Genomic DNA, 144,179 nt, shown 5'->3' with positions numbered 1-144,179 from the left:
GCCCAACCAGACATCTCAAGCGTGCATTAATCCTCCCCCGGGGCCCTACCAGACACCACAAACATGCGTTATCGACCCTCAGAAGCCCAACCAGACCCCACGAGCGGGCACTATCCCCAGTTGGGACCCCCCGAGGACAAACAGACCCCACAAGCGTGCATTAACTCCTGGTCTGGTTGGGATCTTGGGACCGGGGGGATTTAATGCACAATTGTGGTGTCTGAGTGTCTTGGGGGACTTGATGCTTGGGCAACGGTGCCTCTCTGCATCTGTTGTGACCTATAGGGGGGGATTGATTTTGAGGTAGGCATTCGACTGGTAGGGCTTTTTGTTTGGGGAAGAGGTGCCATCTGGTGGGGGTTAATACTTGGGGGGTCCGGCGGGGGGTGGAAATCCAACGGGTGTTTATGATGGGGAAGCTGGACATCCGATGGGACTTATGCTGGGAGGGGGTGGACGTCCGATGGGGGATTGTGCTTAATGGGGGGGTGGACGTCCGGTGAGGTTTATGCTGGGGAGCGGTTAGGGGTGGAAGTCCGATGAGGTTTTATGCGGGGGGTGGATGTCCAATGACGGTTTTATGCTGGGCATGGCATCCAATAGGGGCTTATGCTTAAAGGGGGGTGGACGTCCGATAGGGGCTTAGGCTTACGCTGGGGGGGGACGTCCGATGGGGGTTTATTCTGGGGGGTGGATGTCCGATGGGGGTTTATTCTGGGGGGGTGGATGTCCGATGGGGGTTTATTCTGGGGGGTGGATGTCCGATGGGGGTTTATTCTGTGGGGTGGATGTCCGATGGGGGTTTATTCTGGGGGGTGGATGTCCGATGGGGGTTTATTCTGGGGGGGTGGACGTCCGATGGGGGTTTATTCTGGGGGGTGGATGTCCGATGGGGGTTTATTCTGGGGGGGTGGACGTCCGATGGGGGTTTATTCTGGGGGGGTGGATGTCCGATGGGGGCTTATGCTTGGGGGCGTGTGGACGTCCGATGGGGGCTTATGGCTTGGGGGCGTGTGGACGTCCGATGGGGGCTTATGGCTTGGGGGCGTGTGGACGTCCGATGGGGGCTTATGGCTTGGGGGCGTGTGGACGTCCGATGGGGGCTTATGGCTTGGGGGCGTGTGGACGTCCGATGGGGGCTTATGGCTTGGGGGCGTGTGGACGTCCGATGGGGGCTTATGGCTTGGGGGCGTGTGGACGTCCGATGGGGGCTTATGGCTTGGGGGCGTGTGGACGTCCGATGGGGGCTTATGGCTTGGGGGCGTGTGGACGTCCGATGGGGGCTTATGGCTTGGGGGCGTGTGGACGTCCGATGGGGGCTTATGGCTTGGGGGCGTGTGGACGTCCGATGGGGGCTTATGGCTTGGGGGCGTGTGGACGTCCGATGGGGGCTTATGGCTTGGGGGCGTGTGGACGTCCGATGGGGGCTTATGGCTTGGGGGCGTGTGGACGTCCGATGGGGGCTTATGGCTTGGGGGCGTGTGGACGTCCGATGGGGGCTTATGGCTTGGGGGCGTGTGGACGTCCGATGGGGGCTTATGGCTTGGGGGCGTGTGGACGTCCGATGGGGGCTTATGGCTTGGGGGCGTGTGGACGTCCGATGGGGGCTTATGGCTTGGGGGCGTGTGGACGTCCGATGGGGGCTTATGGCTTGGGGGCGTGTGGACGTCCGATGGGGGCTTATGGCTTGGGGGCGTGTGGACGTCCGATGGGGGCTTATGGCTTGGGGGCGTGTGGACGTCCGATGGGGGCTTATGGCTTGGGGGCGTGTGGACGTCCGATGGGGGCTTATGGCTTGGGGGCGTGTGGACGTCCGATGGGGGCTTATGGCTTGGGGGCGTGTGGACGTCCGATGGGGGCTTATGGCTTGGGGGCGTGTGGACGTCCGATGGGGGCTTATGGCTTGGGGGCGTGTGGACGTCCGATGGGGGCTTATGGCTTGGGGGCGTGTGGACGTCCGATGGGGGCTTATGGCTTGGGGGCGTGTGGACGTCCGATGGGGGCTTATGGCTTGGGGGCGTGTGGACGTCCGATGGGGGCTTATGGCTTGGGGGCGTGTGGACGTCCGATGGGGGCTTATGGCTTGGGGGCGTGTGGACGTCCGATGGGGGCTTATGCTTTGGGGGCGTGTGGACGTCCGATGGGGGCTTATGCTTGGGGGTGGAGGGTGCATGATGGGGATTTATGCTTGAGCGGGCGTCTGATGGGGATTTACGCTGGGGGGGCATTTGGGCTTTGATGGGTTTATCCTGTGAGGTCCACTGATTAGTGTGGGGTGTAGGTTTATGATTGGACAGGGGGGGTTACCCTGTGTGGCCCTCTGGTTGGTGTGCGGGTTGGTTAATGCTTCATTGGGGCACACAAAAAAACTATGGTTGTATGCTGCTTATGCTAGGAGGGTAAACAAACTGGCATGAAGCTAATCCGTTTTAGCTTAGTGTCAGTAGGAGGCAGACATGGGTCCGGACCACCCAGGCTGGTTTCTGCCTTAGGTCTTGATTTTTTTATTAATGATTTCCCTTTTTCTTTCAGATATGGCTTTTAAGGGTGACAGAGTGGAGTTATCACTCTGATTTCCCACCTAGAATTGTCACTACCATATTATCTGTGGTCTACGAGGCAGGGCCCTAACACATCAAGAGTGTTTGCGGTTTTCCGGCGGACAGTCCTTGCCACTAATCCCCTACCCTCTCGCCCCCCCTCCCCCCAGAGCCAGATAGAGTAGGGAGGGAAGACAAATCCGTTACCTGCCAGCCGCCGGAAAGTCTGTGTAAAGGTTAGGATTTGAAATCTTCAGGACAGGTATATCCTACCAGGCAGTGAGGGGGCTCCATTAAAAAAATGAAGGGACAAGACAAATATGTCCTAGTTTTCCCCTGAGCAATATGGACATTTCCTGGGGAAACCTTCCTATTCATGCGGCCTCCATGTTTGACAGAGGCTCCTGCGACCCTACTCTTAAAAATCCAGGCTCTCGTCTAGCCTCTGGTGGCCGGGCCACACCACCTGCGCCCTGAACAATCATGCTCGCCAACTTTCTAGTGCTTCCTGCCCTCTACCTATCAGGGTAAGAGTACTTTTCTTCTGCAACAGAAGACCAAACTCCTGCTTCCCAAGAGGCGCACAGTCCAATTGTGGTTGTTTTGGAACTGTTCAGTCCAAAAAAGCAACCAACAGGACAACTCTCCTACCCGCCAGGAAAAGAAACCTTCCTTCAGGCCCAACCCCTTCCTGGCATCCACAAACCCATCAGTGCTGGTCTACTACGCCTGGATCTAGCAGACTCCCTTTGGCATGACGGGGCGTTCCCACCTTGGATGTCTCTCAGGGTTGGCTGCCGTCTCCTTCACTATTCAAGGCTGGTATTATGATATCTGGTCCTAGACACCGGAAGCAGGCCATGGGGGGGGGGGGGGCCGAGCCACAGACCCTCCCATCAGTCCTGCCCGCATGCACCAACAGCATTTTACAGTTGTACAATACATAAATGCATTGCATGAAACAAGCAAAAGTTTTCAATGCAAAAAAATGCACTTTTATAAAATTAGAAAGGTTTCTATATATGTAAGAATGTTATTTAGCCAATATTTCTGTAAGTAAAAGTCTGAGATTTCTGTGGGAAATCTTAATTTGTTCCTCTTAAACTGGTTCTGAATGTAAATAAAACATTGCTCTGATTTAAGTCTCCATGTTGTAATTTAGCCTTTTATTTCATGCATGGACAAGCCCATGATGCATCTGTGTAACACATGGAAGGTACTGTAATAACTGGGTTAGGCTAGTTTCACACTAGCGTATCTACACGCAGCGCACGGCGCCCCCTCCGGTCATCTCCTACTATCGCACATCTCTGCATGCGATCTGCGCACCCTATCTTTAGCATAGGGTGCGCAGACCGTGTGTTAGTAGGATTTTGCGTGCGCTGCGCTCTTTTGACGGTGCGCCGAGCGCACTAAAATGTAACATGGCGCGTTCGGTGCACCGTCAAAAGGGCGCAGTGCGCGCAAAATCCTACTAGCACACTGTCTGCACACCCTATGCTAAAGATAGGGTGCGCAGATCGCATGCAGCGATGTGTGATAGGAGGAGGAGATGACCGGAGGGGGCGGGGCTTAGCGGCGCTGCATGTAGATACGCTAGTGTGAAACTAGCCTTAGACAGGTAAACCACTTTTGAGACAGTGAAGTTGACTTGTACAAGCTGCATAGATGCAAGCCTGCCTAAAGGGAACGTCACCAGGATTCCCCATAAAAAACGATACAAACTGGTGTGCATGGAGCGTGTAAGCCCACGTTCACACTGGCCACTGAACAGAAAAAACACAAACCTGATGGAATACCCTGCAGTAAATGGCATAGTGCATGAAAATAATATAGGGGATTTAGTTAACATGTTCTTTATTAAAAAAGCCAAAGCCATCCCACGACTTCAAGGTGATGTAATTGGGACAGTCCTAACTAATATTAAAAACCTTACCGCTTTGTCCTGTGACTTTCATGTGGATAAGGACTGAGAAGGATTAGGCCCAAATAGTGGACACAGGAATGGGAAACCACATCAATATATAAAGGTTTTTAATATTAATCACTGTCCCAATTAGGGTCACTGTGAAGTGGTAGGATGGCTTATGGCTTTTGCATTTTTTTTTTTTTTTTTTAAATCGAGCGTGTTAACTAAGTACCTTATATTTTCATGCATTATTGTGGTTTATTTACTACAGGGTATTCAATCATTGTTTATGCCCCCCCCATATAAAGTACTACCACTACCTGTATGTCTCCATATACAGCATTCTAGAATGCTGTATATATAGTACGACCACTACCTGTATACTCTCTATATACAGCATTTTATAAAGCACGTCCACTATCTGAATGCCCTTATATACACACAACATTCTAGAATGCCAATCTGCATAATTTTGTTGTTTTTTTTTTTTTTATTAGATTTGCCTGCGGGTCAGTCCCATCCAATGGACTTCGCTAGTCTTAATCCGGTGCCTCCTCTTCTATCACTGTCCTTCTTTCTTTGAGTCGACGACGCGTCCTAAGTCCATCCACACAGTGTCTTCCATCGCGCTCCGGTGCAGACTCGCTTCTCTGTGCTTTGCAATACTTTGCTTTGTGATTGGCAGGGCAGAGACGTGTTCCTGCACAGAAGCGTCATGGGGGAGGTTGTGTGGATGATGTAGGATGCATCATCCACGGGAAGGAGGACTGTACTGGAAGAAGAACAGTGACAAGCATAATACCAGACCGCCCTGAGTATAAGATGTTCACATTTGCCTCGGACCACACGTGAGGACGTTTCGAGACCGTGCCTCGGACCACACGTGAGGACGTTTCGAGACCGTGCCTCGGACCACACGTGAGGACGTTTCGAGACCGTGCCTCGGACCACACGTGAGGACGTTTCGAGACCGTGCCTCGGACCACACGTGAGGACGTTTCGAGACCGTGCCTCGGACCACACGTGAGGACCACACGGGAGAACATTCCTACGTTGTGCCTGCCATGCCTCAAAGTGGCACAGAAAGCAGAGTAGAAAGTTGGTCATTGTATTTTAACCTCTTCATGACCAAGCCTATTTTGACCTTAATGACCAGGGCATTTTTTGCAATTGTGACCAGTGTCCCTTTATGAGGTAATAACTCTGGAACGCTTCAACAGATCCTAGCGATTCTGAGAATGTTTTTTCGTGACATATTGGGTTTCATGTTAGTGGCAAATGTAGGTCGATAATTTTTGCGTTTATTTGTGATAAAATCAGAAATTTGGCGAAAATTTAACAATTTTAAAATTTTGAATTTTTATTCTATTAAATCAGAGTTTTGTGATGCAAAATAGTTACTAAATAACATTTCCCACATGTCTACTTTACATCAGCACAATTTTGGAACCAAAATTTTTTTTTGTTAGGAAGTTATAAGGGTTAAAAGTTGACCAGCGATTTCTCATTTTTACAACACCATTTAATTTTTAGGGACCACCTCACATTTGAAGTCACTTTGAGGGCTCTATATGATAGAAAATACCCAAAAGTGACACCATTCTAAAAACTGCACCCCTCAAGCTACTCAAAACTACATTCAGGAAGATTATTAACCCTTCAGGTGCTTCACAGGAACTAAAGCAACGTGGAAGGAAAAAATGGACATTTTAATTTTTCCAACAAAATTTTCTTGTAGCATCAATTTTTTTTATTTTTTTTTATTTTCACATGGCCAACAGGATAAAATGGATCCTAAAATTTGTTGGGCAATTTCTCCTGAGTACATGGATACCTGTTTGGGTGCTCAGAAGGGAAGGAGCGCCATTTGCCTTTTTGAATGGAAAATATGCTAGAATATTTAGCGGTTGCCATGTCGCGTTTGGAGAGCCCCCACAAGTGAAAGGGTTAAGTCACTACTTGTAGGGGGTCATTATTGTATATACAGGAGATGTGGTGGGTACATACTTCATATAAAGATCTGTGTGGCCCGGTAGTGTACAGTGATGTGAAATACTTTTTGCCCACCCCTCGTGATTTTTTACTCTTGCATGTTTATCATACTTACAGTTGTGGCCAAAAGTATTGACACCCCTGCAATTCTGTCAGATAATCAGTTTCTTCCTGACAATGATTGCAACCACAAATTCTTTGGTATTATTATCTTCATTTAGTTTGTCTTAAATGAAAAAAACACAAGAGAATGAAGCAAAAAGCAAAACATTGATCGTTTCACACACAACTCCAAAAATGGGCCAGACAAAAGTATTGGCACCCTCAGCCTAATACTTGGTTGCACAACCTTTAGCCAAAATAACTGCGACCAAAAACTTCCGGTAACCATCAATTAGTTTCTTACAATGCTCTGCTGGAATTTTAGACCATTCTTCTTTGGCAAACTGCTCCAGGTCTCTGATATTTGAAGGGTGCCTTCTCCAAACTGCCATTTTTAGATCTCTCCACAGGTGTTCTATGGGATTCAGGTCTGGACTCATTGCTGGCCACCTTAGACGTCTCCAGTGCTTTCTCTCAAACCATTTTCTAGTGCTTTTTGAAGTGTGTTTTGGGTCATTGTCCTGCTGAAAGACCCATGACCTCTGAGGGAGACCCAGCTTTCTCACACTGGGCCCTACATTATACTGCAAATTTTGTTGGTAGTCTTCAGACTTCATATGCCATGCACACGGTCAAGCAGTCCAGTGCCAGACGCAGCAAAGCAACCCCAAAACATCAGGGAACCTCTGCCATGTTTGACTGTAGGGACCGTGTTCTTTTCTTTGAATGCCTCTTTTTTTTCTCCTGTAAACTCTATGTTGATGACTTTGCCCAAAAAGCTCTACTTTTGTCTCATCTGACCAGAGAACATTCTTCCAAAACGTTTTAGGCTTTTTCAGGTAAGTTTTGGCAAACTCCAGCCTGGCTTTTTTTTTATGTCTCGGGGTAAGAAGTGGGGTCTTCCTGGGTCTCCTACCATACCTTTTCATTCAGACGCCGACGGATAGTACGGGTTGACACTGTTGTACCCTCGGACTGCAGGGCAGCTTGAACTTGTTTGGATGTTAGTCGAGGTTCTTTATCCAACATCCGCACAATCTTGCGTTGAAATCTCTTGTCAATTTTTCTTTTCCGTCCACATCTAGGGTGGTTAGCCACAGTGCCATGGGCTTTAAACTTCTTGATGACACTGCGCACGGTAGACACAGGAACATTCAGGTCTTTGGAGATGGACTTGTAGTCTTGAGATTGCTCATGCTTCCTCACAATTTGGTTCTTTGGTCTTCTTTCTTTTCTCCATGCTCAATGTGGTACACACAAGGACACAGGATAGAGGTTGAGTCAACTTTAATCCATGTCAACTGGCTGCAAGTGTGATTTAGTTATTGCCAACACCTGTTAGGTGCCACAGGTAAGTTACAGGTGCTGTTAATTACACAAATTAGAGAAGCATCACATGATTTTTCGAACAGTGCCAATACTTTTGTCCACCCTCTTTTTTTATGCTTGGTGTGGAATTATATCCAATTTGGCTTTAGGACAATTCTTTTTGTGTTTTTTCATTTCAGACAAATTAAATGAAGATGATAATAATAACAAAAAATTTGTGTTAGTACTCAGTTTCTTCCTGAAAATGATTGCAATCTGACAGAATTGCAGGGGTGTCAATACTTTTGGCCACAACTGTAAATGTTTGAGTAACAAGCAAATTAAAATATTTGACAAAGATGGCACAAGTAAACACAAAATTCAATTTGTAAATGAAGGTCTTCATTATTAATGGGGAAGAAAATTCAGGGCCCTGTGTGAAAGTTATTGCCCCCTACTTTTTTTTTTTAACGGTGGTTTGTCACATCTTTGAAAAGCAAATTTCAGTTTTCCTAGTCCTACCCAGGCCTAATTACTGCCACACCTATCCTCAATCAAAAAATCACTTAAATAGGACCTGCCTGACAAAGTGAAGTAGACAAAAAGATCCTCAAAAGGTAGACATCATGCTGCGATCCCAAAAAAATGCATGAACAAATGAGATGGAAAGTAATTCAGATCTATCAGTCTGGAAAAGGTTATAAAGCCATTTCTAAAGTTTTGATATTCCAGCGAACTATGGTGAGACCCATTATCCACAAATGGAGAAAACATGGTACAGTGGTGAAACTTCTTAAGAGTGGTCTGGTCAAAGAAAGTACTGGGGGGATGTAAAGGTTATTGAAATTGGCATTTTTTTAAGTTTATTTTATATGAAAAAAATATTTTCTTCAACTGTACAATATAGGAACATAGAGATACATTGCTATTTACAATGTAACTGTACTTATATTCTCTGCTTCTGAACTCACAACCTGCAGTACAGCTCACTATTAACAAATGTTGCAATATTTTTTCAGTGTGGGCGGGAGATCACTGATGGAGCTGTTACCTGTGGGTGTTATTTTTCATGATTTTAATGTTTTGAATAAAGTTTTTAGTTTATTTCTATTTTTTAATGGTAATGCAGAGTTATTTTTCTCTCTTTGTATATACTCCATTCACTGATACAATTGTGCTCAAAAGTTTACATACCGCCGTAGAACTTTTGCTTTCTTGGCCTTTTTTCAGAGAATATGAATGATAACATCAAAACTTTTTGGTGGTCAGCTTTACCATCTGAGAAAATAAAGAACCTTATCCATAACAACCACAAACGACTTCAAGCAGTCAATTGATATTAGAGGGGGAAATACATGGTATTAAAAAAATGTGGAATGTAAACTATGATCAGGGTGATTTGGATGTTTTGGGTTGTCATAATTAAAGAGAAAACACAGTAGTATGACAATAAATGGCTACACCCAAACACTAACCATGAGTGGAGAAAAAGTTTTGATGTTATTCATATTCTATGAAAAAAGGGCAAGAAAGCAATAATTCTTCTGGTGTATGTAAACTTTTGAGCACAACTATACCTGACAGGCCCATACATTCTGATATCATCACTAATATATACCTGACAGGGGCTCATACATTCTGTATCTACAATAATATATACCTGACAGGAGCCATACAGTCCACATCTACAATAATATATACCTGACAGGAGCCCGTACAGTCTGTATATACAATAATATATACCTGACAGGAGCCCGTACAGTCTGTATATACAATAATATATACCTGACAGGAGCCCGTACAGTCTGTATCTACAGTAATATATACCTGACAGGAGCCCGTACAGTCCAAATCTATAATATATACCTGACAGGAGCCCGTACAGTCCACATCTACAATAATATATACCTGACAGAAGCCCGTACAGTCTGTATCTACAATAATATATACCTGACAGGAGCCATACAGTCTATATCTACAATAATATATACCTGACAGGAGCCCGTACAGTCTATATCTACAATAATATATACCTGACAGGAGCCATACAGTCCACATCTACAATAATATATACCTGACAGGAGCCCGCACAGTCTATATCTACAATAATATATTCCTGACAGGAGCCCGTACAGTCTATATCTACAATAATATATACCTGACAGGAGCCCGTACAGTCTATATCTACAATAATATATACCTGACAGGAGCCCATACAGTCTATATCTACAATAATATATACCTGACAGGAGCCCGTACAGTCTATATCTACAATAATATATACCTGACAGGAGCACATACTGTCTATATCTACAATAATATATACCTGACAGGAGCCCGTACAGTCTATATCTACAATAATATATACCTGACAGGAGCACGTACTGTCTATATCTACAATAATATATACCTGACAGGAGTCATACAGTCTATATCTACAATAATATATACCTGACAGGAGCCTGTACAGTCTGTATCTACAATAATATATACCTGACAGGAGTCATACAGTCTGTATCTACAATAATATATACCTGACAGGAGCCTGTACAGTCTGTATCTACAATAAAATATACCTGACAGGAGCCCGTACAGTCTGTATCTACAATAATATATACCTGACAGGAGCCCGTACAGTCTATATCTACAATAATATATACCTGACAGGAGCCCATACAGTCTGTATCTACAATAATATATACCTGACAGGAGACATACAGTCTATACAATAATATATACCTGACAGGAGCCCATACAGTCTGTATCTACAATAATATATACCTGACAGGAGCCCGTACAGTCTATATCTACAATAATATATACCTGACAGGAGCCCATACAATCTGTATCTACAATAATATATACCTGACAGGAGCCTGTACAGTCTGTATCTACAATAATATATACCTGACAGGAGCCCATACAGTCTGTATCTACAATAATATATACCTGACAGGAGTCATACAGTCTATATCTACAATATATACCTGACAGGAGCCCATACAGTCTGTATCTACAATAATATATACCTGACAGGAGCCCGTACAGTCTATATCTACAATAATATATACCTGACAGGAGCCCGTATAGTCTATATCTACAATAATATATACCTGACAGGAGCCCGTACAGTCTGTATCTACAATAATATATACCTGACAGGAGCCCGTACAGTCTATATCTACAATAATATATACCTGACAGGAGCCATACAGTCTATATCTACAATAATATATACCTGACAGGAGCCCGTACAGTCTATATCTACAATAATATATACCTGACAGGAGCCCATACAGTCTATATCTACAATAATATATACCTGACAGGAGCCCGTACAGTCTATATCTACAATAATATATACCTGACAGGAGCACATACTGTCTATATCTACAATAGTATATACCTGACAGGAGCCATACAGTCCACATCTACAATAATATATACCTGACAGGAGCCCGCACAGTCTATATCTACAATAATATATTCCTGACAGGAGCCCGTACAGTCTATATCTACAATAATATATACCTGACAGGAGCCCGTACAGTCTATATCTACAATAATATATACCTGACAGGAGCCCATACAGTCTATATCTACAATAATATATACCTGACAGGAGCCCGTACAGTCTATATCTACAATAATATATACCTGACAGGAGCCCGTACAGTCTATATCTACAATAATATATACCTGACAGGAGCACGTACTGTCTATATCTACAATAATATATACCTGACAGGAGTCATACAGTCAATATCTACAATAATATATACCTGACAGGAGCCCATACAGTGTGTATCTACAATAATATATACCTGACAGGAGCCCGTACAGTCTATACAATAATATATACCTGACAGGAGCCCATACAGTCTGTATCTACAATAATATATACCTGACAGGAGCCTGTACAGTCTGTATCTACAATAATATATACCTGACAGGAGCCCGTACAGTCTGTATCTACAATAATATATACCTGACAGGAGTCATACAGTCTATATCTACAATAATATATACCTGACAGGAGCCCATGCAGTCTGTATCTACAATAATATATACCTGACAGGAGCCCGTACAGTCTATATCTACAATAATATATACCTGACAGGAGCCCGTACAGTCTATATCTACAATAATATATACCTGACAGGAGCCCGTACAGTCTGTATCTACAATAATATATGCCTGACAGGAGCTTGTACAGTCTACATCTACAATAATATATACCTGACAGGAGCCCATACAGTCTGTATCTACAATAATATATACCTGACAGGAGCCATACAGTCTATATCTACAATAATATATACCTGACAGGAGCCATACAGTCTATATCTACAATAATATATACCTGACAGGAGCCATACAGTCTATATCTACAATAATATATACCTGACAGGAGCCCGTACAGTCTATATCTACAATAATATATACCTGACAGGAGCCCGTACAGTCTGTATCTACAATAATATATACCTGACAGGAGCCCGTACAGTCTGTATCTACAATAATATATACCTGACAGGAGTCATACAGTCTATATCTACAATAATATATACCTGACAGGAGCCCGTTCAGTCTATATCTACAATAATATATACCTGACAGGAGCCCGTACAGTCTATATCTACAATAATATATACCTGACAGGAGGCCGTACAGTCTATATCTACAATAATATATACCTGACAGGAGCCCGTACAGTCTGTATCTACAATAATATATGCCTGACAGGAGCTTGTACAGTCTATATCTACAATAATATATACCTGACAGGAGCCTGTACAGTCTATGTCTACAATAATATATACCTGACAGGAGTCCATACAGTCTGTATCTACAATAATATATACCTGACAGGAGCTTGTACAGTCTATATCTACAATAATATATACCTGACAGGAGCCTGTACAGTCTATATCTACAATAATATATACCTGACAGGAGCCCGTACAGTCTGTATCTACAATAATATATACCTGACAGGAGCTCATACAGTCTATATCTACAATAATATATACCTGACAGGAGCCCGTACAGTCTGTATCTACAATAATATATGCCTGACAGGAGCTTATACAGTCTATATCTACAATAATATATACCTGACAGGAGCCTGTACAGTCTATATCTACAATAATATATACCTGACAGGAGCCCATACAGTCTGTATCTACAATAATATATACCTGACAGGAGCTTGTACAGTCTATATCTACAATAATATATACTTGACAGGAGCCTGTACAGTCTATATCTACAATAATATATACCTGACAGGAGCCAATACAGTCTGTATCTACAATAATATATACCTGACAGGAGCCCATACAGTCTGTATCTACAATAATATATACCTGACAGGAGCACGTACATTCTATATCTACAATAATATACAGTCATATGTAAAAGTTTGGGCACCCCTATTAATGTTAACCTTTTTTCTTTATAACAATTTTGTTTTTTGCAACAGCTATTTCAGTTTCATATATCTAATAACTGATGGACTCAGTTATATTTCTGGATTCAAATGAGGTTTATTGTACTAACAGAAAATGTGCAATCTGCATTTAAACAAAATTTGACCTGTGCAAAAGTATGGGCACCCTTATCATTTTCTTGATTTGAACACTCCTAACTACTTTTTACTGACTTCCTGAAGCACTAAATTGGTTTTGTAACCTCATTGAGCTTTGAACTTCATAGCCAGGTGTATCAAATCATGAGAAAAGGTATTTAAAGTGGCCACTTGCAAGTAGTTCTCCTATTTGATTCTCCTATGAAGAGTGGCATCATGGGCTCCTCAAAACAGCTCTCAAATAATCTGAAAACAAAGATTATTCAACATAGCTTTTCAGGGGAAGGATACAAAAAGTTGTCTCAGAGATTTAACCTGTCAGTTTCCACTGTGAGGAACATAGTAAGGAAATGGAAGAACACAGGTACAGTTCTTGTTAAGCCCAGAAGTGGCAGGCCAAGAAAAATATCAGAAAGGCAGAGAAGAAGAATGGTGAGAACAGTCAAGGACAATCCACAGACCACCTCCAAAGACCTGCAGCATCATCTTGCTGCAGATGGTGTCACTGTGCATCGGTCAACAACACAGCGCACTTTGCACAAGGAGAAGCTGTATGGGAGAGTGATGCGAAAGAAGCCGTTTCTGCAAGCACGCCACAAACAGAGTCGCCTGAGGTATGCAAAAGCACATTTGGACAAGCCGGTTACATTTTGGAAGAAGGTCCTGTGGACTGTTGAAACAAAGTGTTTGGTCATACAAAAAGGCGTTATGCATGCGCTGTATTGTTGACCGATGCACAGTGACACCATCTGCAGCAAGATGATGCTGCAGGTCTTTGGAGGTGGTCTGTGGATTGTCCTTGACTGTTCTCACCATTCTTCTTCTCTGCCTTTCTGATATTTTTCTTGGCCTGCCACTTCTGGGCTTAACAAGAACTGTACCTGTGTTCTTCCATTTCCTTACTATGTTCCTCACAGTGGAAACTGACAGGTTAAATCTCTGAGACAACTTTTTGTATCCTTCCCCTGAAAAGCTATGTTGAATAATCTTTGTTTTCAGATCATTTGAGAGTTGTTTTGAGGAGCCCATGATGCCACTCTTTATAGGAGAATCAAATAGGAGAACTACTTGCAAGTGGCCATTTTAAATACCTTTTCTCATGATTTGATACACCTGGCTATGAAGTTCAAAGCTCAATGAGGTTACAAAACCAATTTAGTGCTTCAGGAAGTCAGTAAAAAGTAGTTAGGAGTGTTCAAATCAAGAAAATGATAAGGGTGCCCATACTTTTGCACCGGTTAAATTTTGTTTAAATGCAGATTGCACATTTTCTGTTAGTACAATAAACCTCATTTGAATCCAGAAATATAACTGAGTCCATCAGTTATTAGATATATGAAACTGAAATAGCTGTTGCAAAAACCAAAATTGTTATAAAGAAAAAAGGTTAACATTAATAGGGGTGCCCAAACTTTTACATATGACTGTATTCCTGACAGGAGCCCATACAGTCTGTATCTACAATAATATATACCTGACAGGAGCCCGTACAGTCTGTATCTACAATAATATATACCTGACAGGAGCCCGTACAGTCTATCTACAATAATATATACCTGACAGGAGCCAGTACAGTCTATATCTACAATAATATATACCTGACAGGAGGCCGTACAGTCTATATCTACAATAATATATACCTGACAGGAGCCCGTTCAGTCTGTATCTACAATAATATATACCTGACAGGAGCCCATACACTCTGTATCTACAATAATATATACCTGACAGGAGCCCATACAGTCTATATCTACAATAATATATACCTGACAGGAGCCTGTAAAGTCTACATCTACAATAATATATACCTGACAGGAGCCTGTACAGTCTATATCTACAATAATATATACCTGACAGGACCCTGTAAAGTCTATATCTACAATAATATATACCTGACAGGAGCCCGTACAGTCTATATCTACAATAATATATACCTGACAGGAACCTGTACAGTCTATATCTACAATAATATATACCTGACAGGAGCCTGTACAGTCTATATCTACAATAATATATACCTGACAGGAGCACGTACATTCTATATCTACAATAATATATACCTGACAGGAGCCCGTACAGTCTATATCTACAATAATATATACCTGACAGGAGCCCATACATGCTATATCTACAATAATATATAACTGACAGGAGCCTGTACAGTCTATATCTACAATAATATATACCTGACAGGAGCCCGTACAGTCTGTATCTACAATAATATATACCTGACAGGAGCCCATACAGTCTGTATCTACAATAATATATACCTGACAGGAGCACGTACATTCTATATCTACAATAATATATTCCTGACAGGAGCCCATACAGTCTGTATCTACAATAATATATACCTGACAGGAGCCCATACAGTCTGTATCTACAATAATATATACCTGACAGGAGCCCATACAGTCTGTATCTACAATAATATATACCTGACAGGAGCCCGTACAGTCTGTATCTACAATAATATATACCTGACAGGAGTCATACAGTCTATATCTACAATAATACATACCTGACAGGAGCCCGTACAGTCTATATCTACAATAATATATACCTGACAGGAGCCCGTACAGTCTATATCTACAATAATATATACCTGACAGGAGGCCGTACAGTCTGTATCTACAATAATATATACCTGACAGGAGCCCGTACAGTCTATATCTACAATAATATATACCTGACAGGAGCCATACAGTCCACATCTACAATAATATATACCTGACAGGAGCCCGCACAGTCTATATCTACAATAATATATTCCTGACAGGAGCCCGTACAGTCTATATCTACAATAATATATACCTGACAGGAGCCCGTACAATCTATATCTACAATAATATATACCTGACAGGAGCCCGTACAGTCTATATCTACAATAATATATACCTGACAGGAGCCCGTACAGTCTATATCTACAATAATATATACCTGACAGGAGCACGTACTGTCTATATCTACAATAATATATACCTGACAGGAGTCATACAGTCTATATCTACAATATACCTGACAGGAGCCCGTACAGTCTGTATCTACAATAATATATACCTGACAGGAGGCCGTACAGTCTGTATCTACAATAATATATACCTGACAGGAGCCCATACAGTCTATATCTACAATAATATATGCCTGACAGGAGCCCATACAGTCTGTATCTACAATAATATATACCTGACAGGAGCACGTACATTCTATATCTACAATAATATATACCTGACAGGAGCCCGGACAGTCTGTATCTACAATAATATATACCTGACAGGAGCCCGTACAGTCTATATCTACAATAATATATACCTGACAGGAGCCTGTACAGTCTATATCTACAATAATATATACCTGACAGGAGCCCATACAGTCTGTATCTACAATAATATATACCTGACAGGAGCCCGTACAGTCTATATCTACAATAATATATACCTGACAGGAGCACGTACTGTCTATATCTACAATAATATATACCTGACAGGAGTCATACAGTCTATATCTACAATAATATATACCTGACAGGAGCCCATACAGTCTGTATCTACAATAATATATACCTGACAGGAGCCCGTACAGTCTATATCTACAATAATATATACCTGACAGGAGCCCATACAGTCTGTATCTACAATAATATATACCTGACAGGAGCCTGTACAGTCTGTATCTACAATAATATATACCTGACAGGAGCCCGTACAGTCTGTATCTACAATAATTTATACCTGACAGGAGTCATACAGTCTATATCTACAATAATATATACCTGACAGGAGCCCATACAGTCTATATCTACAATAATATATACCTGACAGGAGCCTGTACAGTCTGTATCTACAATAATATATACCTGACAGGAGCCCATACAGTCTGTATCTACAATAATATTTACCTGACAGGAGCCTGTACAGTCTGTATCTACAATAATATATACCTGACAGGAGCCCGTACAGTCTGTATCTACAATAATATATACCTGACAGGAGCCATACAGTCTATATCTACAATAATATATACCTGACAGGAGCCATACAGTCTATATCTACAATAATATATACCTGACAGGAGCCATACAGTCTATATCTACAATAATATATACCTGACAGGAGCCCGTACAGTCTATATCTACAATAATATATACCTGACAGGAGGCCGTACAGTCTATATCTACAATAATATATACCTGACAGGAGCCCGTACAGTCTGTATCTACAATAATATATGCCTGACAGGAGCTTGTACAGTCTATATCTACAATAATATATACCTGACAGGAGCCTGTACAGTCTATATCTACAATAATATATACCTGACAGGAGCCCATGCAGTCTGTATCTAAAATAATATATACCTGACCGGAGCTTGTACAGTCTATATCTACAATAATATATACCTGACAGGAGCCTGTACAGTCTATATCTACAATAATATATACCTGACAGGAGCCCGTACAGTCTGTATTTACAATAATATATACCTGACAGGAGCTCATACAGTCTATATCTACAATAATATATACCTGACAGGAGCCCGTACAGTCTGTATCTACAATAATATATGCCTGACAGGAGCTTGTACCTTGTACAGTATATATCTACAATAATATATACCTGACAGGAGCCTGTACAGTCTATATCTACAATAATATATACCTGACAGGAGCCCATACAGTCTGTATCTACAATAATATATACCTGACAGGAGCTTGTACAGTCTATATCTACAATAATATATACCTGACAGGAGCCTGTACAGTCTATATCTACAATAATATATACCTGACAGGAGCCCGTACAGTCTGTATCTACAATAATATATACCTGACAGGAGCCCATACAGTCTGTATCTACAATAATATATACCTGACAGGAGCACGTACATTCTATATCTACAATAATATACAGTCATATGTAAAAGTTTGGGCACCCCTATTAATGTTAACCTTTTTTCTTTATAACAATTTTGGTTTTTGCAACAGCTATTTCAGTTTCATATATCTAATAACTGATGGACTCAGTTATATTTCTGGATTCAAATGAGGTTTATTGTACTAACAGAAAATGTGCAATCTGCATTTAAACAAAATTTGACCGGTGCAAAAGTATGGGCACCCTTATCATTTTCTTGATTTGAACACTCCTAACTACTTTTTACTGACTTCCTGAAGCACTAAATTGGTTTTGTAACCTCATTGAGCTTTGAACTTCATAGCCAGGTGTATCAAATCATGAGAAAAGGTATTTAAAGTGGCCACTTGCAAGTAGTTCTCCTATTTGATTCTCCTATGAAGAGTGGCATCATGGGCTCCTCAAAACAACTCTCAAATAATCTGAAAGCAAAGATTATTCAACATAGATTTTCAGGGGAAGGATACAAAAAGTTGTCTCAGAGATTTAACCTGTCAGTTTCCACTGTGAGGAACATAGTAAGGAAATGGAAGAACACAGGTACAGTTCTTGTTAAGCCCAGAAGTGGCAGGCCAAGAAAAATATCAGAAAGGCAGAGAAGAAGAATGGTGAGAACAGTCAAGGACAATCCACAGACCACCTCCAAAGACCTGCAGCATCATCTTGCTGCAGATGGTGTCACTGTGCATCGGTCAACAATACAGCGCACTTTGCACAAGGAGAAGCTGTATGGGAGAGTGATGCGAAAGAAGCCGTTTCTGCAAGCACGCCACAAACAGAGTCGCCTGAGGTATGCAAAAGCACATTTGGACAAGCCAGTTACATTTTGGAAGAAGGTCCTGTGAACTGATGAAACAAAGATTGAGTTGTTTGGTCATACAAAAAGGCGTTATGCATGCGCTGTATTGTTGACCGATGCACAGTGACACCATCTGCAGCAAGATGATGCTGCAGGTCTTTGGAGGTGGTCTGTGGATTGTCCTTGACTGTTCTCACCATTCTTCTTCTCTGCCTTTCTGATATTTTTCTTGGCCTGCCACTTCTGGGCTTAACAAGAACTGTACCTGTGTTCTTCCATTTCCTTACTATGTTCCTCACAGTGGAAACTGACAGGTTAAATCTCTGAGACAACTTTTTGTATCCTTCCCCTGAAAAGCTATGTTGAATAATCTTTGTTTTCAGATCATTTGAGAGTTGTTTTGAGGAGCCCATGATGCCACTCTTTATAGGAGAATCAAATAGGAGAACTACTTGCAAGTGGCCATTTTAAATACCTTTTCTCATGATTTGATACACCTGGCTATGAAGTTCAAAGCTCAATGAGGTTACAAAACCAATTTAGTGCTTCAGGAAGACAGTAAAAAGTAGTTAGGAGTGTTCAAATCAAGAAAATGATAAGGGTGCCCATACTTTTGCACCGGTCAAATTTTGTTTAAATGCAGATTGCACATTTTCTGTTAGTACAATAAACCTCATTTGAATCCAGAAATATAACTGAGTCCATCAGTTATTAGATATATGAAACTGAAATAGCTGTTGCAAAAACCAAAATTGTTATAAAGAAAAAAGGTTAACATTAATAGGGGTGCCCAAACTTTTACATATGACTGTATTCCTGACAGGAGCCCATACAGTCTGTATCTACAATAATATATACCTGACAGGAGCCCGTACAGTCTGTATCTACAATAATATATACCTGACAGGAGTCATACAGTCTATATCTACAATAATACATACCTGACAGGAGCCCGTACAGTCTATATCTACAATAATATATACCTGACAGGAGCCCATACAGTCTATCTACAATAATATATACCTGACAGGAGCCAGTACAGTCTATATCTACAATAATATATACCTGACAGGAGGCCGTACAGTCTATATCTACAATAATATATACCTGACAGGAGCCCGTACAGTCTGTATCTACAATAATATATACCTGACAGGAGCCCATACAGTCTGTATCTACAATAATATATACCTGACAGGAGTCCATACAGTCTGTATCTACAATAATATATACCTGACAGGATCCCGTACAGTCCGTATCTACAATAATATATACCTGACAGGAGCCCGTACAGTCTATATCTACAATAATATATACCTGACAGGAGCCCATACAGTCTATATCTACAATAATATATACCTGACAGGAGCCCGTACAGTCTATATCTACAATAATATATACCTGACAGGAGCCTGTACAGTCTATATCTACAATAATATATACCTGACAGGAGCCCATACAGTCTGTATCTACAATAATATATGCCTGACAGGAGCTTGTACAGTCTATATCTACAATAATATATACCTGACAGGAGCCTGTACAGTCTATATCTACAATAATATATACCTGACAGGAGCCTGTAAAGTCTATATCTACAATAATATATACCTGACAGGAGCCCGTACAGTCTATATCTACAATAATATATACCTGACAGGAGCCCATACAGTCTGTATCTACAATAATATATACCTGACAGGAACCTGTACAGTCTATATCTACAATAATATATACCTGACAGGAGCCTGTACAGTCTATATCTACAATAATATATACCTGACAGGAGTCCATACAGTCTGTATCTACAATAATATATACCTGACAGGAGCTTGTACAGTCTATATCTACAATAATATATACCTGACAGGAGCCTGTACAGTCTATATCTACAATAATATATACCTGACAGGAGCCCGTACAGTCTGTATCTACAATAATATATACCTGACAGGAGCCTGTACAGTCTATATCTACAATAATATATACCTGACAGGAGCCCATACAGTCTGTATCTACAATAATATATACCTGACAGGAGCACGTACATTCTATATCTACAATAATATATTCCTGACAGGAGCCCATACAGTCTGTATCTACAATAATATATACCTGACAGGAGCCCGTACAGTCTGTATCTACAATAATATATACCTGACAGGAGTCATACAGTCTATATCTACAATAATACATACCTGACAGGAGCCCGTACAGTCTATATCTACAATAATATATACCTGACAGGAGCCCGTACAGTCTATATCTACAATAATATATACCTGACAGGAGGCCGTACAGTCTATATCTACAATAATATATACCTGACAGGAGCCCATACAGTCTATATCTACAATAATATATACCTGACAGGAGCCCGTACAGTCTGTATCTACAATAATATATGCCTGACAGGAGCTTGTACAGTCTATATCTACAATAATATATACCTGACAGGAGCCCATACAGTCTGTATCTACAATAATATATACCTGACAGGAGCCCATACAGTCAATATCTACAATAATATATACCTGACAGGAGCCCATACAGTCTATATCTACAATATATACCTGATAGGAGCCCATACAGTCTGTATCTACAGTAATATATACCTGACAGGAGCCATACAGTCTATAGCTACAATAATATTTGCCTGACAGGAGCCCGTACAGTCTGTATCTACAATAATATATACCTGACAGGAGCCCGTACAGTCTATATCTACAATAATATATACCTGACAGGAGCCATACAGTCTATATCTACAATAATATATACCTGACAGGAGCCTGTACAGTCTGTATCTACAATAATATATACCTGACAGGAGCCCGTACAGTCTATATCTATTGTTGTGAGATCATTTTCCCCTTCGTCACTGAGGTCTGGTGAACTCCCTATTCTGGTAAAGGAAGGTAATGAGCCTGATTATCAGGCACCTGAGCCTAATGAGGATGACTGGCTGAGTGGAGTCACGGACTGGATATAGGGCTGCCGACGCCCTTCTGCCCTGCGGGTGATTTCTCTGTGGACTTCTAGGACACCAGTCTGATTCCTGCTCCTCTAAAGCTAAGTTTTCTGTTTTGCCTGTTGGCATTTTTGTTTTGTTTTTTTTTGTTTTCCTTGCTTTTCTGTATTCTGCCAATCCCTGCTGGGGTGAGCTGAATCTCCTTTTGCCTTTAGCTCTGTCTTCAGAATATTCCTGAGTACTGACATAGCTTTTTTGAAGCCTAGAGTCTTCAGGGCCTTTTTCACTGTCAGTCTGTTGGCTCTTATTTTCTTAGGGTTTTTCACGGATTGCAGACAGCAGCCTTCCTGTCCTTTTCTATCTAGTTAGCTTGGGCCCCGTCTTTGCTCAGTCTATCTTTCTGTCTGTGTTAGTATTTTCATCTTGCTTCACCGTCATTATATGTTGGGGGCTGCCTATTGCTTTGGGGTCTGCATTGGGGCAGTTTAGATTTCCCTTTCTGTCTTTAGGCTATTTAGTTCTCCGGCTGTAATCGAGGGGTCTAGGGCACCATAGGAACCCCCCACAGCTACTGCTAGTTGTTGTTGATAGGTTCAGGGGTCTGCAATCCGATAGCTGCCAACTTCTCTGGTATTCTGGACTTAGCTAGCATTTCTGTTTTTGCCTCCTACTGTGACTCAATCATAACAGAATCACCCGCCATACCGCAGATCCTAGGGTACTCAATAGCAGGAAAGAATTGTGTTTAAAAAAAAAAAAAGAGTGTGTGTATATTCTTTCCTCTATATCTCTGAGGCCGTAGGGGGAATTTTTTTTTTTCTCTCTCAATGGAGATAAAGCAATTGTCTGATCATGTGGAGCAGCTCGCTGCGGAAGTGCGGGGAATTTCCGCCTACCTTGCTCGTTCGCATGCTGTTGAACCAAAGATCCCTACACCTGATGTATTTTTGGGGGATCGATCTAAATTTTTGAGTTTCAAAAATAATTGTAAATTATTTTTTGCCTTGAAGCCTAACTCGTCAGGGAGCTCCGCGCAGCAGGTTAATATTGTCATCTCTTTGCTGCGTGGCGATCCCCAGGATTGGGCGTTTTCTTTGAAACCAGATGATCCTATTCTGACTAATGTGAACGCATTCTTTCAAGCTTTGGGGTTGTTGTATGACGAACCTAATGCTATTGATCAGGCTGAAAAGACCCTGTTGGCATTGAACCAGGGTCGAGATTCTGCAGAGTTGTACTGTCAAAAGTTCCGAAAGTGGGCGGTCCTTACTACCTGGAATGATAATGCCTTGGCTGCTCTCTTTCGGAAGGGTTTGTCAGAAGTCGTAAAAGATACTATGGTGGGATTTCCTGTTCCCACTGGTCTGGACTATTCTATGTCATTAGCCATTCAGGTTGATCGGCGTTTACGTGAACGCAGGATTGCACGAGAGGTGTTGCCACCGGTTGAACAGACGTCTGAACCTATGCAGTGTGATCGAGTTTTGTCTAAGGCGCAACGTCAGGAGTTCAGAAGGCGTAATAAGCTGTGTTTTTTCTGTGGAGATGCCTCGCATATTATTTCTGTTTGTCCTAAACGAGAGAAACGCTTTGCACACACGTTTTCTGTTGGTGGTGTTCAACCTAAGTTTCTTCTGGCAATTACTCTGATCTGCTCCCTGTCCACATTTTCCGCCAAGGCTTTTGTGGATCCGGGAGAAGCGCTAAACCTAATGGACTTGGATTTTGCTAAACGTTGTGGATTTCCGATGACACCTCTGCAGACGCCTATCCCTTTGAGGGGGATTGATGCTACTCCTTTGGCTAAAAATAAACCTCAGTTTTGGACCCAGGTGGTCATGCGGGTCGCCCCAGACCATCAAGAAAATTGCAGATTTTTGGTATTGCATGGTCTGCATGATGCCGTTGTTCTGGGGTTTCCCTGGTTGCAAATTCATAATCCAGTTTTGGATTGGAAATCTGTGTCTGTGGTGAGTTGGGGTTGTCGGTGTGCCTTTAGAGAGGCTCCGGTTTTTTCCACATCTCCTCAGTCGCATGATGTTCCTGACTATTTGGCGGACTTTTATGATGTATTTAGTGAAAATGAGTCTGCGTCCTTGCCTCCTCATAGGAGTTATGACTGTGCAATTGAACTAAGCCCTGGGTGTAAATTTCCCAAGGGTTGGCTCTTCAATTTATCTGTACCCGAGCATGAGGTTATGCGGTCCTATATTAAGGAGGCGTTGGAGAAGGGTCATATTAGACCATCCTCTTCACCCTTAGGTGCTGGTTTTTTTTGTGGCCAAAAAGGATGGTTCTTTAAGGCCTTGTATTGATTATCGTGCCCTCAATAAAATTACTATTAAATATCAGTATCCGTTACCCCTGATTTCGGATCTATTCCCTAGAGTTAGAGGTGCTTGCTGGTTTACCAAGCTTGACCTCAGGGGGGCGTATAATCTTATCCGCATTAAGCAGGGGGATGAATGGAAGACGGCGTTTAATACTCCGGAGGGACATTTTGAGTACCTGGTGATGCCTTTTGGGCTCACTAATGCCCCTTCTGTCTTCCAGTGCTTCATGAACGATAATTTCCGAGACTTTGTCGATAAATTTTTGATTATCTATCTGGATAATATTTTGATCTTCTCCAAGGATTGGGATTCTCATGTGGAACATATTCGGACTGTGTTCCGGATCTTGAGGGAGAATTCCCTGTATGTCAAAGGATCGAAATGCCTTTTTGGAGTACAGAGGATTTCATTTTTGGGATTTATTTTGTCTCCGTCAACTATTGAAATGGACCCGGCCAAGGTACAGGCCATTTATGATTGGGTTCAGCCCACTTCTTTGAAGGCCCTCCAGAAGTTTTTGGGTTTTGCTAATTTTTATCGGAAATTTATAGCAAAATTTTCTATTATTGCCAAGCCATTGACTGATCTGACTAAGAAGGGTGCAGATGTGTGGAATTGGTCTCCTGAGGCTGTTGCTTCCTTTCAGGAGCTGAAGCGAAGATTTACCTCCGCCCCGGTTTTGCGGCAACCTGATGTCTCACTCCTGTTCCAGGTAGAGGTGGATGCTTCTGAGATTGGTGCAGGAGCTGTTTTGTCCCAAAAGGATCCTGTAACATCTAAAATGAATCCCTGTGCTTTCTTTTCCCGAAAGTTCTCTCCATCTGAACGTAACTATGATGTGGGGAATCGGGAACTGTTGGCCATGAAATGGGCATTTGAGGAGTGGAGACATTGGTTGGAGGGATCTAAACATCAAGTTGTGGTCCTCACTGACCACAAGAATTTGATTTACCTAGAGTCGGCTAAACGCTTGAACCCTAGACAGGCTAGGTGGGCCTTGTTTTTTACACGTTTTGATTTTGTGGTCTCTTTTCTTCCTGGAACTAAGAATGTCAAGGCAGACGCCCTCTCTAGGAGTTTCTTTGCTGATTCTCCTGTGGTGACCAAGCCTGCTACCATCTTAGGCGAAGGGGTAGTTCTTTCTGCCATCTCGCCCGATTTGAGACTTGCTCTGCAAGAGTTCCAGGAGGACAAACCTGAGCGTTGTCCCAGTGGAAAGTTGTATGTTCCTGACCAGTGGAAGAAGAGAGTGATGTCTGAAGTTCATTGCTCTGCATTGGCTGGTCATCCAGGTATTTTTGGTACTAGAGATCTGGTGAGTCCTTTTTGGTGGCCCACCTTGTCTCATGATGTCAGGAATTTTGTGCAGTCCTGTGGGACTTGCTCCCGATCTAAATCTTGTTCTCGCTCTAGTGGGTTGTTGATGCCTTTGCCGGTCCCCAGGAGGCCATGGACCCATATTTTAATGGATTTCATCTCTGATATGCCGGTCTCTCAAAGAATGACTGTTATTTGGGTGATTTGTGATAGGTTCTCTAAGATGGTTCATCTTGTACCACTCCCTAAGTTGCCATCTTCCTCTGAGTTGGTGCCCCTGTTTTTGCAACAGGTGGTTCGCTTACACGGGATTCCTGAGAACATTGTATCTGACAGAGGAGTTCAGTTTGTGTCTAGATTTTGGAGGACTTTCTGTTCCAAGCTGGGAATTCAGTTGTCCTTCTCCTCTGCTTTTCACCCTCAGACCAATGGGCAGACAGAGAGAACAAACCAGACCTTGGAGTCGTATTTGAGATGTTTTATTTCCGCTGATCAGGATGATTGGGTTTCATTTTTGCCCTTGGCTTTAAATAATAGAGCTAGTTCTGCCACTTTGATGTCACCTTTTTTTTGTAACTTTGGGTTTCATCCTCGATTTTCTTCAGGGCAGGTGGAGCCTTCTGTCTGCCCAGGTGTTGACACTGTGGTGGAGAGAATGCACCAGATCTGGGACATAGTGGTGGATAAGTTATCTCTCTCCCAGGAAAAGGCCCAGCGGTTTTCCAATCGTCATAGGACCATTGGTCCCCAGTTTAAGATTGGTGATATGGTGTGGTTATCATTAAAAAAATATTGCTATGAAGGTGGCTTCTCCTAAGTTTAAGCCTAGATTTATTGGACCTTACAAGATTTTGGAGATTCCGGTCTCTTTTCGTTTGGCTCTTCCTGTCACATTTAAAATCCATAATGTGTTCCATAAGTCCTTGTTGAAGAGGTTTGTTGAACCAGTTGTTCCTGGGGTGGCACCTCCAGACCCTGTATTGGTTGAAGGTAACATGGAATATGAGGTAGAGAAAATACTGGATTCCCGTCTGGCTAGTCGGAGGACTCCAGTATTTGGTTAAGTGGAAGGGTTATGGTCAGGAGGATAATTCCTGGGTCTCTGCCTCTGATATTCATGCCAAAAGATTGGTGCGTGCATTTCATCGGGCTCACCCTGATCGCCCTGGTGGCGTGGTGGAGGGTTCGGTGACCCCTCCTCAAGGGGGAGGTACTGTTGTGAGTTCATTTTCCCCTTTGTCACTGATGTCTGGTGAACTCCCTATTCTGGTAAAGGAAGGTAATGAGCCTGATTATCAGGCACCTGAGCCTAATGAGGATGACTGGCTGAGTGGAGTCACGGACTGGATATAAGGCTGCCGACACCCTTCTGCCCTGCAGGTGATTTCTCTGTGGACTTCTAGGACACCAGTCTGATTCCTGCTCCTCTAAAGCTAAGTTTTCTGTTTTGTCTGTTGGCATTTTTGTTTTGTTTTTTGTTTTCCTTGCTTTTCTGTATTCTGCCATTCCCTGCTGGGGTGAGCTGAATCTCCTTTTGCCTTTAGCTCTGTCTTCAGAATATTCCTGAGTACTGACATAGCTTTTTTGAAGCCTAGCGTCTTCAGGGCCTTTTTCACTGTCAGTCTGTTGGCTCTTATTTTCTTAGGGTTTTTCACGGATTGCAGACAGCAGCCTTCCTGTCCTTTTCTATCTAGTTAGCTTGGGCCCCGTCTTTGCTCAGTCTATCTTTCTGTCTGTGTTAGTATTTTCATCTTGCTTCACCGTCATTATATGTTGGGGGCTGCCTATTGCTTTGGGGTCTGCTCTGGGGCAGTTTAGATTTCCCCTTTCTTTCTTTAGGCCTATTTAATTCTCCGGCTGTGATCGAGGGGTCTAGGGCATCGTAGGAACCCCCCACAGCTACTGCTAGTTGTGTTGATAGGTTCAGGGGTCTGCAATCCGATAGCTGCCAACTTCTCTGGTTTTCTGGACTTAGCTAGCATTTCTGTTTTTGCCTCCTACGGTGACTCAATCATAACAATCTATAATAATATATACTTGACAGGAGCCCATACAGCCTATATCTACAATAATATATACCTGACAGGATCCCATACAGTCTGTATCTACAATAATATATAACTGACAGGAGCCCGTACAGTCTATATCTACAATAATATATACCTGACAGGAGCCCATACAGTCTATATCTACAATAATATATACCTGACAGGAGCCCATACAGTCTATATCTACAATAATATATACCTGACAGGAGCACGTACAGTCTATATCTACAATAATATATTCCTGACAGGAGCCCATACAGTCTGTATCTACAATAATACATACCTGACAGGAGCCCATACAGTCTGTATCTACAATAATATATGCCTGACAGGAGCATGTACGGACTATATCTACAATAATATATACCTGACAGGAGCCCATACAGTCTAGCATCTGCAGTAGTGAGCCGGCTAGACTGTATGGGCTGCAGTTAGGACCTGGAAGGAGCCCATACAGTATATTCGGCTGGCTTTAATGATTTATACCTCGAAGGAGCACATACATTCTAGTGTCATGTATGGGCTGCAGTCAGGGCCAGGCAGCAGCCCATAATGTCTGCTATCCTCAAGAAAATGTACCTGGAAGGAGCCCATACAGTCTAGCATCTTCACCAGTGAGCCGGCTAGACTGTATGGGCTGCAGTCAGGCACCTGGAAGGAGCCCATACACTCTAACATCTTTAGTTGTGAGCCGGCTAGACTGTATGGGCTGCAGTTAGGACCTGGAAGGAGCCCATACAGTCTAACATCTTCAGTTGTGAGCCGGCTAGACTGTATGGGCTGCAGTTAGGACCTGGAAGGAGCCCATATATTCGGTAGGCATTAATAATTTATACCTTGAAGGAGCACATACATTCTACTGTCATGTATGGGCTGCAGTCAGGGCCAGGCAGCAGCCCATAATGTCTGCTATCTTCAAGAAAATATACCTGGAAGGACCCCATGTGACGCTTCAGAGGTATGGACTGCGTCCGAGAGTGGACCCTTTGGGTCGCGGAACTGAGGCCCCCCGGGACGAGCGCACCAGGTGAAGCCGACCCCTATACAGGGACCGTTAGGGGCAGGTCCACGAGGGTCAGACACCGCGACAGCTGGAACCTAGAGGGGCGGCTCGAGGGACTGGAATGACTATAGGCTTCAGAGATTTACAAAGGGACGGGACTCCGTGCAGGAGGAGAGAGGAGAAAGCACGGACGACAGACAGACAGTGGCAGGAGTACAGGACAGGGAACTGAGCAGACACTGGAGGACGGAACAGAGACAGGGTACCGGGGAACGTAGGCAGTGGCACCCGGAGAGACAGGACAGAGGATGGGCAGGGAGACAGGACAACAACAGTGGCAGGACGGCAAAGACTGAGACTAGGAAGTGCACGAGACAAGGAAGACCTATAGACAAGCTATAGGCGGCCAAATTAGAGCAGATAGGCACACAATAATCAGGCGTCCTCACATTATGGGAGACGCCTGATATATCCCTTGCTGACGGGCGATTGGCTGACCGCTAATCGGTCGCCGCCCACCGCAGGGTTAAACAACCCGACGGCCGCGCGCCCGCGACCTAGTGCGCATGTGCGGGCCAGCAGCCGTCGGGAGACCAGGGAGGCGAGACGCGCGTGAGCAGGAGGAGAGGGGAGACGCGCGTGAGCTGAAGAGAGGAGGAGGAGGAGGTGGCGGCACACGACGGGCCGGGTAAGTAGCAGCCGCGGGGGGGGACCCGGTGCTGGGGGAACGGCGGCGGGCACGACCGCCGCCGTTACAGTACCCCCCTCCTTACATCTCCCCCTTCTGAGATTGGCTAAAAACTTTTTCAGAATTTGTGGGGCATTTGCATTCTCCCGAGGTTCCCAGGACCTCTCCTCGGGACCAAATCCCGTCCAATCGATAAGGAAGAAGGTTCTTCGCCTGACTTTTTTCATGGCCAGAATGTCCTTAATTTCGAAGACGTTATCATCCCCCATTGGCTGAGGGGAAGAGATAGGAGCAGGACGGAACCGATTGAGAATGACAGGTTTAAGGAGCGAGACATGGAAGGCGTTAGGAACCCGGAGTGAAGCTGGCAATCTCAATTTGTATGCAGCATCGTTAATGCGTCCAAGTACTTCAAATGGCCCGATATACCGAGGGCTCAACTTGTACGAGGGGACTTTCAGACGGATGTGTTTGGTTGAAAGCCAGACTTTGTCACCTGGATGGTAAGGTGGAAGGTCTCTCCGTCTTTTGTCTGCATGCTTCTTCATCCGGGGACTGGAGTTCACGAGAGCCTCCCTGGTCTCTTTCCAGACTTGCGAAAAGTCAGCGGCGAGAGCGACGTGGAAATGGGCAGCGGGAAGCCAGGGTTCTGACCTGTAGCCACAAAAAACGGTGACTTGGAGGTGGACTCATTAGGATGATTATTGTGAGCAAATTCTGCCCAAGGAAGAAGTGAGACCCAGTTGTCCTGGTGGGCGTTGGAAAAGTGACGCAGGAAGGACGTCAGAACTTGATTGACTCGTTACACTTGCCCGTTGGTCTGAGGGTTGTAGGCGGAGGAGAAATCCAAAGATGTACCCATGAGCCGACAGAGGGCCCTCCAGAAACGAGAGGTAAACTGCACACCTCGATCGGATACGATCCGTTGAGGGAGTTCATGCAGCTTGAAGATCTGATGGACGAAGATCTTGGCCAACTTAGGAGCCGAAGGCAAGCCGGGTAATGGGATGAAATTGGCCATCTTGGAGAAGCGATCTACTACCACAAGGATAGTAGTACACCCAGCAAAGGAAGGCAGATCTGTCACGAAATCCATGGCAATTTGCCGCCAAGGCGCCTCTGGAACAGGTAGCGGGTGAAGAAGACCAGCGGGCAGATTCCTAGGCACCTTGTTCTGCGCACAAGTAGTACAGGATGCTACAAAATCTTTCACGTCCTGTCGAAGAGAGGGCCACCAATAGTAGCGGGAGAGAAGCAAGCGGGTCTTTTTGATCCCGACGTGTCCTCCAATCTTAGACGTAGCACCTCCAGTCTTCTGCTCTGTGGAACGAAGGTTCAGCCGGGCGGAAGGGTAGAGAGGCTCACGGGAGCCACGGTGATGATTTTCATAGGCTCAATGACATATGATGAATCCTCCTCCAATTCTGGTGATCGCTGAGACCTAGAGAGGGCATCCGCCTTGGTGTTCCTATTCCCGGGTCGAAAATAGAGCTGGAAATCGAAGCGGGAAAAGTACAGCGACCATCTAGCTTGCCTGGCGCTGAGTCTTTGAGCGGACTGAAGATAGGCTAAGTTTTTGTGGTCAGTGAAAATAATAAAGGGATGAACCGCCCCCTCGAGCAGATATCGCCATTCCTCCAGCGCCATCTTTATAGCGAGCAACTCCCGATCTCCGATTGAGTAGTTACACTCAGCAGAGGAAAAGGATTTGGAAAAAAAAACTCAGGGAACCAGACGTCCGGATGATGCCCGCTGGGAAAATACAGCACCAGCCCTGGTGGAGGAGGCATCCACCTCTAGGATGAAGGGCCTGCTGGCTACAGGGCGATGCAAGACTGGTGCAGACGCAAAGGAGCGTTTCAAAGCAAGGAAGGCATCTTCTGCCTCAGGAGGCCAAGAGTTCGATTTAGTTCCTTTACGGGTCAGGGCCGTGATGGGCTTGGTCACGGAGGAAAAGTGGGGAATAAACTGTCTGTAATAATTTGCGAATCCCAGGAAGCGCTGAATGGCTTTCACACCGACAGGACGAGGCCATTTGAGGACGGCAGAGAGCTTCTCAGGATCCATCTCCAGACCGGAATCAGTGATAATGTAGCCCAGGAAAGGCAACGAGGTTTGCTCAAACAAGCATTTCTCCAATTTCGCATAGAGATGATTCTCCCGAAGACGTTGCAAGACCAGGCGAACACTTCTTCGATGCGAGGATAGATCGGGTGAGAAGATGAGAATATCATCTAGGTACACCACAACACAGGAGTACAGTAAATCCCGAAAAACCTCGTTGACGAATTCCTGAAAGACTGCCGTGGCATTGCAGAGTCCAAACGGCATGACCAAATATTCATAATGGCCATCGTGAGTATTGAAAGCCGTTTTCCACTCGTCCCCAGCGCAGATTCGGATCAAATTATAGGCTCCTCGCAGATCCAGTTTGGTAAAGAGCCGGGCCCCCCTCAGCCGGTCGAAGAGCTCTGGGATCAGCGGAAGAGGATACCGATTTTTATCAGTGATATTGTTCAGCCCTCGATAATCATTGCATGGCCTGAGGGATCCGTCTTTCTTCCGGAAAAAGAAAAAGCCCGCGCCAGCAGGAGAAGAAGATTCTTGGATGAAACCCTTGGCCAAATTTTCCTGAATCTACTCTGTCATGGCCAAGGTTTCTGCTGGAGACAGGGGGTACGTTCTCCCCCTAGGGGGGGTGGCTCCTGGAATCAACTCGATGGGACAGTCAAAAAAACGGTGTGGCAGCAAGGAATCTGCTTCCTTCTTACTGAAGACGTCGGCATACGCTTGATACGGAGCCGGGAGTCCTGAAAGGTCGACTGGCTCCTGAGGCGGGTGAGGATGGACCACCGACAACAGACAGCTTTCCTGGCAAGTATGGCCCCAGCGCAGAATCTCCCCAGAGCGCCAGTCCAGAACCGATCCATGCAACCTGAGCCAGGGTAAGCCAAGGAGAACGGCGTGAGACAAGTTGGGGAGGACATAGAAAGCTATCTTCTCCTGACGAAGAGCTCCCACTCGGAATTCCACTTCGGCAGTAACCATGGTGATAAGTTCCGGAAGTGGTCTGCCATCCACAGAGGAAATCGCACGTGGGTTTTCCAAGGTAACCACCGGAATCTGGAACTTGTCCACCACCTCTAGCCGAATGAAATTACCAGCCGCACCAGAGTCCACATACGCCTCCACAGATCTACGCTCCCGACCTAGCATAATCAAAGCAGAAATGGTAAGGGGCAGAGAGGAATTAGGGTAACCTAGGGAGGTCTCTCTTACCTGGCCTAGGTGGAGGCGTTTCCCGGTCTCACAGGACAGGTCCGCAGAAAATGATTGGCTCCGCCGCAATACAGACAAAGGCCCTCCGTCATCCTCTCCCTGCGCCGTTGCTCAGACAATCTTAGACGGTCAACCTGCATGGGCTCAGGGGCGGAACTGGTAGAGGGTGCTGAGGAACGCGGAATAGGGGCTTGATAGAGCCTAAAGGGTCTCTTCTCCCTGGCTGCTTCGCGAGAACGTTCTAGGAACCGGAGATCAATATGGGTAGCCAGGGATATGAGGTCCTCTAGAGTGGTGGGGGTATCCCGACCAGCAAGCTCATCCTTTATTTTGCCAGAAAGGCCCCTCCAGAAGGCTCCCACCAGGGCCTCATTATTCCACCCGAGTTCTGGAGACAATGTCCGGAAGCGGATGGCATACTGTCCCACGGTGAGCGAACCCTGACGTAGGTTAAACAGAGCCTCAGTAGTAGAAGCCAACCACCCAGGCTCGTCAAACACCTTGCGGAACGTGTCAAGAAAATTTTGGATACTAGAGACCACAGGATCATCCCTCTCCCATAAAGGATTCAACCCAGGCTAAAGCCTCTTCCTCAAGGTGGGACACGATAAACGCCACCTTGGCACGGTCAGAGGGGTATTGCTGGGGCAACAGCTCAAAGTGCAGTCTGCACTGGTTCAGGAAGCCCCGGCATAGCTTTGGATCCCCGCTATACCTGGGGGGTTTTCCCAGGCGAGGTGGGGGGTGAGATGCTGGATCCCGGGGTTGGACCGTGGCAGCCGCCGAGGACTGTAAGGACAGTAGGCGGTCATCGACAGACGCCATGTAGTTTAAGATGTGGTACTGGGGGTCGTGCTGCTGCGCTAGCTCCTACGCTAGCTCCTGCTGGAGACCTGCTAATATGGGAGCATGCCCTGGGTCGGCAGTTTGAAGGGCGGAAAGCCGGGTGTCCATGGACTTCATAAAGGACATAATGCGGGTCTGGTTTTCCCGTAAAAAAAGTAATTCTTTTTGCGTAGCGGCTGCGGCTCCAGCGGGGTCCATGGCCTGATTATACTGTGACGCTTCAGAGGTATGGACTGCGTCCGAGAGTGGACCCTCTGGGTCCCGGAACTGAGGCCCCCGGGACGAGCGCACCAGGTGAAGCCGACCCCTATACAGGGACCGTTAGGGGCAGGTCCACGGGGGTCAGACACCGCGACAGCTGGAACCTAGAGGGGCGGCTCGAGGGACTGGAATGACTACAGGCTTCAGAGGTTTACAAAGGGACGGGACTCCGTGCAGGAGGAGAGAGGAGAAAGCACGGACGACAGACAGTGGCAGGAGTACAGGACAGGGAACTGAGCAGACACTGGAGGACGGAACAGAGACAGGGTACCGGGGAACGTAGGCAGTGGCACCCGGACAGACAGGACAGAGGACGGGCAGGGAGACAGGACAACAACAGCGGCAAGGACGGCAAGACTGAGACTAGGAAGTGCACGAGACAAGGAAGACCTATAGACATGCTATAGGCGGCCAAATTAGAGCAGGTAGGCACACAATAATCAGGCGTCCTCCCCTTATGGGAGACGCCTGATATATCCCCTGCTGGTGGGCGATTGGCTGACCGCTAATCGGTCGCCGCCCACCGCAGGGTTAAACAACCCGACGGCCGCGCGCCCGCGACCTAGTGCGCATGTGCGGGCCAGCAGCTGTCGGGAGACCAGGGAGGCAAGGCGCGCGTGAGCAGGAGGAGAGGGGAGGCATGCGTGAGCTGAAGAGAGGAGGAGGCGGCGGCACGCGACGGGCCGGGTAAGTAGCAGCCGTGAGGGGACCCGGTGCTGGGGGAACAGCGGCGGGCACGACCGCCGCCGTTACACCCCATACAGTCTAGCACCTTCAGTAGTGAGCCGGCTAGACTGTATGGGCTGCAGTTAGGACCTGGAAGGAGCCCATACAGTCTAGGCTCAACCCTCTGTAGAGCCTGTGCACTGCCGACTCCTCTGTCACCGCTGACCCGGATGTTATTCCTAACATTATTGATCTGTCAGGCAAGTCTCTGACTAAGCACACCCCCTTACTCCTATTGGTCCTGTAGTTAGCAGGAGGAAATTACCATATTTGGAAGTAGTGACGTCACAGGCACACACTAACAAAAGCACAGTATTTATTTATCCCTAAGGACCAAGTCACTTTGCACATTAATGAGCGGGCCTCATTTTACAATTCTGACCACTGTCCCTTTATGAGGTAATAACTCTGGAACGCTTCCATGGATCCCGGTGATTCTGACATTGTTTTTTGTCACTTATTGCTCTTCATGTCAGTGGTAAAATTCCTTCACTATGACATGTTTATTTCTGAAAATATTGAAAATTTACCCAAAAAATTAGAAAACGTCACAAATTTCAAATTTTTATGCCTTTATACCACACAGAATAGATAATAACATTTCCCACATGTCTATTCTGTATCTGCATAATTTTTTGAACATATTTTTTTTTGTTAGAAAGTTATAAGGGTTAAAAGTTGACCAGCGTTTTCTCATTTTTCCAACAAAATTTACAAAACAGTTTTTTTTTGAGACACTACCTCACACTTGAAGGGACTTTTGGGGCCTATATGTGCTTTTCACAAAATTAAAAAATCATCAAAAAGTTAATTTATTTCAGTTCTTCAATACAAAAAGTGAAACTCATATTATACAGAGTCATTACACACAGAGTGATCTATTTCACGTGTTTATTTCTGCTAATGTTGATGATTATGGCTCATAGCAAATGAAGACCCAAAAGTCATTTTCTCAGTAAATAACAATACTTTATAACACCAGCTTGAAAAATGATTTTAAAATCTGAAATGTTGGCCTACTGAAATGTATGTTCAGTAAATGCACTCAATCAGAGGCGCAGCTAGAGTTTTGGTTCAGGGGGGCAAAACTTCTGAGTGGGCCCCTAACTTTGATAACAACTGGGTGGTGCACCCTAAGGGCTCATACTCTCATATGTGAGAGAAAAAACATACCGATATCAGGACCGAAAAAAACGGATGACTGTCATGCGAGTACATTGCGATTTTCACACCTAGCATCCAATTAAGGCTGCTTTCACATTTGTGTTTCATCCGCATACATCTGCATGCGTACAGTTTTCATATCTTTAACATGGTGTACACAGGTACATGTGTTTGCAAGCGTTCGCCTGCGGATTTTTTGAGCTATACGCATGCGGACTCTTGCGGATGGAGTGCGTCAGAGCAGCGCATTACTGTCTATTGTCTATTGTCTAATGTCATGCGTACGCTTGCGTTTTTTTGAGTAAACATGTCCAGTAACTGGTGTGGCATGGCTAAGGGTTTGATTGGAGGTATGTGTCTCAGAGACGGCTTGTCTCTGTAATGTAGTGTAAGCCCTATTTAATATCACTATATTCCTAATATGCAAGGACCTGTGGTGAGGTCAGTCACGTGACCAGTCAGCTGCTGGGTTCGTGGGTGTGGCTACACCCTTATAATGTAGCCTGCTCCTGAACCAGAGAGTTGTAGGTGGGTAGGACTAAGCCTCCTGTGTGTGCTGACTCTCCAGGTCTGAGTCTGAAGCAACGGACATTTGTGTTCTCTTTTGCATAAGCTAAAGGCTATTTCTTTGGTGATATGCTGCTTTATGGGTTTATGATGCAAATAAACCTCAAGAACTTTAAAAGAACCTGCCTCATGATTGTCTCCTGTTGCACCTGAGCGAGTAGAATCCCGACACTGGTTTAAGCCACCCCCCAAACAAAGATATATAAAAAGAGGGTGTGGCCACTGGAAGTCCAGCACTCTCAAGCCTCTGGAAGAGATGGCAAGCAAGCGGATTGTGTGAAGATTCAGAAATTTATAAAATGTGAGTATACAAGCTATGTGTCTGTTTTTCTCCCTGCAGTCTGTAATCATTTCTGTCTCTTGCAGCTCTTGCCATGTCCTCGAGTGCAGAGCAGACCCCACACAGTGGACAGGAGATGGAAGTGAGTACATTTTCAACTGATTGGTAAGTATTCAGTCACTATTTACACATGTGGCAAAATCATGTTTTTTCTTTACAGAAGACTTCAAGTGCAGACGAGCAGGAGCAGCAGACTCAGGCTCAAGTTCCGGTGGCAATGCGGCATGTAAGTATTCTTGACTGTCTTTAGTTCTTCTTGACTGATTTTGGTACTCTTGACTGTTTTTGGTTATTGTTCACTGTTTTTGTTTTAAGTGTTTTATCTTTACAACATTAATGTCTTTCTTTCATTTCTAGGTTCCATAATGGGATGAAGATTTCATTGACAATGACCTCCTCATAACATTGGTGGAGGAGTGAGTTCCGTCGTGGGATACCAGGGAGCAGCAGCACTCGGACACTGTGGTGATTCGGCGGCTGTGGAATGAAGTGGCCCAGTTGCTGATGGATGACTAGGACAACGCCACACCACAAGTCCGAAAGGATTTTCGTAAGTATTGCAATGTGGTCTGACGTGACGGTGAACCTGTAGGCCATGGTCACACAACTGTGTGTGATGCGAGATGCTCCTTCGAGTTTCCCACATTACACACGGCTGTGTGATCTCGGCCTAAAGTGCATTGTTTAACAATTTCTTTTTTTTTCCCCTTCATAGTGCACAAAGTCAGAACTTGTTGGCGTTTGATGAAGGATCGCTTCAATAAGGACCCGAGACAGAAGATCCAAGTTCGCAGTGGGGCTGCTGCAAGGATAAGGAAATACAAGTACCACAGAATGCTGTCTTTCCTGAGGCCTGTCCTTGCTCTGCAAACGTAAGAATTTTTGTGTTGTACTCCCTAATCTGATTTTTTTTTTCTATTCCACAGGATATGTTGGTGCTTTTATAATTGTAATTTTTTCGTAGTAATGTTTTTCACTTCCACACAGAACCTGGAGCAGCACTTTCGAACCTGGATCGTTCTCTGGAGCGGTTCCTCATCGAACAGCTTTGGACTAGTCCCGGCCATCCACCAGCGATGCAGCAAGTGGGCAGGCTTCACTGGCTGGAGAACAGGCAGCTGGTCCTTCAGGTGTTCCCCTGTCCTAGGCCTCTGCCACTGCTTTTTTTTGGGTCTTCCCAGTGGCAGAAGGCCTTTGACAGGACACTCATGCCCGAGTTTGTTCACTTGAGCTCGGGTCTTCCAGAATGGCCTGAAGGCGGTCGGAGATAGACTGTAAAGTGGTTTCGCCCATATAAACACTCTTTTCCAGGATGTCAACTGACACCTTGAACACCTGGAAGCCGACCTTCAGAGACCAGCACAACATTTTTATTTTTTTTTTACTGCGATAGAGTGGGGCATGTCTGAACACCTTACGCCTGAACTCCAGCTTAGTGTGATGCAGGCCTGCAATGCTGCTTACGTTCAGGCTATGCAGCAGATTCGGTACACCCAGCAGCCACATGTGGCATTTCGTCGCTTCAGTTCTTTACAGAGTTCTACTGCATACCACTGTACCGCCACCACCATGCACAGTCCTGCTGAACACCACTATACCACCACCACTATGCCAGGTCCTGCTGAACGCCAGTCTACCGCCACCACCAGGCCGAGTCGTGCTCCTGCATGGCTGTCCACCGCCAGGCAGGCCGGGTCCAAATCCTGCACAGCTGTCCACCGCCACCACCAGGCCGGGTCCAGATCCTGCACGTCTGTCCACCGCCACCACCAGGCCGGGTCCAGATTCTGCACGTCTGTCCACCGCCACCACCAGGCCGGGTCCAGATCCTGCACGTCTGTCCACCGCCACCACCAGGCCGGGTCCAGATCCTGCACGTCTGTCCACCGCCACCACCAGGCCGGGTCCAGATTCTGCACGCCCGTCCACATCCAAGAAGCAGAATCCTGGGACTGCACGACATGCTGAACCCACCACTCCCACACTCCCAAGGAGACACAATAAAAAAAGGCAGCCGCCTACGACGGCACAGAAATCCAAAAAGAAGAGTCGTGGCACCAGAACTGTCCAATTACCTAGCTGTTATGGGGCTACTGTAACTGTAGCTGTTATGGGGCTACTGTAACTGTAGCTGTTATGGGGCTACTGTGACTGTATCTGTTATGGGACTTCTGTGACTGAAGCTGTTATGGGGCACTGTGGCTATAGCTGTTATGGGGCTACTGTAGCTGTTATGGGACTTCTGTGACTGAAGCTGTTATGGTGGCACTGTGGTTATAGCTGTTATGGGGCTACCGTGACTGTAGCTCCTATGGGGATACTATGACTAGCTGCTAAGTGACTACTGTGACTGTAGCTCTTATGGGACTTCTGTGACTGAAGCTGTTATGGGGCACTGTGATTATAGCTGTTATGGGGCTACTGTGACTGTAGCTGTTATGGGGCTATTGTGACTAACTTATGGGGCCACTTTGACTGTAGCTCCTATGGGGATACTATGACTGTAACTGCTATGCGACTACTGTGACTCTAGCAGTAACGGGGCTACTGTAGCTGTTATGGGGCTACTGTGACTGTAGCTGTTATGGGGCTACTGTGACTGTAGCTGTTATGGGGCTACTGTGACTAGCTGTTATGGGGCTACTGTGACTGTAGCTGTTATGGGGCTACTGTGACTGTAGCTGTTATGGGGCTACTGTGACTAGCTGTTATGGGGCTACTGTGACTGTATGGGGCTATTGTGACTGAAGCTGTTATGGGGCTACTGTAACTATAGCTGTTATGGGGCTATTGTGACTAGCTGTTATGGGTGCACTGTAAATATAGCTGTTATGGGGCCACTGTGATTGTAGTTGTTATGGGGCTACTGTAGCTGTTATGGGGCTTCTTTGACTGTAGCTGTAGTGTAACTGTGACACTAGCTGTTATGGGGGCACTGCAAATATAGCTGTAGCGTAGCTACCGGGGGGGCAGTGGCCCCGGGCCCTGAGGGGGCCCACCCGAAGCTACGCTGCGGCAGAGCAGGGAGAATCGATCATCTCCCTGATCTGCTATGTTCTTTTCTGTTCTGTATGCACAGGACCTGTGATGAGGTCATAGGAGGGGAGGAGTCAGGGGTCACATGATCAGAGGCCTCTGTATGCTGTTGGTTCTGGTTGTCATGGTGCTGGATGAGGGGAAGTTTGTATGGGGTCAGGAGGGGTTTACAGCGTGGATGTAGCAGAGCTGTGTGTGTACAAGGTGAGCGGAGCCATGTGTGTACGAGCTTTACGGAACGGAGCCGCGTGTGTACGAAGTGTACTGAGCGGAGCCGTGTGTGTGTACGAGGTGTACGGAACGGAGCCCTGTGTGTACAAAGTGCACGGAGCTGAGCCGTGTGTGTACGGAGTGGAGCCACATGTGTATGGAGCGGAGCAGTGTGTGTATGGAACGGAGCCATGTGTATGGGGTGTACGAAACGGACCTGAGCCGAACCATGGGTGAACGGAGTTGAGCCACGTGTGTATGAGGTGTACAGAGCGGAACCTCGTGTGTATGGAGCAAAGCCACATGTGTACAAGGTTTACGGAGTGTAGCCATGTGTGTACAAGGTGTACGGAGCAGAGCCGCATGTGTACGAGGCTTACAGAGTGAAGCCATGTGTGTACGGACTGGAGCCGTGTGTGCGAGGTGTAAGGAGCGGAGCCGTGTGTGTATGAGGTGTGCGGTGCCATGCATGTACAAGGTGTATGGTGGGGAGCATTCATACCTCCCAACCGTCCCAGATCCAGCGTGACAGTCCCGATTTTGAGAGAGAGACTGTCCCGGCCGAGAGCTTACTTTTACAGTGGACATAGGAGTACACAGCGGAGCCCTGAGGGGCACTTTAAAATTCACACGTGACATTCCACCGGAAGTGACATGCTAGAAGCTGACCGGAAAGGAGGTAATTTCGGGAGGAGATTGTGACAGAACCATGGAGGCACTTCAAGAAATGCTTCAGATCCATCACCGTGTCCTCCTCCCCCAGCGCGGACAGTGGGATCGCCTTGGACTCGGGGATGTCGGCCATGTGAGCTGATCATGATATATCCTGCATCCGGAGGCTCAGGTGGGCACTACAATGGGAGCCGGGTTGCTATAGTATCTTTATAGAATCTCTCTCTCTTTCTCTGTTCTTTCTTTCTCTTTTCTTTCTTTCTTTCTCTTGTCTTTCTTTCTGTTATTTCTTTCTCTTTTCTTTCTCTGTTCTTTCTTTCTTTCTCTGTTCTTTCTTTCTTTCTGTTCTTTTCTTGCTCTCTTTCTTTCCCTGCTCTTTCTTTCTCTGCTCTTTCTTTATTTCTCTGCTCTTTTCTTTATTTCTCTGCTCTTTCTTTCTTTCTCTGCTCTTTCTTTCTTTCTCTGCTCTTTCTTTCTCTGCTCTTTCTTTCTCTGCTCTTTCTTTCTCTGCTCTTTCTTTCTTTCTTTCTCTGCTCTTTCTTTCTTTCTCTGCTCTTTCTTTCTTTCTTTGCTCTTTCTTTCTCTGCTCTTTCTTTCTTTCTTTCTCTGCTTTCTTTCTCTGCTCTTTCTTTCTCTATAATGTAGCCCCCTTCATATGGTATAATGCAGCCCCCCCTCATAGGGTATCATGCTGCCCTCCCTTATATGGGGTATCATGCTGCCCTCCCTTATAAGGGGTATCATGCTGCCCTCCCTCATGGGGGGTAACATGCTGCCCCCTCATACGGGTATCATGCTGTCTCCCCCAACCCCCCCATATGGGGTATCATAATCATGCAACAAGGACTTACTATATAAATTTAAACAAAACTATACTCACCTCTCTTCCTCGCTTCCACAATGATTTTGGCGGCGGCTCTGCTTCGATGTCAGGAGCTGTGCTGCAGTCAGACCGGCACACAGCGGGACGTAATATCAATATTGGTCTTTTTATATATAGATTATTTTTGGCAACAGCACAGTCATCTGCTTAGGTTCTCTGGTTATGGGCCCACTAAGAAGTTTCGCCCCCCCAAACCAAAACCCTAGCTACGCCTCTCTGGTTATAGGTCTACTTTGACTGTAGCTGCTATGGTGCTACTGTGACTAACTGTTAAGGGGCCGCTGTGACTGTAGCTTCTATGGGGATACTGTGACTGTAGCTGCTATGCGACTACTGTGACTCTAGCAGTAACGGGATACTGTTACTCTAGCTGCTATGGAAGTACTGATTGTGGCTGTTATGGGGCTACTGTAGCTGTTATGGGGCTACTGTGACTGAAGCTGTAATGGGGCTACTGTGACTGAAGCTGTAATGGGGCTACTGTGACTGGAGCTGTAATGGGGCTACTGTGACTGAAGCTGTAATGGGGCTACTGTGACTGAAGCTGTAATGGGGCTACTGTGACTGAAGCTGTAATGGGGCTACTGTGACTGAAGCTGTAATGGGGCTACTGTGACTGAAGCTGTAATGGGGCTACTGTGACTGAAGCTGTTATGGGGCTACTGTGACTGTAGCTGTTATGGGGCTACTGTGACTGAAGCTGTAATGGGGCTACTGTGACTGAAGCTGTAATGGGGCTACTATGACAAGCTGTAATGGGGCTACTGTGACTGAAGCTGTAATGGGGCTACTGTGACTGAAGCTGTAATGGGGCTACTGTGACTGAAGCTGTAATGGGGCTACTGTAGCTGTTATGGGGCTACTGTAGCTGTTATGGGGATACTGTAGCTGTTATGGGGCTACTGTGACTGTAGCTGTTATGGGGCTACTGTGATGGTAGCTGTTATGGGGGCACTGACTATAGCTGTTATGGGGCTACTGTGACTGAAACTGTTATGGGGCACTGACTGTAGCTGCTATGTGACTACTGTGATGGTAGCTGTTATGGGGGCACTGTGACTATAGCTGTTATGGGGCTACTCTGACTGTAGGTGTTATTGGGCTACTGTGACTATAGCTGTTATGGGGTGTGAGGCAGTGACCGTTGTCATATGTGAGGATCGTTATGTGTCCCCAAGGATACGCTCAGAAGGGTATTAGATCTGCTGGAGTGCCTTGTGGTCACAGCAGGATGCCTGTGAGGCTGGTTTCACATTTGCGCTTTATGGCGCTGCGACGGCCTGCGCACGGCCGCCGCTAAGCCCCGCCCCCTGCCGGCTCCCTGCCCGCTCCATCCGGTCATCGCCGCCTATTAGCGCACATGGACCCTTGCGATCTGCGCACCCTATCTATAGCATAGGGTGCGCAGATCGTGCGCTGGCCGTGCGCTAGCAGGATTTTGCCGTGTGCTGCGCACTTTTGAAGGTGCGCCCGTGTGCGCCGAACGCAGCATGTTGCATTTCGGCGCGCACCTTCAAAAGTGCGCAGCGCACAGCAAAATCCTGCTAGCGCACGGCCAGCGCACGATCTGCGCACCCTATGCTAAAGATAGGGTGCTCAGATCGCAAGCGTCCATGTGCGCTAGTAGGCGGCGATGACCGGATGGGGCGGGCAGGGAGCCGGCAGGGGGCGGGGCTTAGCGATGGCCGTGCGCAGGCCGTCGCAGCGCCATAAAGCGCAAATGTGAAACCGGTCTAAGTCACAAGGCAGAATAAAAGTTTGAGCCTGGTCAAGTTATTTTGACCAAGGAGCTTGATCAGGAAAACCCGGTATGGGCTTTTATTTTTGAAGCAGGAAGGTAGTGAGTGGGGTCTGGTCCATTTCCTCCAGCCCAGATCTTATAACTGGCCTATGTCCACAGGTTGGAAGAAGGAAAAAAAAAAAAAACCCTGCAGGAAGAGTTTGGGTGTGTCAGTTTTGTTCTGGGAAGGAAACAGTGCAGTTGGTCTGCAGAGCACTCCCTGTGTGAGGTAACAAAGCCAAGCGGAGCCAAAGGGTCTGACACCCCTGCATACACGGCAGTGCGGTCGCTCACGGCAACTAGCGCGGACTGTCTTTTTGGTTTACTGGCTGCGACCCGGAGGATACAGCGTGCTGAGCATAGTGAGTTTTGGACAATAAAACACGTTTTGTTTTGAACTTTCTTGGGTCACTGCCTCATCACTGCACAGCGTGGACACTGCTGCACTACATATGGTTGGAGCATGCGGGCAGTTTGAATTGAGGCATACCCAAAGTGTGCTGCATGTCGTACATTAGGCCTGCCACATTGCAACCCAGGCCTGCAGACAAAATGGAGGAGATCCTAAGGCAGCTGGTCCTCACACAGCAACAAACTAATAACCTGTTGCTGCAGCAAATTGCAGCGCTGCGTGAGGCACCTCCAGCACCAACCCCGGAACGTCACAGCGCCCGAGACAAGGTCCGCTCCGCATTGAGGAAACTGAGTATGGAAGATGATGTGGCAGCTTTCATCATCAGCTATGAGCGCACAACAATGTGAGAACTTGCTAACGTCAAAGTGGGCTGAAGTGTTGGCTCCGTTCCTGAGGGGTGACGTGCTAAAGGCCTACTTGGACCTCAGTCGGGAGGACGCCCAGGAGTAAGCCAAGCTAAAAGGTGAGATCCTTGCTCGACTGGGGGTTAATAATTACGTGAGAACCCAACGGGTGTTTTCATGGACTTTTGTGGAAGCCCAGCCTGCCCGGTCTCAGGTTTATGACTTGCTGCAGCTTGTGAAACGGTGGCTCCAACCTGAGACTTTAACCCCACTTCAGATAGTGGAGAGGGTGGTGGTTGACCGGTTGGTGGGGGCTCTGCCAGCAGCCATACAGCGTTGGGTGGGACAAGGGGACCCGGGCAACCTGGACCAGGTGGTAGGACTAGTTGAGCGGTATACAGCCACTCGGGACTTTATACGGGACACTGCTCCTCTTCGGCTGTCACGTAATGCTCCACCTGAGAAAAGTCCACGACCCTCCACTGGGGCAAAACCATACTGAACCCGTACTGAGGGGGTATCTCGGAAGGAGAGTGACAATAGACCTGTGTCCCCTAAATTGTCCCCAAGGTTTCCTCGTGCCTCAGTTAAGTGTTGGCGATGCCAAGGGCCTGGACATGTAGTTGCCAACTGCCCCCTAGCAGAAACCATGAACTGTGGGTATATCTGCCAGATATCTATGGATGTAAGGGAGAGGTCTGGCGCCTGCGCACTGCAGAATTCTGCTCTGCCCTCAACAGGGCAGAGCAATGCGCCTCTGCACCGGAGCCATGACAGGAAGGAAAGAAGAGGACAGCATCGTATGAAGAATGCTGTAGATAAGCCCCTGATGTCTATGCCGGCAGCTAAGGCCACTTTCACACTTCAGGCTTTCGGTATCCGGCATGGTGCGGCGAAAAACCGGACTGCCGGATCCGGCGCCTGTTATGACCAGATCCGGCTTTTTCCCTGTGCTGTTTCATTGGTGCCGCATTGCGCCGGATGGCAATGCGGCGCGTCCGTTTTTTTCCGGATCCGGAGAAAATAGCCGGTCCGGCGCCTGGAATTTCCCAACGCCGGACCGGTTTTTTGCACTGTGCATGCCCGGAAACCTTCTCTGCCAGGAATATATCCAGCAGAAAGAAGGATCCGGTGTCTGCGTTTGTGGCCGGATCCGGCAGTCCGGTTTTTTGCCGCACTATGCCGGATACCGAAAGCCTGAAGTGTGAAAGCGGCCTAATAGGCCAAACAAAGTGACAGATTCCCTTTAAGGGACCACTGTGACTGTAGCTGTTATGGGGGCACTGTGACTATAGCTGTTATGGGGCTACTGTGACTACTGTAACTGCTGCTGTTGAGGCACTGTGACTATAGCTGTTATGGGGCTACTGTGACTACTGTAACTGCTGCTGTTGAGGCACTGTGACTATAGCTGTTATGGGGCTACTGTGACTACTGTAACTGCTGCTGTTGAGGCACTGTGACTATAGCTGTTATGGGGCTACTGTGACTACTGTAACTGCTGCTGTTGAGGCACTGTGACTATAGCTGTTATGGGGCTACTGTGACTACTGTAACTGCTGCTGTTGAGGCACTGTGACTAGCTGTTATGGGGCTACTGTGACTACTGTAACTGCTGCTGTTGAGGCACTGTGACTATAGCTGTTATGGGGCACTGTGACTACTGTAACTGCTGCTGTTGAGGCACTGTGACTATAGCTGTTATGGGGCACTGTGACTACTGTAACTGCTGCTGTTGAGGCACTGTGACTATAGCTGTTATGGGGCTACTGTGACTACTGTGACTGCTGCTGTTGAGGCACTGTGACTATAGCTGTTATGGGGCTACTGTGACTACTGTGACTGCTGCTGTTGAGGCACTGTGACTATAGCTGTTATGGGGCTACTGTGACTACTGTGACTGCTGCTGTTGAGGCACTGTGACTATAGCTGTTATGGGGCTACTGTGACTACTGTGACTGCTGCTGTTGAGGCACTGTGACTATAGCTGTTATGGGGCTACTGTGACTACTGTGACTGCTGCTGTTGAGGCACTGTGACTATAGCTGTTATGGGGCTACTGTGACTACTGTGACTGCTGCTGTTGAGGCACTGTGACTATAGCTGTTATGGGGCTACTGTGACTGCTGCTGTTGAGGCACTGTGACTATAGCTGTTATGGGGCTACTGTGACTACTGTGACTGCTGCTGTTGAGGCACTGTGACTATAGCTGTTATGGGGCTACTGTGACTACTGTGACTGCTGCTGTTGAGGCACTGTGACTATAGCTGTTATGGGGCTACTGTGACTACTGTGACTGCTGCTGTTGAGGCACTGTGACTATAGCTGTTATGGGGCTACTGTGACTACTGTGACTGCTGCTGTTGAGGCACTGTGACTATAGCTGTTATGGGGCTACTGTGACTACTGTGACTGCTGCTGTTGAGGCACTGTGACTATAGCTGTTATGGGGCTACTGTGACTACTGTGACTGCTGCTGTTGAGGCACTGTGACTATAGCTGTTATGGGGCTACTGTGACTACTGTGACTGCTGCTGTTGAGGCACTGTGACTATAGCTGTTATGGGGCTACTGTGACTACTGTGACTGCTGCTGTTGAGGCACTGTGACTATAGCTGTTATGGGGCTACTGTGACTACTGTGACTGCTGCTGTTGAGGCACTGTGACTATAGCTGTTATGGGGCTACTGTGACTACTGTGACTGCTGCTGTTGAGGCACTGTGACTATAGCTGTTATGGGGCTACTGTGACTACTGTGACTGCTGCTGTTGAGGCACTGTGACTATAGCTGTTATGGGGCTACTGTGACTACTGTAACTGCTGCTGTTGAGGCACTGTGACTATAGCTGTTATGGGGCACTGTGACTACTGTAACTGCTGCTGTTGAGGCACTGTGACTATAGCTGTTATGGGGCACTGTGACTACTGTAACTGCTGCTGTTGAGGCACTGTGACTATAGCTGTTATGGGGCACTGTGACTACTGTAACTGCTGCTGTTGAGGCACTGTGACTATAGCTGTTATGGGGCACTGTGACTACTGTAACTGCTGCTGTTGAGGCACTGTGACTATAGCTGTTATGGGGCTACTGTGACTACTGTGACTGCTGCTGTTGAGGCACTGTGACTATAGCTGTTATGGGGCTACTGTGACTACTGTAACTGCTGCTGTTGAGGCACTGTGACTATAGCTGTTAAGGGGCTACTGTGACTACTGTAACTGCTGCTGTTGAGGCACTGTGACTATAGCTGTTATGGGGCTACTGTGACTACTGTAACTGCTGCTGTTGAGGCACTGTGACTATAGCTGTTATGGGGCTACTGTGACTACTGTAACTGCTGCTGTTGAGGCACTGTGACTATAGCTGTTATGGGGCTACTGTGACTACTGTAACTGCTGCTGTTGAGGCACTGTGACTATAGCTGTTATGGGGCTACTGTGACTACTGTGACTGCTGCTGTTGAGGCACTGTAACTATAGCTGTTATGGGGCTACTGTGACTACTGTGACTGCTGCTGTTGAGGCACTGTGACTATAGCTGTTATGGGGCTACTGTGACTACTGTAACTGCTGCTGTTGAGGCACTGTGACTATAGCTGTTATGGGGCTACTGTGACTACTGTAACTGCTGCTGTTGAGGCACTGTAACTATAGCTGTTATGGGGCTACTGTGACTGCTGCTGTTGAGGCACTGTGACTATAGCTGTTATGGGGCTACTGTGACTACTGTAACTGCTGCTGTTGAGGCACTGTGACTATAGCTGTTATGGGGCTACTGTGACTACTGTGACTGCTGCTGTTGAGGCACTGTGACTATAGCTGTTATGGGGCTACTGTGACTGCTGCTGTTGAGGCACTGTGACTATAGCTGTTATGGGGCTACTGTGACTACTGTGACTGCTGCTGTTGAGGCACTGTGACTATAGCTGTTATGGGGCTACTGTGACTACTGTGACTGCTGCTGTTGAGGCACTGTGCCTATAGCTGTTATGGGGCTACTGTGACTACTGTAACTGCTGCTGTTGAGGCACTGTGACTATAGCGGTTATGGGGCTACTGTGACTACTGTGCTGCTGTTGAGGCACTGTAACTATAGCTGTTATGGGGCTACTGTGACTGCTGCTGTTGAGGCACTGTGACTATAGCTGTTATGGGGCTACTGTGACTGCTGCTGTTGAGGCACTGTGACTATAGCTGTTATGGGGCTACTGTGACTACTGTGACTGCTGCTGTTGAGGCACTGTGACTATAGCTGTTATGGGGCTACTGTGACTACTGTGACTGCTGCTGTTGAGGCACTGTGACTATAGCTGTTATGGGGCTACTGTGACTACTGTGACTGCTGCTGTTGAGGCACTGTGACTATAGCTGTTATGGGGCTACTGTGACTACTGTGACTGCTGCTGTTGAGGCACTGTGACTATAGCTGTTATGGGGCTACTGTGACTACTGTGACTGCTGCTGTTGAGGCACTGTGACTATAGCTGTTATGGGGCTACTGTGACTACTGTGACTGCTGCTGTTGAGGCACTGTGACTATAGCTGTTATGGGGCTACTGTGACTACTGTGACTGCTGCTGTTGAGGCACTGTGACTATAGCTGTTATGGGGCTACTGTGACTACTGTAACTGCTGCTGTTGAGGCACTGTGACTATAGCTGTTATGGGGCTACTGTGACTACTGTAACTGCTGCTGTTGAGGCACTGTAACTATAGCTGTTATGGGGCTACTGTGACTGCTGCTGTTGAGGCACTGTGACTATAGCTGTTATGGGGCTACTGTGACTGCTGCTGTTGAGGCACTGTGACTATAGCTGTTATGGGGCTACTGTGACTACTGTAACTGCTGCTGTTGAGGCACTGTGACTATAGCTGTTATGGGGCTACTGTGACTACTGTAACTGCTGCTGTTGAGGCACTGTGACTATAGCTGTTATGGGGCTACTGTGACTACTGTAACTGCTGCTGTTGAGGCACTGTGACTATAGCTGTTATGGGGCTACTGTGACTACTGTAACTGCTGCTGTTGAGGCACTGTGACTATAGCTGTTATGGGGCTACTGTGACTACTGTAACTGCTGCTGTTGAGGCACTGTGACTATAGCTGTTATGGGGCACTGTGACTACTGTGACTGCTGCTGTTGAGGCACTGTGACTATAGCTGTTATGGGGCACTGTGACTACTGTGACTGCTGCTGTTGAGGCACTGTGACTATAGCTGTTATGGGGCTACTGTGACTACTGTGACTGCTGCTGTTGAGGCACTGTGACTATAGCTGTTATGGGGCTACTGTGACTACTGTGACTGCTGCTGTTGAGGCACTGTGACTATAGCTGTTATGGGGCTACTGTGACTACTGTGACTGCTGCTGTTGAGGCACTGTGACTATAGCTGTTATGGGGCTACTGTGACTACTGTGACTGCTGCTGTTGAGGCACTGTGACTATAGCTGTTATGGGGCTACTGGGACTACTGTGACTGCTGCTGTTGAGGCACTGTGACTATAGCTGTTATGGGGCTACTGTGACTACTGTGACTGCTGCTGTTGAGGCACTGTGACTATAGCTGTTATGGGGCTACTGTGACTACTGTGACTGCTGCTGTTGAGGCACTGTGACTATAGCTGTTATGGGGCTACTGTGACTACTGTGACTGCTGCTGTTGAGGCACTGTGACTATAGCTGTTATGGGGCTACTGTGACTACTGTAACTGCTGCTGTTGAGGCACTGTGACTATAGCTGTTATGGGGCTACTGTGACTACTGTAACTGCTGCTGTTGAGGCACTGTAACTATAGCTGTTATGGGGCTACTGTGACTGCTGCTGTTGAGGCACTGTGACTATAGCTGTTATGGGGCTACTGTGACTGCTGCTGTTGAGGCACTGTGACTATAGCTGTTATGGGGCTACTGTGACTACTGTAACTGCTGCTGTTGAGGCACTGTGACTATAGCTGTTATGGGGCTACTGTGACTACTGTAACTGCTGCTGTTGAGGCACTGTGACTATAGCTGTTATGGGGCTACTGTGACTACTGTAACTGCTGCTGTTGAGGCACTGTGACTATAGCTGTTATGGGGCTACTGTGACTACTGTAACTGCTGCTGTTGAGGCACTGTGACTATAGCTGTTATGGGGCTACTGTGACTACTGTAACTGCTGCTGTTGAGGCACTGTGACTATAGCTGTTATGGGGCACTGTGACTACTGTGACTGCTGCTGTTGAGGCACTGTGACTATAGCTGTTATGGGGCACTGTGACTACTGTGACTGCTGCTGTTGAGGCACTGTGACTATAGCTGTTATGGGGCTACTGTGACTACTGTGACTGCTGCTGTTGAGGCACTGTGACTATAGCTGTTATGGGGCTACTGTGACTACTGTGACTGCTGCTGTTGAGGCACTGTGACTATAGCTGTTATGGGGCTACTGTGACTACTGTGACTGCTGCTGTTGAGGCACTGTGACTATAGCTGTTATGGGGCTACTGTGACTACTGTGACTGCTGCTGTTGAGGCACTGTGACTATAGCTGTTATGGGGCTACTGTGACTACTGTGACTGCTGCTGTTGAGGCACTGTGACTATAGCTGTTATGGGGCTACTGTGACTACTGTGACTGCTGCTGTTGAGGCACTGTGACTATAGCTGTTATGGGGCTACTGTGACTACTGTAACTGCTGCTGTTGAGGCACTGTGACTATAGCTGTTATGGGGCTACTGTGACTACTGTGACTGCTGCTGTTGAGGCACTGTGACTATAGCTGTTATGGGGCTACTGTGACTACTGTGACTGCTGCTGTTGAGGCACTGTGACTATAGCTGTTATGGGGCTACTGTGACTACTGTGACTGCTGCTGTTGAGGCACTGTGACTATAGCTGTTATGGGGCTACTGTGACTGCTGCTGTTGAGGCACTGTGACTATAGCTGTTATGGGGCACTGTGACTACTGTAACTGCTGCTGTTGAGGCACTGTGACTATAGCTGTTATGGGGCTACTGTGACTACTGTGACTGCTGCTGTTGAGGCACTGTGACTATAGCTGTTATGGGGCACTGTGACTACTGTAACTGCTGCTGTTGAGGCACTGTGACTATAGCTGTTATGGGGCTACTGTGACTACTGTGACTGCTGCTGTTGAGGCACTGTGACTATAGCTGTTATGGGGCTACTGTGACTACTGTAACTGCTGCTGTTGAGGCACTGTGACTATAGCTGTTATGGGGCTACTGTGACTACTGTGACTGCTGCTGTTGAGGCACTGTGACTATAGCTGTTATGGGGCTACTGTGACTACTGTAACTGCTGCTGTTGAGGCACTGTGACTATAGCTGTTATGGGGCTACTGTGACTACTGTGACTGCTGCTGTTGAGGCACTGTAACTATAGCTGTTATGGGGCTACTGTGACTACTGTGACTGCTGCTGTTGAGGCACTGTAACTATAGCTGTTATGGGGCTACTGTGACTACTGTGACTGCTGCTGTTGAGGCACTGTGACTATAGCTGTTATGGGGCTACTGTGACTGTAGCTGTGGCTGGTGAAATTGTGTAGCCCCTGAGTCTTCTCTGTATAGGGGGCTCCAGCGCTCACTGATCTAGACCGCTCCCCACACCAGTGTATAACGTCATGTCGGTCTTCTTGTGTGAGCGCATGTCACCTGCCATCAGCACATAACTAGGAGTGACGTTACCATTACCACTACACCTAGCATACAGGACAGGTGGACATTGTACAGGCGCTTACACATCCACCTCTCACAAGAGCAAATCCCGAGAAACTACATCTCCCAAGATCCTCAGCGGCGCACGGGCTTCGCTTGGTGACGTAAACATCGTGCGCCTCTGATCTGCGGAGGAGAGGTGAGTAAGCTGCGGCTTCTCCTTTGTTACGTGTGGTGCTTCTGGGGATGTGACACCTTTACTATTCTGCCTGTGTGTACGGTGACATACTGCGGCTGCTGATCTCCAGCAGACACACAGACCATAGATGCGGGGAGTGGGATTGTGCCACACAGTGTAATGGGGAAGCTTCTGTGTGATGTCATTATGGCAGCCAGTAATATACACATCGCTGAGGAGTGTGACCCTGATTTATGTGGGAGGCAGTGCGGCACTTATAGTCTCTGTGCCCGCGATCTGGAAGGCGCAGCGCTTTAGATACATGTCATAGCGCTCCGTTCTAATCACATAGGTGTTCCCTGCCCCATGCACACTTACCGCATCAAATGCATTACTATTGTGGAAATTTGTGTTGCTAGCGCCTGCAGTCGTCAACAAGCTGCAGTGGTGATGTCAGGACTATAGCGCCCCTGACTGCTGCAGCCCATCACTGAGCTCATTTGGTTGTGTTGTCTATATCAACGTTATTCCTGATCATACGTGAAAGATTAGTCTCTGGCTATGAAGAACGTTCAGAGGGAACCAGTAATGTTTGTTAATCTGCACATAGGGGGTTAATCGGTAGGTAAATGGCGTTAAAATCGTGTTGGCCTTTATTTCTGGAGCAGCGGCTACAGGGAGAAAATAAACTGTTCTACCTGTGGCTGCTTGCTGTTAGAGTGTGTGCACACGTTGCGGAATCTGCTGCGGAATTTTCTGCGCGGATTTCTCTAAATCTGCAGGTCCAAAGACCTGCGGATTTTCTGCAGATTAGCCTGCGGTTTTTCCCCTGCGGTCTGACACCTGTCATGGAGCAGGTGCCAAACCGCTGCGGAATCCGCACAAAGAAGTGACATGCTGCGGAGAATTCTGCACCGTGGGCCCAGCGGTTTTCAATTTACATAGACTAAAAGGTTACTGTGCGCAGGACCAAATCCCTTCGGAGCCGCAGCAGAATCCGCAGCGTGTGCACACAGCCTTAGGAGATGGCAGCTACTACTGATAAGGTTCTATATAGAAGGAGGAGCTCTGTCTGTTGCTCCTCCATCCTCGTGTCTTTATAGAGTTGTACCAGTGATGGCTGCCATCTCCTATCTCAGTAATGTAACATTCAGTCTTCACCGAATACAGATTTTTCCCTCCGAATTGGGAATGTAGATAGTGATTGACCACTTCTGGCAAAGGAAGATTTTTGTGATAAGAAATAATATAAAGTTGCTTATTTTCATGTGTAGTATCGATTTATGAATTAAAGGGTAACCGAGATTGTAATTTTTAACTCCTTCACGACCTTGGCTGTATACATGCATCCAGGTCTCTATGTACTTGCCGACCTTGGTCATATGGTTATGTCATGGCAATTTTGCGCGCACAGAGGCTTTGCCCGCACAGTGGCTCTGATTCTGACAGCTGACACCCAGCACTAACTAAGAGCGGTGCCCGCACCGCTCCCGGCACTGGAACCCCCATTTAGCAGGCATGCAGATGGAGGGAGCCCACTTTGCCCTCTCATCGGTACCCTAGCGATGTCATTGCAGGGGCCCTGATCGTTGCCTTGTGACCTGATGTCATCATGATGAGACCTGTGTCACCAGGCCCTAGCAAGTTAGATTATATGCAGTGCATGATCTAACTAACTTGTGCCTCCCAGGCTGAAAGTTCTATTTCATTGTAATGGTTTGTGCATTCAAATGCATTAGAATGGCGATCAGACTGCAGAAAGTGAAAGTCCCATAGAGGGACTAAGTAAAAAAAAAAAAGCCCTGTAAAAATATTTTTTTAAAATCACAAAATAATAAAGATATGTTGTGTACTCATAAATAAATATTTTTCTGAAAAAAATAAAATAAAGAAAAGTACACATTTGGTAACACCGTGTCCGGAGGGACCCAACTTATTAACGCCAGTTAACCCCCTTTAGTGAACACATTTAAAAAAAAAAAAAAAAAAAAAAAGTAAAAAATGATGCTTTTTCATACAGCCGAACAAAAAGTGGAGTAAAATGTGATCAGAAAAATGGTATAGCTGAATACGTCATCTTGTCCCACAAAAAAAAGCCGCCATACAGCTCCATCCACATAAAAATAAGTTATAGCTCTCAGAATAAAGCAATGCAAAAATAATTGGATTTTCGATAGCATAGTTTTTATTGCATAAAAGCACCAAACGACAAACGCTATGTAAATGAGGTATCGCTGTAGTCGTACTGACACGAAGAATAAAGCTGCCTTATCAATTCTACCACACGCGGAACGGCATAAATCCCTCCCCCCAAAAAAAAAAAAAGTTGCTGAATTGCTGTTTTTTTGTTTTTTTTGTTCATTCTGCCTCCCAAAAATTGGAGTAGAATCAATCAAAAAATGTCATGTGCCAGGAAATGGTACCAAGGCAAACATCAACTTGTCCCGCAAAAAACAAGCCCTCACATGACTGTCGGCAAAAATATAGAAAAATGATAGCTGCCAAAATATGTAGAAGCAAAAACTAGTTTTTGCAAAAAAGAAAAAGTCTTTTAGTGTGTGATAGCAGCCGAACCGAAAAACCCGCTATAAATCTGATATCGCTGTAATCGCACTGACCCGAAGAATAAAGTCATCTAATCACTTAAAGTGCCTACAAGTAGTATTCAACCCCCTGCAGATTTAGCAGGTTTACACATTTGGAATTAACTTGGCATTGTGACATTTGGACTGTAGATCAGCCTGGAAGTGTGAAATGCACTGCAGCAAAAAAGAATGAGCTTCACATGTTTGGATTAATTATCTCTTTTTCCAGCCTTTTCTGACTATTTAAGACCCTCCCCAAACTTGTGAACAGCACTCATACATGGTCAACATGGGAAAGACAAAGGAGCATTCCAAGGCCATCAGAGACAAGATCGTGGAGGGTCACAAGGCTGGCAAAGGGTACAAAACCCTTTCCAAGGAGTTGGGCCTACCTGTCTCCACTGTTGGGAGCATCATCCGGAAGTGGAAGGCTTATGGAAGACTGTTAGCCTTCCACGGCCTGGACAGCCTTTGAAAGTTTCCTCCCGTGCAGAGGCCAGGCTTGTCCGAAGAGTCAAGGCTAACCCAAGGACAACAAGGAAGGAGCTCCGGGAAGATCTCATGGCAGTGGGGACATTGGTTTCAGTCAATACCATAAGTAACTTACTCCACCGCAATGGTCTCCGTTCCAGACGAGCCCGTAAGGTACCTTTACTTTCAAAGCGTCATGTCAAGGCTTGTCTACAGTTTGCTCATGATCACTTGGAGGACTCTGAGACAGACTGGTTCAAGGTTCTCTGGTCTGATGAGACCAAGATCGAGATCTTTGGTGCCAACCACACATGTGACGTTTGGAGACTGGATGGCACTGCATACGACCCCAAGAATACCATCCCTACAGTCAAGCATGGTGGTGGCAGCATCATGCTGTGGGGCTGTTTCTCAGCCAAGGGGCCTGGCCATCTGGTCCGCATCCATGGGAAGATGGATAGCACGGCCTACCTGGAGATTTTGGCCAAGAACCTCCGCTCCTCCATCAAGGATCTTAAGATATGGGTCGTCATTTCATCTTCCAACAAGACAACGACCCAAAGCACACAGCCAACAAAACCAAGGCCTGGTTCAAGAGGCAAAAAATCAAGGTGTTGGAGTGGCCTAGTCAGTCTCCTGACCTTAACCCAATTGAAAACTTGTGGAAGGAGCTCAAGATTAAAGTCCACATGAGACACCCAAAGAACCTAGATAACTTGGAGAAGATCTGCATGGAGGAGTGGGCCAAGATAACTCCAGAGACCTGTGCCGGCCTGATCAGGTCTTATAAAAGACGATTATTAGCTGTAATTGCAAACAAGGGTTATTCCACAAAATATTAAACCTAGGGGTTGAATAATAATTGACCCACACTTTTATGTTTAAAATTTAACTGAGCAACATAACTTTTTGGTTTGTAAGATTTATGCATCTGTTAATAAATCCTGCTCTTGTGTGAAGTTTGAAGGCTCTAACTTATTTGCATCTTATCAAACCTGCTAAATCTGCAGGGGGTTGAATACTACTTGTAGGCACTGTATATCGCACAAGGAATGGGGTAAAAAAAACAAACAATTCTTCACCTACTATTGATTTGATTCTGCCTCCCAAAGATCGCAGTAAGGCTTGGCGCTTTTTTATCCTGTGCTCTGCACTGAGCGCTTACGTGATTCTGACAGAACCCTCGGCGGAAGATTCCCTATAATGAGACGGATGGAGGCACTGTGGATGCTTCCTGGCCTATGATCCAGTGGTGTCCTTCTCTTTTTAGGTGTGCAGAAAAAGTGCCGTCAGCCACAGTTTTGTGCCCCTCTGAAAAAGACACCGCTGAACGGAAACAGGAGATGTGGAACCAGGGCACTTGAACTGCCCCTCAGGCTAAAGGGGGGTGCCCTGACTCCACTTAACTTGCGGGTACACTCGATGGTAGTGAGGCCCAAGTCCCCAACCTGTCCCTATCTCCTGTTTAGCTCTGAGCTAAACAACCCCCATCCCAGGAGGTGAGTCAGGCACCAATAGCACAAAAGGAAATATAAAACACACCATGAGGTTAAAGCAACTAAAAACCAAAACTTAGCTTTATCTATTTAGTACAAAGGCTCTGGAAAAACTAAATGGCTCCTCGCCCCCCAAAAAGAAATCCAGCTAATTCTGCACTCCCAAATCCAAATGCCTCTTCCTTTCTGAGCCCCAGTGTGCCTAAACGACATTTAGCGTCCACATGTTTGGCATTTCTGTAGCGAAGACAGCCCACCTAATTTACAGGTGTGTGTCTCCAGGAGCATGAGCTGGTCACTACAGCGGCAGTTTGAAATTTTTGGTCAGGAACATCCATTGCTGCTTGTCTCTGTAAAACGCCAGAGTCAAAATCGTCACTACACATGCAGATTATTGATGGGTGAACGTGCTCGTATATTTTTGCGTCCCTGTGGCTGCATGATTTGCGGTTGTTAGGCAACCTAAATACAGGCATGGATTGCCTGTTTAATTGGCAATCCCCACATATGTTCAGGCTGTCTAACAACCAAAAATCATGCAGCCACAGGAACTCGAACATATTACATGAGCACGCCCAAGATGCTTGGATAATGCACTATCCGAGCAGGTTCGCCCATCACTACTGTAGATAATTTCCAAAATAACGCCACTTGAGGGGGGATTCTGCTCTTCTAGCACTTGGGGGCTTTGTATATGGAGTCCACAAACTATTCTAGGAAAAGCTGCGCTCCAGGAGGCAAATAGTGGCTCCGTTCCTCCCGAGTATCTGTTTGGTTAAGCAGTACTGTACAGCCACTTATGGGGTATTTCAACATTCAGAAGAAATTGTGGGACAAATTTTTCTGCAATTTTTACCCATTTCCTCGTTAGAAAATGTAAAATCTGAGGCTAAAACAAAATTTTACAGTAAAAATGTAATTTTTTTTCTTCACTGCCCAGTGTTATAAAATTCTGAGACACACCTATAGTGTCAATATGATCACTGCACCCCTAGGTGAATTCATTGATAGGTGTAGTTTTTAAAATGGGGTCACTTATGGGGGATTCTGCTGTTCTGGAACCTCAGCGGCTCTACATTTGTGACATGGCACCCTCAAACCATTTCAGCAAAATCTCAACTCCAATATAGTTTTTCTTCCTTTCTGAGCTTTGCACTGTGCCCCAAAAGTACGGTAGTTTTCGACCTCATATGGGTTATCGGCGTACTCAGGAGAAATTGCACAGCAAATTTTGATGTCTATTCTCTCCTGCTATCTGTGCAAAAATGAAGAAAAATTGGGGGCTAAAACAACATTTTTGTGGGATTTTTTTTTTTTTTTTCTTCATTTTCACAGATCAACTTTGCAAAATTCTGTGAAGTACCGGTGGGTTCAAGATGATTGCCGCGCACCTAGATAAAATCCTTGAAGGGTCTAGTTTCCAAAGTAAGGTCAATTTTGAGGGTTTTCCACTGTTTAGGCACATCAGGAGCTCTCCAAACGTGTCATGACACCTGCAGACCGTTCCATGAAAGCCTGCGTTCCAAAATGTCACTCCTTCTTTTCCGAGCTCTGCCATGCTCCCAAACAGTAGTTTTCCTCCACATATGGGGTATCGGCGTACTCAGGAGAAATTGCACAACACATAGTATGGTGTATGTCTCCTGTTACCCTTGTGAAAATGCAAAGTTTGGGGCTAAAACCGTTATAAATTTCTGTGACGCGCCTGAGGGTTCAAGGTGCTCACCACACGCCTAGATAAGTTCCCTGAGGGGTCTAATTTCCATAATGGTATCACTTGGGGGCTTCCAATGTTAAGGGACATCAGTGGCTCTCCTAACGCGACACGGCGTCCGCTAATTAATCCTCCAAATTTTACATTCAAAAAGTCAAATGGAGTTCCATCCCTTCCAAGCTCTGCCGTGCGCCCAAATAGTGGTTTCCATCCACATATGGGGTATCGACATGCTCAGGAGAAATTGCACAACGAACTTTGAGGTCCATTTTCTCTTGTTACCATTGCAAAATTATGAAATTTTCCTCTGAAGTAACATTTTTGTCAAAGTTTAAATGTTATTTTTTTTTCCTTTCACTTTCCATTAATTCCTGTGAAACACCTGAAGGGTTAATAAACTTTTTGAATGTAATTAAGAGCACCTTAAGGGGTGCAGATTTTAGAATGGTGTCACTTTTGGGTATTTTCTGCGCTATAAGCTCCTCAAAGTCACTTCAAATGTGAGGTGGTCCTTTAAAAAAAAAATAAATAAATTGTTTTGGAAATTTTGTTGGAAAAATGAGTAATCACTGGTCAACTTTTAACCCTTATAACTTCCTAACTTTTTATGTTTCCAAAATTGTGCTGATGTAAAGTAGATATGTGGGAAATGTTATTAACTATTCTGTGTGACATATCTCTGATTTACAGGCATAAAAATTAAAGTTTGAAGATTGCAATATTTTCACCAGAATATTTTATTTATTTATTTTTTTAAGTGATCATGAAGGTGAAAATGAGCTTAGGGGGGTGAAGGGGTTAAAATGATATCGCTTATAGGGAGTGTCCATTTTACAGATGAAACCAGAAGTTTACATACACCATATAAAAAGACACATCTGCATGTTTTTCACAATATCTGACATGAAATTGTAATAAACCTTTCCCATTTTCGGTCAATTAGGATTACCATAATTAGTAATATTTGGGAAATGCCAGAATGAGAGAGAGAATATGTTTTTACTTATTGCAAAGTCAAAAGTTTACATACATTTCATTAGTATTTGGTACCATTGATCTTAAAGTGAATGACTCAATGGTCAAATGTTTGGGATATCCTTCCACAAGCTTCTCCAAATAGTTGGTTGGAGTTTAGGCCCATTCATCCTGACAAAACTGCTGTAACTGATCCAGGATTGTAGGTCGCCTTGCTCGCACCTGGCTTCTCAGCTTTGCAAAGCTCCAAAGCTCTCGGTAAGCCAAAGATCTTTCTTCCTTCTCAAAGTTACCCATCATGTGGGTGACAAACTCTCTGTGGTACATTCTGCTCCTTTACACCTGCCAAGCTTGCACTTACCCCCACTGGCTGGGGAGCAGCAGCTGTTTGCTAACAATTAGGATTTAGCATTTATTCGGGAGGAGTTCTGAGACGCTCTACATTGTTGTTTGCTTCTCATTTCAGTTTTCAGCACTACTAGAAGCAATCACGGACAGGATACCAACGTGGACCTTTCGGCAATTGGAATGGAAATGGATAAAGCTGAAATGGCTGAGAAGTTATTAGACCTCACAATGGAGATCATCAATCTCCTTACTGGAGAGGTGAGGAATTCTGGAAAGTCTATGGCATTATTTCTATATTCATAAATCAGTCATCACTGAGGGAGAGGATTAAAAAAATACTGGAATTATCAGATTCTACTGTAACATCACTGAAAAGTAGAATGCAAAAAAAGGATCCCCATTGTTGTTCCGGCATCCAGGCTGCTCCTCCGAGGCAGCTGGACCAGGGCAGACTTCACTTGTGTTTCTGGATGCAGGGCAAGGGTGAAAGTCTGGTCAAACCAATACGTCTTAAAAGTCACATACTTACAGTAGTAGTAATGAAGTGTTATCTGAGCTTGTTCGCTCATCACTAATACTTAGTGGTATAAGGTCTACCTATGTGTAACAAAGTGTCACATTCTGTTAGTATTAGTACACCTCCAAAAGGCCCCTGGATCTGCAGCACCACTTTGCAGGCAGCATGATGACCAAAGAACTGGTCAGAGATAGAGTTGAACGAATATCTTCGGTTACCCGCTTATTTGGCAAGCTATAGCACTTGCCGAATAAGGTACAGTGGGAACCTAGCTTCCTGGATCGTGCCGACTCAACATCTGATCGCCACCGCAGCTGCTTGTGTCGCGGCTGTGTCACTGTACATGCATGGAGAGCCTGTGTTTGACTTTCCATGCATGTGCTGTGACTGTCACACAGCCGCGCCACAAGCAGCAGCGATCAGCTGTTCAGCCCGCGCGATCCAGGAAGCTGGGTTCCCGCTGTGCCTTATTCGGCAAATGCTATAGCTTGCCAAATAAGCGGGTAACCGAAGAGATTTGCTCAACTCTAGTGAGAGGCAATAAATATACATATACATTCTGAACTTTGAACATCCTACGGAGTGCCGTTAACCCCTTCCCGACCTTTGACACCAGGTAGGCGTCATGAAAAGTCGTGATAGCCCCCTTGCAGGTCGGGTGACCGGGGCCACTGAAAGGTCACCCGACCCGCGCGCACACACAGGACCCTTTGTACTTCACCACGGGGGGGGGGTAGCTTAGCCCCCACGTGGCTATGATCGATCTGATTGGCTGTTAAAAGTGAATCAGATCGATTTGTAATATTTCACCAATGAAATTTGGTGAAATATTACAATCCAGCCACGGCCGACGGTGTCTCCAGCTATTGCAGCAATCAACCCCCCCTGTTGTGAGTTCATTCTCCCCTTCACCTTTGATGTCTGATGAACTCCCTCTGCTGGTGAAGAGAGGTAGTGAAATTGATTGGGATGGGAAGAACCTGTCATCTGAACAGGCGGAGTGTGATTGGACATCTAGAATTTGAGTGGATATAAGGCAGCCGACGCCCTGCAGGGCTGCTGGTAATCCTTTCTGCTCTGAGCTCTTGCATCCAATTTAGTTCCTGTCTACTAAAAGCTAAGTTTTTGCCCTGCTATTATTCCATGAGATTTTGTCTGGTTTCCTTAGTGTTTGTATTCAGCCAGTCCTGGTTGGGACTGGCTGAATTCCATTTTTGTCTCTGATCAGTTGATCTCTTTGCTCTGTTTTCAGAATATACCTGAGTGCTGATATAGTGATTTTGGAGTCTAGCGACTTCAGGGCCTTTTTCCCTATCAGACGGTTGGGACATTTTTGGTAAGGTTTTTTGCGGATTGCAGCCAGCATCTTTTCTGTCCTGTCCTATCTAGTTAGTTGGGCCCCATCGTTTGCTCAGCCTGTCTTTCTGTCTGTGTTTGTGTTTTCATCTGTATTTCACCGACAATACATGTTGGGGGCTGTCTATTGCTTTGGGGTCTGCTCTGGGGCAGTTTAGATTTCCCCTTTCCTTCTTTAGGCTTAGGTAGTTCTCCGGCTGTGACGAGGGGTCTAGGGCACCGTAGGAACCCCCCACGGCTACTGTTAGTTGTGGTGTATAGGATCAGGGGTCTGCAATCCGATAGCTACCAACCTCTCCGGTTTTCTGGACTTAGCTTGTATTTTTGTTTTCTCCTCCTTCGGTGACTCACTCATAACACCACCCCACCCACCACCACCACCACCACCGACTGACTGCGCCGATCGGCTACCGCCACCGACTTACGGCAGCCTCCGTCATAATCTGCTCCCCCCCACCCTCCACAGTGCCTCCGACGTCCCTTTGGCCGTCTCGGATCATGGGCGCCACCATCTTGGAAAATGGCATGCGCAGTGCGCCCGCTGGAATCTGCCTGCTGAAGATTTATTTATTTATTTTGATCACTGTGATAAACTCAGTGATCAAAATAAAAAAAAGTAAACCCCCTGTTTATCACCCCCCCCCCCCCCCCACAGGTAGGCACAAATAATAAAATAAAGAAAATATTTTTGTTTTTCCATTGGGGTTGGAATTAGGGTTACTGTTGTGAATTCTCTCTCTGGCTTCCCTCTGGTGATTACTGAAGGTAGTGGAGCTGGTTAGATTTGCAGAGGGGTTGCGAGTTCTCTTTCTGGGCTCCCTCTGGTGGTTACTGGAGGTAGTGGAGCTGATCTGATTGACAGAGGCTTGCCACCTGATAATGAGGAAGACGATTGGAGATCTGGGGTTTCTGATTGGGATTTAAGCCAGCTGACTCCCTCTATCCCTGCTGAGGACTCTCAATCCTGAATATTTTTCTATCCCTGCTGGTGATTTTCTTCCTGTGCCTTCTGATGTCTCCTGCTCTTTCTTGCATGGTTCAGCTAAGTGGTTCATTTACTATTCTGTTTGCATGTGATCTTGCATTTGATCTCGTTTTGTCTATCTCTGCTTTGTGCAGGTCAGCTAGCTCCGGCTGGGGCTGTGCTGAATCACCGCCCATATGTTACTGCTTGTGCCAGTTTGTTATCCCCTGTTATATTGGTCTCTTTTTGCTTTGTTTTCAGAATATACCAGAGTGCTGATATTGTGGGGGCGAAGTCGTGCGACTTCAATGTTTGTGCATCAGACGTGTTGGACTTTTTGCAGGGTTTTTTGTGTGATTACAGACAGTGTCTTTCCTTTCCTGTCTAGTCAGTGGGGTCCCCATCGTTTGCTCAGTCTATTTTTCTGCCTGCCTTTGTGTTTTCATCTTGTCTCACCGACAATATATGTTTGGGGGCTATCTATTCCTTTGGGGTCTGCTCCAGGGCAGTTTAGATTTCCCCTTTCTTGCTTTAGGCTTAGTTAGCTCTCCGGCTGTGCCGAGGCGTCTAGGATCATCGTAGGCACGCTCCACGGCTACTGCTAGTTGTGTGGACAGGAGCAGGGGTCTGAAATCCGCTTAGTTACCAACCTCTCTGGTTTTCTGTGGCTTTGCTTGGGCCTGCTATCCTCCTCGGTGACCCATTCATAACACATTAGGGTTGGAATTAGGGTAAGGCTTGTGGTTAGGGTTAGAGTTGGGATTAGGGTTAGGGGTGTGTTGGAGTTAGAATTGAGGGGTTCCACTGTTTAGGCAAATCACGGGGTCGCCAAACGAGACATGGCGCCACCATTTATTGCAGCCAATTTTGCGTTCAAAAAGTCACAGTGCTCCTTCCATTCCGAGCCCCGACGTGTGCCCAAACAGTGGTTTACCCCACATATGGAGTATCAGCGTACTCAGGAAAAATTGCACAACAACTTCTAACTTCTCCTGTTACCCTTGGGAAAATAAAAAATTGGGGACTAAAAAAATTTTCTATTTCGTCCCTCCGGACAGCACCATGGAGGTAGTCCTCCCTTGATCTATAGCGGGACAGGATCACAGAGAGGTTAAAAGACCGCTCCCACCTCCACCCTCCAGTGTTTTTCCTGTCCCAAAGGGGACGGTTGTATGAGAGGTTGCTCCATGAGGAGTGAAGATAGAAGGTGAATGTTTGACGGGGACCAGGGGGATCGGGCGGCTGGTCCAAACCTTCCCCCTGTCAGGTAGCCCGGGGCTGAAACCCTCCTGGGTGGCGGTCCCTCAACCACAGAGACCAGGGCTAGGGGGATCGGGCGGCTGGTCCAAACCTTCCCCCTGTCAAGTAGCCCAGGGCTGAAACCCTTCTGGTGGGGGTCCCTCAGCCACAGAGACCAGGTTGTGGACGAGGCCCCTAGGTAGAGCCGCTTCCTCTCGCAGTAGAAGCTCTCGGCTCCGACGCGGCCTGCAAGCCACCGCTACTTCTGGAAATCGTGTGGCGGAGAAGGTTGTCGCTCCTCCGGTGAAGCCAGAGCAGGTCAGCGTGCGTTCCATGGTAGAACACAGAAGTGCAGAACGAGACAGGCAACAGGCTGGTTTCCTGGATCTCGTGGGGCACAGGAGAGGAAATCATTGGCAGTAATGCAGCATTCCTGACGGGACGCCGCTTCCCTCTCTATGGTGGGCTCTTGGCTTTACCAGCTCACCCTGGTTTTCTAGCAGGTATGGAGCCAGCACAGGTAAGTGCACGGTGGAATGCTATGTTTATGGCCTAGGCCTCTGGGCTGATGCTAGTCTCATGTCTTTGTGCCGAAGCTGCTCATGTGCTGAAGTATATTTTCACATATATGCAGCTAAGCCTTGTACCTCTGGGCTATAATAAGGCCATATGTCCAGGTTACATCCCATGATTCGACTTAACTACTCCATCCATAGGAGGACACATGGAGTTAATGCAGCACAGTGTCTCCATGAAGACGGCCCTCCAGCTGCAGCTCAGTAATTACCTCCTTCGGGTGGGGTCAGTCTGACAAGTGAGATGTTCCATTAAGAGTCTCTTGGATGTAACTGGGGGCTTGGTCTCTTGTTTGGCACCTTCAAGCAGAGCCGTAGTCTGTCTGTGCCTCTGCACTTGATATTACATCTTATTGCTTCTATGCATTATATTGAGTGCCTCTATGCTTCATATTGCATTATATTGCTGCTTTGTTTTATATTGAGTTCCTCTATGCATTACATTGAGTCTCAGTGCATCATATTGCCTCTATGCATTATATTAAGTGCCTCTATGCTTCATATGGCATTATAGTGCTTCTTTGCTTTATGTTGAGTGCCTTTATGCATCATATTGCTTCATGGTGCCTCTGCATCATAGTGCTTCTAGGCTTTATATTTAGTTGTTATGAGTTCATTTTCCCCTTCACCATTGAGGTCTGATGAACTCCCTCTTCTGGTGAAGGAAGGTAGTGAGGCTGATTACCAAGCACCTGAGCTGGGAGAGGATGACTGGGCGACGGGGATCTCTGACTGGATATAAGGCAGCCGACGCCCTTCTGCCTCGCTGGTGATTTCTCTGTGGAATTCTAGGAGACCAGTCTGATTCCTGCTCCTCAAAAGCTAAGTTTTCTGCTTTGCCTTTTTGCATTTGTTTTTTGGTTTTAGTTTGCCTTGCTTTTCTGGATTCTGCCATTCCCTGCTGGAGTGAGCTGAATTCCTTTTTTATCGGTTTGCTCTGTCTTCAGAAAATACCTGAGTACTGACAGTCTTTTTGAAGCCTAGCGTCTTCAGGGCCTTTTTCCCTGTCAGTCTGTTGGCGCTTATTTTGATAGGGTTTTTTGCGGATTGCAGACAGCAGCTTTCCTATCCTGTCCTATCTAGTTAGCTTGGGCCCCATCATTTGCTCAGTCTATCTTTCTATCTGTGTTAGTGTTTTTCATCTTGCTTCACCGTCATTATATGTTGGGGGCTGCCTATTGCTTTGGGGTCTGCTCTGGGGCAGTTTAGATTTCCCTTTCTGTCTTTAGGCTAGGCAGTTCTCCGGCTGTGATTGAGGGGTCTAGGGCATCGTAGGAACCCCCCACGGCTACTGCTAGTTGTTGTTGATATGTTCAGGGGTCTGCAATCCGATAGCTGACAACTTCTCTGGTTTTCTGGACTTAGCTAGCATTTCTGTTTTTTGCCTCCTACGGTGACTCATTCATAACATTGAGTGCCTCTATGGATCAGATTGCTTCATGGTGCCTCTGCATTATATTGCTTCATATTGCATCCATAGTGCCTTGGGGCATCATAGGTCAGCATAGTGCCTCTGTAAATCATATTGCATCAAAGTGCCTCTATGCATTATATTGAGGGCATCACATTGCATCATATTGTAGCATGGTTCCTCTCTGCATCATATTGCATCATAGTGCTTCACAGTGCCTCTGCATCATATCGCCTCATAGTACATCATATTGCATCAGAGTGCCTGTACAGTCATGGCCAAAAGTTTAGAGAATGACACAAATATTAATTTTTACAAAGTCTACTGCTTCATTTTTTCTAATGGCAATTTGCATATACTCCAGAATGTTATAAAGAGTCATCAGCTTAACAGCAATTACTTGCAAAGTCAATATTTGCCTAGAAAATTAACTTTATCCCTCAAAACACATTTCAACATCATTGCAGCCCTGCCTTAAAAGGACCAGCTAACATCGTTTCAGTGATTGCTCCATTAACACAGGTGTGGGTGTTGATGAGGACAGGGCTGGAGATCAATCTGTCATGATTAAGTAAGAATGACACCACTGGACACTTTAAAAGGAGGCTGGTGCTTGGCATCATTGTTTCTCTTCTGTTAACCATGGTTATCTCTAAAGAAACATGTGCAGTCATCATTGCACTGCACAAAAATGGCCTAACAGGGAAGAGTATCGCAGCTAGAAAGATTGCACCTCAGTCAACAATCTATCGCATCATCAAGATCTTTAATGAGAGAGGTTCCCTTGTTGCCAAAAAGACTCCAGGGCGCCCAAGAAAGACCAGCAAGCGCCAGGACCGTCTCTTAAAAGTGTTTCAGCTGCGGGATTGGGCTACCAGCAGTGCAGAGCTTGCTCAGGAATGGCAGCAGGCAGGTGTGATGAGTGCATCTGCACGCACTGTGAGGCGGAGACTCTTGGAGCAAGGCCTGGTCTCAAGGAGGGCAGCAAAGAAGCCACTTCTCTCCAGGAAAAACATCATGGACAGACTGATATTCTGCAAGAGGTACAGGGAGTGGACTGCTGAGGACTGGGGTAAAGTCATAGTGCTTCACAGTGCCTCTGAATCATATCATATCATAGTACATCAGATTGCTTCATAGTGCCTCTAGGCATTATATTGAGTGCATCAGGTTGCACCATATGGCGTCATAGTGCCTCTATACATCATATGGCATCATAGTGCCTTTGTGCATCATATTGTACCATAGTGTTTCACAGTGCCTCTGCACCATATTGCATCATAGTGCTTCATAGTGCCTCTGTGCATATTTGAATCATAGTGCTTCACAGTGCCTCCGCATCATATTGCATCATGGTGCTTCACAGTGCCTCTGCATCATATTGCATCATATTACATAATATTGCATCATAGTACTTTCGTGCATCATATTCCATCAGTGCTTCATCGAGCCTTTGTGCATCATATTGCATCGGAGTGCTGCCTAGTGGCTTTATGCATCATATTGCATCATAGCGCTTCATAAGTGCCTTTTTGCTTCATACAGTTGTGGCCAAAAGTATTGACACCCCTGCAATTCTGTCAGATAATGCTCAGTTTCTTCCTGAAAATGATTGCAAGCACAAATTCTTTGGTATTATCTTCATTTAATTTGTTTTAAATGAAAAAACACAAGAGAATGAAGCAAAAAGCAAAACATTGATCATTTCACACACAACTCCAAAAATGGGCCAGACAAAAGTATTGGCACCCTCAGCCTAATACTTGGTTGCACAACCTTTAGCTAAAATAACTGCGACCATCCGCTTCCGGTAACCATCAATGAGTTTCTTACAATGCTCTGCTGGAATTTTAGACCATTCTTCTTTGGCAAACTGCTCCAGGTCCCTGATATTTGAAGGGTGCCTTCTCCAAACTGCCATTTTTAGATCTCTCCACAGGTGTTATATGGGATTCAGGTCTGGACTCATTGTTGGCCACCTTAGAAGTCTCCAGTGCTTTCTCTCAAACCATTTTCTAGTGCTTTTTGAAGTGTTTTGGGTCATTGTCCTGCTGGAAGACCCATGACATCTGAGGGAGACCCAGCTTTCTCACACTGGGCCCTACATTATGCTGCAAAATTTGTTGGTAGTCTTCAGACTTCATAATGCCATGCACACGGTCAAGCAGTCCAGTGCCAGAGGCAGCAAAGCAACCCCAAAACATCAGGGAACCTCCGCCATGTTTGACTGTAGGGACCGTGTTCTTTTCTTTGAATGCTTCTTTTTTTCTCCTGTAAACTCTGTTGATGTCTTTGCCCAAAAAGCTCTACTTTTGTCTCTTCTGACCAGAGAACATTCTTCCAAAACGTTTTAGGCTTTCACACGTCGCTCATCGTCACAGCAGGAAGCGCCGCAGGAAGTGACCGACGAGGAATGATCCAGGAGCTTCTCGCGCGATCAGCGATAACCAGCGGGGGAGCCGGTCGGAGGTAAGTATCACATGCAGCAATATCGCTGCAACGTCACAAAATTGGTGACTTTACAGCGATATTGCTAGCGATATCGCAGTGTGTAACGGGGGCTTAAGCTTTAGGCTCTCATTGGATGACCACTATAGTATTGAACCAGATAATCAGTTTCCATGCTGTTCCCAGTATTTAGAGACAGGAGTTTTCAGAATGTCATGACATCACTTTTTCTATATAACTTGGCACAAATCAGAAAAAAAACACACAAGGATTTCTGCCCCTGGATGATATTTGCCGTTTGTATTCATGTACAGGACTGTATAATCACGAAGAAAACCCATCAGGACGTCTTGCTCAACCAACCTGGATCTGAAGGATGGAGCAAAACCCAGAACCGTGTAACCGTGCGTCTCCCCCATTCACTAATGCACAAGAGGAACAATGATGATAAAATCTTAGCGCTTACATACAAGATCATTCATCTTTTGACTGGAGAGGTGAGAACTGCTGGGACGGGACACGGTACCACATGGGAGCTGCCTGGATGATCATTATGTAGTTTTGTCAGTTTTTATAAGGTTTCATCAGAAAATGGACCACACAAAATTTGCGTTCCCATGTTCACACAAATATTCCTGGAAAATTCAATTTGCAGAGAAGTTATTCCGTGTGAATTTAACGTCCCTTATTGTGCTTCGGGGTCTCTCTAGATTCCAGAGCATAATACTTGTAAAGTGAAAAAAAGACGTCGTTATATTTACCTCACCACTCATCTCTATGGACGTTTCACACTTGAGTCACCCATCTCATTCCGCTTCTGATCACTGATGTTGGCACTGAAATCCATACAGCAAAAGCAGTGAGATGAATATAAGGTTTTTCTTTTTTACTTTTGTAACCTTGTGACGAATCTTTACAGTTGGTGAAACTTGGCCATTTTGCCACCTTGGCGCAGAAACGGATTAAAAAAACCCTGATTTTTGTAAAATTACAGTATAATTGAATTCCTTTTGAATATATTCGCTCATTTCTAAGTACAAATCTTATATTCGGCCTAGTTGTTGTCAGTGTGGAAATTGCAAGTCCTGATATAAACAGTCACATTCCCTATAAATGGCCCATACACCCTAGATGGCCGTGGTCTTGTTGCTATCTCGCACTACACCCCCTTATAAATGAATGCTCGGCTGAATGCTTGTGTGTTCTCTGAGGGCAGAGTGGAGTAGGCCACTACCAGACATCTCTGGAAGCAGCCCATCTAGCTGGAGAACAAGAGGCGAGGACGCTTCATTTCAAACTTCCCGATCCTTCTCGACCTCATCTTCTGTTAGAAAAGAGTCTTGAAGCCTCCAGAGACATCAGCGTGTCGTCCAATCTCACCAAATAGATGAATTCAGCTGACTGTACCACGTATGTTGTCTTTTAGGGTGTCACAGTCTTATCTGTTTTCTCAGGAATGGAATGATTTAGAAGCTATGAATCAATACATGGACATGACTGAGAATCGGCAGTCACAGGGTAAGAGGCAATTACCATTTTTTCAGGACGTCCACCTGACAGCACCATGGAGGACGTCCTCCTCCTCCTTACAGGGACAGGAAAGCACACGAGAGGTTAAAAGGCCCCGTCCCACCCCTTTCCCTCAGTGTCTTTCCTGTCCCTGCATGGAGGGACATACGAGAGGAAGAGCAGGAAGCTTACCGGAGGGCGCAGGGGGATCGGGCGGCAAGTCCAATCCTTCCCCCTGTCAGGATGCCCAGGGCCGACACTTCCCTGTGGGGAGTCCCTCTGCCCCAAAGCCAGGAGCAGGACGGCAGCGGGCGGTGCCGGCGACAGAGAACCCGGGCCATGCTGCAGGGGCAGCTAGAAGCCGGGTCCCCGCAGAAAGCCGGTAGGCGCTGCCATTGCAGGACGCCTGGCGGGCGGGGCTTCAGAGCTGGGCAGGAAGCGGAAGTGGCCGGCGCGATCACAGGCATCGCGGGAGGACACGTGGTGCGGCGATGACGTCACGCGCCGACTTGAAATCAGTGCGCCAGCGGGCTCACCGCACGCCAGCAGCTCACCGCACGCCAGCAGCTGCTTAGGTGGTATGGACCCAGAGGCGCCAGCCGACAGAGGGGTAAGTGCGCCTGGCACAATCCAACCCCCACACTGCCTTCTCTGCAGCCCAGGACAACTGACCTGACTATCCCTGTTCTGTATTGTACAGGAGAAGGGTACCCCAGCTCCCCCGACAGAGGTTAAGGATTCAGCAAAGGCCACATCTAAATCTGTCAGATGCCCAGTTTGCAGGGTAAAGCTGCCAGACACCTATATCAAGACTCTCTGCGGACCCTGCACTTCAAGGGGTGTAAGAGACGAGCAGCCGTCCCTCCTTGCCGAGATGCGATCCTTGATTCGGGAGGAAGTACAGGCCTCTAGATCCAGTCTCTCACGGCAGCAGTCCCCTAGTACGGGGCCAAGCCGGAAGTGGCCGAGGTGGGAGATGGAGCTAGCCTCGGAGACCAGCTCGCTTGAGGGGTCAGACCCCCGGGACTCGGATCCCGAGGAGGAGGGGGAGATCCCGACTGACAGGAGGGACCAAGGCAGGAAATACCTGTTTAAGTTAGAGGACACCGATGACTTGGTGCAGGCGGTAAGGAACACCATGCAGATCGAGGATGTTCCAAAACCGCAGTCCCGACAGGACCTGATGTTTGGGGGACTGGTCGCTCGGAAACAAACTGTGTTCCCCGTAAGCGAACACATTAAGACAATGGTCCTAGAAGAATGGAAAGAGGCAGAACGTCGACTTGTACTGTCTTGGGACTTTAAAAGCTGACTGCCCTTTGACCCAGAGGAAACACGATTGTGGGAGGAAGTTCCTAAAATCGATGTTCCTGTAGCTAAGGTGACCAAAATGACCGCCATCCCCTTTGAGGACTCAAGTCTCAGAGACCCGATGGACCGGAAGGCGGATGTTCTATTAAAGCGAACATGGGAAACGGCAGCTGCCCTTACTAAGGTTAACATAGCAGCCACCTCGGTGGCCAAGTCCATGTTCCTAATGGGTGGGGCAGTTGGAAGAGCATTTACCCGACAAGACCCCTAGATCTGAGATATCCTAGCTTCCCTCCCTCTGATGAAATGAGCCACTGCGTTCCTTTCAGATACGTCGGCCGAGTCAATAAGATTCGCAGCCAGAAACAGCTCCCTTTCCAACGCAGCTAGGCGAGTGGTTTGGCTGAAGTCTTGGTCTGGGGATAATGCTTCAAAGGCAAAGCTTTGCTCCATCCCCTTTTCAGGCTCATGGGTGTTCGGGTCAGCTCTAGATAGCATCCTAGAGCAGGTGTCTGATAAAAACAAGGGGTTTCCAGAAGAAAAACCCAAGCGTCCCCAGTCCTTTCGTAGAGGGTCCTTTTTCAGGAGACAGACCGACTTTAGGAGCCAGGGTAGATCCAACAGGGGCTCCTTTAGAAACACTCAGAGCCAGGGAGAGACAAGCAAAGCCCCTCTTTTCGCGTCATCCTCCAGGTCTAGAAGGCAATGACACCATAGGGGTGGGGGGAAGACTGCGACGATTCGCAGCAAGGTGGCGCCAGGTAACCCAGAACCAGGGGGTCCTCAGAACCATCCCAGAAAGGTACAGCATAGAATGTTATTCCCGCTCCCCGACAGATACATCGCCCCCACCGTAGTCCCGGAAGACTCTACCATGTGGGCAGTTCTACAGGACCTGCTCAGGTCAGAGGTCATAGTGCCAGTTCCACAGCAGGAGAGGGGAAGAGGTCATTACTCTTCCCTATTCTCCATTACAAAACCATCTGGCGAGGCCAGAACAATCATAAACTTAAAACCCCTAAATGCTTGGGTGGTATACAAAAGGTTTCGAATGGAATCAATACGTTTGGCGATTCAACTTATAGACAGGAATGCCGTCATGTGTACTCTGGACCTGAAGAGTGCATATTATCAGGTCCCCATCCATCCCTTATCTCAAAGCTTACGAAGATTCGCAATCAGCCTACCGTCCCGGACCTGCCACTTCCAGTTCCAGTGCCTTCCGTTCGGGCTGGCTTCGGCTCCCCGAATATTCACAAAGCTGGTAGTGGAGGTGGTAGCCTACTTGAGAAATCAGGGAGTCATTATAATACTGTATCTAGACGACTTTCTCCTAGTCGCAGGATCAGAAGAAAGGCTCATTTAGGACAGGAGCCGAACGATCAGAATACTGGAGTATCTCGGCTGGCTGATCAACGAACAAAAGTCAGACCTAAAGCCAGAAAGCAGGAAAATCTTCCTGGGAGTCCTTCTAGACTCAAGAGACAGAATATCCCGGCTACCGAGAAAAAAGCAGCGGATAATTCAGGACAGAGTCGGGACTACTGAGACATCGCTCCTCCATAAGAGGTGCAATGGAAGTCCTGGGTCTGATGACGGCTTGCATTCCATGCGTCAGATGGGCCCAGACCCATTCGAGGCCCCTGCAAAAAGAAATTCTCGCAGGATGGAACAGGCGTCAGGATTCTCTCGACAGGCCCATGTCCTTGCCAAACACTGTAAAAAGATCCCTATGGTGGTGGATACAGCCCCAGAACTTACAAGTGGGCGTGCTATGGACAACCTCGCCGCACGTGGTAATCACAACAGACGCCAGTACGTGGGGATGGGGAGCCCACGTAGAAGGGAGACTTTTCCAGGGAAGATGGCCGGTCAGCATCAGAAACAGATCCTCCAACTTCAGGGAGCTCTATGTGGTCTGGGAAGCCCTGCGTCAGAACCGGTCGGTAGTGAGAAATCGACATGTCCGGATATTGTCCGACAACACAACGGCAGTCTCATTCCTGAAGCACCAGGGAGGTCCAAAACATCGACCACTCCAGGCACTTGCAGGACGAATATTCGCCTGGGCAGAAGAGGTGGTCCTCTCCATAACGGCAATCCACCTGGAGGGTTCTCAGAACGTAGTAGCAGACTATCTAAGCAGACAGCAGGTCATCCCGACAGAGTGGGAACTAAACGAAGAAATCTTCCATCAGCTATGTCGGCACTGGGGGACCCCCAGTATAGACCTGTTTGCAAACCGGAAGAACTCAAAGGTCGCCAGATTCTACTCCTTGAACCCGGCGGACCACCCGGACGGAGTGGATGCCCTGAGCCAGGCCTGGAGGGAACCCCTCTTGTATGCATTCCCACCACTGGCGCTGATACCGGTGGTACTCGGGAAGATCCGCGAGGACCGCGCGTCGGTGATATTAATAGTGCCATACTGGCCAAAGAGAAGCTGGTTTCCGCTGCTAGGAGCCATGGCAGTAGGAAACCCAGTTGAGCTACCCATGAAGGGAGACGTTATCCACCAGGGTCCGATTCGCCATCCAGACCCAGCAAGGCTACACCTCTCGGCATGGATCCTGAAAGGGACATCCTGAGAACAAAGGGCTTATCTCAGCCGGTCATATCCACGCTACTGGTCAGCAGGAAACCGGTAACATCTGCAATCTACAGCAAAATATGCAAGAGATTCTGCCTGGAAGGTGGCAGGTCCGACCTCTCGGCAGGTACCCCCGACCTCCCTAGTGTCCTAGACTTCCTACAGTCGGGATATAATAAAGGCCTTAAACCTAGCACATTAAAGGTCCAGATTTCGGCGTTGAGCGCCTTCTTCGACAACCCTTTAGCCTACCATCCTGGGGTGGTAAGATTCATAACGGCCACGCAGCGTCTTCGCCCCACAATTAGGCAGCTCACCCCGCCCTGGGACCTCGGACTGGTACTCAGATCCTTTATGTAGGGACCCCTACACACCTAGTGAAAGAATGACCATTTGAACTCTCTCTCAGAAGACTGCTTTCCTGGTAGCCATTACCACAGCCAAAAGAATAGGGGAGATCCAGGCCCTGTCCACCAAAGATCCTTATTTCCAGATCAGAGATGATTAGATCCGGCATTTAACCCCAAGGTAGCCTCATACCAGAACATAAATCAGGAGATAGTGCTACCATCCTTCTGCAGCAATCCCTGAAATGAGAAAGAACAGCGTCTCCACTCCCTAGACGTAAGACAGGCAGTTATAAGCTATCTAGAGGCCACCAATGACTGGCGTATTGACTCAAACCTGTTCATCCTCTTCGGGGGTAAAAATAGGGGGAGAAAAGCCTCTAAGGCGTCCATCGCAAGATGGATCACTTCAGTAATTTCAGACGCCTACCAGTCAGAAGGCGCCAGCCCACCAGATACCTTAAGGGCCCACTCTACTAGGGCAGTTTCAGCCTCCTGGGCCGAATGCACAGGCGCCTCAGTCGAGCAGATTTGTAGAGCAGCAACTTGGGCCAGCCTGAATACATTTTGCAAGCACTACAAACTTGACGTGCTATCAGGCCAGCATACTGCATTTGGGAGAAAAGTTCTCCAGGCGGTGATCCCACCCTGAGGAGGTGCTTTGGTACTCTCCATGGTGCTGTCAGGTGGACGTCCTGGAAAATAGGTATTAGACCTACCGGTAATGATGTTTCCAGGAGTCCATCCTGACCGCACGGGTAGTTCCCTCCCTGTTATGTTATGTCATATGATGTAATATGATGGTATCATTAAAAGTTATGGCATTATCCACGCTGTGGTACTTGTTAAATCACTGAAGGAAAGGGGTGGGACGGGGCCTTTTAACCTCTTGTGTGCTTTCCTGTCCCTGTAAGGAGGAGGAGGACGTCCTCCATGGTGCTGTCAGGATGGACTCCTGGAAACATCATTACCGGTAGGTCTAATACCTATTTTCCGGGGTCACCTAGGTACCTCTATCCAGTCATTACACACTGAGAGTGCTCTTACAGTGTGTCTGCATGTGTGCGTTTCCCATAGATCGTCCCAGTAACGGAAATACATCAGTGAGATGTTCCAGCTCTTTAGATTCTAAGAGTTTCAAAGAGGAAAACAACAGCTCACAGGAACATCAGGTTAGTAGTGATGAGGATAAATGGCGAAATATTGACTTAAATCTGAACAGTGATCTTCAAATACTTGTGCAGATCTACTGTCCTAATAACGTTTCTCAAAAAATGTATCAAGTGTAACAGTGTTACTTATTGTTATTGTTACTCAGGATGAAAACCTACTCAATATTAAAGTGGAAGTTGTAGATGAAGACGAGGAGGATATTAGTAATGAGGAGAATCCTACAGATAGGAATCAAGGTGAGTAACAGACTCCACTACATAACTGTAGAGTTTCTACATCTTCTGCTGTATCACAAATTGGTCTAAATCCCCCGTGTCTTCTGTGTTCCTACTTCCATGTCAATAATGGACATCTGTATATTTCATCTTTATTTAAAGAGTGTAAAAGTGATACAGTTCGAACTTCGTGAAATTAAATTGTAGGATTGGCCATATAAGACTGTTCAATTTCTTCTTTTCCAGCCCTTACTTCGAGAGTGGCAAGTTTAGGGTCCTTGTCACATTGCAAGGTCCTCTTTAGTCAGTTGCAATTCTCTAACACATTGGTGTTTTTCCTGTCACCCGTGACAGCACCAACAAGAGAGGGTACCCACCCTTCAAGGACAGATCCCCTCTCTCGTTGGTTCTGTCATGGGTTCTGTACAAACACATTACCGGTAAGTAACATACATACCTGCACCTCAAACATCATTTGACACAAAGAAGAATTCCTAGCAATTTCTGTAATGGTGAGAGGGAAAAAAAATATATATATATCCCTTCTGTAGCGATGTTTTTTTGTTGTTTTTTTTTACTGTTCATGATTCAGAGTAAATAACCTGGTAAATGAGTTCTGCAGGTTATTACAGTATGCGTGGTGTTTTTTTTCCTTTGTGTATGCATGTAAATATTTATGTATTATACACTTATTAATTTTTTCTTCCATAGATTGTAAAAAGTATTTTTGGGATTTTTTTTTTTTTTAATTTATTTTTTTTGTTCACTTCTCTTTCCCTGTAATTGGGGCCTCCATAGGAGCCCCAGTTACAGGGTAAAACAGTCACTGGCCGAGCTATTAGGACTTAGCAGCTCTGCTATACCACCACATAACCACCAATTATGTGAGTGTCATGTCCTAAAGAATCATTAGCAATGCACTCACCTCATAGTCCTCAGTGAGCTCTGTTGCTGGTGAAAGAGAAGACTGCTATCTACACCCCGAGGTTCCTTGGGAATCAGACTTGCTGCTTGCTAAATTGCAACCATTGTTTCATATATTATCAATAATTCGGGGTTAAAGCCCAGGAACTAATGCCATAAATTTACTGTGCTCGGTCTTCTCTTTCAGCTTCTGTGTGTCATCTGGAGTACATGTATAGGTGTCATTGTCTAGTTGCCTGTCAGCTGCTTCAGACGGAATCTGTCCGCTGGTTTTCACTTCCCAAACTATTTATATGTGAATGTAGCTCTTTCAAAAACAAGTTCTGTAATGCCTTTTACTATACAGTCAGTTCCTCCGTAATTAAGAAAGCAACGTTTTAATTGATATGCAAATGAGGCTGAAGAGCTATTTGTAAATCTTATGCCTCTGTCACTCCAGCTCTATTCCCTTCCCAGCTCCGCCTACTGCTTGACTGACAGGCTATAAGCTGTGTGATTTTAGGCAAAGGAGCCTTCAGTTGAGCAAAAAGAGGCAGGGCTGGGAATAGAGCTGGAGTTGAAAGAAGCTTCTGATCCACAAATATCCTTCAGTCTCATTTGCATATCAAATAAAATGTTAATTAGTCAATAATGGAGAAGGGGACTGACCTTGTAAAGGTTCTGCTGGACTTGTCTTTGAAACAGCTACTTGCAAATTTAGATAGTTTAGGAAGTGAAATCCTTCCAACAGATTCTGTTTAAGTCCATTTCCATTCCCTCAGTGATCTAGAACTACCTATAGGAACACTACAGATAGCTCTTTAGATTTAGGCTTGGTAATACTACACATTTCAGCTACAAATAAACAAAATGTTGTGGTGTCTAAAAAGGATGGGTAACATTAATAAATAAAGGCTCTGCAGAATTTTGATGTAACGCTATTGCAAAGTTAATTTGTTGCTGTTGTTTAGTTGCATCACCTTTTATCTGTATACACTGTTTTAAATGAAGTTGTAGTATTGAAATGTCCCTGTATTCCTTTGTGTCTCGTGATAGAATAGTACAACACAACAAACTGGGTCATGGGTTGCTAATGGTCTGCTATTGTGTTGCTCTCCCTAAGGCCGGTTTCACATTCGCGCTTTTGAGCGCAGCGACGGCCTGCGCACGGCCGCCACTAAGCCCCGCCCCCTGCCCCGCCTCCACCAGTATCTCCGCCTCCGGGCGCATGACGTTGCATGAGTCGTGCGTCCCCTATCTTCATTACAGAGGGCGCAGGCCGTGCGCTGTCTGCGCACAGTCTGCGTTTGGCGGCGCATGCGTCCTTTTGACGGTGCGCCGAGCACAACCAAAATGCAACAGGTTGAGTTTGGCGCTGCTCGGCGCACCGTCAAAAGGACGCATGCGCCGCCAAACGCAGACTGTGCGCAGACTGCGCACGGCCTGCGCCCTCTGTGATGAAGATAGGGGGCGCATGCAACGTCATGCGCCCGGAGGCGGAGATACTGGTGGAGGCGGGGCAGGGGGCGGGGCTTAGCGGCGGCCGTGCGCAGGCCGTCGCTGCGCTCAAAAGCGCGAATGTGAAACCGGCCTAAGGGTACGTGCACACGCTGCGGAATGCTCTGCGGATTTGGCCGTGCGGATTTTGTAAAATCCACAGGTAAATCTGCAGGTCAAAAGACCTGCGGTTTTACCTGCGGATTGGCCTGCGGTTTTGCACTGCGGTTTATCATCTCCACAATGGAGGAGATGGCAAACCGCTGCGGAATCCGCAGAAAGAATTGACTTGTCAATTCTTTTTGCGGTTTCAAAACTGCGGAAAAATCCGCACCGTCTGCACTGCGGATTTGTATTCCCATAGGGAATAATGGTACTGTACACCGCAGCAAAAACTGCTGCAGACCCGCAGCGGCCAAATCCGCTGCGGAACCGCAGCAGAATCCGCAGCGTGTGCGCACACCCTAACAAAGGCCTTGTGGTGGTTACTCTCCCTACTCTGCTGTAATTTTACACTTACTTGCTTTTATAGGGAATCTATCACCAGGTTTTTGCCGCCTAATATGAGAGCAGCATAAAGTAGAGACAGACTCTGATTCCAGCAATGTGTCACTTAATGGTCTGCTTGCTGTAGTTTTGATAAAGTCACTGTTATATCAGCAGAAGATCTTCATTAGAGGACTAGTAAACCTGCTGCCAGGTAGTCCTCTCTATTCCTGAGCTCTGTATAACCCCGCCTCCACTGCTGATTGGCTGCTTTTTGCTTATGCACAGTGTTCAGCTGCCAATCAGTGGTGTGGGCGGGTTTATACAGAGCTCAACATTCAGAGAACTGATAAATCTGCAGCAGATAAAGCTGTGATGTTATCAAAGCTACAGCAAGCAGCCAAGTAAGTGACACATCGCTGGAATCATGGTCTCTACCCCTACTTCATGCTTCTCTCAGATGGGGTATGAAAAACCAGGTAACAGATTCCCCATAGCACATTGGACTACTGAAGAGTTCCAGTGAATTACAAATGAAAATTCAGTCATTAAGTCCATATATTTGTGTATATTTTTTCCTCAGGAGATGCACAGAACAGCACGAAAACCTCAAAAGAAGATTTTTCTTTAACTGCTAAGTGTAAAATAGAAAATGATGAAATGACACAAGTTTCCATAGGAGAAGATACCAGTATTCCCCACACAGCCCATGATGCATATCTATCACCCTATCTCTATAAACGGGAGACACATTTATCGAACACTGGCATCTCCGGTAGTACAGGTCGTGGCCGAACAAAACCCTTGTCTATTCATCAGAGAGTGCTAAATGGTGAGAAGCCATTTTCATGTTCTTACTGTGGAAAATGCTTTTCTTATAAATCGGATCTTATTCGACATGAGAGAATCCACACAGGGGAGAAGCCATTCACATGTTCTGAGTGTGGAAGAAGTTTTACCTATAAATCGGTTCTCATTCAGCATCAGCGGATTCACAATGGTGAGAAGCCATTTTCCTGTACAGATTTGGCAAAAGTTTTGCACTTAGAACCTTACTGTATTAGCATCAGCGAATTCACACAGGTGTCCTGAGTGTTAGAGGAGTTATCATACAACGAAAGTCAAAATCAAGAAGTAAGAAAAAGATTACAAGTAACTGAACAAGTCACTAATTCAGATAAATGTAAAGGTATCTATATCATAAAGAATTTTACTTGTGATTAATAATTACTTAGGCTAGTTTCACTCTAGCGTATGGAGGAGCTGCGGAGGGATGCGGACTTCCTCCGTGAAGCTCCGCAGACAGCCGCACCTCCACCAGTCAGCCCCGCCTCTGTCACCGTGTGGCCTGCGTACCCTATCTTTAGCATTGGGTACGCAGGCCGTGCCAATGTATGCGGTTGCCTCCACATGCGTCCTTTTGACGGTGCAGCGACCTGCGCCAAACGCAACATGTTGCATTTTGGTGCAGTCACCACACTATCAAAACAACGCATGTGGAGGCAACCGCATACATTGGCACGGCCTGCGTACCCAATGCTAAAGATAGGGTATGCAGGCTGAGCGGTGGAGGTGCGGCCGTGGGCGGAGCTTCACGGAGGAAGTCCGCATCCCTCCGCAGCTCCTCCATACGCTAGCGTGAAACTAGCCTAAAGGAGTAGTGAAGAAAGGAGATAGAAGGTAGAGAAACTTAGCATTCGGAAACCATGAGGACTAATCTAAACAGTAGATAGTATACACTATATTATACATGATAAAAAAAAAAAAACCTTCAAACGGAGAAGTCATAAAGGAAGTAGAGGGTATGGTGGATGTAAAAAAACTGTTAGGTGCGGAGAAAGGACCTAGTTGCCTGGTAAGATGGAGAAGCCAGAAAGGATTCCCAGTGAAACCATTTAGTAGCAGTTATGGTGATTTCTGCATGTGTGGCTATAATTTTTTCCGTATGATTAACTATAACTCCTCTAAAGAAAGTGGGTTCTACCAACTTCCAATGGTGAGGATTTGTTTTTTTTGCCTGGGTGAAGAATGTGTCTTAATGATTTTTTAGTAAGTGCACTTGGACATACTGTGACATGTAAAAGTTTGGGCACCCCTATTTAAAATTACTGGTATTGTGAACAATTCAACACGTTGATGATGAAATGATCTGTAACAGGTCTAAAGTTAAAGATGAATAAGCCGTGACTGTGAAGGAAGAGGCACACAATAGGGTAAACCCCTAATATAGGAGACAGTAAAAACAATAGTTTTGCACTCCTTGGGTGGTTGTATGAAGGCACAACCACTATAAAGGATTACATAGCCAGCTGCCCCTGCGCTGTGGCCAGGGCATGATCCACCAGAGGGAAATTACCAAAATAGGAAAAAAAAGATGTTTAAAAATTTGCTGCTTTGCTGGAAAGAAGTCTCTTGCTGCAAAATATTCATTAGAAGGTTCTTTATTGTCCACTACGTGTTTCAGTGTCATACTGACATCTTTATAAAGGACTTGTTGTTTTTTGTTTTTTTTACACTTCATTACGTTGCCAATTCGTCATTGAAACGAGTAGTGGAAAATAAAGAACCTTCTAATTAATACTGTAGTAAGAAACTTTCCAGCAACACAGAAAATTTTTAAACATGTTTTTTTTTTTCTTTTTGGTAAAGTTAACCCCTTTCCAACCTTAGATGTATAGTTGCGTCTATGGTTGGCTTCCCCTGTTCGCTGTGGGCTCCGGCGATGAGCCTGCAACTTTTTTCCTTCGCCTCATTGGGGGACACAGAGACTGTGGGTGTATGCTTCTGCTGCTAGGAGGCTGACACTAAGTGGGAAAAAAAGAGGCTAGCTCCTCCTCCGCAGTATACACCCTCTCCCCTATTGCGGGTGGAAATCAGTTTTTTGCTTCGTGTCCATGGAGGCACACATCTGGTTTTTCTCCAGACCTTGTCTTCGTCTTTTTCCCATGAAGATGTGACAGAGGCAACGGATCCTATTGAAAGGGTCCGATTTCCCCAAACCAACAACAGGCGAGCACGTGAGTGTCGCCTCCATGTATCCTCTCCCGCAGCGTGGGACACAATGCCGGACTTAGCCCCCCTAGGTATTGAAACCATGGGCTGTACAGAGGCACAAGACTAGTCCGTGCGGCCCCCACTGCTCCACCAATGCTCAGACTGCGGTGCTGCAAGGTGGCGGACGGTCCCTCTCCTCACCCCCTGAAGGGGTTAGATGGAGCTAGGGGTGCCTGCACCGTCCTATCTGTTTTTTTGTCAAAGACCCACTCATATACCTGCGCTGCAGGCGGAAGAGGATCATCGGAGAGAGGGTCTGGGAGGGCTCCTGGAAGTCTTCGGGCTGGAGCCCACAGTGCTAGCCATGCAGAGGATACATCAGGCGGCAACCTGGAACGCCGCATCGGTCAGTAGCGCCAGAACGCCCCCCCGCCGGTCGGGTAGGGGGAAAAATTGAGGCCGGATCTAGGCCGCGGCCGGAAGTCTCACCCCCGGGACCGCGCGCCACTTCCACCCTGCACTGGGCGACGATAGAAATCAAGGCCTCGGCTTCGGAGCGCGGCTAGGCCGTAAAGCGGAAGTACCGCCCCTAGGCCCGTTTTCACAGGCTGTCGCGCACCGCAGATGTCGGCGCGATTTGAAGGAAGATCCACGTCGGGGGGGGGGGGGGGGGTGCAGGACTGGGGTAAGTGCTCGAGAGGCCACGCTACAGGGAAAAACGAGGTGCTACCTCCTCCCCATAGACCCAGCAGCGGACAGATACAGCATGTCCGAGAAGGAAAAGGCGCACACGTTCTTTTACACTGCATGCATCTCTTGTCGGGCTGCGCTTCCGTGGGCGCAGAGCAAGCGTTTATGCGAAGCCTGCGATTCCGAACGCGCCCAGGAGCCCTCCCCTGCGACCGCGACCAATGTGTCAAATCCCCCGGAGTGGGCCCGATCACTGTCACAATCCATGGCGTCACGAGAGCAATAGTCCCTTCAAGCCCCAGATAGGGACAGGGACTGTGGCACGCTGTCTTTAGAAGGAACCTCCACCTCACTAGAGCCTCCGGCCTGCAGGGGCCGCTCTCACTCATGGCAGACCCGGAGGAAACGAATCCACGCGGTGTCGCCCAGTCCATCCGGTGCCTTGGCATCCGTAAGCTCTGCTTCTCGCTCCCCATCACCAGTGGTTGATAGCGAGCAGACCTCGGATTGCGACTCAGATGAGTCCTTTGACCTGGATACTCCAGGGTCACGTGAATCAGTGGACAGCCTCATAGAAGCCATCAATCAGACCCTGGGGATTAAGGATGATCCCGCAGCGGCTACGGGGCATAAGGTGGCATTTAAGCGAGTGAAGCGCCTGCACAGAACTTTTTTTTCCTCTCGCCCTGAGTTTGAGGACATAGTGCAGCGGAATAGAGAACGTCCAGACCGGCGTTTCTCGGGTCAAAAGGCACTCGAAACAAGGTATCCATTTGCTCCGGACCTCCGTAAAAAATGGATGGAATCCCCGATGGTGGATCCGCCGGTCTCACGCCTGGCCACTAAGACCCTGTTATCTGTCTCAAGTGTTTCCTCGATTAAGGATCCCACGGACCGCCTTATTGAGAGCTTAGCTCGGTCAATATATGAGGCGTCAGGGTCTCCACTCGCTCCCTCGTTTGTAGCAACTTGGGTAGCTAAGGCCAATGATATCATGGTCAGAAACATTAAACAAGATCGCGCAGGATCAGGATCTACCTGCAGAGATTTCGGAGGTCGCAGGTCAGATGGTGATGGCCGGAGACTATGTAATTAATGCGTCTTTAGATGCGGCCAATTGTTCGGCATTTGCTGCCGCTAATGCAATCGCTATCACAAGAGCCCTGTGGTTGAGGACATAGCGAGCCGATTCTACTTCTAAGAAGTCCTTGACTTCCCTGCCTTATCAGTGCGGCCGCCTATTTGGGGAAAAGTTGGACCAATTTATCTCTGACTCCACAGGAGGATAAAGCGGGTTTCTTCAACAAAAGGTCAAACCGCTTTTTCGTCACCCTTTTCAGGCACGTTTTCGCAACCCCGGGTGGATTACAGGGCCCAATTCCGCCGCCTCAGGCCACCCCAACCAGGATAGGGAGCGGCAGGTCTCATGTCGAGCCAACCCATTGGGGAGAATGCGTGCTCAACAGGCCAGATCGAGAGGATCCAGATCCCAAAGATCATCAGCCAAATGACTTGAGGCCTTTACCAGACGACACCAGCAGGGTGGGCGGCCGCCTACTCTGGTTTCACCACGTCTAGGCCAACGTCTCTCACGACGCATGGGTAGAAGAATTGGTGTACTCGGGTTACAAAATAGAATTTGTCAGATGCCCTCCAAGACTGTTTTTTCTTTCCCAGCTTCCCAGGGTAGATGCCCAGGCAAGGGCTCTATTGGGAGCCATCAAATCGCTCAAGCACAACGGAGTCATTATTCCAGTGCAGGAACACGAAAGAGCTCAGGGATTCTATTCCAACCTCTTTGCGGTTCCCAAAAAGGACAGGTCGGTCAGGCCTGTGTTGGACCTGAAGCTTCTGAACAGATTCGTCAGGATCAAACATTTTTGGATGGAGTCTCTCCGTTCAGTCATATCTGCCATGGAGCAGGGAGAATACTTGGCCTCATTAGACATCCAAGATGCATATCTGCATATTCCCATTTTTCCTCCTCATCAGAGGTTCCTACGCTTCGCCATCAACGATCAACATTTTCAGTTCGTAGCACTACCGTTCGGGCTAGCCACAGCTCCCAGAGTGTTCACAAAGGTTATGGCAGTTGTCATGGCCATACTGCATTCTCGAGGCATAGTCGTCTTGCCTTATCTGGATGACCTCAAAGGCCCTTCAATACGGGCATGCGAGGAAAATGTTAGCATCATGCTGGATACTCTTGCCCGCTTAGAGTGGTTGGTCAATGTGAAGAAGTCATCCTTTGTGCCAGCTCAGAAGATCTCCTTCTTGGGAATGATCTTTGACACTTGCCGAGGATTGGTGATTCTCCCTCAGGTAAAGGCACTGGCTCTCCGGCAGGGAGTCCGGGCACTTCGCCAACCAGTCCCTCATACCATCCGATCTGGGATGAGGATTCTAGGAAAAATGGTGGCAGCAATGGAAGCGATACCTTTCGCCCAGTTCCATCTTCGCCCCCTGCAGCACGCCCTCCTGTCAGCTTGGGACAAGAGCCCTTTCACGCTCGATCAGCAGTGTCGTCTGTCCTCTCAGGTCAGACAGTCTCTCTCTCTCTCTCTCTCTCTCTCTCTCTCTCTCTCTCTCTCTCTCTCTCTCTCTCTCTCTCTCTCTCTCTCTCTCACCAGTTCCTCTCTGACACAGGGGAGACCATTGGCTGGTGGTGACAACTGACGCCAGTCTCCTCGGCTGGGGAGCGGTGTTTCACCACCACACAACCCAGGGACGATGGTCGCCACAGGAGGCACGCCTCCCGATCAATTTATTGGAGATACGAGCAATTCGGCTGGCACTCCAGAAGTTTCATCACCTCCTAGCAGGCCGCCCTGTCCAAACTCAATCGGACAACGCCACGGTGGTGGCTTACATAAATCACCAAGGGGGCACTTGCTGCAGAGCAACCATGCGCGAGGTAGGGCATGTTCTTCAGTGGGCCGAAGCAAACCACTCAGTGATTTCAGCAGTTCACATCCTGGGCGTGGAAAACTGGGCAGCAGACTTTCTCAGCCGGGAGGGTCTTGCTTCCGGAGAGTGGTCTCTACATCCCCAAGTCTTCCAGCAGATTTGTCAGCGGTGCGGAACACCGGATGTGGACCTGATGGCTTACAGAGTGAACGCCAATGTGCCCACATATGTCGCTCGGGCCAGGGACCCGCAGGCAATCGCGGTGGATGCGTTGGTTCTGCCATGGAACCAGTTTCGCCTCCCGTATCTCTTTCCCCCGCTGCCACTACTTCCAAGAGTCTTCAAAAAGATCAAGACTGAAGGGGTGCCAGCAATCCTGCTGGCCCCAGATTGGCCCCGTCGAGCGTGGTACGCAGATCTAATGCTGCTACTCACTGACGTCCCTTAGCGTCTACCAGAGCGCCCGGATCTACTTTCTCAAGGGCCAATTTGCCACCCGAACTCAGGGGCCCTATGTTTGACGGCGTGTCCGTGTTGAATCTTGGATTCTAAGCCGGGCAGGGTTCGGGAGCAAGGTGGTCGCTACAATGATTAGCGCCCGGAAGCCTGCTTCAGCACGAGTTTACCACCACACCTGGAAGGTGTTCTAAACTTGGTGTCGAGGCCGTGGTGTTTCTCCGCTGAGATTCTCGATCCCCCAACATCTTGGCTTTTCTAGAGTCGGGCCTAGACTCGGGCTTGGCCCCGAGTTCCCTCAGGAGACAAATATCGGCCTTATCCATTTTGTTCCAGTGCAGAATTGCTACCAATTTGCAGGTGAATACTTTTATTCAGGGAGTCTCCCATTTGGTACCTCCCTATAGGGCGCCTATGAACGCCTGGGACCTTAACCTGGTACTAAGTGTTCTGCAGGAAGCTCCATTTGAACCACTGCAGGATGTGTCTTTGAGGTACCTTTCCTGGAAAGTGGTGTTTGTAAGAGAATGGTCAGCCATAATATACTGAGCGGCCATGTTGTCTCTAGCAGCCATTTTGTTGAAAGTTAGAGAAGATTCAACTTTTACAAAAGAGCTAATAACATGTACTAAATGGAGGATGGAAAATGAGATCACGTCTCTTACCAACTTCAGTAGATGTGCATAGAGGAAGATTGGATCAATAGGGGAATAGGGTCACCAAATATATGGTCAATATGCTTATACGTGATAGTGTGGTAGCGAAAAGTAAAGTAATTAGAATGTCAGGATGTAAGAATTTATGGACATAGATCGATTGGAGACAATAAGATTTTAGGACAGTAGCCATAGATACCAATGACTTATGGGTTTTAGTGTTGCTTGGAGAAATGTTAATTAATATCTTCGTATTATGTCATTATATTCTCTGTTCTAAACCACGTTTCTGTAGATTACCATGAAAACGCCTTAGAATTATAATGTTAATGCCCTCTGCGGCAAAATGCAGCTTTCTTTGTTCTGATAATGTATAAGAAGCTCTTGTTACTGTTGCTTGTTGCCATTCCATCGCCATCATGCCACTGTGCCTCACCATGGCCAGGGCACAGAGCCTTATCACCGCTAGACCTCCTAGCAAATCTCTGCCCGTCTGAATTCCTGTTTTTGCCTGCATATTCCGACTCCTCTGTTATTCTGTATCTGTTTTGCCTTGTATCTCCAAATAAACTTCAACCTCAGCTTCGAGAAGAATTGTCTGCAATTTTGTCCGGCTCTTCCAACTCTCCCGATAAGAACATTTTCTTACAGTGTTCCTGGTGGCCATCACTTCTATCAGGCGGGTCTCGGAGGTGGCGGCCCTATCCTGCCGAGCTCCGTTCCTCACTTTCCATAAGGATAAGGTGGTGCTCAGACCAGCCCCTCCTTTTCTCCCGAAGGTCGTGTCCTCATTTCACATTAATGAGGATGTTGTCTTGCCTTCTTTTTGTCCAGCACCGGTGCACCATGTGGAAAAGGCTCTTTACACGTTAGACCTGGTAAGAGCCCTCCGGAGGTTCGTGTCGAGGACGGCGCCCTTTCGTCAGAATGACATGCTGTTCGTGCTCCCCGAAGGGCGCAGGAAGGGACTCGCTGCCTCAAAATCGACCATAGCCAGATGGATTCGTTTGACTATTCAGGAGTCCTACCGCATTAGAGGCACGCCGATTCCAGCAGGGATCAGAGCGCATTCTACTCGGGCTGTGGGAGCCTCTTGGGCGCTTTGGCATCAAGCTTCGACGGAACAGGTTTGCAAGGCAGCAACCTGGTCCAGCCTGCACACATTTGCCAAACATTACAATAGCCATACTCAGGGCTCAGCGGATGCGAGCCTGGGTAGAAGGATTCTCCAAGCAGCGGTGGCACACCTTTAAACAAAAGGTGCATGTAGCTTGGGTCGGTGAGTCAATCTCCCACCCAGGCCCTGCTTTTGGACGTCCCACAGTCTGTGTCCCCCAATGAGGCGAAGGAAACATGGATTTTTGTGAGAACTCACCGTAGAATCCTTTTCTCCGAGACGCTCATTGGGGGACACAGCACCCACCCTATTAGCCAGTTGGCTCTTGTTTTGATTAAATTAATATGTCTACTTATTTGATATAGGGGTGGTGTTTTTCGTTAGACATGTACCTGTATTAAGGCTGATTTTGTTGTCCTCCTACTGCTTTGGCACCAAGCTGATTTCCGCCCGCAATAGGGGCGAGGGTGTATACTGCGGAGGAGGAGCTAACCTCTTTTTTTCACTTAGTGTCATCCTCCTAGCGGCAGAAGCATACACCCACACACACAGTATCTGTGTCCCCCAATGAGCGTCTCGGAGAAAAGGATTTTACGGTGAGTTCTAACAAAAATCCATGTTTATGGCACATGACAGCTGATTTCATTAGCTGTGGAAAATCTTTGGTTATCATTATACCTGTAATGAGGGCTCTGGTTGCCACTACTGTGAGAGTGGAAGGAGCTGGATGTGGCTCGTGCCCCTCTCTGATCTGAATGTGACTTTCTAGGTCAGAAAGCTTGGGGACCACTGTTGTAGAGAATCCTTTGCAGGCAATGACTGCCTGATGTTTGGAAGCCAAGGACCTCCTCAAACGCTGGGTTTCCTAATTTGTGATGCTTTGTCAGCCTTTACTGCAGCTGGCTTGAATTGTTACTTGTTTGTAAGTCTTGCTGCCTTAAGTATTTTTTTTCTTTAGCATGTGAAATGCATTCTCAATATGGCTAAGATCTGTTGATTGATGAAGTAATTGCATAATCTCCCACTTCTTTGCCTTAAAAAAACCTCCTGGGTTGCTTTTGGGTCGTTGTCCATCTGTACTGTAAAGCGCTGTACTATCAACCTTGCTGCATTTGATTGAATCTGAGCAAAAAGTATAGCCCTGTACACTCGAATTCATCCGGCTACTGTCTTCAGTCACATCAACGTGACCCAGTGGCATCGAAAGCCATGCATGCCCATGCCATCACACTGCCTCCACCATGTTTTACAGAGCATATTGTGTGCTTTGGATCATGAGCCACTCCAAGTCTTCTCCATTCTTTAATTTTCTTCTTCTCATCATTCTGGTACAGATTAAACTTGGTTTCAATTGTACAAAAAATGCTTTGCCAGAACTGAGCTGGCTTCTTTAGGCTATGTGCGGATCCGCAGGTAAAACCGCAGGTAAAGTGACCTGCAGTTTTCCCCTGCGGTTTGACACCTGGACAATGGAATAAGTGGCAAACTGCAGAGGAATCCGCAGAAAGAATTGACATGTCATTTCTTTCTGCGGATTTAAAACTGCAGCTTTTCCGCAGTGAAAAATCTGCAGCATGTGCACAGCTGATTGTAAGTCCCGTAGACTTGCATGGTACTGTACACTGTCTGCGGAACTGCTGCGGATCCGCAGGGCCAAATCCGCTTTCTGCAGATTCCGCTGCGGTTTGACACCTATTCCATTGTCCAGGTGTCAAACCACAGGGGAAAGCCGCCGGCCAATCCGCAGGTAAACCGCAGGTCACTTTACCCCACTGAAAGGGAGTTTCCTTGTCTCGCAGGATGGTCAATAAGGGCTTGAGTGCCAGTGTGGTTAGAAAGGTCTGGCATAATTAAGATTGGTTTGTTATTGTATGTGAGACTTTGCTTTTTCCCCGGCTGCGGCAGATAACGTCTCTGGGGGTTCTTCTGAGTCAGGAGGGCAGAGAGCTCTATGGACCCTGTCGATCTTTATTGGAGATTTCAGGGGACGACCAATTAGGTTGTTGAAAAAAGACAATAAGGACAAAAGGAATGTCAGTAGTGTTGAGTAATTCTGGCAATCCTCAGATGTGGAGATGGTTCATTCTGTTTCTATTTTCTAAATCATCCAGGTTTTACTTGGTTTTTAGTGAGCTGCAAAGTGCCAAAGCTCTAGGTAAAATCATCTACAGAATCAGCTAGTGATCTAATCCACATAAACCTAACCAGTCAAGTACAATAGGATCATAGCATGGCCAGAAGTGTACTTATAAAACTTAACCTTTAATGGGTATATAAAAAACAACAGCCAATGTATATCTTGGACATACATACATAATTTTTTTTTACAAAGTGCAAGTGCTCATGATTAACAGTACTCTATTTAAAAAATGGTTGGATCTCGCCCATACACACTTGTTCATTCCATTCTCAGATCTGTCCGACCTTGGCGGGAAATATAAAAGTGGAATATTCCCTGTATTACTCCTTGTCGTGCCCCTGCTTTTGCTCCCACCCACACAGGGGCAGTACTCAAGTGTAGACTTATTTAGGGGTAGCCCATATAAACCGTGTAACCTCCCAATGTGTTTCTTCTCCTGTTCAGGGAATTCATCAGGGGAGAGAAGATAGATATGTGGGTGCTTGCAGTGGCAAGTTAAACCCGGCTAGCTGGCTAGTAGTGTCAGTGCTCCTGTCTAGAGATAAATGGTTTGCCCTGTCTATTTTATTATCGATACTGATTGTTTTAACTTGGTAATTAGAATTAAAAGATACATTTTTATTATCTCTTGTCTCACCTTACTTTTTATCTTTTATGGCACGTACCGTAATAGATTATGCTTGTAATGTACCATTAAAGGTTAAGTTTTATAAATACACTCCTGGCCATGCTATGATCCTAAAGCTCTCGGTAAGCCAAAGATCTTTCTTCCTTCTCAAAGTTACCCATCATGTGGGTGACAAACTCTCTGTGGTACATTCTGCTCCTTTACACCTGCCAAGCTTGCACTTACCCCCACTGGCTGGGGAGCAGCAGCTGTTTGCTAACAATTAGGATTTAGCATTTATTCGGGAGGAGTTCTGAGACGCTCTACATTGTTGTTTGCTTCTCATTTCAGTTTTCAGCACTACTAGAAGCAATCACGGACAGGATACCAACGTGGACCTTTCGGCAATTGGAATGGAAATGGATAAAGCTGAAATGGCTGAGAAGTTATTAGACCTCACAATGGAGATCATCAATCTCCTTACTGGAGAGGTGAGGAATTCTGGAAAGTCCATGGCATTATTTCTATATTCATAAATCAGTCATCACTGAGGGAGAGGATTAAAAAATACTGGAATTATCAAATTCTACTGTAACATCACTGAAAAGCAGAATGCAAAAAAAGATCCCCATTGTTCCGGCATCCAGGCTGCTCCTCCGAGGCAGCTGGACCAGGGCAGACTTCACTTGTGTGGTTGGTTTTAAAAGTCGCGTACTTAGTGATATAAGGTCCACCTGTGTACAAAGTGTCACATTCTGTTAGTATAAATCCTTAATGGAATAAAATTCTTGAACTTGTGAGCGCTGCTTAACAAAGTATCACATCCAGGTTGTATAAAGAGTTTAACCATTTCCCAACGCGTTTCGAAGTACATTACACTTCCTCACGGGATGACATGATTCATGTCATCCCCTGAGGAAGAAGTGTAATGTACTTCGAAACGCGTTGGGAAATGGTTAAACTCTTTATACAACCTGGATGTGATACTTTAAGCAGCACTCACAAGTGCAAGAATTTTATTGCATTAAGGATTTATACGGGCAGTCACGGAGTGGACCTTTGGACGTGCAGCAAGCTGACAATTGATCTATATGCCTTATTCTCTCCTGGAAAGGGTGAGTAGATTTCTGTTATTTCTTCCAATAATTACCCGGATAAGACCCTATTGCGCTCTCTTTGCTATAGTCTGTACACATTCTGTTAATATAAGTACACCTGCTCCAAAAGACCCCTGAATCTGCAGCACGGCACCATCTTCTGGGATATATGATGACTAATCTGGGTTTCAGGGCTTCTATGAGCTGAAAGTCACTGTTAGGATATGTGCACACGTAGTGAAATCTGCTGCGTTTCCGCAGCGTTTTTGGCTCTGCGGATCCGCAGCAGATTCTGCTGCGTTGTACAGTACCTTTATTTTCAATGGAAAAAAAAAGCGCAGTGCACATGCTGCGGCTTTTTCTGCGCGGTTTTGCTGCAGTTTACAATCCGCAGCATGTCAATTGTTTGGTGCAGAAACGCTGCAGTTTTACATCTCATCCATTATGAGGTGTAAAACCGCAGGACTTATGTCCTGCGGATTTACCTGCGGTTTTCTCCAAAATCCGCACACCCAAAAAACTACGTGTGCACATAGCCTTGAAATGCAAGTCCATTGAGCCTTGCACTCATGTCAGTCACATAACTCTGAAGTGGATTGCAGCTGTGCTCAACAGTGGAATCTATGGCCGGTTATTATAATGCTCCTAGACTTCATGTACATGTACACAGGTTTACCAAATATACATTTTAATGGGAACCTGTCAGCAGGAATGTGCATAGTAACCTACAGACAGTGTCAGGTCAGTGCCGTCATACTGATTAAAATGATATACTGATAATACTGATTAAAATGATATAAAACTGTGCCGCTAACTATAGACCTGTCTCTAATCTTCCCTTCATCTCTAAACTCCTGGAACGCCTGGTCCACTCCCGTCTTATCCGCTATCTCTCAGAAAACTCTCTTCTCGACCCTCTCCAATCCGGTTTCCGCTCTTTACACTCCACTGAAACTGCCCTCACTAAAGTCTCTAATGATCTGCTAACAGCTAAATCAAATGGTCACTACTCCATGCTAATTCTCTTGGATCTCTCTGCAGCATTCGACACTGTGGATCATCAGATCCTCCTCACTATGCTCCGTTCCATTGGCCTCAAGGATACCGTTCTCTCCTGGTTCTCCTCCTATCTCTCCGACCGCTCCTTTACTGTATCTTTTGCCAGTTCCTCCTCCTCTCATCTTCCCCTTACTGTTGGGGTCCCCCAAGGATCGGTTCTAGGCCCCCTCCTCTTCTCCTTGTACACTGCCCCTATTGGTCAAACAATCAGTAGATTTGGTTTCCAGTACCATCTCTATGCTGATGACACCCAATTATACGCTTCTTCTCCTGACATCACGCCAGCCTTTCTAGAAAACACCGGCGATTGTCTAAATGCTGTGTCTAATATCATGTCCTCACTATATCTGAAACTGAACCTGTCAAAGACTGAACTCCTGGTGTTTCCTCCCTCTACTAATGTACCTATACCCGACATTGCCATTTCTGTTTGTGGTTCCACTATTACTCCCCAGCAACAGGCCCGCTGTCTTGGGGTCATACTTGATTCCGAGCTTTCCTTTGCCCCCCACATTCGATCACTGGCTCGCTCTTGTCATCTGCACCTCAAAAACATTTCTAGAATTCGACCTTTTCTTACCTTTGACTCTGCAAAAACTCTTACTGTTTCTCTTATTCATTCTCGTCTCGACTATTGTAACTCTCTTCTAATCGGTCTCCCTCTTACCAAACTCTCCCCTCTCCAATCTGTCTTGAATGCTGCAGCCAGGATCATATTCCTCACCAATCGTTACACCGATGCCTCTACCTTGTGCCAGTCATTACACTGGCTACCCATCCACTCCAGAATTCAGTATAAACTTATTACCCTCACTCACAAAGCCCTCCATGGCTCAGCACCACCCTACATCTCCTCCCTTGTTTCAGTATACTACCCTACCCGCGCCCTCCGTTCTGCTGATGACCTGAGGTTAGTATCCTCAATAGTCAGAACCTCCCACTCCCGTCTCCAAGACTTTACACGTGCCGCGCCAATTCTTTGGAATGCACTTCCCAGGTCAATACGATTAGTCCCCAATCCCCACAATTTTAAGCGTGTCCTGAAAACGCATTTATTCAGACTGGCCTATCGCCTCAACACATTAACCTATCTATCCCTGTGTGGCCCAGACAAAAGTTTTATCATAACCAGGTTCCCCGCATCATTCTCCCACATGCTTTATGCACCCATTAGCCCTCTGTGTTTGTACTGTTACACACCTAACATTATGGTTGGTCCATACAATCAGGGCAATTGTTACCACCCACCTTTCGTGTCTACCTCTTTCCTCATAGACTGTAAGCTTGCGAGCAGGGCCCTCATTCCTCTTGGTATCTGTTATGATCTATGTGATTATTGTTATGCTGTAATGTCTATTGTCTGTACAAATCCCCTCTGAAATGTAAAGTGCTGCGGAATATGTCGGCGCTATAGAAATAAAATGTAGTATTATTATTATTATATATTGGTTGATGAAATCCGTCTTGTGGTTGTTTAACCTTTTATGTTCAGTTTTCAGCTAATGATATGCTCGTGCTCTGGGGCGGACTGTGGGGGTCTTCATGTAGTGCACTGCTTACATATTCATCAGTATAGCTTCTGACAAGTCACTGATCCCGCACTGACCTGCCCCCTAATTTACCCACTGTATATCTTTATCATTTTGAAAACAAAAAAAAAATTACATTAATCATGCCGGCGCTGTAGCATGATCGCATCTACAATGTCGGGTCTAACCTGACATTGTCTGTAGGTTACTGTTCGCAATCCTGCTGACAGGTTCCCTTTAACAAGACATCTTCTTTGAATCCTTTTTATTTAGAACACACATACAAACCTGACAAGAAAAAAAAACATCCACCAGACCTGTCAAGGAAGACACTAATCAGAGCTTCAACAGAGACACCAACAATAAATCTTCTGAAGCTGCAAAGATCGGCAGCGGGGATTGCAGTATCTATCCTGAAAGGGGTTGTCACAAGTTAAAAAATGTGAGAAATTGCAAAGTGCTTGTAAAAACGAGCAACTTTGTAATTTATCCCATATTAAAAATAAAGGGATTTTTTAGTTGTATGTTCTCTCTACCAGGCTGTCTTTGGTAGCAATATAACACCAAAGGGAGGAGGTGAATAACCACCTCCGAAGAGTATAATCCTTTAAAATGTATTCTTTATTAAATAATTATATAGTATTGCAGAAAATCAGAACAAACTACTGGACACGATGTATACAGAGACAGGATGTTGCCAATTTAACAGCACAGTGTAAAAATAAGCCGTAGGTAAAGAAATTTAAAGTATAATCCCAAATAATTTTGTAAATAGCAGCCCCCAGAAAAAGTGCCAAGTGCAGACATGTCAGTTCCATGCTAGACGATATTGCACAAATCCCTAAATATTTATCATAACATATGTTTTAATGAGAAATATATGTGCACTAAAAGTATCACATACAACAATAACATATGTACATGTGTAAACCAGATCCACATTAGTAGCAGCATAGGTATAAGGTGCAATGTACTAGTCAGCAATGACATGGATGTGAGACCGCAGGTGAAAGAGGGCTAAAGGGCAAACCTATGTGGTGAAAAAAATGGAGAGTACGAAGATAAACTTACTAGTGTGCTGGTAACTGTCCCCGCCGCCCCAACGCACGTTTCGTTTAGACTTCCTTAGGGGTGAACTCGGCCAATGGTGGGTCCAAGGTCCCTCATTTGCATGTGAAATAATTCATTTTGATCAGCCACTAAAATATATACTGCTGGTATGAACTTTTTTTTCTAAAGGGGCTATGTTCCCTATATAACTAAGTACTTGAATGTGTCTTGGAGGTAGCAGAGTGCTTTTAAATTGTTTGTTCATTGGTCTTGAAAAAACAAAAGGCTAAGGTCAAGTTCCCATATTGCGGATTTGTCATGCAGATTTCGCCCTGCAAGTCGATAGTAGAATACAAATAAATGGGTTTATGGATTTATAATCCAATCCACAGTGAAAATTTTGCATAATGTGTGAACATAGCTTTAAGCTCTCTTCTAGTGGACAGGCATTGGGACATGTTGAAAAACTGAGTCAGCTTTAGGCTCTCATTGGATGACCACTGTAGTGCAAGGTTCAAAACCAATGTGTTGAACCAGATAATCAGTTTCCATGCTGTTCCCAGTATTTAGTGACAGGAGTTTTCAGAATGTCATGACATCACTTTTTCTATATAACTTGGCACAAATCGGGAAAAAAACACACAAGGATTTCTGCCCCTGGATGATATTTGCCATTTGTATTCATGTACAGGACTGTATAATCATGAAGAAAACCCATCAGGACGTCTCGCTCAACCAACCTGGATGTGAAGGATGGAGCAAAACCCAGAACCGTGTAAACGTGCGTCTCCCCCATTCACTAATGCACAAGAGGAACAATGATAAAATCTTAGCGCTTACATGCAAGATGATTCATCTTTTGACTGGAGAGGTGAGAACTGCTGGGACGGGACACGGTACCACATGGGAGCTGCCTGGATAATCGTTATGTATTTGTCTGAGATTTCTATAAGGTGTCATCAGAAAATGGCTTATTGTTTAAATCTGGTTTTATGGTAAATGTATTACATTTTTTTTGTTAATTTTCCTAATCTTTATAAAATATCATAAATCTTGCACTTTTCCCACTTTTCATTAGGATGGGAGCCGACTATTGCTGCTTTTACCTATGTGGCTGCTAAAAAGAACTAATAGAAATAGAGATCAGCAGATCTGGCAAAATTCAAGTTCTCCTGTTTGCACAAATATTCCTGGCAAATTCAACTTGCAGAGACGTTATCGTCTGTGAACTTAATGCCTGTTTTTGTGCACTGGAGGTCTCTCCAGACACTGTAGCTTAAAAAAAAAAACCACTTGGTTTACAATACCACTTACCTCTCTGGCTTGTCTACCCCTCTGTTACCCGTGTGGTCCTGGCACATCTTCTGATCACCACAGTTTGCGCTGAACTAGACAAGAATCCGTCTCTAAGGTCTGGGAGGGTTCTGCTCATGCGCGTGAAAGGTTACATCGTCACAATTTCAGCACAGCAGGCTATGGTTGAAGATGCAGCCAAGACTGTACAGGTGACAGGAGCAAAGGGCCAGAGAAATAAAGTAAGTGTAAGGTTTTGTTTTTTTTTTTCTCTGAACACCCTTTACGGCTCATGAAAATGGCACCCAACTGCCATCATCTTGCCGAATCCACATGGAAGCAAATAAAAAAAGAAAAAATCCACACGTTGGTGAATGCTGATTTCTGGAATATTTGAGTAGAATTCAATTCCACTTGAATATATTCGCTCCTTTTTAATTTCAAGTCTTATATTAGGCCTAGTGGTCAGTGTGAAAATGGCAATACTGTGAAGAAAAACAGTAGGTGATTTCCTAACAACACGTTCTTTTAAAGGGAATCTGTCAGCAGGGTTTTGTTATTTAATCTGAAGACAGCAGGAGATAGATGCTGATACACAGAATTCAGGGATGTCACTTGTCAAAGTGTGTGCTGTAGTTGAATAACTGTGAAGGATTTATCACTAAGAGGTTAACATTGGCGGACTATACTAGTCTGGCAACGCAAACTCCTGTGATAAACAGCTCACTGTCTATGGACTTTGTACACCGAGAGCCTGGTGTGGGCGGAGTTAGCTTTTTCACTTCTGCTTATTTCTATGTTTAAAAGCTCAGATTGTGTCAGAACTGCTGCTCCCAGTAAACTAAGTGATACATAATTGGATTCCTCTTCTCTTTGTCTACATTACGCTGCTCTCAGATGAGGTAGAAAAAACCTGCTGACCGATTCCCTTTAAGTGGCCTACACCCCCTTATAAATAAATGCTCGGCTGAATGCTTGTGTGTTCTCTAAGGGCAGAGTGGAGTAGGCCACTACCAGACATCTCTGGAAGCTGCCCATCTAGCTGTAGAACAAGAGGCGAGGACGCGTCATTTCAAACTTCCCGATCCTTCTCGACCTCATCATGTGCTAGAAAAGAGTCTTGAAGCCTCCAGAGACATCAGCGTGTCGTCCAATCCCACCATATAGATGGATTCAGCTGACTGTACCACGTATGTTGTCTTTTAGGGTGTCACAGTCTTATCTGTTTTCTCAGGAATGGAATGATTTAGAAGCTATGAATCAATACATGGACATGACTGAGAATCAGCAGTCTGTGAATTCACACGGTAAGAGTTCAATTACATGAGCAAATAATCATGTTAATGATTAAATTTCCCATCTGAACTTATGAGGAGCCAACAATGTTGGACAAGTGTTTGTACAGGAAGGGAATCGTGAATTAAATGATTGAATAATGATCGTTACATGCTAACATTGAGCGTCGTGCACTGTGGTCACACAGATATAATCTGAAGTGTTGACGTCATTAACGTACACATCCCATAAATGATTCCTTTCTTATGCATAAATTCATAAAGTATTGTACAAACATTTCCATTGATACTGTTAAAAAATTATTTAGTCAAATTAATGAAGCAATTTTTTTCCCCGCTAATTACGAATATATACTCGCTCCATCTGTTAATATGTCCTCGTTACAATGCTTTAAAGCACAAAATGACTGTTCAAACGAAGTCCCACCACTCGGCGCTTCACGGCGGAACCAAACCTTTATATACCCCTTCCCACCTGCTTGTTTTCCCTCAATTGTCCCCCCTCTTCTTTTATTGACAGCTTTGACTTGATCAGGCCACAGAAGGGAGGAGATGGAGGGAAACCAAGCAGGTGGGAAAGTGTATGTAAATTATTGGCCCCACCATGAAGTACCGAGTGCCTGTACTTGTTTTGAACAGTCATTCTATGCTGACAGAGTCCTTTTTCTCTATCGCTTCATTGAGGAAGACTGGAAACCATGGTTGTATGCTACTGCCACTAGGAGGCTGACACTATGCACAAAAAAAAGTTAGCTCCTCCTTCGCAGTGTACACCCCCACCAACCGGCACTGGGTTAATCAGTTTTAGCTTAGTGTCTGTATGAGGTGGACACGGGTCTTATACTAGGCCCATATCTACCTCGGTTTTTGGTGTTTTCCAGTAACGTCTCCATTTTTTATTTTACATGGATCTTCTCCTTTACCTCTGTGAGGGATACAGTGTGAAGTGACACTGTACTCCCACGTAGAGACGGAGTACGGCGTGTACTGCCACCCCGTATCCTTATGTCTAGTTAGCAGTACCCCAACCCCTAACACATAGTGTTTAGGTGATCCGTATTTTGGTCCTGGCCCCTTTCTCCTACCCACTCGCCCACCAGTGCCTGTCGGTTTCAGGAGGCATGGATATCCCACGATACCGGAGCTTGGACGTCTAATATACTCATCTTCAGGATGGAAAGGTACATCTTCTCTCTCCATCAGGTTCCTGTCCAGAGGCGACAAGAAGATGATTCAGGTATAGTAGAGGACACAAAGAACACAAGGATGAAGATTGGAAGAAGGAAGTGATAAGATGATTTCCCCCCCCCCCACCTAAATCCACACTTTATTTATAGGGCCTTAGTGTGGCTGCAGACCTTTTTAGATCTATATGTTGCTATTTTCGTTTGTTCCCCTCTGGAATGAGGTACTGGGTTATCTTTCCAGCAATTTTAGGGCCGCCGCCCCCCTGTCTTGTAGGCCGCTGTCTTTAATCTAGTCCCCGGGTTCTCTCAGACCTAGCCTCTGCATTTGGCTCCGCCCCCTCTCCGGCATCTTCAAGTGGGCTTTTTGCTTGCACACTTCCTCTTCCTGTCTCCAGCGTCTAGCTCCGCCCCCTCCTCCTGTCTTCATCGGGCAAGCTCTGCAGCTGTCGCCATCTTTCTTCTCCTCTTGGATCTGGCGGTTAGCTCCGCCCCTCCTTCCGGCCTCACAGATCGGGCTTTTCAGGATTTTCCCACTCAACAGCCCACGCTTTTCACACTGCAGGCCGCCCTCTTCCACCCTGCGGTCGCCATTTCCCGGTTTTTGGAACCGAAAGGTGGCATTTTCCTGCAGGACCTGCATCTTCTCTTCCTACAGTTGCTGTGCAGCCCTCTATAGCCTTGAAGCATGTTACTGTGAGTAGCTCTGCTCTGCACAAGGTCACTCTCCTATGCAATCTTTGTGTCCCCTAAGCTTCTGGATTTGCCTCCCTGGATGCCGCTTCATGTGCGGCTCAGGCGTCCAGCAATATTGTGGCCATGCAACGGACTATTTGGCTTAAGGCGTGGCAGGCGGATTAGCTTCAAAAAAGTCCCTTACCAACTTGCCTTTCCAGGGTTCCCGTCTATTTGGCTCCAAATTGGACCAAATTATTAAGAGGCCACCGGAGGGATGAGCTCCCTCCTTCCTCAATCCAAACCTCGCCGACCACCTCTGAAGCGTAAGTTTCAGCCCTTTCGTCGTTTCTCTGCGACGGAGGATTTTTACCGCCGAGAGAGGCCACAGGCGCGCTAGGATAGGAAAAGGGCTTCCTTTAAACCCACCCCCTTCTGGTGTTCCCGTAAGGCGCAGGGTAGATCCACCAGGCCTAGACATGGCAGATCTTCCTCTGCATGACTTATCTCCAGATTCCAAGGAATCTCCCAGGCTGGGCGGCCGTCTCTGTTTTTTCAGAGACGTCTGGCTCTCCTCGGTGGAGGACGCATGAGTAAGGGAGGTTGTATCCTCAGGATACAAAATAGATTTTGTTTTACGGCCCTGAGATTCGATTTCTTTGCCTCCCTCCTCAGTTCAGGTGTCATTGTTCCCATCCCAGACCAGGAACGTTTCACAGGGTTTTATTTGAACCTTTTTGTTGTGCTGAAGAAGGATGGTGCGGTTCAGCCCATCCTGGATCTAAAGTTATTGAACAAAAGGGTCCGTCTGTGACTTTTCAGGACGGAGTCCCTTCGTTCAGTAATAGGTAACATGGAGTCACAGGAGTTCCTGTGCTCCATAGACATCCAGGACGCCTATCTCCATGTCCCTATCTTCCCAGGTCATCAGAGATTCCTGCGTTTTGCGGTGCAACAGGACCATTTTCTGTTTGTTGCCCTGCCGTTCGGGCTCACAACCGCTCCCAGGGTTTTCACAAAAATCATAGCAGCAGTAATGGCCATTTTGCGGATCAGAGGTCTAGTGCTCATCCCTTACCTCGACAATATTCTCATCAAGGCTCTATCCTTTTACCAGGCCCAGGAAAGTCTGTCCATCATTCTTGGCACCCTGTCATGATTCAGATGGCTAATAAATAGGGCAAAGTCTTGCTTAGTCCCAACTCGTCGCCTCATTTTTCTAGGCATGCTGTTCAACACCCATCAGACAAGGGTTTTTTCCCAAAGGAGAAGAGCAATCCTCCAGCAGGGGAGTTTGCTCTCTGCAAGGCCCTTGGCTTCCATCTTTCCGCTCAGCCATGGCAGTCCTGGGAAGGATGGTGGCAGTGTCTGAAGTGATTCTTTTTGCGCATTTCCGTTCAAGACCACTTCAGCAGGCCATCCTATCTCAGTGGAACAAGTCTTTTCTCTCTCTGAATTGTCCGGTTTGGCTCTCCTCCCGAGTCAAACGATCTCTCTGGCTGTCATCCCCTCTCATCTTCCAGGGTCGGTCCTTCCTTCCTTCCCGTTCACTGGCAGGTGGTGATGATAGACACCAGCATTCTCAGATGGGGTGTGGTCTTTCGGCACCTGACAGTCCAAGGACGTTGGTCGGCAGAGGAATCTTCTTTTGTTGAACAACATCCTTGAGATAAGGGCCATTCTTCAGTCCCTCCGCCACTGTAAAAGGCTTCTCAGGGGTCTGCCAATCCGAGTTCAGATGGACAATGCCACGGTGGTGGCTTATATCAATCACCAGGGAGGAACTGAGTCCCTTGGCGATGGCCGAAGTATCCAAGATTCTTTTCTGGGCGTTTCTCCAAGCGGGACTTGATGCTGGTCTTGGTCTTAGTTCACTAAAAGGCCAGGTGTCAGCGTTTTCTATTCTTTTTCAGAAAAACTTAAACTCCTGCTCTCAGATCCATGCTGCGCACCTGTTCCAGACACCCTTTGGATCCCTGGGACATCAGTTTAGTCCTGAAGGCCCTTAAAAGTTCTCTTCGAACCCCTCTGAGGTCTCTCGTCTATTCTGTCTTGGAAGGTGGTGTTTCTTGTGGCCATCACATCATTAGGTGCGTTTTGGATTTGGCGACTCTTTCCTGTCGCCACCCCCCTTTCCTAGTTCTCCACCAGGACAAGATGGTCTTGTGGCCTCAACCTTTCCATCCCAAGGTAGTGTCCGCCTTTCACCTAAATGAGTATATTGTCCTCCCTTCCTTTTGCCTGGCTCCGACTCATTCTATGGAACGTTCTCTGAATAGGTTAGACCTGGTCAGAGTGGTGCGGGCCTCTCTCTGGCTAGGACCCTTTCCTTTAGGAAATCAGACTTTGTCATTCCAGAGGGTGCACGTAGAGGCCTGCCAGCCTCCAAGGCTATGATTGCTCGCTGAATTCGGACAGCAATTTTGGAGGCATACTGGGTTAAGAACAGAGAGCCTCCAACTGGGATTAAGGTGCACTCTTCCCGGGCAGTGGGCGCCTCTTGGGCGGTACACCATAGAGCATCCACCCTGCAACTCTGCAAAGCGGCAGCCTGGTCTTCCATCCATATGTTCGCTAAATTTTACAGGGTTCATACCTACGCTTCGGCTAACGTCAGACTAAGTAGAATGATCTTGCAGGCGGCAGTGGTCTGTTCTCTGAACAGAGTTTCTGCTGTTTCTTCCCCAGGGACTGCTTTGTGACATCCTATGGTTTCCTGTGTCCCCCAATGAAGCGATAGAGAAAACAGGATTTTTGGTTACTCACCATTAAATCTGTTTCTCAGAGCCTTCATTGGGGGGATACAGCACACTCCCAAGTTAACAGCTCTGGTTACTGTGTTATATTGTTAGTTTAAGTTGTTTGTTTTCTTTTACTTGTTGCTTCTCCTACTGCTTTCTCACTAACTGATTAACCTAGTGCCAGTTGGTGGGGTGTACACTGCTGAGGAGGAGCTAACTTTTTTTTTTTATGTATAGTGTCAGCCTCCTAGTTTCAGCACCATACATCCATGGATTCCTGTGTCCCCCAAAGAAGGCTCCGAGAAACAGATTTTACAGTGAGTAACCAAAAATCCTGTTTTAGCTGATACTGAACTGTTGTCTTGGAACACGGTCAACCCTATTTAGGACTTGAAATTCCACTCATCGTGTTTGCCAATCAAATCATTTAACAAGCGAACAATCTACAATTACATTACACAATTTTCGAAAATTGAACAAGAATTTTTTCACTCACCCAAACGATTTTATTCACAATAAACAAACGTTTTTAGACACAACTTTTAGTTGTTTAACCCATTCACTCTACACAATTATCATGAACGATGGGTAGTTAGCAAGAAAAACTGAGAGATTACTGGCCAATGTAAATGGATCTTATGAGGTGATGAGCATTTTCAAAGGATCACCTAGGTTCACCTACTATCCAGTCATTACAGACTATGAGTGTGCTCATACAGTGTGTCTGCATGTGTGCGTTTCCTATAGATTGGTCCAGTAACAGAAATACACCAGAGAGATGTTCCAGCCCTTTAGGTTCCCAAAGATTTCAGGAGAAAAATGACAACTCTCAGGAACATCAGGTTAGTAGTGATGAGGTTAAATGGCGAAATATTGACATAAATCTGAAGTGTGACCTTCAAATACTTGTGCAGATCTTCTGTCCTAATAATGTTTCTTGAAAAATGTATCAAGTGTAAGTAACAGTTACTTATTGTTATTGTTACTCAGGATGAAAACCTACTCAATATTAAAGTGGAAGTTGTCGATGAAGACGAGGAGGATATTAGTAATGAGGAGAATCCTACAGATAGGAATCCAGGTGAGTAACAGACTCCACTACATAACTGTACAGTTTCTACATTTTCTGCTGTATCACAAATTGGTCTAAATCCCCCGTGTCTTCTGTGTTCCTCCTTCCATGTTAATAGTGGACATGCGCATATTTTCATTTTTGTTTAAAGGGTGTATAAAGAAAGTGATGCGATTCCAACTTGGGGAAATTTAGATTGTAGGATTGTAGGATTGGCCATACAAGACTCTTCCATTCCTTCTTTTCCAGCATTTCCTTCATGAAAGTCGTTGTCACATTGCAAAGTCCTTTTTTAGCAGTTTCGATTATCTGACACATGGTATTCGCTCAAACATCATTTGGAGAAGTTCCAGTTATTTCTAAAATGGTGAGCTGCCCAGGCCCAGATTATATTCACATCTGTCCAGAGCACATTGCTGCTGATTCGTCAGTGCTGGTTTTTTGTTGTTTTTTTTTTTTGTCAGTTTTGATGATTGCGCTGGCGTAAGATGTGTGATTCATTAACAGATGTGTGCCTCTTAACCCGTTAGCGACAAAAAGTGAATGGGACTTAATGGCCGGCCAATTTTCATATAAATGGGTTTTGTAGTTAATATAATTTTTGTTTGCAAAAATTTAAAGGAAAAAAAGTTGTTTTTTTTGCTGTTCATATTTCACAACAAATACCTTGGAGAATTCATGAAACACTTATTTCAGTAAGTGTTGATTCCAAATGTGTGGGTTTATTTTGTTATGTGTATAATTGTAAACTTGATTTGTCTTCAAGGAGATCTTTAAAAGTATTTTGGAGCTTATTTTTTTCCTTTTTTTTTCTCTTCACTTCTTCCACTGTAACTAACTAGGATATCCACAGGTGTCCCAGTTATAGGAAAACAGCCCTCTGCTGTGCTTAGTGCTACTGGCAGAGTTGACCAAGGTCTACTAGAAGCCAGCAGCTCTGGGAATAATAATAATAATAATAATCTTTATTTTTATATAGCGCTAACAAATTCCGCAGCGCTTTACAGTTTTGCACACATCATCGTCACTGTCCCCGATGGGGCTCACAATCTAAATTCCCTATCAGTATGTCTTTGGAATGTGGGAGGAAACCGGAGTGCCCGGAGGAAACCCACGCAAACACGGGGAGAACATACAAACTCCTTGCAGATGTTGTCCTTGGTGGGATACGAACCCAGGACCCCAGCGCTGCAAGGCTGCAGCGCTAACCACTGAGCCACCGTGCCGCCCATGGGAAGACACGCAACGATCATGTGATTGTCAGGTTCTACAGAAGCATTGGCCGTGTGCTCACTACATTGTGCTCAAATGGGTATATGTTGCGAGAGAAGTGGTATTGGTCACTTCGATCTACTCCTCGAGGTCCCCTGACTGTGTCTCACAGCCAGGGTCAGATCTACTCGGGCTAGATTGCTGGAACTTTTTCCTCTCTCCATATATTTTCAGTTGTGTGGTGTTAAAGCCCATGACCAAGTGCCGTAAATGTAATGCTCTTGGTCTTCTATTTCAGCTTCAGTGCACCACCACAAGAAATGTTCTGTAGTCAATTGGACTACATGAATAGGTTTGAGTCTAGTTGCCTGGCAGCTGCTTCAAATGGAATCTGTTAGTAGGACTTCAGCCACCACATTATATGCACATGTAGCTCTTTCAAAGTCAAGTCCAGCAATATCTTTAGACAGTCCGTTCCACCATTACTGAAAAATCGACACTTCAAATTGATATGCAAATGAGGCCAAAGAGCTATTTGTATTTCTGAAGCCTCTGCCACTCCAGCTCTATTCCCAGCCCTGCTCCGACTCCTGCTGGAATTACAGGGTCTAAAACTCGTGACTTCAGGCAAAGGAGCTGTCAATCAAGCAAAAATAAGCTGAACTGGGCTGGGAATAGTGCTGGAGTAACAGCAGCTTCGGATTTACAAACACAGATTGCTTGTAATGGAGAAATGGACTGGCAATGTAAAGGTATTTCTGAACTTGTCTTTGAAAGAGCTACATACCAGTCTAAATAGTTTGGGGAGTGCAATTCTGATGATCAATTCCATTTACATTGGGTACGGTAAGTATTCAAACCCTTTTTAAATTTTCCTCTGTTTCATTGCAGCCATTTGGTAAATTCAAAAAAGTTCAATTTTTTTTCTCATTAATGTACACTCTGCACCCCATCTTGACTGAAAAAAAAGCAGAAATGTAGAAATTTTTGCAAATTTATTAAAAAAGAAAAACTGAAATATCACATGGTCATAAGTATTCAGACCCTTTGCTCAGTATTGAGTAGAAGCACCCTTTGAGCTAGTACAGCCTTGAGTTGTCTTGGGAATGATGCAACAAGTTTTTCACACTTGGATTTGGGGATCCTCTTCCATTCTTCCTTGCAGATCCTCTCCATTTCCGTCAGGTTGGATGGTGAACGTTGGTAGACAGCCATTTTCAGGTCTCTCCAGAGATGCTCAATTGGGTTTAGGTCAGGGCTCTGGCTGGGCCAGTCAAGAATGGTCACAGTTGTTTTGAAGCCACTCCTTTGTTATTTTAGCTGTGTACCTAGGGTCGTTGTCTTGGTGGAAGGTGCATCCTCAGCCAAGTCTGAGGTCCAAAGCACTCTGGAAGAGGTTTTCATCCAGGATATCTCTGTATTTGGCAGCATTCATGTTTCCTTCTATGGCAACAAGTTGTCCTGTCCCTGCAACTGAAAAATCACCCCCATAGCATGATATTAGCGGAACACGGCACTCAGCGTGCGAGAGGAAGGTGCCCAAGTCTGGTATCCAACCAATCATATAGAATGGGCTCTCTTACAGCTCCTTATATAGAAATCTATGAGAATTTTATTCTTATGAAGGTCCATTGTGGGACCAAAAACGGTCAAGTTTTTATTTTGGATGCACATAAAATAAAGGATGTGTTAAAATCTCTTTACGATTTGAGTGCAAGTTGTTGCAAATCCCACCACCATGTTTCACTATTGGAATTGTATTGGGCAAGTGATGAGCAGTGCTTGGTTTTCTCCACACATACCGCTTAGAATTATCACCAAAAGGTTCTATCTGCATCTCATCAGACCAGAGAATCTTATTTCTCATAGTCTGGGAGTCCTTCATGTGTGTTTTTTTTCTTTTTGTTTTTTTTAAGAAACTATGGGGGCTTTCATATGTCTGGCACTGAGGAGAGGCGTCCGTCGGGCCACTCTGCCATAAAGGCCCGACTGGTGGAGGGCTGCAGTGATAGTTGACTTTGTGGAACTTTCTCCCATCTCCCTACTGCATCTGTGGAGCTCACCCACAGTGATGTAGGGGTGGTTCTTTACCTCTCTCTCCAAGGCTCTTCTCCCACGATTACTCAGTTTGGACAGCCAGGTGTAGGAAGACTTCTGGTGGTCCCAAACTTCTTCCATTTAAGGATTATGGAGGCCACTGTGCTCTTAGGAACCTTAAGTACTGCACAAATTCTTTTGTAACCTTGGCCAGATTTGTGCATTGCCACAATTCTGTCTCTGAGCTCCTTGGCCAGTTCCTTTGACCTCATGATTCTCATTCTGACATGCACTGTGAGCTGTGAGGTCTTGTATAGATAGGACTTGATTTGTAAAAGGCACACACCTATCAGTTTAATTATACACAGCTGGACTCCAATGAGGAGTAGAACCATCTCGAGGAGGATCACAAGGAAATGGACAACATGTGACTTAAATATTAGTGTCTGAGCAAAGGGTCTGAATACTTATGACCATGTGATATTTCAGTTTTTCTTTTTTAATAAATTTACAAAAATTTGTTTTGGTTTTTTTTTCAGTGAAGATGGGGTGCAGAGTGTACATTAATGAGAAAAAAAAACATTTTTGAATTTAACAAATGGCTGTAATGAAACAAAGGGTGAAAAATGTAAACGAGTCTGAATACTTTCCGTTCCCACTGTAAATCCATTTCCATTTCCTCAGTGATCTAGAGCTACCTATAGGAACACTACAGATAACTCTTTAGATTTAGGCTTGGTAATACTACACATTTCAGCTACAAATATACTGAAACAAAATGTCAGTGTCTAAAAAGGATGGGTAACATTAATAAAGGCTCGGCAAAATTTTGATGTAACGCTATTGCAAAATTAATTTGCTGTTTAGTTGCATCACCTTTTATCTGTATACACCTTTTTAAATGAAGTTGTAGTATTGAAATGTCCCTGTATTCCTTCGTGTCTCGTGATAGAATAGTACAACACAACAAACTGGGTCATGGGTTGCTAATGGTCTGCTATTGTGTTGCTCTCCCTAACAAAGGCCTTGTGGTTACTCTCCCTACCCTGCTGTAATTTTACACTGACTTGCTTTTATAGGGAATCGATCACCAGGTTTTTGCCGCCTAATCTGAGAGCAGCATAAAGTAGAGACAATATGATTCCAGCAATGTGTCACTTAATGGTCTGCTTGCTGTAGTTTTGATAAAGTCACTGTTATATCAGCAGGAGATCTTCATTAGAGGACTAGTAAACCTGCTGCCAGGTAGTCCTCTTTATTCCTGAGCTCTGTATAACCCCGCCTCCACTACTGATTGGCAGCTGAACACTGTGCATAAGCAAAAAGCAGCCAATCAATGGTGTGGATGGGGTTATACAGAGCTCAACATTCAGAGAACTGATAAATCTGCAGCAGATAAAGCTGTGATTTTATCAAAACTACAGCAAGCAGTCCAGTAAGTGACACATTGCTGGAATCATGGTCTCTACCCCTACTTCATGCTTCTCTCAGATGGGGTAGGAAAAACCAGGTAACAGATTCCCCATAGCACATTGGACTACTGAAGAGTTCCAGTGAATTACAAATGAAAATTCAGTCATTAAGTCCATATATTTGTGTATATTTTTTCCTCAGGAGATGCACAGAACAGCACGAAAACCTCAAAAGAAGATTTTTCTTTAACTGCTAAGTGTAAAATAGAAAATGATGAAATTACACAAGTTTCCATAGGAGAAGATACCAGTATTCCCCACACAGCCCATGATGCATATCTATCACCCTATCTCTATAAACGGGAGACACATTTATCGAACACTGGCATCTCCGGTAGTACAGGTCGTGGCCGAACAAAACCCTTGTCTATTCATCAGAGAGTGCTAAATGGTGAGAAGCCATTTTCATGTTCTTACTGTGGAAAATGCTTTTCTTATAAATCGGATCTTATTCGACATGAGAGAATCCACACAGGGGAGAAGCCATTCACATGTTCTGAGTGTGGAAGAAGTTTTACCTATAAATCGGTTCTCATTCAGCATCAGCGGATTCACAATGGTGAGAAACCATTTTCTTGTACAGATTGTGGCAAAAGTTTTGCACAAAGATCCGTACTTTTTAAGCATCAACGAATTCACACGGGTGAAAAGCCATATGCATGTCCTGAATGTGGCAAATGTTTTAATCAAAAATCATCTCTTGGCGAACATCTTCTGATCCACTCCAGTGACAAACCGTACACCTGCTCTGATTGTGGAAAATCCTTTACCCAGAAATCACATCTGGCCCAACATCAAAAGATTCACACAGGAGAGAAGCCGTTTTTGTGTCCTGATTGTGGTAAATGTTTTAGATTCCAATCAGATCTTATTCGTCATAAAAAAATCCATACAGGGGAGAAGCCGTACCCCTGTACAGAATGTGGAAGATCTTTCACATATAAGTCCGTTCTAATTCAACATCAGAGGATCCACAATGGTGAGAGGCCTTTTCCTTGCCCTGACTGTGAAAAACGTTTTACTCAAAAATCGATTCTTGACAAACATCGTAAAGTTCACGCCGCTTCAGTAAGCATGTAAACAAAATAGTATTTTATGCAGCTAAAGCAGAATTTGTGAAGGAAACTTCTGAAATGGCAGGAAAGCCTCAACATGCTATTTTACATTTTGGTCTTTTCAAAGGCATTACTTCTTTGGTCTTTTTACAGATCATTAGTTTACTTACAACTACAGTGTTCCATCACAATACTGAGCAAGTAGGATCATTTAATGCTCGATTCTTAGAACATCTGTATTCCCTAGCTGTCAGATACAGCTTAAATGGAACGAAATGCCAGGGTAACAAACATGTACCTGGAAGACTGGTCATAAACATTCAGGTCGTGTTAGCCATAAATCTAGTGATGGACTTCTCCATGATAATTTGTCGTAATCACTTGGGACTTTGTATCTGTATGTATATACACAGTGGCCATCTGCTGATTGACTCCTCCACAGTTTCAGAATTGCTCATGGCTTCCACCAACATAGGGAGATTAGGACTAGTGGAAACAAACTGGCTTACCTGTTTTTAACCCCTTAACGACCGCTGATACGCCTTTTAACTGTGGTAGTTCCCCCCCCCAGATTCTGATTTTTTTTTTTTTTTTTCCAGGGTCTCCGCTGCCAGGGGTAGCTGAGACCCCACGGTACGTGATTCGGGTCAGTTTTTACCGACCGCTGTTATTAACCGTATAACTGCGATCGCAAAAAAAAAGCCGCGATTTTCCTTTCACTTTCTCTCTCCTCTGATGTGCGATCACATCGGAGGAGAGAGAAATGGGGTCCCCGATGCCCCCCCGGTACATCCTGGTGGTCCTCGGGCTCTCCTGCCGCCTCCTGTGGGCGGCGCCATCTAGGTCTGGGAAGAAAATGGCAGGCGCATGCGCAGGGCACCCGCTGATTCAGCTGGCACATTCCATTCATTCATTCATTCAATGTACATTTTGATCACTGTAATAAACCCTATCACAGTGATCAAAATAAAAAAAATAGCAAATAACCCTCCCCCCCATCACCCTTTTAGTTAGGGAAATATAAACATTTTCTTTATTTCATTATCTTTTTTCTGCTAGGGTTGGAATTGGGGCTAGGGTTGGAATTGGGGCTAGGAATTAGCATTAGGGTCGGGATTAGGGTTAGGGGTATGTTGGGGTAAGGGTTGAAGCTGGAATTGAGGGGTTTCCCTTATTTACCTACTTTGGGGGTTTAATTTCTCCTGTGACTCTTGGTAAAATAAAAAAATTGGGGGCTAAAAAAATCACTTGAGGGGAAATTTTTTTTTTTTGTTTATTTTCACGGCTCTGCGTTATAAACTTCTGTGGCACACTTGGGGGTTCAAAGTGCTCACCACACATCTAGATAAGCTCCTTCTGGGGTCTAGTTTCCAAAATGGGTTCACTTCTGGGGGCGTTTCTACTGTTTAGACACATCAGGGGCTCTGCAAACGCAACATGACACCCGTAGAAGATTCCATCAAAGTCTTTATTCCAAAATGGCGCTCCTTCCCTTCCGAGCTCTCCCAAGCGCACAAACAGTGGTTCCCCCAACATATGGGGTATCGTTGTACTCAGGACAAATTGCACAACAGCTTTTGTGGTCCAATTTCTCCTGTTAGCCTTGTGAAAATAAAACATAGCGGGCTAAAAAATCATTTTTGAGGAAAAAAAATCATTTTTTTTCACTGCTCTGCATTATAAACTTCTGTGAAGCACTTGGGGGTTCAAAGTTCCCACCACACATCTAGATAAGTTCCTTGGGGGGTCTAGTTTCCAAAATGGGGTCACTTGTGGGGGGTTTCCACTGTTTAGGCACATCAGGGGCTCTCCAAACGCAGCATGGCGTCCAATCTCAATTCCAGCCTATTCTGCGTTGAAAGTCAAACGTCGCTCCTTCCCTTGCGAGCTCTGCCGTGCACCCAAAAAGTGGTTTACCCCCACATATGGGGTATCGTCGTATTCAGGAGAAATTGCACAACAAATTTTGTGGTTCATTTTCTCTTTTTATCTCTTTTGAAAATAAAAAAAAATTGTTTTTGAGTAAATTTTTTGCAAAAAAAAGTTAATTTTTTTTCTTCCACATTGGTTCAGTTCCTGTGAAGCACTTAAAGGGTTAATTAACTTGAATGTGGTTTTGAGCACCTTGAGGAGTCCAGTTTTTAGAATGGTGTCACTTTTGGGTATTTTCTTTCATGTACACCCCTGAAAATGACACTAAATGTGAGGTGGTCCCTAAAAAAATGGTTTTGTAAATTTTGTTGTAAAAATGAGAAATTGCTGGTCAAATTTTAACCCTTATAACTTCCTAACTAAAAAAATTTTGTTTCCAAAATTGTGCTGATGTAAAGTAGACATGTGGGAAATTTAAAGTTTGAAAATTGCAAAATTTTCAAAATTTTCACCATATTTCCATTTTTTTCATAAATAAACACAAGTCAAATCGAAGAAATTTTCCACTATCATGAAGTAAAATGTCACGAGAAAACAGTCTCAGAATCAGCAGGATCTGTTAAAGCGTTCCAGAGTTATAACCTCATAAAGTGACAGTGGTCAGAATTGTAAAAATTGGCCTGATCATTAAGCTGCAAACTGGCGCGGTCACTAAGGGGTTAGGGATGTATATTGAAACAATGTTGGTGTGAAGCCGTGAGTTAGACATCTCCCCTAATGCAGACAACCATAGACAGTCTTCATAAGCCAATCAATACATATTTATAGATGCATACCAACATATTCCAAATGTGAATGATGTTTTCATCTTTTCAATATCTATACAATTACTAATTGGCAAGGTAAAGTAACATATTTATTAACAACTAGACTGTCTGCTCTCTGCCTTCAGGCTGCCAAGTCAGAACATTGTGCAATGGGCCCACTGTCACTATTGCCTGTGCAGTTACATACAGTCGCCTGACGACTCATCCCAGCCAGCTTCTCTCATTAGAAGTGAATTTAGGAAAGTCCAAGAGTCTAGTGCATACACGCAATCAAGGTCAAGTGACCACCCACCCACACTGGGGTACAGGGGACTTGTGACTGTGTGCACATCACACACTTTCATGATTCAGCCTTCCCATAGGGATTGCAGACTTTTCTTCTGAGACCGGACCTCCTGTTTAAGTAGTGCTGATGCCTGCATTGTCTCCAGATTATGTGGGATCTGGTTTGCTGCTCGTTAGATTAAGAAAACTGAGCTACAGCTGATATTAGTTGAAATCCCACTCTCCCAGAACTTAGACCTGATAATGATACCTAAACTTTCAATGACAATCCTACAGTTTATTCAGGTTACTAACAAGAAAGGTGAAGGTATGAAAAATATGAATTGTTCATGCAGTAGTGTAGCTGAAAAGGAAAAAAAAACACTAAAAGGAGTTGTCTGGTTCTAGAGCAGGGTTGGGGGGACCTCAGGCCCAAGGGTCACTTACGGTCCTCGATGACCTTTTATCCGGTCCCTGGGCAGGTTCTCAGGGATTGCAGTGCTTTGGCAGGGAGTTGTATTTTGATTGCCACCAGCTCATTAATTTCTTCTTGCTCTGTGAGCACACACAGTATTCACTACTGAACATGCAATGAAAGATTACGTCCTGACTCCAGTGCCAGAGTCAGGATTTACTTTGTGGGCGGAGTTTGTACGGCCCCCGAAGGATGGTATAAATATCCAAATGGCCCTTGGCAGAAAAAAAGATTCCCCACCCCTGTTCTAGAATATTGATATACAAAAATAAGTAGAAAACCAGCTCGCTCACCTACTTTATCTTGTAATCAGAGAACTTGGACATGCACATTTGAATAGCAAAGAAGAGCTTGATGACCGTAGTACTAAAGAATTTGTCCAGCCGTATCAAAGATAGTTATTTTATATGTATCTTGGTTAAAATCCATAGACATGTAGTACAAAAACTACCCCCCCCCCATGTGTTTGGAACACAGCGTACATTCTCTGCCAAATGATGGTTATAGTACGTCATGTGCAGGTGTCTGTTCCCATATCATGACGTACTATTCCGTCATGTACTTTAGCTATCCCTGGATGAAAACACACTGTGACTGCTCCGTGCCAACAGCGGTCCCCACTCTGTGCTTGCTGTGATCGGTTGATCAATCTTACTGACCAAGGTGGGAACTGCTGAAATATCAGTACTTTCATGCAAGATCACCGCTTGCAGCTCGGCTCAGCAGACTGAAGAGCTCCTGCGGTAACCGCCATAGGCCAGGGTCAGACTTGCGAGTACAATGCGAGAAACTTGCATCAATACCCGGCAGCACTCTGGACCAGAGTGTGCAGCTGCATGTATTTCTATACAGGCACACACATTGTTTCTCACATTGTACTCGCAAGTCTGACCCCGGCCATAGGCAGGTTCTAGCAGGCGTTCTGCCTATGTAATCTTACAGGTCTCATGAATTGCAGTACATTTGTAATTGAATGCATGAGACCAGTGAGCAGAGTAATAAAAGTTATAAGTCCATAGAGGGACTACGTAAAAAAAAAAAAAGTTAAGAGAAAGATTGAAGAAAAAAAAAGCACAAAATAGAGAACAAAAAATATTACACCAGTAAACACATTTATGTAAAAGAAAACAAAGTACACATTTGGTATCGCCGCATCCAGAATGACCCTATCTGTCACACTATTTAATCCCTACAGTGAACACTGTAAAAATAAATTGAAAATGTGGCAAAAAAAATGATTTTTCATCATACTGCCAGAAATAAAAGTGGAATAGAATGCGATCAAAAAGACAAATGTCAATAAAAATAGTATAGCTCAAAACAACATCTTTTCCCGCAAAAACAAGCCCCAATACAGCTCCATCAGTAAAAAAAAAAAAGCTATAGCTCTCAGATTATAGCGACGCAAAAACATGTGTTTCATTAAAGTTGTTTTTATTGCGCAGAAGCAACAAAACAGCTGCCTTATCAATTTTAACACACTGAATAGTATTCAAAAAAATGGCAACTCAGACTTTTTTTTTTCTGCATCACAAAAATCTGAATGGAAAGTGATAAAATATTGTGCCCAAAAAATGGTACCAATAAAAACTTCAACTCGTCATTCAAAAGAAACAAAGCCCTCACATGCCTCTGTCAGCAGAAATATCGAAAAATTTTATCAAAATATCACGATGCAAAAACTTAGTTTTTTGTAATAAAGAATTTTTTTAGTGATAAAAATAAAATCAATCCTTCATCTGCTGTTCATTTGTTCCTTCTGCCTCCCAAAGATCACAGTAAGGCTCAGCTCACATGTATCCTTGGCTCTACCCTGAGAGCTTAAACCAGAATGTAAATCTCTGAAATACATGATTCAAACGGAAATCCTGGTGGAGCATTCCCTATGAGGCAGATGTAAGATAATAAATATGCTTATATAGACAGATGTGTTGCCTTTCCAAATCAAGTTCTATCAGTTTAATTAAACACATCTGGACTCCAATGAAGGAGTAAAGCTGGCGTCACACTAGAGAGGAATACGGACGAGTGAGAGGCGATAAAAAAACGCATTGCCCACGGACCAATGATTCTCTATGGGGTAGCTCCCATCAGCCGTCTTTTTGTCGCGGATTTTCTACGGTCTGTGCCAATCGCAGCATGCTGTGATTGTCAGCGTATTACGACCGTAGTACGCCAATGCAAGTCTATGGGTGCGCTTAAAATACGCATTACACACTGACAACACGTGTGATTTGCGAGAAATACGCACCCGGTGTCTTTTAGAAAAGCCGGCAATTCACTGCGCTATACAGTAAAATGACACTGACAGGTTTAATAAAGAAACGAAAGAATAGATCTAGACACACAGAATACATGTATATATTTATATTTCAGAGTTCTTCATAGCAGAATAGCCGCTAATTCAATTGCCGGCTTCTGTCAAATCATTCCCCAACCCGACATGAAATGACACATGATTTACATACAGTAAACCACTTCATTTCGCTTTTTTTTTTTTACATGTCCCTGACTAATAATTAGATGAGGGTTTGTGTGCAAAATTTGGGAGGTGTGTTAATTTAAGGGGTTAATTCGTTGTCAAAAAATGTGTGGGCTCCCGCTGTAATTTGTCAACCAGAGAGGTAAAGCAGGTGAGTGAGGGCAGATTTTAATAGCCATGAGAGACCATTGTTTTTGCCCCCCCCCCCCCCGACTACAAAAGAGACACCCCAGAAATGGCGCATCTTTAAGATGTTCCAGTTCTGGAACTTATCCTCTCTATTCCCATTGCCCTGTAGCGGTGGCGAATGGATTAATATAACAAAGGGTTAATGTCACCATTCGATTGTAAGGTGACATTAAGCCGATTAATAATGGAGAGGTGTCAATAAGACACCGATCCATTATTAACCCTATACTAAGAAAGGGTTAAAAACCACACACAGACATTACTTAAGTCTTTTAATGAAATAAATACACCAAGTTTTTTACAAATTTTTATTAGTCTGGTAATCCAAAATAAAACCATGACCTGCAACAAAAATCACATTAAAAAAAATCACCAATATCCTTACCTCTCCGCTGTTCAGTCATGTGCCACGCTGCAATCCATCAGAAGGGGTTAAATAGTTTACAATGAGGACCGGTGCTAATGCCACCAGCCCCACTGTAATCTACTACAAAATGAATTGATTTAGCTCTGCGCAGCCTCAATGGCTGCCTGTAGATGATCTAATTACCGTGGGAAAGTTTCTGACTTTTTTCCACGGTCATTCGTTCATTCACAGATCAGCCGGGGACTCCTGCTGACGTCACTGAGGCTCTGGGGAGTCCCCGGGTGATCTGTGAATGAACTAATGTCTGCATACTTAGGAGAAATTGCACAGCAAATTGTACTGTCCAGTTGCTCCTGTTATCCTTGTGAAAATGAAAAATTTGGGGCTAAAGCAACATTTTTGTGGGAAAAATTTAAATTTTCATTTTTTTCCTTCAACTTTTTTTTTTTTAATTACTGTGATGTGTCTAATGGGTTCATAAACTTCTTGAATGTGGTTTTGAGCACTTTGAGGGTGCAGTTTTTAGAATGGTGTCACTTTTGGGTGTTTTCTGTCATATAGCCCCTCAGTCACTTCAGATGTACGTAAAAAAAAAAAAGTTTTTGTAAATTTTGTTATGAAAAATTGCTTATTAAAATTATGCAGATGTAAAGTGGACAAATGGAAATTAACTATTTTGTGTCGTATAACTATCCGATTTAGGCCGGGATCACACATGTGAGAAGCTGACTAGTCTTGCATGTTAATACCCGGCACTGCCGACGGCATTCGGAAGCGGAGCGTGCGGACGCATAGGAATGCATGCAGCCGCACGCTCTGAACCGAGTGCCAGCGGCAGTGCCGGGTATTAACATGGGAGACACTGCCGAGTTTCTCGCATGTGTGATCCTGGCCTTAAGGGCAAACTTTTTTAATTTTTCTCTAGCAACCTTCCACGACAGCATAGGAGGTTGTCTCCACGCCCTAATGGGGGACAGGAAGCACAAAGTGGTTAAAAGGTCCCTCTCACCAGTGTCTCTCCTGTCCCCCATGGGGCATGGAGAGGTTACGGGTATGCTGCGTGGCAGGCTGCTGCAGTGTACCTGAGGATTTCAATGCGGGGCAATGGTGGTCGGTGGCTCTGCCTTCCCTCCTCCGTGCTGCTCCCGTTTTCGTTTGAATTCGGGACCTTCCTGGCCCACCCGTGCTCCCTCTGGGGGTAAAGCGGGCCAGTGATCCATGACCGGAGGCCTCCCGTAGCTCTCCGCTCTCTCCTCCTGTCGCGTGGCTGCCGGCGACCCGGAAGTGACGTCACGAGCGCGGTCACTTCTGGGGTACGCGTTCTTCCAAGGGAGCGCAGATGATGTCGGGACCTATGGCGGCCCCCGGGCAGCTGGCAGCACATGGAGCACACCGGTTAGAGCCGTGCCTGCTCGCACCCCAGGAAGGGAGGGGGAAAGAGTATGAGCAAAGCGCTGAGGGCAGAGTTAACCCTTCATTAAGCCGCTGGAAGAAGCCGACAGGTAAGATAAATCCCCTGGTCAGCATGGACGGTTCTTCCTGCCCTGCATCTGCAGAGCCCAGCGCTGCCCCAGCCACAGTGAGTGTGTTATTTGGGGTGGGTCCTAGCGGTGCAATTCTGGGTATGGGTCCTCAAAATGCTTCTCTCCTCTCTTGTAGGGAAAAAAGTCTGCCCATAAAAGCACCAATACCACCAGTAAACCAGCTAAATGTGCCATATGTAGTGCAAAGCTTCCCTCAAACTGAAGGAAAAAATTGTCAGGCGTGCACGAACGGAGTGGTCAGGTCTGAGCACCCATCATTGATTGAGGAAATACACAGCCTGGTCACACAACAGGATCAGACCTCCCTAGCTGCCTTTTCTCCCCCTCTTCACTTCCACCACTTCCACCAACTGTGGGTTCACTTCCCACAAAAAAGCGAAGGCTTCAACTAGAGGACTCAGACTCCAAGTCAGAGCATTCCTATGATTCAGGATCTGAAAAATGGGAGGAACCAAGAACCCCTAAATCAGCCGAGGCCAGAAGATACCTCTTTTCCTCAGAATATGTGGAGGAGCTGGTCAGTGCGGTGCATGCCACCATGGGACTAGAGGACGAACCAGTCCCTCAGTCAGCACAAGACAAAATGTTTGAAGGGCCCAGACTGGCAGGGTTTCCAGTACATAGGAGCATAACTGATATGATCTCCCAAGAATGTGAATACCCAGAGCAACGCTACTCGGCTCCTTGGGAGCTCAGGCATAGATTCCCCCTGGAGGGAGATGCATTTAAATGGGACATACCAAAAGTTGATGTCCAGGTAGCAAGAGTAGTGAAGAAAACAGTCCTTCCATTTGACGATGTATCCCAGCTTAGGGATCCAATGGACCGTAAAGCTGAAAGCCTCCTAAGAAAGTCCTGGGAAGCCTTTGCCTTAAAATCAGGAATTGCTTCCACATGCATTTCTAGATCCCTCTTCCAGTGGATAGATGAGCTAGAGAATCTTATTGCTCGGGGGGGAACGCAAGGGGCGAGCTTCTTGACTCTCTCCCCATACTACAGAGGGCTACAGGCTTCTAGACGGATGCATCTATGGAGATGATCCGCACCTCTGTCAGGTCTATGGTACAATCTAATTCTATGAAAAGATCCAGCTCACCAGAAGCAGCATCCTGACATCGGAGCACGAGACCACTGGGTCAAAGCGCTTGATTTAAAACAATGAAGGAAGGAATGTCCAGCTCCACGATGTAGTGAATACATAAATCCTTTTATTCACTTAGTCATTTCAAAGGTGAGGTTAAAAGGCCAGCATAGAAAAACAAGGGTGTGAAGTCACCAGAAACGCGTTGAGAATGCAAGCCTTGTTTTTCTATGCTGGCCTTTTAACCTCACCTTTGAAGTGACTAAGTGAACAAAAGGATTTATGTATTCACTACATCATGGAGCAGGACATTCCTTTCTTCATTGTTTTAAAACAATCTAATTCTGCCAGGAGAGCCCACTGGCTTAAAACATGGAGCGGGACATTACCTCCAAGGTTAAGCTCTGTTCTATCCTCTTCAAAGGTGAACACGCCTTTGGCCCAGCCCTGGATGAAATCCTTGAGAAGGCCACAGATAGAAAGAAAGCGCTCCCTGAGCAGAAGGCCCCAAGAAGGCCGTTTTTTCGAGCCCCCCAGAACCGGTCATCCCAGCCGAAAGGGAAGGGAAAGACAGGAAGATGGAGCTATGCTAAGGGGAGAGGCAAGAACATCTTGGTCCCCCAGCAGCAGCAACAGGAAAAACAATGACTCGGCCCTGGTGGGGGGAAGGCTTTCAAATTTTTTCCATTCTTGGCAGTTGATGGCGTTCAGATCCTTCTGCAATCAGGTGCCATTTCTCGAGTCCCTGTGGGAGAGCAAGGAAGGGGGCATTATTCCAGGCTGTTCTTAGTAAAGAAGCCGACAGGAGAGCCGAGAATAATAAACTTGAAAAATCTCAACCGCCACATTGCATGCCGCAAATTCAAAATGGAGTCGATAAGGACTGCCATCTCCCTGATAGGGCCTCTTTCCTTCATGGCAACCATAGATCTGAAGGATGCCTATTTTCACATCCCTATACATCCTGCTCACAGGAAATATCTAAGGTTTGTGATCCATCAGGGTCCCGAGATCAGGCACTATCAGTACAACGTGCTTCCCTTTGGGATATCCTCTGCCCCACGAGTGTTTTCAAAAGTTATGGCGGAAGCTGTGTCCCACATCAGAAGTCGAGGTATATGTGTGGTGCCCTACCTGGACGACCTATTGATAATAAGGAACCTCCTACCAGACCCTGGAAAACCAGGTGACGCAAACTCTGACATTCTCCGATCTTTGGGGTGGATCCCGAAATATAAAAAAAATCGCAGATGCAGCCCTCTCAGAAAATAAAGATTTTTAGGAGTCCTCTTAGACTCAAGAAGACAGATGTCCTTCCTGCCAGCGGATCATCAGGTGGCTATAAAATCAAAGATCTTGAGTTTCAGAAAACAGAGGTCCCCGATCCTCCGGTCAGCTATGTCAATACTGGGGTCGATGATGTCCTGCATCCAGTCAGTACCGTGGGCGCAGGCTCATTCCAATATCCTCCAGTCCCATATCTTGAGAAATTGGAACAGAGACCACAATTGCCTGAACAAGAGTCCTGACCCTGGGGAAGGTAAAGGCTTCACTAGCCTGGTGGCTGGACCGCCAAAACCTGCGCAAAGGGGTCAGCTGGTCCCAGGTCCCCTTGATCACGGTAACATCAGATGCCAGCAAAAAAGGCTGGGGAGCTGTAGTATCCCAGCTGCCATTCCAGGGGTTATGGAGTCAAGAAGTGAGTACGAGATCTTCAAATTTCAGAGAGCTGAAAGTAGTGGAAGAAGCTCTCCTGGATGCAAGATACCTGGTCCAGGGTCATCATATCAAGGTCTACTCCGACAACATAACGACAGTGGCACACCTCAGGCACCAGGGCGGCACGAGGTCGAACAGCTTACAAAGCCTTTCTGGACGAATATTTTCTTGGGCTGAAAGGATCCTCTTTTCACAGCAGTACACCTAAAGGGGACCTCCAATCTTCAGGCAGACTTCCTAAGCAGGAGATGTAGCCAGCCTTGCGAGTGGAGTCTGAACGGAAGAATCTTTCTGAAACTAGTGAGCAGGTGGGGCCTTCCGGAGGCGGATCTGCTAGCATCAAGCAGAAATGCTCAAGTGAGGAACTAATTCTCCCTGAACCCCAGGGAGAGATCTCTGGGGGTAGATGCCTTTGCCCACAAGTGGAAGTTCCGTCTGGCGTATGTCTCCCCCCCCCCCCCCCCCCCCCGCAAGTTCCAATCCTTGCTGCAACCCTGAGAAAGATCCGAGAAGATCAAACTCAGACCATCCTGGTGGCTCTGCTATGGCTGAAGAGGCGCTGGTATTCTTTAATCACGGAACTCCAGGTAGACGGGCCGCTCCTACCCCTGAAAGACAACCTCCTCCTGCAGAACCCCCTACGCCACCCAAACCTTTGGGGGATGAAGTTAAGCGGCATGGTTACTGAGGCCCAAATCTTGAGGGCCAAGGGTCTATCAGAGGCAGTAGTTGCGACCCTTCAAAAGGCGAGGAAGCCGGTCACCAATGCCATGTACAACAAAGTATGGAAGAAATTTTCATCATGGTGTCTGCCGAATCCTCCTGATCCAGCAAATCCTAACATCTCCCGTATACTAGATTTCTTGCAGAAGGGGCTCGAGATAGGCCTAAAACCTAGCACCCTGAAGGTACAGGTCTTGGCCTTTAAGCTCCATGTTCGACTGCGACTTAGCCAGACACCGCTGGATAAGAACATTCATGACATCAGCTACTAGGCTACACCCAAAAAAACAAATTGTCATTCCTTCATGGGACTTGAATATGGTGCTTAAGGGGCACACTCAATCCCCCTTTGAGCCCCTATCGTCTTGTACTTCTCAACTTCTAGCCTGTAAAGCGGCCTTCCTTGTAGCAATAACTTCAGCAAGACGTATAGGAGAGCTCCAGGCTCTTTCAATCAGAGAGCCCTACCTAACCATTTAGAGATGATTCCATAGTCCTCCCTCTTGATCCATCCTTTCTCCCAAAGATTGTGACTGACTTTCATAGGTCACAGAAGATAATTCTTCCCTCGTTTTGCCAGAACCCAACGAGCCCTAAAGAGGAAATGTTTCATACGCTAGACGTAAGGCGCATAATCCTTCACTACCCGAGTTGTATTAAACCCTACAGGATTGACCACAACCTGTTTATCCATTCGTCGGGTGCACTCCTGTCCATAGAAAACACACCTGGGACAGGTGAATGATAATTAGTAAAAATAGATGTAATCGGTTGGGTATGCTTGATATATCCAAATAACGTCTCTGACTTCTTGTAGATTGGGACACTGAGAAGAGTGAGCAAAAAACCTAGAACAATTAAATATTTTATATGTACATACTACCTCTTCATTGCAGGTTATTGACATACAATGTGAAAGTCAAAAATTAAATAAAATGTTTGAATTTATACATATCGCAGTACCGCAGATCTCTAAAACACACATGTTAAGATACTAATTTATAACAATGATTATTTGTCCCCTCGTTCTATGTTTTTTGCTCGCCTTTCTCCGTTTCTCAGTCTATAAGTAATCAGAGCCTTTTCATATATCAAATAAGACCCATGCCTGTTACATCTGTTTTACCTGATTATCAAAGAAGTATCGTTTCTCCTTGCGGAGAATGACATGCTAAGCATGCCAAGATGAGGAGACTTAAAGCCGCAATGCCCCTCTGGGAAATATGCAAATTGTCTCTTCAGAAAGGAAGAGGACTAGAACTCTAGTGCCACCTATTGGAAGTAGCAATCCTAAAAGTCAATGTCGAATCTTTAATGAGCCTTGTTACATGACTTATGATAAAAGTCAAAACCAGAATCTCCATTTACAGACACTGTGTTTCGGGGTACTGCCCCTCGTCAGTGCAAAGTGTGAGATCTGGTTGGCTGTGTGAGAGGCGTCTGACCGATATCCAAGAAGTATATTGTGTCCTTGTGGAGAATGACATGCTAAGCTTGCTGGATTTAGGATTGCTACTTCCAATAGGTGGCACTAGAGTTCTAGTACTCTTCCTCTCTGAAGAGACAATTTGCATCTGATTATCATTCATGTGCATCCACGGTGTGTTTTCTATGCACGGAAATACTATTTAACTGTGTAGAACCATTATGGATACACCAGGACTAAGAACGCATTCTGCATTCAAAACGCGTTTTTTATTTTTAGACTATAGATTTTAACTAGAATTTAAATCTACGTTTTATTTTGGATGAAGCTGGACAATTTCCTTTTTTCTACTGCCATATAATATTGATGTCACCTATCTATCTACTCCTCTCCTTTAGCTCTATATCTGTACACATTACCTCAATGGGTTACTAGCATGTTATCCAAGTGAAATAATAGGATTGGACTAAGTACTGTATATGCTTAGGTTGACTTCTGTATGATCAGTCCTGTATATTTAGTTGGTTCAAGAAACCTTTAACAGGTTGGGAAAAAAAGCATCAGTTTTGGCCATAACTTGGCACTTCTATATATTTTTTAAATGACTCCAATACATTTGCATGTTCTTTATTAGAGATGAGAAAACCCGAACTATAAGTTTGGCGTTCTTACCAGACAGCTAGTGTCAGGCTGCAATGTTCAGATTTCTGCGGAAGGAGAGAGATTTTCTCCACCTCAAAAGTTCGGCTCCCCATTGATTTCAATGGGTTCTGGTACCCGAACAGAACTTTGGAATAAAGCTTGGTTCTGGTACCAGAACCTGAACTTCCATGGGTCTGCTCATCCCTATTCTTTATGCTGCTGGTCATTACAGGACATGCCCAGTTGCCCATCTTTGCAGTACTTGGCTCCTATTTGGAGTAGCACATTTATTCTCTTTGCAACTTGGTTTGCGTTGTGTTTTGCCCAGGTCTTGTAATAAAGATAAATATGGTACATGGATCCATTATATGACAATGGGATATGTTTATATATATATATACATGTATGCTTTGTTTGTGAACAGAAAAGTTTCTTATTCCTATTATGCAACATTTGAACTTATTTTCTGTTGCAACTGCTGTTTGGCAATTGGTTTTGCTGGTATTACAGTATATCCTAACCAATTATCTGTTTGTGACCGACTGCATTACGGCAAATAAGAATCTCCCAAATATGATGGGTTAATAGTTTGACAAGGACACTAAATGCCACAAGATCCTACAAACCAAAACTCACAGCAATGCAATATGTATGGCTACTGTGGATGAAAAAGAACATTTTATATTATGTGCATGTAGTAGGAATGCTGTTTTATAGCATTGTAATCTTGTCTTGTACATTGACTGCATTTAGATGTTTTGTTTTTTTTTGTTTGTTTAGGTTCTCTCTCTCCGCAGGGACAGAGCCGCACAGACTAGTTAGACAGCTGGGTCCCTGGTGGCTTCTCCCTACCCGCAGCCCCGGAGTGATTGGTCTCTTCCAGTGTGTGTGTGTGTGTATATAGGGTCAGATCTGTTACTCCAGTGGTGCGGACAGGGAGATGCTGCCACGAACCCGCCAGTCTGAGTACTATCCCATGCAGCTCAGTCTTGGCAGCTTTTAAACTGTTATTCTCTGAAACACTGCAGCGATTCAGAGTCAAAAATACTTGGGTGGAATCTTACAGCCAATGCTTGACACATGCTTTGGTTCCCCTTAATGACTGTCTAGTCTAAGTTTACACCCACCAGTTATGCAATGTGTTGCATGTTAAGCCACACCTTTTTCCAGTGAGGCCACACACCCTCTGAAAAGCTATACCTCTTTCCAGTGAGGCCACTCCCTCTTCCTGATGAGCTACACCACTTTTCAGTGAGGCCACACCCCCTTCCTGATACGCTGTACCACTTTACAGTGAGGCCACTTCCTCTTCCTGATACGCTGTACCACTTTACAGTGAGGCCACTTCCTCTTCCTGATACGCTGTACCACTTTACAGTGAGGCCACTTCCTCTTCCTGATACGCTGTACCACTTTACAGTGAGGCCACTTCCTCTTCCTGATACGCTGTACCACTTTACAGTGAGGCCACTTCCTCTTCCTGATACGCTGTACCACTTTACAGTGAGGCCACTTCCTCTTCCTGATACGCTGTACCACTTTACAGTGAGGCCACACCCCCTTCCTGATGAGCTATACCTCTTTCCAGTGAGGCTACACCCTCTTCCTGATGAGCTACACCACTTTTCCGTGCGGTCACACCTGCCTCCGAGGCAAGGCTCAAATTGTCTTAAATGAATAATATGGTGCAAGTCATGAAATTCTGGCACATTTAGCTTTATAAATCTCCCCCAATGTGTTCTTCAAGTTTAGTCAGAGACAAGACCTTTAATTAAATTATTTCTTTAACGTAGTCTTACATGCAGTCGTCCTCTGTTGGCTTCAATAACATATTTGCGGTGCCGGGTTTGCGCCAAAGCCAGAAGGATTTTCAAAAGGAATAGGAGATAGAAATGCATATAGGAAATATGGAAAGTGTTTCTCCAAGATAAATGCTTCACAAACTCCATGTGTATTACAGGCTCTAGAGATGTGTGTGAACCCCAGAACCTGACGGTAGCCGAGCAATGGGGATCGTAGTCTTTAGGGACATATTTAACTGTGTGGTTGCTTTTATAGTTGTACTATTGTATAATTGTACTATAATTGTATTTTACCTTCCATATAATGTAATTATAATGTATTCATCCAGAAGTTAGACTCTCCACCCCAATAAACCTGAAACCACTCCACCAAGATGACGTTGAGTAGAACCAGACCTGATGGTTCCTCTAGAGACTCGCTTTAGCATTATTCCTATGAAGACTTGGTAGGATTTTCTTATGGACATTTATTTATTGTATATTTGTGTATTAAACAGTTTTGTTCATCAATGTTACTGATACTTCTGTATCCTTATTTTAGCCATACATGTGTCACTTTACATCCTATTATTATACAGAGGTTTACGTAAGGTTATGTCTTTCAGTCATATAGATGTAGTAATTCATGTTTGAATTGGCTTCTATAAGGGATTTTCTGGACTTGAATTTCATTTCTGCAGGCGCTCTCTGTAACTGCAGATTGCCGAATCCTGCCAGCGTGCACGAAGCACATTCCCCCAAGTGCTGGATCAAACGGGCAGTAACGTGACTGCTGGTATGTGATGCGCACCCGGTCGGCCATGTGTCCTATAGCATGGGTCACCCGGTGACTGCTCAAGTAGTGCCACTCTGAACGGTACTGCCCTTTACCAGGGGTATTATTACTTGTTCATAGGGGAATTGAGGGACATTATTACTCCTTCTATATGGCACAGGTCATAGCTTCTTTTTAATAGGGTACTGAGGGAGATTTTTACTTTACAAGGGGGCATTATTAACCTCTTCCTGACAAGGCTACTTTCCGTTTTTTCGTTTTTTTTATTTTTCTATCCCAATAGCCATATGAGGGCTGCTTTTTTCGCATCACAAGTTGTGTTGAGTGGCACTATTCAATTAATGATGTATTGAAAAGTAAAAAATAATTCCAAGTGCAGAGAAGTTGAATTGGGTTTTTTATTTACAGTTTTCAATATACAGTAAAAATTACTCAGCAATATGAATCTCCAGATCAGTACGAATACAGCGATACCAAACATTCATGGTTTTTTTCTTTTTCTTTAATTTTGGTGGTGAAAAGAAAATCTGAAATTTTGTAAAAAAAAAAAAAAAAAAATCTGCCTGTATTCCCATTTCTTGAGAACTGTAACATTTTCAATATTTTTGGTCTGCAAAGTTGTGCCGGAGTTTTTTTTTTATTTTTAAATTTTGCAGAAAAAGGATATTCCAGCTCACCGTGAGAACATTCCCATGCAGTCTGGAGCGCTGATAGTGGGTATGCCCCATGTGGACAATATAATCTTCTTTGTTCAAGTAGGTATCATACAGAGGACAACAGGTAAAACATTCATGTTGAGGCCTCTTTCACACATCAGTTTTTTGCCATCAGTCACAATCCATTGTTTCGTGAAAAAAACGGATCCAGCAAATGATACTGCTGGATCCGTTTTTTTCTCATAGACTTGTATTAGCGACAGATTGTGACAGATGGCCGCACGTTTCATCCATCTTTGTGTCCGTCGGCTGGATACAACGGACATAGGAACGTTTTTTGTGTATGTCAAAAAATCGGACAGCGACAGATCCAGCACCATCTGTCGTTGGAATGGCACATAAAAAAATTCTCTCTCCAGAATTTCTATTCCTTTAAAATTCCTCTAACTGCTGTGACAGATCCATCAAAAAAACAGATCCAGTGCATCAGTTTTTTACAATCTCCACAGGATCCTTTTTTTAGCAAAACGACAGATTGTGACTGATGCCAAAAAACTGATGTGTGAAAGAGGCCGATAAAAGATGGCATCTACGTATTTCAGGTGCTGCAGAAGAACCCTTAGTCCTGATGCGTAACTTCAGTAGCCAATGCGCTTAAAGGGAATCTGTCACCCTTTTTTTGGACTATGAGCTGCCGGCATCGACATCAGGGGCTTATCTACAGCATTCTGTAATGCTGTAGAGAAGAAAAAGGAGTTAAATTATACTCACCGGAGGGGGCGGTCCGGTGCCTCCCTTCATACGATGCCGTCCCCTTCTTCCCTTCCTGTCCAGCTTCTCGTTCTGGTGTATGCATCGGTAACATGATCAATCAACAAGACTGGTTAAAAATAATCTTAATAATAATCTTTATTTTTATATATACAATATGCAAAGTACACAGTAACAAAATATTTTGCAGCACTTTACAATTTGCACACATCACTGTCCCCAATGGGGCTCACAATCTAGATTCCCTATCAGTATGTCTTTGGCATGTGGGAGGAAATCCACGTAAACACAGGGAGAACATACCAACTCCTTGCAGATGTTGTAGTCTTTGGAATGTGGGAGGAAACCCACGTAAACACAGGGAGAACATACAAACTCCGCGCCGCCCCCAAAAACAAGTATAGAAATCATTTACACAATATGCAAAGTACACAATAACGAAATATACAGATAAAGTAAACAGGATCGCTATAGTTTAATCATTTGTATTTTTTCTAATGAATTATATGAAAATGGGCTACTTTTAATTAAATGTCTTTCCCTTTAGGACAGTGGCGCTATTATACTAGGGCACTCTTCAGCTGCAAATAAAACAATAACCAAAAAATTGCAACAAAAATAAATAAAATAGATACTTGTATATTTGCGCTTAAAAACAGACTATTTTGAAGGAGAAGATGGTTAACCAATGGTCAGAAAATCGATATAATATGTAGCAAATCGGATGATAAATTAACGTTCACTTGGGAGAGACAGGACAGGATGGGTCTTTCTGTATGGTGTTTGCAAGTTACTGTGATCTTGTACCCGTGGGGGAGTCAAACGTGCAATCAACATGAATGTCAATATTCCACTTTAGGGTAAATAAACTGCAGGATGCAGGCGAATTAAGTTACCTTGCTTCAGGATGAACCAAGCGTGGTAGATGTTTGGCAGGTAGAAATGTATAAAAAAAAAAAAAAAAAAGCTGGATGAAACAGTAAAGTACCAGGCTCCCGTGCTTTTTTCCTTGATCACCCACAGGGCGGGCGATGAATAAGGAGTGACAATATGAATAGATCGCTGTCCCAACCGGTGACAGCCGCCCTAAGGCTAGGTTCAGATTTGCGGATGGCAGGGCTGCAGAATTCCTCTGAAGCTTCGCCCACTGCCACACCTCATCTGTTCAGCTTTGCATACGTCTGCATGCGGCCTGCGTACCTATCTTTAACATTGGGTATGCAGGCCATGCGGATGTATGCGGTTGCCTCCACATGCGTTGTTTTGACGATGCAGCGACCGTAACAAATTGCAACATGTTGCGTTTGACGCAGGTCGCCGCATCGTCAAAACGACACATGGAGCGGCATCTGCATGGCCTGCGTACCCAATGTTAAAGATAGGTACGCAGGCCGCATGCAGACATAGGCGGAGCTGAACGGAGGTGTGGCAGTGAGCAGAGCCTCATGGAGGAAGTCTGCAGCTCTGCCATCTGCAGATGTGAAGCTGGCCTAAGTGCTCTTCCGTCCTGCTGTATGGCCACGGCTCTCTCGCTCAATCTAGGTACTTGTGGCGTGTGTCGTCCTGCCAGCAAGGACCTGCACCGTACCGATCTCTAATCACGTAACCCTCCACGTCATACAGGTCCTTGCCGTCAGGACAACACAAAATACAAAATGACCTCCAGCAAGCAATTAACTTACATGTCTGAGTCGTAGCTAGGGTTTCAGCTTAGGTGGGTGAAAATTCTGAGTGTGTCCCTAACCAGGTATTCCTGACTACAGCTACATGGTGCACCCTAATTGTGAGTATAGGGGAAAATCACCAGGTGACCGGGCTGTTATTGAAAATAACTCTATATACAAAAATGAACACTGATATTACTATATGGGGACCATATAGTGGTAGATACCGGTCCTGCAGACCATATAGGAGATCACAGCACAGTTATAGATGGTGGCTTAGACCTGATGTGCCTTCTTATGGAGTCGTTCACTTTTCCTCTCTTTTCCATCTGGCTCAGACCAACATGACAACTTCTCCAGCCAGTCTGCAGAGATTAAAACAACTACACATCTGACTTCTCACATTTCCAGCCCCATCCCCATCCTTCACAAACTACTCATTCTGCTGATACCCCAATACTGAGCCGCTGCTGCCATGTGTGTCCTACAGCACTTACTGTGGGGTACAATAACTGCTCTTCTTACTGCCCCATATAATAATGCCAACACTGTGACCCTTACATAGTAATAATGACTCCTTTGTGCTCTCTGGATAGTAAAATTACCCCCTAGAAAACATCAATGCCCTGTGCTAGCAACCTCCACATTTTGTTCCTAAAAAGTAATACCACATATGCAACTTTGATGCTCACAATACTCTGAGTGCCCCTATAACAATAATGCTTAAGTGTCCATTTAACATTTAATAATGTCCCCTTAGTAGTCCCCATGTACAGCACGACAATACAGTATGGTGGGCCCACAGCTTCCCTATATACACTATAATGATCCCACTGCTCCCCTATGCACCGTATGATGTCCACACTGATTGCCTATACACAGTATGTTGAGCCCACTTCTCCCCTATGCACAGTATGATGAGACCACAGCTCCCCTATACAGTCTTATGCCAAAAGAGCTCCACTATAGAAAGCATAAAGCCCCCCCGAGCTCCCCTCCCCTATATACAGTATAATGGGCCAACAGCTCCCCTATGTACATTATAATGCCTTTACAACTCCTCTATACACAGTATGGTGGGTTCACAGCTTCAGTACATACAGTATGTTGTTCCCCACAAAGGTGGTGGCATGACCGCCAGTGATATTGGGGGCTCATGCAGCAGGTGCTCCCTGTCATAATTTGGCAGTCTGCTTATTAAAGCACTCCAGCAGGGTTTTTTTTTTAATCACAGCTGGAGTGGTGCTTTAAGCGCAAGTCCCCTGCCCCGGACATATACTCATCCACTGGCGTAGTCACTTTTTTTTTTTTGCACCACCCCAGTCCCACGGCTAAATCTTGTGAGCACAGCTTCTGACTGGCCAAAAGTTAAAAGCTACGTCACACGCGCTCAATGTAAGACTATGAAGGCCAGAATGAGGCTGTCATAGACTCAAATTGATTAGTGACCTTCCCACCGCTCCATGAAACACTGGAGCAGTGGACAGGTCACAAACTGCAGGAGACGGACTCAAGCAGTGTGGTGGCGAAAACACATGAAAACGCCGGAAGGTGAGTATCACAGTCAGTAGAGGAGTTGCATTTCAAGCGCCAGCGGTGAAATTAACGAAAAATGCTGGAGTGGTGCTTTCAATGTGATGCCGCTCATGGTTCCTATATGGGGGCTTCTTATACTGATACTAGTAAAAGACCCAGCTGCTAAGTTTAAAAAGCCCCCAACCGCCCCATCCCAGATAGCAACTATTACATGTGATGGAGTGCATATAATCTCATAACAAAACAGTATAATAATCAGCCCCCAGTGCCCTGTTGCCCCTCCCCTAACTCAGCTCCCACAATAACCCATCCTCTCACATTTACCCCCCCAGTGCCCTGTCCCCCACCTCCACTTCAACTCTCACAATACCCTCATGCTCTCACATTCACCCCCCACCTCAGCACCCCACAATACCCTTCTCACATTCACCTTCCAGTGCCCTGTCCCCCCCTCCCCCACTTCAGCCCCCACAATACCCCCATCCTCTCACATTCATCCCACATTGACCATGACATGCTTAACAATCTAATAAATTTTATCCCCAATTACCAATGAAGTTTGCAGCAGGACCAGGAAGTGAGTGAAATGCAAGGTGGGCACTAGGAGGAGGCTTAGGAGCTTATTTTAGTAGCTAGTTAGTACGTTCATGGGGAATTCACAAATGGGATTATATGGTTAACGGCCATGCCAATATATCCTAACCCTAAAATGCGATATTAGCCATCAGGATTGAAATCTGGTTTCATTAATGTGATCTCGATTAAATCAGAATGTCAGGATATAAGATATAATTGGGATCCATATGGTAAATAGTAAACTTATATCCTAGGACATAACTGAGTTTTCTTTTTTTTTGTTTTTTTTAATTTCCTTTAAATAGTCTAATAAAAGTTAATTTTTTATGGTCTTTAGATGGAGTTTATTTGCCTTTGGCAACTTGTTAATAAATGCTTACAGCCCAGCGCCATGCAGGGCATTTGCCAGAGGACACCGAGATTGGTAGATTCGACTGACACCTTGTGCTCTTTAAGAATGAGGGCAGGTTCACACTGAGACACATGACAGTCTAGAGATGCTGGAAAAACATTCTGTCTCCAACATCCTTCCGTATAACCGGTTTGGCATTGGGTCAGTAATGGTGTGGGGTGGCATTTCTTTGGAGAACCGCACAGCCCCTACATGTGCTCGCCAAAGGTATCCTGACTGCCATTAGGTACCAGGATGAGATCCTCAGACTCATTCTGAGACCATATGTAGGTGCATTGGGCCCTCGGTTCTTTCTGAGGAATAACAATGCTAGGCAGCTATTACAGAGAAATTCAGAAAAAAAATAGTAAAAATAGCCTCATCAAAACCTTGTCAAATAACCAATTCACTAGCAGGATGCAGCAGGCCCCCACTGATAAAGGCTGGGGCAGCACAAGTTCACTCTACTGATGAGAGCAGCCATCTATTCACCTGGCAAATGATGGAATGGGTTGGCTGCCTAGTTGCAAAATGTACACAGTTAAGGCTTGCATAGGACGCCAGGCACACAGGGAAGTGTGATGCACAGTGTCTGGATAACAGCCTATTGATCACACCCATAGTATTAGCAGGAGGACTGTTCAGCACTATATATGCTCCACACAGAGATGGACGCCCCAATACACCAAGCCAACATAAAGGGGCCTAGCTGCATCCTGCAAAAAAATTGATAAAAAGTGCAATAAAAATAAAATTTTAAACATAAATTACATTAAATGAGGTATTGGTTGATATTTTGGCCAAAATAGATAAGCTTGCAACCAACATCAAGGGTTCCCACGTCAAAAAATGATAAAGTGCAATAAAAATGAAAAAAATTCTCTGGCTATTTTGAAATTAGTGTTGGGACTCGCAAGTGTAGGGACCCTTGACGTATTCATTGCTCTTTACATTTATTGCTCTTTACATTGTACAGTGTCAGCCGCAGGCTTCCTGCAGCTGCCAGGCTTTCATGTGTGCCGCTACTGAATGGAACGAATATTCACTGTATTCGAAGCATGAAGCAGCAGCTGGCATTGGAACAAGACGATGCGAAGGAACGCAGGAAGGTAAGTGTAAATTTTTTTTTCTGATGGGGGTCATGCATACCAGAATGGGGTTGGAGGCAAATCATACCAAGATGCTATTAAAGAGAAATGAATATTTACTGCCCTCCACTCCCATGGGCGTGGATTCATTGAATATTTCTCTTTAGGAGCGGGTACAGGAGTCTGTCGCAGAAGATGGCTCTTGCCTCCTGTGACCCGCTACTCCGCCATTGCCACTCCCCCACCTCCACACCACAGCCAGAGTAGGTACATCCAGACTATAAGATGCACCCCCCATTTTGGAGGAATAAAGTGCGTCTTAGGCCAGGGTCACACTTGCGAGTGTGATGCGAGAAATTTGCACGAGTCTCTCGCATCAACACCCGGCACTTCTGCCAGCACTCGGGACCGGAGTGTGCGGCTGCATAGAAATACATGCAGTCGCACTCTCCGGTCCAAGTGCCTGCGGCGCCGGATGTTGATGCGAGTTTCTTGCATCACACTCGCAAGTATGACCCCGGTCTTATAGTCCAAAAAATATGGTATGTGCTATCATGGTGTGCAGGCCAGACCGGTACATTGTATCTTCGGTTCCAGGAGATAGTGAGCAAGGCCCTAATGTTTGGAAGTCAGGAAGGAGAGGGCTCCAGTACTTCCAGAACAGAAGGTGATCTTATCATACCAGGCCAACATTTCCCCCAGAGAAGTCCCTCAAACCACAAATTAAAGAAGGTTGCAAAAATGGTGCTGTGTGTGTGTTACAGAAGGGGGGATACGCAAGGACACCACTTATCAATGCGACTCCTGATAAACCTGGTCTCTGTGTAAAATAATAATTCAAACTGTACCACACATCCATGTACTACTAAATTAATTTATGACTTACACCAGTGGTCCCCAACCTTTTTTGCACCAGGGACCGGCTTGACGCAAGACCATTCTTCCATGGCCCGGCAGGGCGGGGATGGAGGTGACAGGGGGAGGGCTTTGGTCATAAGGGAGTGGGGCTATGGACGTGGTTGTAGTTTAGCAGTGCATACTTATTTAATTATAACATTTATAATGTGACTCAACTCACCATAGGTTTTGAATGAGTGGCTTGTTTCTCTGTTTCAGTGGGAGCACTGGGCTACTTCTACTGATGACCGTCAATGCTAATGATGATTGGAACCTACACGGAAATGGAGCATTGAGCACTTAGAAAAATTGTACTGGAGTACTGTACATGCTGATTATTTTCTAATCAGAAAATGTATGTGTGGTTCCCCCCGTCCTGTCCATCTGTGTGGCTCCCTGTTGTATGCATGGCTTCCCTGTCCCATCCTGTATACATGGCTTCGCTCCCACTCTCTCCCCTCCCACTCTCCCTCCCCTGTATATATGGCTCCGCTCCCACTCTCCCTCCCTTGTATATATGGCTCTGCTCCCACTCTCCCTCCCTTGTATATATGGCTCCGCTCCCACTCTCCCGGCTTCCCTTGTATATAAGGCTCCGTTCCCACTCTCCCTCCCTTGTATATATGGCTCCACTCGGCTCCCCCATCATACTTACCCTCACATCGCTGAACTTCCCTCCCTGCATCTCGTGGCGCTTCAGCTCCTGTGCGGAGCGGTCACATGCTACCGCTCATTAAGGTCTATGAATGTGGACGCCACGCCTATGGGAGCTGAGTGGCGTCCATATTCATGACCTTAAATGAGCGGTACACGTGACCGCTCAGTGCTGGATGAAGCCGCTGCGGAATGCAGGGTGAGTATCAGGCGCTGCTGCACCGCCGCCGGCTCCCCTTCTGTCCGTGGACCGGCAAGGGCACTGCAACGGCCCGGTGCTGGGCCGCGGACCGGTGGTTGGGGACCCCTGACTTACACAACTCATGCATGCCAACCTGATGTACACTACACAACTTATGTATGACACTGCATTATAAAACTCACATACCAGGAATCACTAAATCAGTTCCAAAAGGGTTCACTTGTTTGTTTTCCACTGTTTAGGCACATCAGTGGCTCTCCAATTGCGACATGACATCCGCAGACCATTCCATCAAAGTCTGCATTCCTAAAAGTCACTCCTTTCCTTCTAAGCCCTGCCGTGAGCCCAAACAGTAGTTTTCCCTCAAATAAGGGGTATTCGCATACTCAGGAGAAAATGCACAATAAATTTTGAGGTCCATTTTTACATGTTACCCTTGTGAAAATAAAACAAATGAAGGCTAAAAGAAAAAAAATTATTTTATTTTCATGACTAAATTTTATTTTCTGTGAAGCACTTGGGCGTTCAAGGTGCTTACTACACGTCTAAATAAATTCCTTTGGGGGTCTAGTTTACAAAATTGTGTCACTCGTGGGGGATTTCCACAGTTTAGGCACATCAGGGCCACAGACCATTCCAAAGTTAGCATTATAAAACATTACTCCTTCAAGGCCGTGCACTCAAACAGTAGTTTTATCCCACATATGGGGTATCTGCGAAGTCAGGAGAAATTGTGCAACAATTTTTTTTGTGTCCATTCTCTTCTGTTACCCTTGTGACAATAAATAAATTTGTGGCTGAAAGAACATTGTTAGAGTGTTAGCGACTCCTGGAGTGGACCCTCTGGGTCGTGGCACCAACCCTCCCAGGGCGAGCTAGCCTAGTGAGGACCACCCCCTATACAGGGAGTGTCAGGAGCAAGCCCCAGGGGATACGATACCACGACAGCTGGCACCAGGCGGCCGGCTCACAGAAGATACGAGACTGTGTGACTGGAGGGTGCAGGATACTAGAGAACACAGGAGAATACACGGGAGTGTGCTGAATACGGGATAGTGCAAGGCGGGTACAAGTGTGCACTTAAGGCGTGTAGCGAGTAACACATCCGGAGGAAGACAAAGCAGGACGCGTGCAAGGAGCACGACAGAGTACAGAATGAGGCAGCAGTCGTGCCAGGAGGTGTAACAGAACACAGGAATAGAGTGAATGCCAGGAGGCACGACTGAGCGAGAAACAAGGGACAGGATACGAGAGTATGTGCCAGAAGGCACAACTGAGCATGAAGCAACAAGGGTTCAGAGCAAGTGCTAGGAGCACCACAGAATAGCAGACAGAGCAGAGGACCTGAGAACAGCGCACAGCCAGGCTGGGACCCAGCTGACCCAGCCAGGAAGCACAACAATAATCAGGCACCTCCCCTAGGGGGAGGTCGTCTGATATAGCACATGACTACTACTGGTTCTGGGTCAGGACCAAGCCAGAAAGCACATGACTACTACTGGTTCCGGGTCAGGTCCTCCATTACCATAAAGAGGACCGAGCCCTATACAGCCCTGACAGGAGCGCGCAACCGCAAACGTGACATGGAGGAGAAGACCCGGGGACGAGAGCTGCGCGTGCGCACCCGACGGGGACCCCTGAGGGACCGCCGTACCGGAGGAAGTGACGTCGGGGCTGAAGCCCCGCCTCCTGGTGAGCATGGCATAACAAACATTTTTGTTACAAAAATGCAATATTTTTATTTTCCCAACAACTTCATAATATTCTGTGAAGCACCTTGGGGTTCAAGGTGCACACCACACATTTAGCTAAATTCCTTGATGGGGGCTCTAGTTTCCAAAATTAGGTCAATTGTTGGGGATTTCAATTGTTTAGGTACATCAGGGCCTCTCCAAACACGACATGATGCCCGAAGACCATTCCATCAAAGTCTGCATTCCAAAATATCCCTTCTGAGCCCTATTGTGCACCCAAACAGTAGTTTTCCCTTGCATATGGGGATCTGTGTACTCAGGAGAAATTACACAACAACTTGTCCATTTTCTCCTGTTACCCTTGTGAAAATAAATAACTTGAGGCTAAAAGATAATTTTTGTGGAAAAAAATAGATTTTTTTTATTTTTATGGTTCTACATTATAACCTTCTGTGAAGCACATCCAGATAAGTTCCTTTAAGGGGCTCTAGTTTAAAAAAGTGGGGTCACTTGGGGGATGTTTCCACTGTTCAGGCACATCAGGGGCTCTGTAAATGTGACATGGTGTCCGCTCTCGATTCCGTCCAATTTGGCGTTCAAAAAGAGAAACCATGTTACTTCCCTTCTGAGCTCTACCATGCGCCCAAACAGTAGTTTTCCCCCACATATGGTGTTTCGGCATGCACAGGAGAAATTGCACAACAAATTTTGGGGTTAATTTTCTCGTTACCCTTGTAAAAAATGAGTCTAAACTGAAATCTTTTGAAAAAACTAAATGTTCATTTTTTCCATAGTGCTTGAGTTCCTGTGAAGCACTTGTAGGGTTAATAAACTTCTTGTGGTTTTGAGCACCTTGAGGGGTGGAGTTTTTAGAATGGTGTAAATTTTGGGTGTTTTCTGTCATATGTAGCCCTCAAAGTCACTTTACATGGGATGTGTTCCCTAAAAAAAAAAAAAAATTTTGTAAATTTTGTTGCAAAAATGAAAAATCCCACCAAAAAAATTTCAAAATTTGAGCTGATTTAAAAGTTTAACAATTGTGAAGGTTTCCAAATTTTTACAAAATTTTCCATTTTTTTCACAAACACGTCATATTGGATAACTTTTACCACTATAATGAAGTACAATATGTCACAAAAACATTCTCAGAATCAGTGGGATACATTGAAGCGTTCCAGATTTTTTACTTTATGGTCAGAATTATAAATTTGACCTCGTCTTGATGGTGAAAACAGGCTTGGAAAGTAAAGAGGTTAACAAAATCAGCAATTATGACATTGTTTTTAATATTTTGGTTAGCAGGGTTTGCAAATAAACCATTATTGTTAAAATCTGAGATTTGGGCTCTTTATTTTTAGATTTTTGGAACAATGAGAAAAACATGTATTTTTTTTTTTTTTTTTTTACAATGCGTACTAGTCCGACAAGGTGGCGTGGAATAGTACAGTGCATTACAGGGCATTATTTAATTTCAGTGTTGGACTGACAGGTACGAAAGATATACTATTAGATAAAAGGTGGAGATGGAGAGGGACTGACTGAAGACCTCCTTTTGTTCCTTTTCTTGTCAATCACACTATATGCACAAAAGAACTAGCTGCTGTTGGTCTATGTATGCGATGTAGACATAGGGATGAATGCCTCCTTTAGGCTATGTGCACACGTACTGGAACTCTCGCGGAAATCACCGCGAGAATTCCGGAATTCCATTCCGCGGGAAAATCACATTTTAAATTCCCGCAATTTTCCCGCGGAAAAAATAGCATTTTGCAAGGGGTATTAGACTATATAAGAGCATCATACTGTGTATAGGGGAGCTGAACAGGGGGGAGACTCGGGACATTACTAAATGTAAAGTGGGCACTTATTGTTATAGGGGAACTCAGGTTACTGTGGCTGTCAGGGGCACACAGGGCATTATTAGTTTCTAGGGGACAAAATGTGTTTCTAGGGCACTTGCACCCGGCATTACTATACTCTAGAGAGTTGCTTTAGAATTTAGAGGTCACACAGAACCACACAATAGGTGCAGTAATAGAGACACATACGGCAGGAACGGCTCAGTATTGGCGTATCAGCAGGATGAGGAGTGTGTGCAGATTGGGGATAGATGTTGACGGTGCTGAAAATATGAGACGTGAAATGTCTTTGTTATAATCTCTGCAGCTGAGTCCTGGCTGGAGAATTTGTCATGTCGATCTGAGCCAGATGGAAAAGAACGTCCTCTGTAAGTCACCATCTACAACTGTGCTATTATCTCTTACATCGCGGCCGAGTGTCAGCTAATTATCATAGCTGACACCCGGCACAATGTGTCAGGGGCGGTCACGGACCGCCCCCGACACGTTAACCCCTTGCACACCGCGATCAAACACGATCGCGGTGTACCGGGGGTTAAAGGGAAGCATCGGCAGGGAGGGGGCTCCCTCCGTGCTTCCCTGAGCCCCCCACGGCAGCGCAATGTGCAGCGCTGCTGCGGGGGACTCCTTTCCTGCAGGTCCCCGGATCCAATATGGCGACGGGGACCTCCGGGGGCCTGCAGGAAGCTGGCTTCCTCAGTGCCTGCAAAGCGCAGGCATGAGGAAGCCTTTGGCACTGCCTGTGACAGATCGCTGATCTGTCACAGTGATCTGTGATGTGACAGATCAGCGATCTGTCACAGGACAGTGATGTCCCCCCTGGGACATTGTAATAAAGTAAAAAAAAAATTAAAAAAAAGTGTAAAAATAATTTAAAAAAAAAAATCGCCAAATAAATTAAAAAAAAAAAAAAATATTCCCCAATAAATTCATTTTTTGGAAATAAAAAAAAAAACCAAAACAATAAAAGTACACATATTTGGTATCGCCGCGTCTGTAACGACCCGCCCTATAAAACTGTCCCAATAGTTAACCCCTTAAGCGAACCCCTTAAAAAATAAAAATAAAAAACGAAGCAAAAAATAATGATTTATTTTCATACCGCCGAACAAAAAGTGCAATAACGCGCGATCAAAAAGACGCATATAAATATCCATGGTACCGCTGAAAACGTCATCTTGTCCCGCAAAAAATGAGCCACCATACAGCATCATCAGAGAAAAAATAAAAAAGTTATAGCTCGCAGAATAAAGTGATGCAAAAATAATTATTTTTTATATAAAATTGTTTTCATTGCATAAAAGCGACAAAACATAAAAAAACGACCTAAATGAGGTATCGCTGTAACCGTACTGACCTGAAGAATAAAACCGCCTTATAAATTTTACCGCACCCGGAACGGCGTAAACGCACCACCCAAAAATTCATGAAACGCTGGTTTTTGTAAATTCTGAGTCCCAAAAAACGAAATAAAAAGCGATCAAAAAATGTCACATGCCCGAACATGATACCAATAAAAGCGTCAACTCGTCCCGCAAAAAATAAGACCTCACATGACTCGGTGGGTCAAAATATGGAAAAATTATAGCTCTCAATATGTGGTGATGCAAAAACTATTTTTACAATAAAAAGCGTCTTTTAGCGTGCGACAGCTGTCAAACATAAAAACCGCCATAAATAGTAAATCAAACCCCCCGTTATCACCCCCTTAGTTAGGGAAAAATAATAAAATTAAAAAAAGTATTTATTTCCATTTTCCCATTAGGGTTAGGGCTAGGGTTAGGGTTAGAATTGGGGGTTTCCACTATTTGCGCACATCAGGTGCTCTCCAAACGCAACATGGCATCTGATCTCAATTCCAGCCAATTCTGCGTTGAAAAAGTCAAATGGTGCTCCTTCCCTTCCAAGCTCTGCCATGCACCCAGTGTTTTACCCCCTCATATGGGGTATCAGCCTACTCAGGACAATTTGCAAAACAACTTTTGGGGTCCTATTTCTCCTGTTGCCCTTAGGAAAATAAAAATTTTGGGGCAAAAATATCATTTTTGTGGAAAAAAATTTTTTTGTTATTTTCACGCCTGGGCGTTATAAACTTCTGTGAAGCACTTGGGGGTTCAAAGTTCTCACCACACATCTAGATAAGTTCCTTGGGGGGTCTAGTTTCCAAAATGGTGTCATTTGTGGGGGGTTTCCACTGTTTTGGTACATCAGGGGCTTTCCAAACGCGACATGGTGTCTGATCTCAATTCCAGCCAAAAAAGTCAAATGGCGCTGCTTGCCTTCCGAGCTCTGCCATGTGCCCAAATAGTCATTTACACCCACATATGGGGTATCAGCGTACTCAGGACAAATTGCACAATAACTTTTAGGGTCCTTTTACCCTTGGGAAAATAAAAATTGGGGATGAAAAGATCATTTTGTGGAAAAAATATGATTTTTTAATTGTACCGCTGTACATTATAAACTTCTGTGAAGCCCTTGTGGGTTCAAAGTTCTCACCACATATCTAGATAAGTTCCTTAGGGGGTCTAGTTTCAAAAATGGGGTCACTTGTGGGGGGTTTCCACTGTTTAGGTACATCAGGGGCTCTCCAAACGCGACATGGCGTCCGATCAGAATTCCAGCCAATTTTGCATTGAAAAAGTCAAACGGCGCTCCTTCCCTTCTGAGCTCTGCCATGCGCCGAAACAGTGGTTCCCCCCCACATATCAGGTATCAGCGTGCTCAGGACAAATTGCACAATAATTTTTGCAGTCCAATTTCTCCTGTTACCCTTGGTAAAATAAAAAAAATTGAACCTGAAGTAATTTTTTTTGTGAAAAAAAGTTAAATGTTAATTTTTTTTAAATATTCAAAAAATTCCTGTGATGCACCTGAAGGGTTAATAAACTCCTTGAATGTGGTTTTAAGCACCTTAAGGGGTGCAGTTTTTAGAATGGTGTCACTTTTGGGTATTTTCTATCATATAGACCCCTCAAAGTGGCTTTGAATGTGATGTGGTCCGTAAAAATAAAATGGTGTTGCAAAAATGAGAGATCGCTGGTCAACTTTTAACCCTTATATCTTACTAACAAATAAAAATTTTGGTTCCAAAATTGTGCTGATGTAAAGTAAACATGTGGCAAATGTTACTTATTAACTTTTTTGTGTGCCATATCTCTGTGATTTAAGGGCATAAAAATTCAAAGTTGGAAAATTGCGGAATTTTCAAAATTTTCGCCAAATTTCCGTTTTTCTCATAAATAAACGCAAGTTATATGAATGAAATTTTACCACTAACATGAAGTACAATATGTCACGAGAAAACAATGTCAGAATCACCGGGATCCACGGAAGCGTTTCAGAGTTATGACCTCATAAAGGGACAGTGGTCAGAATTGTAAAAATTGGCCCGGTAGTTAACGTGCAAACCACCCTTGGTAGTGAAGGGGTTAAATGCACTTTTGCTTTAAGTATTTAGTTACAGCAGGGTTTTTGCTCATTTTGTCTTTTATAGCTTTTTCATTGAATATAATGTAGACTAAAAAACTAGCCTGAAAAAAAATTGATACATAGAGATGGCAGCCACTAGCTGTTAACATGATAAATATGTAGTAAGAGGAAATATCAGGATGTAAAAAGTAGGGGACAAATACAACCACAACCACCAAGTCAGGGCTAATAATTGGTTTTGACCACAGTGTTCCATTAATATCTTTAGGCAGATGATGAAGGATTTGGTGAGGAGACCAAAACCGCTTTGTGTATGAGCACCATTTAAAATATTCTCGATAAAAGATCCAATTCTTCAAGAAATTGCTCTTGATATTCTATTGGCAGCATGTCTGTTACGTTTCACCCTTATTTCTACATTAATATCAGATAAAATTGCGGCCATTTTTTTGAGTGTTAATAACTTGCTTGTCAGCATACAAAATGCCAGATTAAACTGGATGAAACTTGGCGAATGACAAATGTGACCTGCCTATGGCTGCATGGATGACATCACAATGATGATGACATCAAACCCCTTTGAGTAGCAGCACAGTGACTATTACAACTGTTTTTCCTCAGCAGTTTGGTGAGGAAAGATCTCGCAGCTAGCTTGCTACTAGCGAATTTTTTTTTTTGTCTCTTTTTTACTAGCGCCTTGTTGATGTCTATGACTCAACATTTGGCATTGTATAAGAAGAAAAATCAAACAACATCTTCAAAAGAAGAGAGAGTAATAGTGGCGAGAAGGAAACACCAACAGGTCCAGACATAGAGGATCCAGAGGAAGGATGCAGCCATCAGGTGAGTAAACCTGAAACTGCTACTCATCTGCCAAAAAGAAACTGCCTTCAAGAACTGCAGAACCAGTGGAGAAGGTTAGTAGGATACATAAGGAAGAAGAGCCTCCGCAATAAAAAGAGGAAGGCAATTGTTGGGACGCCAGAATTCAAGAGACACCCCCGAAAATCAGCGTGGATCTTGCGAATGGGAGGTAGAAGACAATAGTGCACCTGTTGAAAACCCAACAATAGAAAGTGCAACGTAGGAAAAATCAATTGAAGAACCTGTTGCGTTTAATGAAGAAAAAGCAACAGTGATGCACCAAGGTGGCATAAAAAGAACCTACATAGAGAGCGGATCCAGCATTACATCTGATGAACAATATCTAGTGCCAATGAAAAAAAACAAAAAATAGATACTGAACATTCTCATACAAAGACCTCAGAATAAGGAGAAATAACCACAATGCCATTAACAGTGGACAAATTCACTTTTCATTATGTTCTTGGATCAGGTTTAATGGGTTGGTGATGCTGGCAACAAAGTTCATACAAAAAGAACATGTTGCCGTAAAAGCAGTTAAAAAAAAAAAAAAAACTATGAAATTAAGAAGTAATAATAGAAAGCAAAATCCTGCAGATGACTCACAAGAGCATCTTTTTAGTTCACGTCTTTGGAGCTTTTCATACTAAGCCCTACCTCTACTATGTCATGGAGCTAGTCACCGGTGGGACCCTCCTTGACCTTCATTGTACAATTTTTAGTGGCAGAGATAATGTGTGGAATACAATTCCTCCATTCCAAAGGCATCATTCACAGAGATCTGAAATATGATAACACATCCTGTTAACCAGCCAAGGCCACATTACAATCACAGATTTTGGATTGTCAATCAGAATAACAAAAGAAGGAGACTTTGATGGGATCACTGCACTGGAAAAAATTATTGGTGAACCATATCTTGCTGCAGAAGGCATAATTATCAATGGCTTGTTGTGAACATCCCTAGAGGTCCTGGGATGGAGACCACTCATTGACATGGCTGAAAACTGAGAAACATCTGAATACTTTAACCCTACAATTGTAGACTTGGTAACTGGGTCTCCTTTATAAGAACAAGTCTCTGAGGTTAGAAATAAAAGGAAACATACGTGAGCATGACTTTTTCACTTCAATTAATTGGGAAGAAGTAGAATCAGGAAAAATGACATCACCACTAAAAATCAGTACTCAAGATGTTACTGATGAGCATGTGACAAGTGAGACACCTGAACCACACAGTAAGGAGAAAGAGGATCCATTCCTTTTGGAACACCAGCAGTTCTTTCAGAACATCTCATTTGTTTGTCCTTGGAGAGCACACTACCACACTGCTCCAATGCACCCAGATGATTCACCTGTCTGCCCCTCCATTACCTGTCCAGCTAAGCCAAGGGACTGATCTACCTGGATATTGTGGAGGACTGCTCTCAGGCCCATCAAAAAACAGCTATAAAGCCTGAGCACAAGATCTATTCAATCAGTCTGTTCACCACTCTAAATGCAGTTATGTATACCAATTACAGAATAGTTTTCAAAATTTCAAATTTTTAACATTTTTAAAAATAGTTCCTTTTTGTTCCGACTATAGTAAACTTATTTGGGCCGCAGGGTGTGCACCCCCAGATTTAGACTGATATTAGTTACTTTATTTTTCAAAATTATAACAGTCCAATGTGATAAGGATTGAGCATTTGCCGAGGCGGGCAGATGCCCGGTGGGATGGCAGGTCCCCACCACAAAGTGGGCTGCCAGCCCTTTAAACCCTTCCCGACCTGTGACACAGCGTATGCGTCATGAAAGTCGGTGCCAATCCGACCCATGACGCATACCCTGTGTCATGAATTCAAAGCTCCCCTGTGGGTCGGGTGACCGGGGTCAATGAAAGGTCACCTGACCCGCAGATACAGGGGGCTTTGTAATTCACCACAGGGGGCGTGACTTCGCCCCCACGTGGCTACGATTGCTCTGATTGGCTGTTAAAAGTGAAACAGCCAATCAGAGCGATAGTAATATTTCATCAATGAAAATTGATGAAATATTACAATCCAGCCATGGCCGATGCTGCAGTAGCATCGGACATGGCTGGAGACACCGATTCGACCACCCCCCACCGGCGATCGCCCCCCCGCCACTGAATGACAGCAGCGATCTGCCGCAGCTGTCATCTGCCCCCCCTCCCATTCCCTCCGCTCCCCGCCAGCTTCCGATAACCCCCTCACCCCCCCCGGCACCTTCTAAGTCCCCCTGTCGCTCCCTGTGTCCGGCGGGTCCAGTTCATGGGCGCCGCCATCTTGGAAAATGGCGGGCGCATGCGCAGTGCGCCCGCCCGAATCTGACAGCTGCAGATTCCATTATTTCATTTTGATCACTCTCACAGTGATCAAAATGAAATGAAAAGTAAATGAACCCCCCGATTATCACCCCCATAGGTAGGCATAACTAATAAAATAAAGAAAATATTTTTATTTTTCCATTAGGGTTAGGGTTGGAAAGAGGGTTAGGGTTGGAAAGAGGGTTAGGGTTGGAATTAGGGTTAGGCTTGTGGTTAGGGTTAGGATTAGGGGTGTGTTGGGGTTAGCGTTGGGATTAGGGTTAGGGATGTGGTTAGGGTTGGAGTTAGAATTGATGGGTTTCCACTGTTTAGGCACATCAGGGGGTCTCCAAACGCGATATGGTGCAACCATTGATTCCAGCCAATTTTGCATTCAAAAAGTCAAACGGTGCTCCCTCCCTTCCAAGCCCCGACGTGTGCCCAAACAGTGGTTTACCCCCACATATGGGGTATCAGCGTACTAAGGAAAAATTGCACAACAACTTTTGGGGACTAATTTTTCCTGTTACCCTTCGGAAAATAAAAAAATTGGGGGATAAAAAAATATTTTTGTGGAAAAAAAAATGATTTTTTCATTTTCACGTCTCTGAATTATAAACTTCTGTGAAGCACTTGGGGATTGAAAGTGCTCACAACACATCTACATAAGTTCCTTGGGGGGTCTAGTTTTCAAAATGGGGTCACTTGTGGGGGGTTTCCACTGTTTAGGCACATCAGGGGCTTTGCAAATGTAATGACGACTGCAGACTATTCCATCAAAGTCTGCATTTCGAAACGTCACTACTTCCATTCCGAGCCCTGACGTGTGCCCAAACAATGGTTCCCCCACACATATGGGGTATCAGCGTACTCAGGACAAACTGGACAACAACTTTTGGGGTCCAATTTATCCTGTTACCCTTGTGAAAATAAAAAATTGCGAGCTAAAAATTCATTTTTTGAGGGAAAAATTTTTTTATTTTCATGGCTCTGCGTTACAATCTTCTGTGAAGCACTTCGGGGTTCAAGTTGCTCACCACACATCTA

General features: G+C 45.3%; 1 protein-coding gene across 4 annotated transcripts; it reads left to right on the top strand.

Moving 5' to 3' along the window:
- Nucleotides 1-43,436: 43,436 nt before the first annotated feature.
- Nucleotides 43,437-115,486, top strand: LOC141074235 (uncharacterized). Of its 4 annotated transcripts, none has more exons than XM_073561824.1 (13): nt 43,437-44,155; nt 59,589-59,728; nt 68,295-68,477; nt 69,435-69,498; nt 74,815-74,909; nt 75,056-75,146; nt 78,595-78,843; nt 89,930-90,069; nt 95,005-95,184; nt 96,841-96,913; nt 102,249-102,343; nt 102,492-102,582; nt 107,437-115,486. In XM_073561824.1, exons 2-13 carry the CDS (start codon nt 59,651-59,653, stop codon nt 108,372-108,374), a joined length of 2,277 nt encoding a protein of 758 aa, XP_073417925.1. In that variant the 5' UTR covers nt 43,437-44,155; nt 59,589-59,650; the 3' UTR covers nt 108,375-115,486. The 4 variants fall into 4 exon arrangements, with proteins under 4 accessions (XP_073417925.1, XP_073417923.1, XP_073417924.1 ...); XM_073561822.1 differs by having other exon boundaries at nt 78,595-79,011; XM_073561823.1 differs by lacking the exon at nt 43,437-44,155 and adding an exon at nt 51,766-51,902 and having other exon boundaries at nt 78,595-79,011.
- Nucleotides 115,487-144,179: the final 28,693 nt, after the last annotated feature.

The sequence above is a fragment of the Dendrobates tinctorius genome, unplaced genomic scaffold, assembly GCF_039654945.1.
Source record: "Dendrobates tinctorius isolate UK_male_01 unplaced genomic scaffold, ASM3965494v1 ptg000331l, whole genome shotgun sequence".
NCBI classification, from domain to species: domain Eukaryota; kingdom Metazoa; phylum Chordata; class Amphibia; order Anura; family Dendrobatidae; genus Dendrobates; species Dendrobates tinctorius.
Note: the sequence above shows the minus strand (reverse complement) of the source record. Positions and strands in the feature narration are given on the sequence as shown.

What these genes read in the sequence shown, in the direction of transcription:
- LOC141074235 (XM_073561822.1), top strand. Translation starts at nt 59,651, where the DNA reads ATGGAAATGGATAAAGCTGAAATGGCTGAGAAGTTATTAGACCTCACA. An exon ending in TCAATCTCCTTACTGGAGAG is followed by an intron (nt 90,070 to 95,004) that starts GTGAGGAATTCT and finishes ATTCATGTACAG; the next exon opens with GACTGTATAATCATGAAGAA. An exon ending in GCAGTCTGTGAATTCACACG is followed by an intron (nt 96,914 to 102,248) that starts GTAAGAGTTCAA and finishes CGTTTCCTATAG; the next exon opens with ATTGGTCCAGTAACAGAAAT.